Source organism: Pinus tabuliformis, chromosome 7 (assembly GCF_031772625.1).
Source record: "Pinus tabuliformis cultivar Carrire ecotype Pingquan chromosome 7, CPIR1, whole genome shotgun sequence".
Taxonomy (NCBI): Eukaryota; Viridiplantae; Streptophyta; class Pinopsida; order Pinales; family Pinaceae; genus Pinus; species Pinus tabuliformis.
The window spans coordinates 56,209,311-56,353,489 of record NC_142293.1 but is presented as its reverse complement, the minus strand read 5'-3'; the positions used below and the strand labels follow the sequence as shown (position 1 = coordinate 56,353,489).

The window sequence follows — 144,179 nt, the reverse complement described above, 5'->3', positions numbered from 1 at the left end:
GCTGCTCAACAACAAGGCTCAAAGCCATTATAATGATATACTTATGAAGATCTCAACATATCACTTGTGGGAATTAAACTTGGGTGGGGAGGATTACAATCATTCCTCCCAACCACTTGGGCTAAACTCAATTGACAAAACGGTAATTGTATATGTGTATTGAAGGGTAGATGGTTCATTTGCATGTGTCAAGTTGACCAATATAGATATGTCGAGTAAGTTTTATCGCTAGCACAATAGAACTATAGTGAGATAAACGGACTTGAGCCCCTTACTAGACAATAATCTTGGCACCATAAGTAAACAGCCACAACAACTAAGTGTCGAGACTAATTTTGAATAGAGGACACGAAGCATGATTTTGACTGTAAATTATTACAGAGCTATTATAATTTAATATTACATTAAGGATTCATGTTGGTGAATTGGATGAGCCATAAGCCTACCACCTATAGGTCATATACCTTAAACTTTAAAATAACCCTTCCAGTAACATAATGATGCATTTACTCTGTGACAAACATCATTTCTTACTCGAATTTCCTTTACCTCCTTGTGTAGCCTCTCTATTAATTCCATATGCATGAACAATAAAATAACATTCACCCTTAATAAACCTTCAAAACTCTTATACTACTATAAAATCCCTTATTTATATCTTACCAAGCCATTCACCATCAACCAACCTTAAGCACTAGACATTTTTCATAAAAAATAATAATAATAATACACACCTTGAATTAACCTTTTAAAAATAAAAATGAAAATGTCATCAAGTACTCTAATTGTACTTGTCAACCCATTTTTATTTTTAATCAATATAATAGAAGAAAACCCCTCATAAAGTTGTATGTGTGGCTCAAAACTATGAAAAGTAAAGTAATCTAAATTCATGAAATTTCCATGATGTTGTTGGTACCATGTCAACCTATAGTTATTGTTGGGCAGCGGATCCCCCACACAGCATGTTTTACGGGCTTAAAGCCTGAATTCTGGTCAATGTAATGTAAAGACCCCGCGAAGTATGGACGTAGAGCGCGAAAGTCTAGGATGAGTCATAGGGTTGTCCGCCCTAAAAATTGTAAAATAATGTAAAGATGTGTCAGCCTACCCATGGTCTACGAACCATGGGATTGTATAAATAGAGCGAGACTCTAAGTGTAAAAGTAGTTTTTAGGGAGAAAAGCAAGTAATAGATAGATGTGAAGGCATGGTTAGAGGATAGAAGTGGATCTGAAGTGTATTGGGTCGTAGTAGTAGGAAGAGGCTTTGCAGCTGAGTGCGCAGAGGCCTAGTAGAGTCCACAGCTGAGTGCGCAGGGCAGAGTCGGGTCAGTATTGAGCTGAACTTGAAAAGGATTATTAATAAAGATAAGTTTGATTTGGAATATTGTGCATCTATTTCGTGGATCTATATTTTGATGTTATGCGTTAATTGTATCTATTTATTTATATGTGCGCACTTGATAAACATTGGTATGAATTCTTATGTATGAAAACCTTCTAAGTAATTAGCGAACAGAACCTAATTAAGGAAGACTTGGGTAATTAACATGGGTCGCGCTGCAGGTAGAGCTATGCGAAGGATGCAAGGGGCTCACTGGTGCATGTAGCCCAGTAAGCGTGAAGGTCGAATTGCGTCCCTATCACCCCATATCAGACATCCCCAAGGTGAGGAAACTTGGTTCCAGCACCCTCGCATACTACTTCGGGTGAGACCTCAGTTCGCGCTCCACGGGCTGTTGCTGAAAGGACCGGTAGTACCGGGATTTGCTTGGCTAAATCACTTCTGAACCTGGGTCACGCCCCACGTAGCCAAAAAATGTTTCCATTGCTGGGACCGGGATCTGCCTAAGGGATGTTTGATGTTGTGCCACTGGAACCCAACAAAGAAGGAAATTAAAGAGTGGTGGGACAAGAAGATTCATGAGTTCGCGACACAGGAAAACAGAACTTCGCAAGTATCTGAGAAAAAGTGGCTGGATCACTAGGTGTATACGGAAATCCACGATATTTTATTTGCATCATTTCTTTTGAACTATATGAGTGGATCGCGAGGTTAGCCGATAACCAGGGAAGGTGTAGGCTCGACCAACCGATAGTGTGGACTCTCGAATTAGTACGCAGACTAGAGGCATTAGAAGATAAGATCGCGCAAGCTGTGGACCATTGGCTCGACCGGATAATAGGGGGATTTATCACTGAGTTTGCGGGAGACACAACTGTGAGTTACAACGAAGCAGAACGATGCTTCCTCAAAGGACTGCGAGGTAAGTATATTAAGTCTTTAAATACTTGGATTAAGATGTTATTGTGTGAAAAGAGGGTCATGCGAATACATTAATGTTTGGGACAACACGGAGCGGAAAGATCTACAAAAGCAACAAAGAATTAGGAAACAGTCCCTTAATTTCACCTTCGCGAGAGAGCAAGGAAGAGCTCGCTGAGGTCTCTCTGAGAAGCACGGTCAGTTTGATAAGGCAATGCATTCTGCAGTTAACACCTCCACCCACTTCACCTCCCTCGCCCCCCTCTCCACCCACTCCACTTCCACCATTTCCACAGTTCAGTATGGCAAGCACGATCAAACTACTAGTATTCAGAGGGGTAGGGAATGAAGATCCGGACCAATTCTGGTTCGTGGTAAGAGCATTATGGGAGGCGCAAGGTGTCATGGACGACAATATTAAGAAGGCTACATTGGTGAGTGCGCTGCAGGATTGCGCATTGACATGGTATATCAAACACTCTAACGACCACCCAAATACAGGGATAGCAAAGATCCAAAATGTGTTAAACAGAGAATTTAGTCAGCCAAAATCAGAGACATAGTCAATCATCGGGTTTAAATAGATCGTGATGCTTCCAGGCGAGACCCCCTAGGATCTAGACCAAATGCTGAAGACTACGATTTGCGAGGCCAATATGATGCTAACGGATGCAAAGGATCTATGCCTAGAAATGCAAAGTTTGAAATAGTATAGGGCACCGCGGCCAGAGGCGCGCGAGGAAGTATGGTGCATAAAATGCAAAGGCTAGGGCCATGACAAGGATCATTGTCCAGTGCTTGCGAACTACTTGGCAGGAAGGGGGCCAATGCTGTTGAGACTAGAGGCACAGGTAGGGCTGAGTGTGACACCCGTGTTATGGTGTGCGATCTATTAGATAGGAGGAAAACACACGATGGATAATTGTCATTTATTGCAGAAGTATAAACAGACTCCACAACAGTTGTTTTGTAATTTCTGCAGCTCAGTAGGCCACGACGAGCGCACTTGTCGCAGCTACAAGTTAATGATGGATTGGACCCTAGCCTATAGGATGCAGACATAAACGTGAGCCCTTGACCCAGCTGCGGGGATGGCGTGCGCTGGATTTCAGGGGCGAGGTTGAGGACGAAGAGGAATGGGACCAGGAAGGGGCTACGGATAGTTAATTTGTTACAATTGCGGAGGACCAGGGCATTATGCCCACGATTGTACCAACCCGACAAGGATGTCTTGTTCATACTGTGCTCATTTTGATCATGAAACAATAGATTTTCCTATGTTGATCACACAGATGCACGAAAAATGGGTATTCTAGCCTCCTCCGACTCATAATATACAAATGATGAGGTTTGAACCGCACGAAGAAGACTCGAATGTGAACATGATGCTCAGAAGCGGTGCAACCACGGGGGAGGATAAGGGCAAGCAGCCCGAGGAAGATACATGGGTTCACAAGGCTCCTGCAAAGGAACCTGAGTTTGACTTAGATCACGCAAAGGAGACATTCATGGAAGTTAAGAAGATCTTCGCAGAGGCCTCCACTTTAGGTAGTAAGGATCAACCAGAGCCAGGAATGGATCCTTCAATGCTTACTACCTTTCTAAAGACATGCATGAAACTGTTGCGCAACAACAAGGCAGTTAAGGGACTACAAGAGCTGATCACCACGTGTGCGGGGTCAAGAGAACCGTGCATAGTCCAAAAATTGGGAAAGCATGCATTGCGCGCGGGGAGGGAAATGAGATTGACTGCGCAGATTGGTGAATATGAAATGGATCAGGTAATCCTAGATCTAGGTTCAGACGCGAATGTGTTACGAAGAAAACACGGGAATGCATGGGCAGGCCCGTGTTACAGTGGTCCCCTATTCAATTACGAATGGCGAACCAACAGAAGATTTTGCCCATGGGTAACAGTTGATATTGAAGGTGCGACCATGCAAACGAATTTTGAAGTGATAGAGATTGTCAATGACAGCAATCCTTATCTCGCGCTGTTAGGAATAGGTTGGGCCACTGATATGAACAGAGTCATAAACCTGAAGAAGCGGAAGACGATATTTGAGAAAAAGTCACTACGCGTAGTAGTTCCACTAGACCCAGACGAAGGAGCGCGTTACATTGAACCAGTGCACGACGATGAGCTGGATTGTATTTACAAAATAACTATGCAAGACCAGGATTGGGTGAATTAGACTGCATATGGGAGAATCTCATGGGAGCGTGAAAGCTCATGCACTTTGGATTCAGGTGAAGAAGTAGAAAACTGGCAGAATCAGTTGAACGAAGTGACAATGTTGAATTGCAACATGATGATTATATCGTTGTGTTTCGTAACAATAGAGGCCCTAGAGCTGCCCACATATGGATTGACAGTGGTGGATGAATTCTTGAGCAAGTTTGAAAGCACAGTACCGGAACAACATCGGTTTGATGCGTTGAAGTGGGCGTTGCGCGCAACACCTGGGCACTGGTGGGGAACACACCAAGGAATTTTTGAGGACTAGTGCGGATGTAGTAGGATGATGCACCTACGATTTGGGAAACCGCAGCTACGGTTAGAAGACAAATACGATGGACGAGATGACCCGCGCACTCACCTTGCGAAATGGGCCAAGGCCTATGGGGAAGAACCACAGCTTGAATGGGTACATTTATTCTACCATACCCTGGATGTCATACCCATGAACTATTATACTAAGACAGAACTCCGACATGGTACGGGCGAATGGGATGTCTTGCGCGAGGGATTTTTGTTAACATTCACATTTGAAGACCGGTGGTCGGATACTATTGACGATGTGCTGCAAGCAGTAAAAGCTGCCATCTTCAAAATACCATAGGAGCCACTAGAAATGCTTCAACCAGCATGGGTGACCCAACTAAGCAGCGCCCTAGAATGTTATAACATGCAGGTAGAGGAGGATGATGACAACCCCCGAAATATTAATATTCCAGAAACCGAAGGCTGTCGCGAGGTTCGAGGACCACCAATTGAGGATCCCGACATCACCGCGCCGCTAAAAACAAAGCAAGTAAACATTGTCATAGAAGCGGAGCTGAAGTACACGACGCTCGAGGATTATTGGGACGATGCTACGATAGATAAGGTCGTCGAGTTACTCCGCGAATATCAAGACTTGTTCTCGACCAAAATCACGGACTTAAAGGGGATCATTGGCGACTTAGGGACGATGAAGATCACTCTAAAACTGGACACGAAGCCACATAAGCAACGACCTTAACGCTTGAATCCAAAGTATAAAGAAAAGGTCCATGACAAATTAGACAAAATGCTCGCAGCCGAAATTATTGAACCAGTGGAAGAATCTGACTAGGTGAGTCCTATGGTAGTGCAGGAGAAAAAATAGAAGGGCGAAATAAGAATCTGCGTGGACCTCAAGAAGCTTAACGACACCTGTGCTCACGATCCATTCCCGACACTGTTCACAGATGAAGTATTGGAGAATTTTGGCAGTCAAGAAGCTTACTCATTCATAGATGGCTTCTAAGGGTACCATCAGGTCAAGATTGCACCGAAAGATAGGAGTAAAACAACCTGCTTTAAATACACTGTTATGTCCTTTGGACTGAAGAACGTGCTAGCGATATTTTCACGCATAGTGGTGGCCGCATTCAAGGAATACATCCATAAGTTCTTGGAGGTCTATCTAGATGATTGGATTGTTTTTGGGTTAGTTAAACAGCATGTAGCGAGCTTACGTTTGATGATAGATACTTGTCACTGACACCAGATTGCACTAAACCTTAAAAAGTGCACGTTCCTCATTCCCTTTGGAAACCTACTAGGCCATGTGGTCTGCAAACAGGGCCTAATGGTGGACCTTGCAAAGATTGTTGCTATCCTCAATCTGGAAGCACCGCAAAGTGTCAACAAATACGCGCTACTTTGGGGCACACTAGTTACTATCGAAAGTTTATCAAGAGCTATGCCCAAATAATAGTGCCAATGGAAAAACTATTGAAAAAGGACGCTACATATTTTGGAATGATGATTGTATGAAAAGTTTGGATGTTCTCAAAGAGAAACTGGCATTCGCTCCCAGCCTGGTCTTCCCCAAATGGGACGTGGAATTTCATGTACATGTTGATGCATCGTGTATTACGCTGGGAGCAGTACTCACACAGGAAGGCATGGATCACCCGATGGCGTTAGTCATCGGCTATCCAAAGCCGAAAATAACTACTCTACTACTGAGTGAAGGGTTGGCAATGGTGTATGCGCTCCAGAAATACCGACACTATTTACTTAGCGGACACTTCAAGATGTATCCTGATCATTCCACTTTGAAATACCTGGTGAACAAGCCTGTGTTAGGGGGGTGCATATGAAAATGGCTCTTACTGTTTCAAGAATATGACCTTGAGGTCATCGTCAAGCTGAGACGCCTAAATGCAGGACCAGATCACTTATCACGAATTAAGACAAGTGAGGAGCCAACAAATTTGGAGGAGGGACTACCTGATGCACAACTCTTCGCAGTGCGTGTCGCGGATGGCCATTTCGAAGATATAATCCATTTTTTAACTACAAGGACTATGTCGAAGGAGTACTCAGTCCAATAGAAGAAGGAATTGGTGGTGCGCACGGCGGAAATTTCTGTCATCGCGGGGCACCTTTACAAAATGGGAAACGATGAGATATTGCGAAGATATGTACCTGAATTTGAACAAGGACAGATCCTCACAGAAGCACATGGGGGTGTTGCAGGAGGACACTATGCAGGACGTGTGACGGCACAGAAGATTATTCGCACTAGGCTATGGTGGCCAACCCTGCACCAAGATTCGAAAGCACACTATCGAGCCTGCAACATATGTCAAAGGACTGGAAAACCATCACGAAGGGACGCGATGCCACTCAATCCACAAATTACACTGCAACCATTCCAAAAATGGGCATTCAACTTTATGGGGCTTATCAAACCTCAGGGAAAGATGGGTGTGTGCTACATCATCACCGCGACGGAGTAACTGACTCGATGGGTAGAACCACAGCCTGTTAACGACTACACGGCCACTACGGCTATGAAATTTTTGTTCGACAACATGTTGACACGATTTGGTTTCCCAAAAATCTTAATGAGTGACAGCAGAATGCACTTCCTGAATGAAACCATCAGCGCGCTCACCGAGGAGTTCCAAGTGTATCATTATCAAAGTACATCGTACCACCCGCAAGCTAATCAGACAATAGAAGCATTCAACAAAATATTGGAGACTTCGCTCACCAAAGTATGTAACGCGCATCGAAATGACTGGGACCTACGCATACCTACCGTATTATGGGCATACAGAACCACATGCAAAAAATTGACGGGTCAGACACCTTTCCGGTTAGTGTATGTTGCGGAAGTTGTCATGCCGATGGAATACATCGTACCTAGTTTGTGAATAGCAACACTTACAGGCATGTCGGGTCACGAAGCCTTGGAAGAGAGGCTTGCACAATAAGAAGAACTCAAGGAAGAATGATTTCTGGCAGGATTCCATCAGCAGGTACAGAAACAGCGTGAGAAAGCCTGGCATGACTGCCATATCAAGTTGCGCACCTTCAAGGTAAATGATTTAGTGCTGCTATATGACAGCAAGTTCGAAAAATTTCCTAGAAAATTCAGAATGCACTGGTTGGGACCATATGTGGTAGAAGAGGTCACAGACGGAGGCGCGGTCCAACTAGTCAAACTTAATGGATAACCCTTCTTAGGAAAAGTAAATGGCAGTCACCTGAAGCCCTACACGGGTGGGTCGGCTATCTGACTAACCGACCAAAGCACAGTCTTCGCAACCCGAGAAGCTGGACAGGGGTGCGGGACTATAAACACAAGTACTAGAATTCGACACCAAAAAAGAGAGTCAAGTTAGATGCAGATGATTCAGAAGCTGAAATAGAGCAGATCTAGCAGACGACAGAACAATGCGCTGCGGAGCTTCGCACAGCATAAGCACAGTTGGATGGACTTCGTGTCAGGATTTCCGCACAGTGACTCAGGACGAGTCACTATGATTGTGTTGGGGACCTGTTGGGCAGCGGATCCCCCCCCCCCACAGCATGTTTTTGGGACTTAAAGCCTGAATTTTGGTCAATGTAATGTAAAGACCCCACGAAGTACGGACACGGAGCGCAAAAGTCTAGGATGAGTCATAGGGTTGTCCACCCTAAGAATTGTAAAATAATGTAAAGGTGTGTCGGCCTACCCATGGTCCGCGGACCATGGGATTGTATAAATAGAGTGAGGCTCTAAGTGTAAAAGTAGTTTTTAGGGAGAAAAGAAAATAATACATAGATGTGAAGGCATGATTAGAGGATAGAAGTGGATCTGAAGTGTATTGGGTCATAGTAGTAGGAAGAGGCTTTGCAGATGAGTGCACAAAGGCCTAGTAGAGTCCGCAGCTAAGTGTGCGGACCCCTGCAACTGAGTGCGCAGGGCGGAGTCGGGTCTGTATTGAACTAAACTTGAAAAGGATCATTAGTAAAGATAAGTTTGATTCGGCATATTGTGCATCTATTTCGTGGATCTGTATTTTGATGTTATGCGTTAATTGTATCTATTTATTTATATGCGAGCACTTGATAAACATTGGTATGAATTCTTATGTATGAAAACCTTCTAAGTAATTAGCGAACAGAACCTAATTAAGGAAGACTTGCGTAATTAACACGGATCGCGCTGCACGAAGGATGCAAGGGGCTCGCTAGTGCGCGTAACCCAGTAAGCGCGAAGGTTGAATCGCGTTCCTATCACCCTATATGAGACATCCCCAGGGTGCGGAAACCTGGTTCCAACAACCTCTCATACTGCTTCGGGTGAGACCTCAGTCCGTGCTCCACTGGCTGTTGCCGAAAGGGCTAGTAGTACCGGGATTTGCTTGGCTAAATCACCTCTGAACCTGGATCAGGCCCCACGCAGGCAACAATTATACTCATTTAAGAGTTATTTTTCTCAAGCATAAAAGCATTACAGCGATAATCGTCATGGCATTAAAGTTCACCAAGTCACTAGGGGGATTTGAAATTGGGTGGGGAGGATACTAATTGTTTTGCCCAACCGCTTGAGACTATATACGCTCTAAAACCAAATATGAGAGAGATTTTGTTAAAAATAATAAAATAATACTTACATTAACAAATTAAAAACTAGTAATAACAAAAAAAGTCAATGTCGTTTATAAATAAAATACTTCAATTTTTAAATCAATTTTATATAAAGAGGTAAAGTAATTAAAAGTGAACAAAATTTAATTTACCTTTTGGTATGAGGGAGATATGCCATTCCTCGATTACTTAATATGGAGTTGACAATGAGCATGTAAAAACAATATTATTGATATTAAATGATGTGTACTTTATTCTATAATCAGTTACATGTAATATTTAAAACAAACCTCGAGGGCTAGCTTAGTTGGTCGAGTCCTTGTCATTAAAGCACCAATTCTATTGAGAGGGCACAGGTTCAATTCTCTCTACACTCTTAGGGTTAGGCTCTGTGGTTGAGCCGACAAGAAGTGATCCTTTCACGTAGATTTGCCATGTACAATTATTTTGTGGATGTAGCGGTTTACCGATCTTTGGGGATTGTGAACCACATAGAAAAATAAGTTATATATCTATCTATATATATATATATATATATATATATATATATATATATATATATATATATATATATATATATATATATATATATATAGTGTCAACCATAAATAAAATATTAGTTCAAACCTCATGGGAAGGGGCTAAGGATGGAAGTCACTTTGGGGGAATTAAAAAAATCCCAAGGGGTACAATCCTGGTGACAAGCATCCATTGTGGGTCGATAGTTCTTCTTCCACCTAGTAAGTAGAATGGCCCTAGCCTAGACTCAATTTAGATCAAATATTTACATCTCAACTATCTATATATTATATCAAATAAGTGAAAATAAATAAATAAAATAAAATAAAATAAATAAAAATAAAATCTTATAGTTAAAACATTTTATTAGTGTGTTGCTTCATCTCGATTTGCAAACATTTCCTCAAATATGATTGCATCTTGAGAGATTTTGATCCCTCTCGACATTTGGTAGATTCACAATTAAGATGGACTTATGCTAGTATATTTATCATATGAAAATACATATATAGTAAATGGAAGTATTTTTTCCCCTCCACTTGTAACACCCCCTCCTCCCAGGTCCACCCAAGAAGCCAACCAGCCGGGCAAACATGTTATGAGAGAGGTCACTATAAGGGATTTAATCTCCTTGGTGACCTTAAGGAAATGGAATCGACAGAACTCATCAAACAAACCCATCCACATTAGCCATTACACCCCTAGGAGACATGTCAGTCATTAATACATCTTCTCCCTGTGTGTTGTTGGGAAAAGTATCCATTCGGAATGCCCCTATCCCACTCTAAGGTGTGATAGTGCCTTAGCAACAAACAAGGAAAACTAATTGAGTATTTCTTCTTTATGAAATGTAAATGAGGAGAAAGGATGTAACTAACCTGTGTCTTCCGCTAGTTTGTTGATCCAATCACTCCTCTCTTCAGTGGCTCTCAGCTCCTTGCTCCTTCACTGGCCCAGCTTCACCGAATTCCTGCAAGATCACAAGAGAGAGAAACTACACGAAGATATAGATATACATTCATAAAAAGCTCAAGATCAGATTAAGCTAAACATGTAAGCATAACGAAACATCATTGGTACACATCATGTAGGAGAAACTCAAATAGTTTATTGATAGAATAAGAAAGTCCAAGAGGGGATACAACCAAGTGAGTTCCGATCCAGCATCTACCTCCCAGCAAAGGAATCCCTTCCTCTCCTCCAACAAAGCATAAATCACCCAATGTACTAATCTCAATCTCAAACCAACAGCAATTCTCTGCAAAGTACAAAATTCCAGCCCCCTGAACCTCTGGGTGAGAGATCCATATATAGATGTAAGCAGAGAGGATGAGTTAGCTTATGTTTTGACTTGTGGCTTCTCTCTGTCAGTTCTTGCTTCCACTTGGAGGTTGAGAGCCTCTTACTCATCACTAGTCGAATTCATTGAGGCAAGTGTCATTGGAGAAGATTCTGGAAGCTTCCATGGTCTTTCCACCTCGTTGAATGAGCTTGCCATTTGTCATTTCCCGCTCAGCGCACCCTGGTAGTGCTTCCACCTGCGTTGCAATGCACCTAGCTAGTGTAGCCTCTGCATTTCAACGCAGGCAGCTAGTGGAGCCTCTGAATTGATCCTGAATTGACTGTTTCTGAGTGGTTTTTGGTGGAGAACTTCTGGGAGAAGCTGTCATTGGTTGACCTTGTTCCTTTAGGGGTAGGAACAACTCTTTTAGGGACTTTGGATCCCTTGGATTATGGACATTTCATGCTCAATGTTGTAAGGCACAAAAATGTCTATAACAGTTGCCCCCTAAAGTATGAGGTCGTTTATCGGGTGAAATGCTTTATTAGGAGGATCCGAAGTTCTTCCAATGCTGGGAGGAGACCTGTAATAAGATACAATACAATACATTATTTTTCATACTGTTTTCATGATCTGGCTTAGGCGGGCATTCCCATGCTCAGCTTTATAAATTCATTTTTCTGTACATAGAACAGACAATCGTCTGATGGTAGACTGATGATTTTGATGAAATCATCATCCTTTTGGTAGGATGATTATCTGTGCTGCAATGTTGTACATGTCAATGTCTTTATTTTTCCTGAATATATATCGTAGCCCGGATGGATGAAACTAGATCCGGGGTCTTCAATCTCGTCCGATCTTCACTCTAAGTACAAGTCGATCCATGTGAGAAATGTTCTGAAGTCGAACATGGAAAGACATCGCTTGATTACCAGTCAATGATGTAAACTGTTAACAAGCGCAAGAGGAATCACCGATAATGATAATGACCCTCAAGGTACTGTAGTAGAATTCACGTGGTGTGAATAAAGGACTTGGCGTCGAACACCACGCAAAATCTTTCAGTCGAAGGTCATTGATGTATACCTGTCGCCGGAAGTGAGAAACTTGCCATTGAGGCATGCAAGCTTCAAAGTACTGAAGGGGGTGTTCCTAGATCAACTTCTTGGATAATGAGCTGATGTCGACAAGAAGCGATCCGTCAAAGGAGGGCCTTAATGTATCCCACATCAGTGACACGGAACGGAGCAAATGATTTTGATGGAGGTGAAAACGATCTGATGATATATGGTTCAGGGTGGCGGTCATGAAAGAATGAAGGATAATGTATGGTAGTGGATGGGACACGGTTGACTTCTCTGGATGACTTCTCTTGAACATATCGGCGACACTTATGTGATGGATTGGTAGCATTTACCCCAAAGATGGATGGTATGGTGAGACCATGGTGATGTGACCGGTGAATGAAACAACCCAACCCGACTCAGGCACGGAGCGGAAGTGTCATGTTCAAGAGCGACTTGCTACCAATAAAAGTTCTTTGAGTTTCTTCCCAATTTTCCCCAGTCATTCCTGACCAGTACCTCTTTATTTTTGTCAAGCTTGAGGAGGATAACATATGCTTGTTCTATAATTTGCCCTTCGGGCAAACCCATCGCTATGTTTTAACGAGCCTAGCGATAGTGAAACTCGTTCTCGTCTAAAGACAAGTTTGTCGCTATTAATGTTTTTTAACGAGTTTAACAACAAAGATAACTCGGTCCCTTTTCATTTTTAGAGAGTCTAAAAAGGTACGTAAAGATAACTCCAAAGTTCCTTTTTCGTCATCTAATCCCTTAAGTCCGAAAAAGTATAAAACAATACAGAAGGGATGAGTTTTCGATAGTTTTAACGAGCCGAATAAAACAAGCGCTCGATCTTTTTGTGTAATAATCCCTCAGGTCCAAAAAGATTAAAATCTAGAGGAGGGATAGCACTTCCTGTCCCTTTAACGAGTTGGAAAGGCCAAGGACTCGGCAATCTTTTCATATTTTACGAGTCAATTGAAAAGAGCTTAAAGGAGACTCGTCTTTTGAGGAACAAGTGATAACATGGGTAGCAGCTGATTCCAGGTAAGGTTTGGAATTTTCCAATCACGGCAGTGTCACAATGATGGCTAGTGAGATCACTCTTCGCAGCTGTTCCTCAAAATGGGTAAACAATCAAACGGAGGTGAATGATCGGCCAATGAAAAAATGGAGGTGACGGTGCAAACACGACCAAGGCTTTAATGGCTGAAGTACTACATTCACGATGGTTATTTACCGGGGAATATTTCATTTTTTAACGAGCTTAAACGCGGGTGGAAACATTTTCTCATGTCTTATGTTTATTTTTTAACGAGCTTGAACTATGTGCTAAAACTGCTCGATTATCCAGTCATATGATAAGAATGTCTCATGTAAGATGCCATTTTTTATGGAGCTTGCGCCTTACAAAGCTATGCCCGCATCCTTTCGTTATGCAAGTTCGGAAACGACTATTCCTACGAGTTTAAAGGGTTAGACCTACAGGTTTAAAGGGAGGACCTAAAAATTTAAAAAATAAATAGCCGCCCCTTGCTTGCACTCAAAAAGGTTTGCATGCCCCCAGGCATAAAGTACGATTTCAAGGTTACCCCTCAATTTGCAGATAAAACATTTGTTCTACCAGGAAAGGCCTACCTCTTTCAGGTTACCAAAGATTGTCTCATTTGCGCAGCAAACAAAACATTTCCTCGGCGATCTCTACCGAGATAGACAAAGGTGAATGACAACGAGCGCCAAACACATAACTTTGACAAAAGAATCTTATTCTAGAATAACCCCTCTTCCAAGACGGACGGGGTACAGACTAGTCATATTCTTCCGCGGAAACCTACCTTATACCCAAAGTTTTCCTGCCGAAGCAGACCAGGACGCATGCCCCCTGGGTTCTAGTCATATCCCTCCGAATTACTCGCGCTCATCGGGAGGACGGACCGTGGGTTGAGACATTTCTTGCGTGAAGAGACCATTTAGGGATGGTATATGACTATTTGTGATGCGTGATCTGGGAAATGAAAGTTGGTCCACGAGCTTGACCACTCTTCCTTCGTGCGGAAAACACATTACTCTAAAGAGTGAGGAGACGATGGCTCCCATGCAATAAATATAGTCTCGTCCAAGGAGTAGGTTATAATCCAAGGGTCCTTGAACGACCATCACGTTCATTTGAACGGTCTTCCCTTTCAATGTTATGGGCACATTGGGGAGGATCCCTAAAGGTCGACTGGTTCCTTTATCAAAGCCTGTCAGATTTCTCATTTCAGGCAAAAGCGCTGGCGAACCAAGCGCTTTCCAAGCAATAGAGGAAAGGATACTCACAGATGCCCCCTCATCAATGATGGTGCCAGCCATGACCATTCTGTATATTTGGACGATAATTCTGAATGGTATGCTTGCTGGCAAACGGGGTCTGCCTAGTTGGTTCCAGTCGAAGGAGACAACTAGGTTGCTTGGTGGTGGGACCGAGTAGACGGCCGGGTATTGCTCTGACGAACTTCCTTCCTGCGATAAAGGAATGGGGGGATTTCCCCCGTGTTCGTCGGAGTCTGTGTTGATGAAGAGAATTTGGATGGTGTCATCTTTATCCTCTTCAGTGACTGTATCATTCGAAGATAAATCCTCTGAAGGCAAGACCGGGTCAACTGCCGCCTCGACCTTTTGACTTTCGTCGGGTATGGATTCAACTGGTACATCTTCAATGACCGGCGCTTCAGCTGACCACTTGAGCGGGCCAGCTGGATTTTCAACTAACGAAGGACTCGGCAAGAGTTTTTTATATCCAGGAGGAAGTCGCAACGGTGAAACCAGACGATCATCCAAAACTCTTTTCGCTTCGTCTAAGAAGGGACAACGGTGGATGGCGTGGTTGCCTTCGCACAGTCTACAGGGAGATCTAGCTCTCCCTTTTTGTCCAAGGACTTCACTTTCGCTAGTTGACGGTGTGCATTCAACATGGCTATCAGAGGTTGATGCCACTGGATTGTGCAAACGGGGAGACCAGTCCCTTAGTATCTGAGGGATGCAGGGACAATCTCTGTGGAAATGGTCTCCCTTGCATATGACACATGGCGATTTAGGCCTAGTCAGTGCTGTGTGTGGATTTTTGTCAGACGACACTTGTTTGCCCCCAGTGGCTTTTGGCTCCTTCTTCTTCTTCTCTTTCTTCTTCTTTTCCTTCTTCTCCTTAGGAACTTGGTTTTTTGTTTTACCAATTCCGTCAAGCGAAGAGGAAGGAGGAGAGGAAGAATTAGAGGAAGTAGAAGGCTGGTGGGTAACTCTGGACTGGTCTAACTGTTGATTCGACTGTTCAGGAATAGTGGTGTTCTGAACGACATTGGTCGAGAAGAGCCAGACCGGCAAGCCAATTGTCAGTGCTGGAAGCGACAATGTGGCCATATGGGGCGCACCAACATCTCCCCAAGAGGAGAAGGGACTAGGATTTCCACCAAGGGGAATTCCTTGGTTGGTGGGCTCCATTTTCTCAACCTAAAGATCAACGGAGGAAAAGGGTATGAATATTCCGTTTAAAATAAATTTTAACGACGCTTGGACACAACTTGCTTTTTCAGTTTTAAAGAGTCGAGAAAAAGCAAAAGATGACTCTAGTCGCCTTCGATGTTTTAACGAGCCCGAAGTGACAAATGCTCGGATGGACTTTTTCCGTTATAGAGTCTGAAAAAGGCCAAAAGGAACTGCTCTGGAGTTCTAGGTAGAGGGTGTGCCAAACTTTTCGCAAAACCGCAGAATACTTTTTAAGGTACGGGCGGTCAATCTTCCTGAATGCTGTGTTCAGTGCATTGCGATCAGTAGGGCGGCCGACATGGCTTCCTAAGGATAAAGGTTTTATGCCTATAGGGGTCTCCCAATATATACTCGACGGTACGTGGGAGCACAATCCGTACTGGCGCTTATCGTCTCTCAGGAGGAATCACCCAACCATCAGCGAGATCGACAGTCACCAGGTTTTACGACGTCGGAAAACGTCTCTAGCCTAGACCTCTATGTTGTGCGTTAAGTTACAAAGCGTTGTTAAGTTCATTCAATTTATTTTAGGTTGATCTTTCTTAGAAGTTTGCCTTTTTGGATCACCACGAGATGTATGATACAACTCCTAAATGCAGTCTAAAGATGATAAGCAAGCTTTTATATCTTTTCAACAATGAAAATCCTAGCTACAAGGGGAAAAGAAAGACACAATCTTTTCTCAAAGAGCATAGAGCACACTGTAAATGAACTTTTCCTAAATCAACATACAAACTGTCAAAATGCAAATGCACATATGCATGTATTTGTTTTCACTTTCTTAATATTGATGCCTAAAAAGAAAGCTGTTGTACAAATTTGAATTCGATTTCAAGTGAAAACATAAACAAGTTTCTTTTTTGAAAACAAAAAGACAATTACGACACTTTATGATTTTGAAGTAAACACTTGTTTTGACACTAGAAATGCATAAATTCAAACCAAAAGACAAAAGTAAAAGCGTAATCAACTGTGAACAACAAACAAACTCACTCCTAAGATCAAAACGACACTTACGACAGATCTAGATCTAAGGGCGACAGTATGACTAGTTTACTTTTGTAATGGGAAACTGCAAATGATGTAACAAATACACAAAGAACAAATACAGTTTCTTTATACAACTGAGGCGGAATTGAGGCAAAGAAAAGGGGTTTCAGATAGGTACACTGACTGATAACAGGCTGCAAAAAACAGAGATAAAACTGAGCAAAAGGAAGCAGGGAACCACAGCTGCACAAGGCAAGGGCTGATCAGCGCACCCTCAGCACAGAGAAACTGAACTTCAGCGCAGGTATCCTTCACAGGACCTGCGTTGAAATGCAGAACCTCTTCACAGAGTCTGCGCTGAAGCAGAAACGAGAATTGTTTCTGGGTTCTGGGTCACGGTTTGCAGTTTAATCTACGGTTTTTGGCCGGATAAAAGCTATCAATTAGGTACAATTAGAGGGATGATTTAAAGGAGGACTAAGATCTATCACAAAGGGCTGTTAGAGCACTTGTGGATCAGATGTTCAGATCATAAAAACAGGCCCAGTGAGTGGACTAGAGTGGCAGATCTCTACTTTGCATTTGAAAATGGCAAATGCATTTCGATTCAGCACTCCTGAGTTTATGAGAAGAACAACAATAGAAACACAAATAGACTAACAAGATACGATCCCCAGCGGAGTCGCCAATTTGTTGTTGGGAAAAGTATCCATTCGGAATTCCCCTATCCCACTCTAAGGTGTGATAGTGCCTTAGCAACAAACAAGGAAAACTAATTGAGTATTTCTTCTTTATGAAATGTAAATGAGGAGAAAGGATGTAACTAACCTGTGTCTTCCGCTAGTTTGTTGATCCAATCACTCCTCTCTTCAGTGGCTCTCAGCTCCTTGCTCCTTCACTGGCCCAGCTTCACCGAATTCCTGCAAGATCACAAGAGAGAGAAACTACACGAAGATATAGATATACATTCATAAAAAGCTCAAGAAACATCATTGGTACACAGCATGTAGGAGAAACTCAAATAGTTTATTGATATAATAAGAAAGTCCAAGAGGGGATACAACCAAGTGAGTTCCGATCCAGCATCTACCTCCCAACAAAGGAATCCCTTCCTCTCCTCCAACAAAGCATAAGTCACCCAATGTACTAATCTCAATCTCAAACCAACAACAATTCTCTGCAAAGTACAAAATTCCAGCCCCCTGAACCTCTGGGTGAGAGATCCATATATAGATGTAAGTAGAGAGGATGAGTCAGCTTATGTTTTGACTTGTGGCTTCTCTCTGTCAGTTCTTGCTTCCACTTGGAGGTTGAGAGCCTCTTACTCATCACTAGTCGAATTCATTGAGGCAAGTGTCATTGGAGAAGATTCTGGAAGCTTCCATGGTCTTTCCACCTCGTTGAATGAGCTTGCCATTTGTCATTTCCCACTCAGCGCACCCTAGTAGTGCTTCCACCTGCGTTGCAATGCACCTAGCCAGTGTAGCCTCTGCATTTCAACGCAGGCAGCTAGTGGAGCCTCTGAATTGATCCTGAATTGACTGTTTCTGAGTGGTTTTTGGTGGAGAACTTCTGGGAGAAGCTGTCATTGGTTGACCTTGTTCCTTTAGGGGTAGGAACAACTCTTTTAGGGACTTTGGATCCCTTGGATTATGGACATTTCATGCTCAATGCTGTAAGGCACAAAAATGTCTATAACACTGTGTCCCACTGATGTTTTAAGCCTATTAACCCAAAGTCGCTCTCATGTTATAGGCAAGACATCGACATACAACTAAAATGCACTCTCATAGGCCTCTGTGCCAATGACTATGGACCTTTCACAGCAGACCTGTGCCAGCGACCCCGAGATTTGAGCCACTTTTCTAGCCCCGAATCCCACCCTCTACCCAAAACTTGTTATAACCTTCGGAATCCATCAAAAAAAAATCAACCTCAAGACTAAGCTTGAGCATCCTTAAATGAGATTGACATTCTGTAAAACATGTGGCATCAATGCAGCCTACAGGTCTAGGATACAAGAAAAATCATAAATAACTAAAAGAACTTATTAAACATAACCAAAAGGATCACCTCCTTCTCCATTGGACTATTATATCATCAATTAGGTCTTGCATCCATCCATTTAACAAGTACAAGTAAATACATGAAATAACCATGACATGAACAAGTCGTTTAACCATGCTTATAACCAACATAAAACCATATAAATATCAGAGATATGAAAGCCATTAAATCCACATATAAATAAGTGTAAAATTAAGAGAACTTAGTGCTTCATTAATCCTAGGAAAATCTGACCAGGTTCGAGACTTCCACGCACCACCGGACCATAGACATGGATGAACAAAATCTCTCTTTTAGCCAGTCACACATGTCCCATATTCCAAGCATGAATGTGGGATATCATAGAAAAACGAATCCAAGAACAACTAAGGGAATCCATAGGTTAAACCATCTTCACTCTCACCAAACCGCGATCACACCAAAACCGTGCTCTGATCACAACCAAACCAAACTTGGAATGCCATATGGAATCCATCACTATCCTTAAGGAATTTTCCGTCTCCTTGTCTCTGAGGCTTTACCGCAATCCAATCTCGGATCACTAGGCCTTAAACTAAGACCAGTCTCTCACGCTTTATTGCAATCCAAACCTAGATCACTAGGCCCTAAACCAAGACTTATCCCTCAAGATTTACCGTGTATCCCCCCAAAACTAGTCAAGGGACTCCTAGGCCTTTGGGAATGAAACTTGAGGCCACCTCCACCTCAGATTCCAAAATCCATCCTACAAACCAAAGCTCAAAAACCAAAATAAACATCCCAACACCATGGCATCTGGAAAAAGGCAAGGCAAGGCTGAAAACCACTATCATAACCCAGCAAAACCATGCCACCGACAGTAAGAGAACCATACACCAACATGAAAATCCATGCATGTCCAAACTAGCTAGGAAATCACACACGCAAAAGGTTACCTGCAAGTATTCCTGCTAAATCTGCTTGATCCTGCTCTTCTTCCTTGATCCTTGTTTTCATTCCTTTCTATTGTAGCGGCTACAACCACCCTCCAAAATTTTTCCTTAGCTTCGTTTTGGAGCCTACCTACCAACCATCCTTAGTAACATGTCTTGCACTGCCCAGGTACGTATGCTTTCAATTGAGTTTCTTTGGCATAACAACTTTTGTTCGCTAACTTAATTGTCTTTCATCTGCAAGTTGAGCTCCCGTGACTTGGTCTCAAACCGGTTCTTATGCTAATTTGGAAAATTGTGCAACATTGGAGGGCAAACAACCTTGCTCTCCAGAATTGTGCAGTGCATCCTGACACTACTCTCCAGAATTGCGCAAAGAAGGCAAGTTGCCTTCCCCAAGAAAATTGCGCAGAGCATCACATCACTAGGCTTGCTCTCAGAATTTGTGTAGTTTCGAATGGCAGCGTTGGCTTCAGTCCAAAAATTGCGCAGAGCTTGAGGGGCAGCCAGAGCCACTCACCCCAGAAACTGCGCAGAAGTCATCCTAAGGCTTGTTGACCATTGCATGTGCTCACAAGTTGATTGGTACCCTCCAGGACTGTGCAATCTTGCCTTGCATGCATGGGCAGTTTTTCCCGAACAAATAAAAAGCATCCCTAGATTTTAGGGACATATTTTTAGCAACTGGGAGTTACATGCAAATTCATTTTAGAAACCTCCCGCCAAGTGTCGTTTTTCCTAGATTTGTGGCATGTGCATCATAAGCCTTGATCTTGTCAAAATTATTTATTTGACGCCTCAAGGCTCATTCTTCACTTTCGATCTTGGAGCTCTGGCATTCCCAATGCATCTAGGAACCTTCGACACACTCATCACAACTTTTTCCAAGTAAGTCTGCTTTTCATGTCTTTTGCTGCTTTTATGTCGCTTTTCGTATTTTGGTTTGTGTAAATGTTGTTTTCCTAGTTTTATTGAACACTTGTTGTCATTTCATTGCATGTTAGCTTGTATAAGCATTGTTTCAAGTTTTACATTGCATTTCCTTATTGTCGTATGCATGACATTGTTTTTGCACTAACGGTCATCATTGCAGTGACTTGCTTCACACACTTCATTGTTTTCCCTTCATACTAAATTGTGGACCTACTGAATGCATGCATGTTTATTCACTCATGTCTGCACCCAGCTTTGCACATACTTCTAGTCCTTACTGATTTTCAGTCACCTGTCGGCAAGTCTAATCTAAATTGGCCCGAACATTGCCTTGGTCAACTTGCACTATGAATTTTTGAGATGGAATGCCTTGCCTTGCACCCACGAATTACATAGAACCTGCATCACACTGGCCTCTTAGGTTGTGTTCTGTGCAGAGTTGAGAGGTAGTGCCTCAGTTGGCCCCCCGAGATTGCGTAGTGCAATTTCTCGCGTAGCAGTCATGTTGACTGAAACTGCGCATTGCGCAATTCCAATCCTCAGCAGACCAAGCTGGACTGTGCTCTGCACAGTTTCAGTAGTTAGTCTACTCACTGGCATCCTGGACTTTTCCTAGTTAGTTAATCAGGTGTGTTGCATGTCAGTCCTCAAGTTGAGTTTGATTTTCAACTAACAATTTGCTTTCCATGAGTGTTTCTCTGTCTCCAGGCATCACAGGTGTTCATCAATCTCTCAGTATTACAGGTACAATGGCTTCCAAGAAAGCAAGGTCAGAGGAATCCATAGAGAGCACAACTACAGATGTGGTCGAGCAAGTGTCTGTGAGCTTGCCCATCTAAAGTCTATGTCAACATACACAAGTCTGGCTTGTACCGAGTTGCATGCAAGTATCCTGCATTTCCATGCATAGACATGATCCATTGGATTGTCTTGCATACTGATCCAAAACAATGGTATTGAGCAGTTTCAGTGGAAAAAAACTTGCTACCTTCAGGGAAAAGAACTTTTAGGAGATGTATCACTTACCGTAGCTGGCGAACAAAATGGATGCACTCTTCACCAATCCCAACAGCAACGCAAACTCAAGAGACATCTTGAAGAGCTGGGTGAGAGAGTCATATAAGTTCAGGATGACACCCAACCAGGTATACAAGGCAAAGACACTGTGGAAGGCTTATTAGTTCTTTGTCATCTTCTCATGTTACTTATAGGTCTAGGAGAGAACACGAACCTTCCCGCAGAGTTAGGTGATTGTGTTGTATCAACTGGCGAATGAAGGAAGACCTTTCATTGGTCCAACATGTTGGCTCTCCTGCTGAAGGGGCAAGTAACAAATGCCTGACATCCTTCCAAGGGTCAGCAAGCAAAGCTATTCATGTCTATCTACATTCTTGATGTAATTTGTTCCCGTCAACAATTACCCATCTTGGGTTGGGAATGGACACCTTCAGAAACCTCTGTGCACATCTATTGTAGGTTGTTCTCTGAGTGCAGCGTTCGTGGAGTTATACTACAACTATCAAACCACTTCATTACCCCAGTGTACATGATGATCTTTGAGTAGGATCCACCTTGCATGTCACAAGCAGCAATGGAGGCATTGGTTAATATAGAAGATTGGTATGCCTCACCCCTTGGCACCTTGATCCGGATGTACATCGCAGACAAGGCTCCGCATGTGTTACAGAAGTTTTCCATGGACAAGTTGGTCATGCATGTGGTTGCATACCACATCTCGGAAGGGTTGTCAACAAGACTGCACAAGAAGAAGAAGGCACCTTGGCCCGCTATTCATTTGTAGATCAGGTTGTATGAGATCCAGAGTCTCAAGCATGCTAAGGCCGAGACGAAGGAATTCAAGAGATTCACCTTTGAAACTAGAAGTTTCAATCCATATGACCCACATTGCTTAGTGAAGGACCACTATGTGATAGTGTATCATCCTTGGATCCACAGGGCATGTCATTGGCCTGAGGAAGTGATCAGGAGCTCAGGACCAAGTGTCGTAAAATGGTCAAAATGAAAGTGCTCAGAACTGGTTTGAACCTGAATGAATGGATAGAGCTCGTCTTCCTAATTCTGGCGCCGCAAATGGTTCGAAAAATGGTCGCCGTATGAGAAAGTTATGCCAAAAACAAAATCGCCCAATAACCCTTATATTTTGAATTTTTCAAAAAAAAAATTAAAGAAGAATATTCCTTGGAATATTCCTTTTGGGCAGCGAATCAGAATCTGCCACGTGGCAGGCCCGAAGGGTGCCACGTGGACCAAGGATGACGTCAGCAAAGGTTTGTTTGTTGTTTGGAGGCGGTGAGGTTTGATCCCAAGACCTTTCATCTAACACCCAAGCACTTTACCATTGGGTCACAAGAACCATTCTTGTTATATGAGTGCACTGAAGTATAGTTAAGGTTTAAAACTCATTTTGGGCGGGAAATGAAGGGGGCCAGCCCCTAAGCGCCAGCCCCCGCATACCATGTGACCGGCGACCCATGACCAGGTGCCAATCCCTTAACCGCCGGCGCGAAATCCCATGCAAACAGCCAACCCGGAATTTTTGGTGACATGCGCATTAATCACAAGCAGTTAGACTGGCGAAAATTTTGGCAGAGTACCAAATTTGGGTGGTCCCGCCATATTTGGCGGGCCTATCTGGACTCTAACTAAAGTTAGCTGGAGTCTTTCTAGGACCAGCTGGTAGTTGGGAGTAAATGGCCATAACTTTGGCTAGGAAATTCCTTTTTGGACGAATTTATTTATTTATTTTGGGTATCTTCGACCTTTTGAAGCCATTGGCATAGGTTTCACAGCCATTTGAGGTCATTTACAGGTGTTTTAGCTTCGTGGAAGTTCCAGGAGCCATTAGGGCCAAATCAGTTTGGGAGCTGCATTGGGAATTGTGCAGCCAGTGAATTTGGAATGAAGGTCATTCCTGAAGGTTTTTAGCATTTTGAATCCATTTCTACAGCTCGTTTTTCCTGTTGAGGCATTCTTCTCACTATTTAGCTTCAGGGAAGCTTTCAGGGCCACCAGGGCCATTTCAGTGCTTGAGATGTTTGGGGGCTATGTTCATCCGTTTTTGGTGATTCAAAAGCCTATGTATGCTATTTTCGACCTTCTGAGTCTAATGGCAGAGGTTTCAGAACCAATTGATGTCATCTTCACCTCGAAATTCTCCATTCAAGTTTAAAGGGCCACCATGGCCAATTGGGGAAATTACTGTATAAGGTACAATTTCACTGTTTAGTGTTTGGGAAAGAGCATGTTTAGCTAATTCCTATCTTCTGATTCTATATTTATAGTCAGATCTGTCCTTCGAGACACCCATATTCTTGTATTAGCCTTTGTAGCATTTTTAATACAAGAGGACAAGCCTAGTTGGAGAGGCTTGGTCCAACAGATGTAGCCCAGAAGGGGTGAACTGCTTTATCATTTTGATGTCTTTATTTGCTGAAGATGATATGCTAAACAAAACTGATATAAAGTATTAAACAACAAATATACATAACTTGCATACACACATAATCACCTATTCAGCGGCAGAAAGTTATTTGTCTTATTCCGCAAGACATCAAATTTCAAGTATGTGTATGTCAAAGACTTCTAAGTGTTTACTTTGTAATTTCTTTAGGCAGAGCCTGTAGAGGGCCAGGTAGCCTCTGAAACTCATCCTCTCTTTAGAGGTGAGATGTTCGGTGAATGCCCCTACAGTCTATCTCTGTATAAGAAATAATAAGTTTTCACATTTTTAGAGGTCACTTGGAGTGTATAGCTCACATTTGCAATTATGGGAAATGGATACCTTGCACCCTTTAACAAGTACATTCCATTTTCAGATCAGGAAGACCCATGGAGATACTACTATAACTCCTCAAGGCTCAATTAACCAGTCAAAGTGGTTGTAGAATGGTTAACAACGCACAAGGAAAAAACACTTGAAAGAGCAGCAACAACAACAGCAACAGAGAGCATCAGACCTGCACCAAATAAAGGCAAAAAGGAAGATTGTCGACATTGCAGAGGCAGAGCAAAGCTACAAGTTCAAGGAAGATCCACTTGTAGTAAGAGCAGCTTTGGAGATTGAAGCAAAGGAGCGACAACACAACAGAAGGATTGCGCAAAGACAAGGGGAGAAGCAAAAACTTGAGGAGGCAAAGAAGAAGTTGCAGGAGGTGAAGCAACAACTAAGGGAAGAACAAGAGTTGCACTGAAAGGAGTAGGAAGCGCAGCAGGAACAAGAACAACATGAAGCACAATGTGTACACATTTATGAAACTGCACAAATACAGGTTATTGAATCATAACATATGACAGATAGAAAATAGGGTGAGCAGTCATAGGAACAAGAATTTTCTCTTGAGATTGAACATGTGTAGGAGCAAATGGACACAGAATTGGTTCAGTTGGAGCAGGATCAGGATATAGATCTCATGCCCAAAGACCTAGAGGTCACTCCACCAGCTTCACCAAATCTAGGAGCAGAGCAAGTCCCAAGTGATCAAGAAGACACTGAAATCCTTTAGGACAATCCAGAAGTAGATGTGCACAACATATCCTTTGACAAGTCACAACACAGAGTTGTGCAGTCACATAGAGTGCCCACTCCAGATTTCCATGCATCTCCTGTGCATTTTCAAGAATGAGTGATCATGTCCGATGTGTGCAAACATCCAGTTGCATTGGCCAATGCTACAAAGGAATATGTCGAAGCCACCAGCTCAAGTGTGAGATTCTTGATAGCTGAGAACAAGTGCATGGCTAAGGATCTGCAAGCAAGCAAGCAAAGGGAAGAGAAAGCTACAGCATCCGCTAGAGCAGAGGGGAGGAAAGTGATACTTAATGAAGTATCATCTCTCAAGACAGTCATATGGAAGCTGTACTTCAGGTTCGTCACCATGCATAAATCATTTGTCCATCTTAATGGTTGGCAGCAACATTGTGCTAGGAGAGCATGCATCTTGACAAAAATACACACTATTTTTTATCACATGCAGATATGGACAATGAGGTACAAGGGAGCCCCATTGTACTTACCAAAGATGATGAAGCTAAAGGCAATTGAGTTGAAGGCACGCATCCAGACTCAGATCTGGAACTATGGGGAACTCCCACATCTCATCACCAACTTACAGGGTTCACATGCACGTGTTCAGGAGCATGAATGTCATTTTGCGCACACATGCAATCCCATCCATTGGCACACTCATCGAGGCAAAAGAAAAGAACCAAGTCTGATTGGAGCTAGACATGTACCCCGAGCAATTGATGCACATAGCCACCAGCACATATTTGCAGATGAGTGCAGACACTATGCACAAGTATGTCGTTGGTCGGCTGCACTCAAGACCATGATGCGCATGCTACATGATGAGTTGGACAGAAGTTCCAGATCAGTGTACTCAGATGCTACATAGGTAAAAGTTCGCTTTCAGAAGGAAGTCGCCATAGAGTGCGCAGACACCATAGCAGACTACCAAGCTTGGCATCAGTTCGCCACCAATGATCACCAAGAGGATGTCGACGAGTTAGTCTTCCCATAGCTGTCTGAGTCTCAGTGATGTCTTGTATGGCTTACTCAAGCCCATTTTTGTCTCACATGGGTACATGTGTAGAATGTATTGTAAACATGTTGTAAAGTGAAAGACCAAGTGTCAATAGTAGAATGTAAACAGTCATGTGTAAGTTGAAGAGTCATGAGGGTAGTTGAAGAGTCACAAAGGGGAATGTCAAGGGTCACCCCACCCTTTTCTATATATAGAACCTCATAACTCATTGTAGAGGATTTTGGGAGCCAAGCTTCTGATAGGTATAACTTAGAGAAAGATTGGAGTGTATTGTAACAAGCCTTGGCTTCTCCATAGTGTAGAGCGAGTACATCTCTTTGGAGGAGCAGGTGGTAGTGACTGTAACGTTCCACTACTGGGGCTAGTGGCTGTCATGGTTGTATGTATGATTGGATCTTTCACTCTTTTAATATAACAGAGCCAACACGTTTCATGCATGTATTGTTATTGTAGTTTGACTATTCTGGTTACTCTAACAATGTATGTAGTTGTAACTTACACATGTATGTATGGACTATTCCGTATATGTTTGTATGAATCTTATCGAAGCATGTTGTTGGTTTAACTCATCACTTTGGATTGTCGACTATTCTGCTTTCCATCTTGTGATGTCTTTCAGCTCGTGTGTTCCCTTTCAAGCTGCATACTATTACAGGCTTCTAAGGGGCGCACTCCTCTCCCCTTTTGTGTGTTAGAGCCTTTCCATGCATCTTCCCTAACTTGCTACAAGGTCACACCCTTGCTTACAAAAAAGACATCTTGCTTACCTTTGCGCGCGATCGTAGTGAAGGTGATACTGTACTACCCACTGTTGGGACTCCTACTCCAAACAGTCTGAGGTATAGTCGGGAATTCTTTCTGGGAGATCCCCTGACATGTTGGTAGGTACAGTACCATCAACATTTATGGCACTAGAAGGAGGGCGAGATGACAAGGTGAGTCCTCACAATTTGTTTTGAATCTTTGCACATCTATCACAGAGTTCGTTACAGTTCACCCTCTGAAATGTTTGTCCAACGGACGTATCTTTGAAGTCGAGAGGGAGTTCTGGGATAACTTGTCACAAATCATGTATTATGGTGAAGGTGAAGTAGCATGGTTTGACCACTTAGATGAATTCCATGCACTCATGGAGAGCTTGGAAGGTCCCACTGAAACCCGGGCATTTATATTGCTCGCACACACACTTCGTGATTACGCATTGTTTTGGTGTAGCATGCTACCTCATAACTCTGTGCACTCATTCAAATAGTTTAGTGATAAAATAGAATTTGTTTTTCACCACTTTGATCGAGAAGCACTTGATAAGAAAATGTTACAACAACGGAAGGCCTTGCATGAATCTGTAATAGAATTTTGGGATCACTTCTGTCTTCTTTCTTTCGAAGCTCCGAAAAGTAAGATGAAGTTGAAGTTCCAATATCTTTTTTTAAAGATTTCGTATTATGTATCAAATCAATCTATCCAATATATATATATATATATATATATATAAAATTAAATTAAATTAAATTAATTAAATTAAATTAAATAAATAAATAAATCAAACCCCTCTCAGCATACTTTAGTAATGGAGCTGCGTAATCTCAAGTAGACACATTTGTTGTCACAAGTAATTTTCCACCTTCCTCTCATCAAACAGCTCCACCCCCGCAGAGTGATGTGGGAGAATGTGCACAAAATTCCATTCAACTGTCACATCCTCCCACACCCACTACTCTCAATTTCTACGCAGATTTGGTTGGGAAGCCCATAGGTTGTCATATGCACTTTTTACCTCAACCTCCATCCTCGAGTTCTGTTGATCCTCCAGATTGCACTGTCTTGTGTTCTTCCGTTCCAAAATCCACACTTGTTGTGAACGAGGATCAAGCTATCGATAGAGTTGATGTTGCACAACCAACCTATGCTATCATTTATGATGAGTATCACTGGGAATCTGAACATGAACCTGTGGTGAAGGATGACCTCCTTCTGTCCATTCCTCCTCCACTTTTTCTTGACATCTTTAGTGATTCTATCATCATTAATTTTCCTTGTGTAAATTCACCCCCGGATGCATCTACTTCCAATCATTCACAAAACACACCCGATGTCAGTCCACCATTTGATAACGGAGAGGACAAATCTTTCATTGAGAATCCACTTGATTTTTCATCTACTATTTCTAAAAACGCAGAGAGTGAACATTCTTACTTTTCATCTACCCCTTTGTATGATTCATCAGGCCATGAGGGTGTCGATGAACTCATTAATTTTTTTGATCGTAGCTGTCGTGATCTCTTTACTCCTATATTCGATCACGATGTTGATTCAATCGTTGTTGATCTTTCAAAGGCACCTGTTTATGATGATCTATCTGTCGAAGAAGTCAAAACCCCGTAGCTATCGAGGCACTTCAACCCAAGCTGATGTTTATGTCAGGCCCTCGCTATCCTGAGGTTAGTTTCACTTCCAATCATGAAATTGTTGAACCACCCACGGCTCCTCATCACTCATTTGTATGCACTGAAGATCAATCCAATACACAGATTTCACTTCCTCCACCTAAATCACATGATCCTATTGCTTATGTATTGGAGGAATCATACACAGAAATCACACTTGCAAGGCGTAAGTTGTCTCTCTTTCTCATGTTTTCTTGTCTGTCACAGTCGAAAGAGTATGCATGCTTATCATCTGCACGTAGTGCGTCACAACACCATGTTAAGTCCACAGAGTGCTTGTCTTACGCTTTCACTCTTTTCTTTTCTATGGACGTGTTTAAACTCGAAGTGTGTTTGTCTTCATTGTTATATCTCTAACATTTGTTGGTTCGCATAACCATCCTTTTCGTGAACAATGCTGATGGTTACATTGGAAATATCACTTCACGTGATCAGGCCCATGTACCGTTAGCTTAGGAGTAGGAGTAGTGTTTGCTTTTGTTTGTTTGCATGCATGCATGTTTTCCTTCTTAATTTGTTTGTTAGTCTACTTGCCTGCTTGCTTTTCTTTTGCATTTTCTTCTGCTCTTTGCTTTATTGTTTTGTCTGCTTTTTTACGTCTGTAAGTTAGTTCGCATGAAACCGCGTGCAACTCTTAAGAAAAGAGGGGTAAAGTACAAGAGTACTTGTAAAACTATTAACACTTGGTTATCTGTTGTCCTCTCTCTTTATGCAGAACTTGTTGTCTCCAGTCAATGATACACCAATGGAAAATACGTTTTGTTCGAAGTGAATCTTGGTGAAAACATAACATTTTCCCTCCAACTAGTACCACTTACTCTAGTTGGTTGTTTTGGGTTAACCCTTGTCAGCTCATTCAAGTAGAGTAAGGTGGGGGGGGAATTAACAAGTATGTAAGAGGTATATATAACATACTTCTATGAAGGAACAACCTCTTCTTCTCTTAATAAGTGAGATCCCTCTTCCGCCTCTGAAATAAATAAGTGCCTATGCACAGTTCTTTGAAAAAAATGAAAAATGAAAATGAATAAGGCGAAAGAAGAGAAAGCCTTCCTGCGCAGAGAGGTGATGCAAGTAACTCAACTGGGATACTGACCAAGCTCGCTGGCAGCGGAGTGATGCTTGTGTTCCTACGTGACTCCGAGGGAAACTAGCCTTGCACTCCAGAATTGCGCAGTGCATCCTGGCAGCCAGCACTGCTCTCCAGAATTGTGCAAAGCAGGTGGGCTGCCTTCCCCAAGAAAGTTGCGTAGAGTATCCCATCACTGGGCTTGCTCTCAGAATTTGCGCAGTTCCGACTAGCAGCCTTGGCTTCAGTCCATAAATTGTGCATATCTTAAGGGGCATCCAGAGCCACTCAACCCATAAACTGCATAGAAGTCATCCCAAGGCTTGCTGACCGTTGCATGTGCTCACACTTTGATGGTTCCCTCCAAGACTGTGCAATATTTCCTTGCATGCATGGGAAGTTTTTCCCAAAAAAGAAAAAAGTGAAAAAGAAAAATTCATCCCTAGATTTTAGGGATCTACTTTTAGCAACTGGGAGTTACATGCAAAAGTTGTTTTAGAAACCTCCCGCCAAGTGTCGTTTTTCCTAGATTTGTGGCATGCGCATCATAAGCCTCGATCTTGTCAAAATTATTTATTCAATCCCTTAGATCTCATTCTTCTCTTTCAATCTTGGAGCTCTAGCATTCCCAATGCATCTAGGAACCTTGGGCACACTCATCACAACTTTTTTTCCGGGTAAGTCCACTTTTCATGTATTTTGCTGCTTTTCTGTTTCTTTTCATCTTTCGGTTTCTTTGAATGTTGTTTGCTTGGTTTTACTGAATGCTTGTTATCGTTTCATTTCATGTTAGCTTGTAGAAGCATTGTTTCAAGTTTTGCATTGCATTTCCTTACTATCGCATGCATGACATTGTTTCTGCACTAACGATCATTGTTGCGGCGACTTGCTTCACACACTTCATTGTTTTCCCTTCTTACTGAATTCTGAACTTACTAATCGCATGCATGTTTATTCACTCATGTTTGCACCCAATTTTGCACATACTTTAGATCCTTTCAGATTTTCAGTCGCCCATCGGCAGGTCTGAGTTGCCTTGGCCCGAACCTTGCCTTGTCCGACTTGCACTGCGCATTTCTAGGATGGAATGGCTTGCCTTGCTCCAAGGAATTACACAGAACCTGCCTCACACTGGCCTCCCAGACTATGCTTTGTGCATATTTGAGAGGCAGTGTTTCAGTTGGCCCCCGAGATTACGTAGTGCAATTTACCGGGTAGCAGTCATGCTGACTGAAACTACTCATTGCTCAGTCCCAGTCCCTAGCAGGCCAAGCTGGACTGTGCTATACACAGTTTCAGCAGTCAGTCCACTCATTGGTAGCTTGGATTATGCTCTGTGCAATACCAACAGTCAGTCTCCCCTGCACAATTTTCCCAATCAGTCAATCAAGTGTGTTGCATGTCAGTCCTCAAGTTGCTTTTGGTTTTCAAATGATAGTTTTCTTTCCATGAGTGTTGCTCTATCTCCAGGCATGTCAGGTGTTCATCAGTCTCTCAGTGGTACAAGTACAATGGCTTCCAAGACAGCGGGGTCAAAGGACACTATTGAGACCACAACTGGAGATGTGGTCGAGCAAGTGTTTGTGAGCTTGCCCATCTATGAGCATAGTAAGTTGTTCGTAGACAAGGAGATCAAGATCACATAGCAGGATATCAATGACATTTATTCAGGCACGTTTGAGTAGAATCTGAAGGACTGCAGAGTCTATGTCAACATACACAAGTTTTGCTTATACCGGGTTGCATGTAGGTATCCCTCATTTCCATGCGCGGACAGGATCCACTGGATTGTCTCACATACTGATCAAGAAACAATGGTATTGAGCAGTGTTAGTGGAACAAAACTTGCTACCTTAAGGTTAGAGAACTTTAAGGATATGTATCACTTACTGCAGTCTGTGGAGAGAGAGAGAGGCCTAGAAATCCGTACCCAATCAATGAGGAGAGAGAGAGAGACGTGTGAATATGAGTGTGTCCAAATGAGGCTAAGTCACCTTCTATTTATATGCAATTTTGAGGATGAATATACGTGATGGTTGGTTTTCTGAGCCTACATAAGTTTCCGAGCTGACCTTGACAATTTGTCCATAATCAAAATAAATTAATAGCTTCATTTGTACATGTCGGAATCAGATGGTCTTTAAATCAATCGTACACCTCTCCAAGAGAGGAATCCAAGAAAAATATCAGCTATCATAAATAAGATGACCCATGTGGAGTTTGGCCCTAGTTTCCAATTTTAACAAATATCCACACAACACTACATGCACATAACATCACGTATGCAACATGTGCACAACAATAGTACCACACATCCAAAAACACACTGTCTTTACCAAGCAACCTTGCTTCAAGTGTCTTACCCATGCTTGTCCCAGCATGTCATAGACCACACTGCTTTCATTTCATTGTTGTATCCCTTAGGTATAACCTGTCCAAACATAGACATAATATAATCACATACTATCAACTCATAACCATATGATACAAACCTTGTATATTTTTCATGACTACTCTTCTCAATTGATTCCTCGTAAGGCCAGGAGCCTCTTCATGTCATTCGCTTGCCTAAGCAATCATTCCTCCACAAGAACGATTCTTGATGACAATGTCAGATAGTGACATAGATACATGTACACATACATACATATATATAAACATTAATATAAAACAATCATGGTCATGTCAGAAAACAACATACATACATACATACATACATATATAGATATATATATCTATATATAGATATCCACACATATAAATGTTAGCATTAATAATCATCATCCATGATGACCCTGTCAAACATGAATAGATACACACCTATATACATATAGATACACACACACACACATATAAACATCAGCATAATCATGATCATAAAATAATTACCAGATAACATAAGGTCTAGGTTAAGAGAACTTTCTTTATCTGTGTACAACATGTGCAACATTGAGAACCACGGTTCCCAACTTAGTCAAACCATCTGACACCTTAGGTCCATTTACTTTACCTTTTACGATTACCCTTCTCATGTTCGTACCGCCACCGTCCATTTACCACAATGGACCCAACCAATCCAACCAATTGTCATAGTATTACCTTCTGCTACGCTTACTCATGCACAGAGCTTCATCTGAGTCTTACATTACCTGTTGGACACAACTCTCCCCGAGCTCCATTAACTTTCCTCTTTCCCGAAAAATTCCCAAGACTCAAAACATAAAAGGCAAGCCAAGAAACAAACAAGAAGAAAACCATGAAAACCAATAATGATACGACACTGCAATAAAGTGGCATAACTATGCACCAGACACACACAAAATCGCAAATCAAGTGAAAAAATCACAAAAGACCAAAAGCACAAGGCTAACAATAGACACCATGACTCAATCCTGATGGTTCCCAAGGAAAACTCAACCTGAACCTTCTTCAAGATTCTTGGCAATCTCTCTTGCCATGCAACTCCCTACATTACACTGCCATAAACACATAATGTCAGTGCATAAATAAACATAAAAATACATCAGTTACCTTATCTTGTTGTGCCAAGCATGCTGCCTTGTATCTGAACACATCCACGCCATCTCTCAAGGGACTCCAATTACCTTGACAAATCCACCTGTAACTAGAGACTAGCTAATACACCTGTCAAGTACATGTTCATGAATCTAGCACATATCCACATAATGTAAGACAAAATCAAGGTTAAGAATACTTCTTGTATGCAAAACACTCATTCAATTGGAATTAGGGTTTCCAACATAGCCAAAGGAATTTTTGTCCAATTCCTTCCTTTTACCTTTTTACTTGGTTGCAATCGAGGCTTACTAGTACTGTCACATCACCCAACTGTTAGTTACATAAGCACATCAATTGTTACCTTGTCATGCTAATAAAAAGCATGTTTCCCTGGAACTTGCTCACACATGTCAGTTTCATGTTCCAAAGATCAAAACAATCATATCTAACAATTTGAAATCAACCTTTACAAGGACCATAGTCAACTCATAGTCATTAGACACAATGCTACAACTATCACCTACTATACTCAAGTACACATCAATTGTCTCAATATATATGTGTTAGTACATGTTGTGGCCACAACCACCACCCTATTAAAACCTTCTCTGGGGGCAAATTTGAATGGGTCCCCTAAGAAGTTTGATCTTTCGTTTATCCGAATGATAACTGGAGCTGTCAGATGGAATTATGTCTTCAAAGTTGAATAGTTCAATGGTTTAATAATTATGGTTGCGATGTGTTTTGAGATCAAAATGGAAACTGTGACTGTGCATGCCTGAAGAGTGTCACAAAATGCTTGATACTATAATTCATGGAATCAACCTAAAGGTTCCTGAAGGTTGAATCGTGTTCGGCGTTGAAACCTCGCATAAGATAGTGGGAGTCCGAGATCGTCGTGTGATCTCTTCCCCTGATGCCTCCCCTGATGCCTGAAATTTAGATTTCAGGGAAATTCCTTGAGAGCTCTCAGTTCACAGTACTGAATGTGAATAAGTGAAGACAAAATTCGAAAGAGATGCATCCCCATCGCGCCGAAAGACTTTAACCATTTCATCGCATAGCTATCCGTTTTGCTTTAATCATCAGTTCCCCATTGCCTAGCAAGTTTAGAGCCATCATTGTGCCATGACCAAATAAATATCACCGTGCCCTCTTGAGACTTAGAGCCCGAAGGACTCACAGAGCTCCTAGTTACAAAGTCCATCTCTTTATGAAAGTTTTAATGAAGGCAAGGTTTGTTTTTGGGCATTTCTATCATATCTCTCATAATCATCTCTAATGCTAATTATTTCTGCAGGTGAGGACCAAGAGAAGAAAAGCAAGGTCGACGAGCTGATGCATAAGCATCAAGAATGGCTGCGGGGAAAAGATGCAAGCGAGACCTAGCCAAAACAGAGGAATTTATGACAAGCAACGGGGAAGACATACACAGTGGGGAGCTACGCAACAGACTACGGTGATTTCTTGTTGCTTATCCTCCCTCCAGCCCTTCCACTCTTGTAACAAAAATTTCAATTGAAACTGCTGACTTGCAAAAGGATCTTACATCCTGAAATACCTATCCAAGAAAAGGAGGTACGGGCTCAGAGATTTGTTTCGTATGTACAGTGTTATGTGTATCCTAGAAAAATTCCTTTGTCTGCCGGATCTGTGCAAGTTTGATAAGGTTTGATGGACGGAAACAACCGCACAACACTCTACCTCACAATCTGTCGAAGAAACGTATGAACACATCGAAGAAACTCTGAATGAGTACGAAGTCGTTGTTGATCGCTGGCTTGAATGCTCGGTTGATTTGAAAAAAAAAATCACAGTCATAGAGAGGTAAATACACATGGACAAAATATAGCTAAACTCTAAAGAATTCTTCGAGATGCAAAGGGATCGGAAGGTGGTAATGAAATTCGAGAAAGCAACACAACCTTTAAATGGTAATAGCATGAACAGTACGCCTAGTCCACATGATACCTCTACCAGCTGGATTTTGTTGCCATATGTTGTGGTTTTGGGACAGAATGGGGTAGGACGTCCTAAAATTCTGAGAAGACAGGAAGTAGAACAAATGTTGGTATAAGGGTTCTTGTGTTTCTTTGGGGACTCTAGATGACACCTTTGCATCATCGATGTCGGTGTTGCAAAGACATACTCCGCAAGAAAGGGATATGGAACCACCACATTGTATAATGGAGGCACGCTCTATACTAAGTAAAGGTACTCCTGATAGCGCAGATCCATCAAGTTATTATTACCTTCGGATACACCTTAAATCAAGCCAAATGTTGAAAAATGAGCGCACTGTCTGCATTTGCCTTCAGGGAATAAAAAGGAATAACATTCAGTCAATACGTGTGCAAAGGGATGGCATGCAGTCATTCCTCTTTCTACCGACATCCGTTCATTTTTCTTCAGGAAATAGAACGCTCCAGTAGCAATGGCTTCAACGTGTTCGCTATTTCATTAACAGTTACATTTTGTATATTTTAATTTGAATATGGAAAGGAAGAGGGAAGGCCGAAGGTCGGGAGAAACCGACAATCAATTCTCTTTCTCCATAAGTATCACCTCTGGATAGAGGAAAAGGACTTTTTTTGGCAGAATAGGGGTCGATTTTATTACTATTTCGGTCAAGAAGAGGTCTTTCGCAGTTTCAGTTTTTATGTTAAGAATGAGAGTATTGTCGAGGGCATGAGGAGATATATGTTTTGTTTTATGCACAGTAATGACATATAGTTTATGACTAGTCTTGGTTATACGAATATAATTCGTTATCATGGTTAACTCGTGAGTAGTCTCTTATTCGAAACCATATTAAACATTAGTTTAAAGTTTGATTTGTAGCAAAAGGAATGTGTATTCCCTTTACCAGTAATTAGATTGCAATTAATCTTAAATACAACCTTGTTCATCGGTGAACCCCGTAATTGATTCATTTGGACCTGGAATCCATATATGATGTTTAATCTCTTTTGATTATGCTCCTACAGGATAGGTTAGAATAGTTAAGATTAACACAAGTAGGTAGAATCAGTATAGGTAGAGCTTAGTGCATATAGGTTAGCTGTTTCTTTTGTTGATTTAATTGAAGTCTTCCTCCAAGAAGCAATCTTTCAACACCTATAACAGTTTATGGGATCCTTTAAAACCCGTTGGAACTAGCCACTCCAAACGAAAGCGGATCTAATTGGGGTCTGCGATCGGGTTGGTTCCCTTTGTTGGCACAATGAACATTCGACATGACAACAAATTGGCGCTAGAATGAGGGCCAACCTTCGTTCACAGCTTTTCAGGTTTTCATCCATAAATGTTGCGCATGGATTCGAAAAGATTAATGTATGGATCATAAAGGTCGAAAAGACCCTTCCACCCATTTGGAATAGCCTCATTTTGAAGAAACAGATGTCCCTCTAAGCCCTGGGTTTGGGTTACCCAGGGAAGAGAGACTGTGGGAGTATCTTGTCACTCAGGAACAACCAGTTAGAGCACATACTCGTGCCTATGCTCGTTCCCTCTCTCAGCACCCCATTTTTCATTCCTTACCTCTGACAGCTAAAAGAAAACCAAGGATATTTCCAATAAACGAAGAGACATCTGTGACCCTTTCCCTTGAAGATATTGTGCTAGAGTCCCTGCAAAGTATCGACACTCCTTGGAAGGAAATTCCTGAGGATCCCCCCTCGAGAGGTGATTTGTGCTCGGAAAATCAAGGAAATAGGAATCCTTGTTTTGATTTGGAAAATCCTAATAAGAACACCCAGAGGAGACCTTCAACCAGAACTTCCCAAATCATAATATGGCTAACGTTCCTCCTCCAGGTGGGAATCAGCCTCCACCGCCTCCTCCAGGTGGGAATCAACCCCCACCCCCTCTGGGAGGACTCCCTCCCTGGCTTGCACAGGATGCTGTAGCAGTACCTGGGCAGCAGCATGCCTTACCAAAGAACGCAGAAAGAGTATTACCCAAATTCGACCCTGAGCGGGGAGACACAACTGATAACCATATTCACTCTTTCTTCCTAGCCATGTGCATGTTAGGGGTAGCCGATGAGGATGTGGTATGTTGCTTATTCCCTTTTACTCTGATTGGTGCAACATCCACATGGTACTTTAGCTTGAGAATAGGATCGATCACTTCGTGGGATGCTTTTCAGCGGGCCTTCATAGACAAGTTTGGCGATGATAAGACACCTGCGACCTTGGTTTTAGAATTATCACGTTTAAAAATGGAAACCAAAGAAAAGGTCAAGGATTTTAACATCCGGTTCAACAATTCGTTCAACAAAATCCCGGCTAACGCTAGAACTACTGATGAGGTGCTCATGGAATTCTACATCATTGCTCTCCCTGTCCCTACTGTGATGTGGGTCAAAAGGAGTAATGCACAAACCTTACAGGGTGCCATTGATGAAGTAATAAAAGTTGAGAATGAAATGATCAGTCTCACAGCATGTCATCATACGATCGAAGAAAAGAAAGCCTCTTAATCATCAAAGAATAATAATGGGAGTGATAATAAAGTGACTGAGATCAAAGAAAAGGACACCACAGATGTGGAGGGTTTGCATCGAATCATTAAGAAATTGACGAACACAGTCATCGATATGAAGAGAAATTCTGGAGAGAGTACAAATGGGAATGGAGGAAATAATAACAACAGAAAGTCCTTCAAACCTTTCTATCGTAAGAAGACAGAAGGTGGTCATGGTCAACCTGTGTTGCCTGCTCCACCTAATGAAGGGATTTTAAATATGGAAGACCTGGCTCTTATCAGATCACTTCTTACCAAAGAGGAACCTATAGCCGATTTGGAGCAAGAACAGGAAGATGAGGAAGATTACAAGGTAAAAGAGCCCAGGGACGAGGTATCTCAAGTCAATGTACTGTGGGATTTCTATGCAAATGGGAACAATGATGACAAAGAAGATAGTATAGAAGAAATTCACACTAATGAAATCCACACACGAAGTAAAGGGCCACTTGCGATTGCGGTGAAGCCTGTAGACCAGACAAAGAGATATGTTCGCCCTTCGAAGACATCCGCTCCCAAGGTTCCTATTAAGAAGAAGAAACCTAGTGGTAATTCTAAGAGTACTTTTGTTGTGAGCTATCCAGAGAAGGATAATACATCACCAAATGCAACGAAGGCAACTCAAAATGGTAAATTCCCACCTAAGAGCGGCAAGACCGGTATGTTTACTTTGCCCTACCCTGTTTATAACATTGATTACAACATTGTGGATGATCTTAAGAAATCTCGGGCTAATATCACGTACTTCGATTTGTTAAAGTTAACGCAGCAAAGAGATTTGCTTTTGAAAGCTATGAATGAACGGAATTGCAAATCTCCCACCAATCTGAATAGTCAAACCAAAACTTCTGTGTCCAAACCCATTAGTACCTCCAGTACATCCCAAATGCCATCAGCCATGGAAGCCACTCTGTCGAAAATGAATCGAACACCCCAAGATGTTAGTGCAACTATGATAGGAAGGAAATCAAAATCCATGACTCCACCTTTCCTTATCACATTTGAAATATTCAACGTGAATTTACACAATTTCCTAGTAGATTCCGGTGCCTCATCCACTGTTATGCCTTACGTTGTTGCTAAAAGACTTCATGCAATGCCCGAGAAAACTGGAACTCGAATTATGCAATTGGACAGAACGAATGTAAAAGTGATTGGAGAATTGAAAGATGTACTGATTCGGATGACTACCAAACCATAGTACACGCAAGTCATTGACATAGTGGTAGTCGACATACCCGAGGCATATGGAATGCTTCTTAGTAGGGACTGGTCAGCAAATCTAAATGGATATTTCTCAACTGATTGGTCCCATCTCTTGTTGCCTCAGAAAGGAAAAGGTGATATGCTGAGAGTTGATCGAGAAAGATACATGAAGTATGTAGTGACAGAACTAAACGACCCCAATGAACCTGTAATGTTTACCAACTCTATCCTTGGGAATTATAGTTTCGACATTTGTGCCATGGAAACCTATTTTGGAGAATTTCGTGCAGAGACAGTTGAAGAAACTGCAACGAATACACAGTTGGAATCTCTCCCCCGTAGTCCAACTAATGAGCTATCCTGTATTATAGTAGATGATAGGACTAATTTCGTAGAAAGTAGTTCAATTGATGTAACATTAGATTCTATATTTTGGACACTCTACTTTGATGGCTCTAACTGCATAGAGGGCGTAGATGCTGGGAGCATTCTCATTGACCCACAGGGGAACCAACATTTGATGGCCAGTAGGTTGGAGTTTGTGTGCACCAACAACATGGCAGAGTACGAAGGCTTGCTGCAAGGCCTGAGGAAAGCCATTGATATGGAGGTGAAAAATCTTAAAGTTTTTGGTGACTCACAGATAATTGTCGACCAGGTAAGGAAAAGGATACATTGCAATTCACCACACCTGGTAAGATACCAACATGAGGTATGGAGCTTAATTGACAGTTTTGATTCTTTTAATATCACATACATACCTCGAGGGCAAAACCAAGATGCTGATCTGATGGCTGGTATGGATTCAAAACTTTTTCTTGATCTTAGATTAAACAAGAATAAATATTATGTTGAATTTATTTTTAGACCATCCGTACCTGATATCATCTCAAATTGGCAGGTATTCGAAGGTGATGAGAAAATCCTTGAGTTCCTGCATTGCGAAAAGACATTAAAAAATGCATTCATTGATGAAAAAGAGCATGATAGGCTTATGAACGAGAGTGAAGATGAGGAAAAGGATCAGCCAAATATAATTCCCAAGTCAGTTGTCAAGATGAGCACCTTTATGACCAACATGATAAATTTAAGAAGCCGACTAACTGCAAAACGCATAGCTCATCCATGAAGTATGAGTCGGTCAACCTTGGAACTGAAAAAGACCCAAAAAATGTTAATTTGGGCTTAGGATGTTCTACACAAGAAAAGGCTGCGTTTGTTAAGCTGTTTAAAGAGTACAAGGACGTCTTTGCATGGACATATGGCGACTTAAAGACCTTCGGTACCGACATCATGCAACATGTAGTTCCTTTGGAAAAATATGTTAAGCCCTACCAACAAAAGCTTCGTAAGATGCATCCAAGCCTGGAACCGTCGATGAAGAAAGAATTGAACAAAATGCTGGATGCTAAAATCATTTTTCCGGTCAGGCACACCCGCTGGGTAGCCAAACTCGTGCCAATAAGAAAAAAAATGCAGACATCATATTATGTATCGATTTCAGGAACTTGAACAGAGCATCGCAGAAGGATAATTATACTGTCCCTTCTATGGAACACATTCTTCAATGTGTTTATGGGTTTGAAATGTTGTCCCTATTGGATGGGTTCTTGGGATATAATCAAGTGTTGGTGTTGAATGGAGATCAACTTAAGGCAACCTTTAACACTAAATGGGGCACGTACGCATATCATAAAATTTCGTTTGGACTTATTAATGTAGGCGCCCCATTTCATAGAGTTATGGACATAGCTTTCTGAGGATTGATTAATAGATCAGTAGTGGTTTACATGGATGACATTACTGTGTATTCGTATCGCAAAAGGGATCATATTTATCACCTGAAGAAGATTTTCGAAAGATGTTGAAGGTACAGAATATCGTTGAATCCCAAGAAGAGCGTTTTCGCAGTTACAAAAGGGAAGCGACTGGGTCATTTCCTCTCTAAGGAAGGGATTGCTATCGATCCTAAAAGAATAGAGACCATCATGAGAATACAACCTCCTGTAAATAAAAGGGCAATGCAATCTGTTTTTTGGGAAGATTAATTTCATTAGAAAATTTGTTTCAAGCTTCGTGGAAATAGTGTGTCCCATTCAGCTAATGATGAAGAAAGACGTCATGTATAGGTGGAGCGATGAAGCTAAGAGATCGTTTCAACGAATTAAGGAGGCCATCGCAGAAGCTCCTGCATTGGTTAGCCCCAATTTTGACAAGGAATTCCTCCTATACACTTTCGCTTTTGATGTTTCATATGCCACAATCCTCACCCAAAAAAATGATAACGGCAACGAAGTCCCCATTTCTTATATGAGCTCTAATCTTCAGGGAGTAGAACTGAATTACCCTGACGTGGAGAAACAAGGTTTTGCAGTTTTTAAAGTCGTGAAACATTTCCATCCTTATTTACTGAAGGTCAGGACCAAGGTAATCATTCCCCACCCTGTTGTAAGGACCCTCTTCGTGCAGAGGGAAATGGGAGAATGATGAGGGAATTGGATAACGGATCTTCAGGAATACGACCTTGAGATTAAACTAGCAAACATAGTTTGGGGGCGGGGGTTATGTAAGCTTGGCAGGTAAAGAAGGGACGTCAGAGGAACCAGAAGCTCAGTGCGTGTGGAATGCATAAGTAACATTCAAGGAAGAGCCTGGATGGGACAGCGAAATTTTAATTTATGAGCGCGAAATATTGGAAGTCCCGTTGGACTCTAATTCGTGGTATTATGACATACGCTTTTATCTAACACGGGGGTCATGTCCTGAGCACATGGACGCATCACGAAGGAGAGAACTCAGATTAAAATCTACTCAATATCACTTGGCCAATGACACATTATAAAGGGAAAATCATGATGGAGTTTCGCTGAGGTGTTTGGAAAAGGACGACGCAGATCATGTCTTGAAAGAAATGCACGATGGCCCAACAGGCAGTCACTACGGGGAAGAGACCACTGCTCACAAAATATTAAGAGCCAGGTATTATTGGCCCACAGTGTTCAGAGACTCGCATACCTATGCCTGGAAGTGCAGGCTATGTCAAACTACCGCAGGGCGAGAAATAAAGCCAGTCGTTCCCCTCAGGCCCGTTATGATTTATCGCCCGTTCCAGCAATGGGGCCTAGATGTCATAGGGGAGATCACTCCGAACTCTTCGCAGTAGCATAAGTATATACTCATGGCAACCGACTACTTCACCAGGTGGACCGAAGCCATCCCGCTTCGGAAAATTAACGAAGATGAGGCAATATCTTTTAGTAAGAAATTTATTATCAACAGGTTTGGTATTCCTGACGCTCTCATATTTGATAATGCTTCTTACTTTTCATCGCAAAAATTGACTGAATTTTCTATTGATAAATAAATTCGCATAAAGTATATAGCAAACTATTACCCCCAGGGAAATGGAATTTCAGAGTGCTCAAATAAAAACCTCATTTGCATAATTCGTAAATCTGTCGTCGACAACCAGAGTAATTGGCACAACGCTCTAACAAACGCCCTTTGGGCCGATAGGGTCACCCCAAAAGTAGCATTAGGAAACTCCCCATACTCCCTCGCCTATGGACAGGAAGCGATCTTACCTCCCAACGTTACCCTTCCCTCTTTACAGCTCTCCCAAGCCTCGAGAGGGACCCCTTCAGTCTTACTTCAAGAGGAATTGAGAGATAATGCCAGAAATAAGTTCAAGAATCACCAAATGATTGTGAAGAGATGGTTTGATCGCCATCAGGCCAGAAATAAAGATTACCAAGTCGGAGAGCTAGTCTTGAAATGGGACAAGTTGAGTGAGCCGAAAGGTAAGCACACGAAATTCCAACATTTATGGCTTGGCTTGTTCTAAGTTGAGGAAAAAATTGGTCAGAGAACCTACAAATTAAAAACTTTACAGGGAGAAACCGAATAACTCCCTAGTAATGGCTAGCATCTTAAGAAGTATTTCCAGTAGCCACCACATGGTGGTTACCTCTTGAGTAGGTTAGGATTTATTTTATTTGCTGTTAGCTTAGTTATATTTTTCTTTCCTTTTTTCCTTTTTTGTTTTTATGCAAAGTTTTATCTTCCTTTTGTTTTGAACTTCAGTCTCTTTCAGCCATTTGATTTTGGTCTTTCAATTTCGTTTTCACCTTTTGTAACTTTCTTTTGATTGCCCTCATTCATCATCTTCAACATTTTGCTTCCCTCACTAGCCTGTTGATGAGTCTGCAGATCCTAAATTCATTATTACTTTGCAAGTCAAATGAACCTTTGATGAGCCTTTGAGAACTGGAAAAATCAGGGGTAAAATTCGAATCGAAGCCACTCATTAGCATCTATTGGGAACTAGGTAGGCTCTGTTGATAACTTGGATACCCTGAGCATGTAGGGATATCTTTATAAAATGAAAAATGTGTAACCACAGCTGGACGGGCATGGCGGAACACTGCATTTTGAAAGTCCTACCTAGACCTAGCCTATACTTGCCTATAAGGTTTGCAGTTATTTTCCATTGGTTCCGCCCACCACACTAAAATTACCAATACCTGTCATCTGCAAGTAAACTTCCTTTCATGGGCTAAGCTCACTGTCATATATCCTGTGGCAAATTTAATTGTGCTCTAGTCCTTGTGCCCGAAACTGGAAGGACTTATTTAAAAGAAAATAAGATGTCGAGTCCTTGTGCCAATTTGGAAGGACATGTTGTTTAGGAAGCTGGTTGGAGTAGGGACTGTTGCTGGACTCAGAGTACCGGTTGACACAGCAAGCCCCAACCTTGCTTAAGTGGTTTAAAAATATGGTATGACCCATGATTACGCCCCATTTGATCATACGAGAGTATAGCACTAAAATTTCTTACATGAAGTGCAGATGACCATATCTACATATATTCATCAAGCTTGATGCGCGATAAAGAGCTAAGGTACACACCTAAGCAGGTGTTGACAAACAGGTGATGGCCCCGAAAGGATTTTGAAAGTAGAAAATAGGTAAAGGATGGTCAATGAATCCCATAATGCGACCACTGGAGAATGCCTGTCAAAACCCTATTAGTAAGTAGAGCTATTTGTCTTTATCCTGCCTAAAGCGAATAATGTTGAAGTGGAACCCATGCCTATCCGTCTATACAGTTTACATTTCAAGTTTATCTTAACACCCTGATGTTCTACTGGTCCAAGGTTTATTTGGTAACAGAGGTAACTGGTTCGCCCAGCGGTTCGCCATTTGTTGTGGCCACAACCACCACCCTATTAAAACCTGCTCTAGGGGCAAATTTGAATGGGTCCCCTAAGAAGTTTGATCTTTCATTTCTCCGAATGATAACTGGAGTTGTCAGATGGAATTATGTCTTCAAAGCTGAATGGTTCAATGGTTTAATAATTATGGTTGCAATGCGTTTTGAGATTAAAATGGAAACTGTGACTGTGCATGCCTGAAGAGTGTCACGAAATGCTTGATACTATAATTCGTGGAATCAACCTAAAGGTTCCTGAAGGTTGAATCGTGTCCGGCGTTGAAACCTCACCTAAGATAGTAGGAGTCTGAGATCGTCATGTGATCGCTTCCCTTGATGCCTCCCCTGATGCCTGAACTCTAGATTTCGGGGAAATTCCTTGAGGGCTCTCAGTTCACAGTACCAAATGTGAATAAGTGAAAACAAAATTCGAAAGAGATGCATCCCCACCACATCGAAAGACTTTAACCATTTCATCACATGGCTATCCGTTTTGCTTTAATCATCAGTTCCCCATCGCCTAGAAAGTTTAGAGCCATCATTGTGTCGTGACCAAATAAAGATCACCGCACCCTCTTGAGACTTAGAGCCCGAAGGACTCACAGAGCTCCCAGTTACAAAGTCTGTCTCTTTATGAAAGTTTTATGAAGGCAAGGTTTTTTTTGGGCATTTCTATCATATCTCTCATAATCATAGCTAATATTAATTATTTCTACAGGCGAGGACCAAGAGAAGAAAAGTGAGGTCGACGGGTTGATGCATAAGCATCAGGAATGGTTGTTGGGAAAAGATGCAAGGGAGACCTAGCCGAAACAAAGGAATTTATGACAAGCAACGGGGAAGGCATACACAGTGGGGAGCTACGCAACAGACTACGGTGATTTCTTGTTGCTTATCCTCCCTCCAGCCCTTCCACTCTTGTAACAAAAATTTCAATTGAAACTGCTGACTTGCAAAAGGATCTTACATCCTGAAATACCTGTCCAAGAAAAGGAGGTACGGGCTCAGAGATTTGTTTCGTATGTACAGTGTTATGTGTATCCTAGAAAAATGCCTTTGTCTGTTGGATCTGTGCAAGTTTGATAAGGTTTTATGGACGGAAACAACCGCACAACACTCTACCTCGCAATCTGTCGAAGAAACGTATGAACACATCGAAGAAACTCTGAATGAGTACGAAGTCATTGTTGATCGCTGGCCTGAATGCTTGGTTGATTTGAAAAATGCAATCACAGTCATAGAGAGGTAAATACACATGGACAACATATAACTAAACTCTAAAGAATTCTTCGAGATGCAAAGGGATCAGAAGGTGGTAATGAAATTCAAGAAAGCAACACAACCTTTAAATGATCATAGCATGAACAGTACGCCTAGTCCACATGATACCTCTACCAGCTGGATTTTGTTGCCATGTGTCGTGGTTTTGGGACATAATGGGTTAGGACGTCCTAAAATTCTGAGAAGACAGGAAGTAGAACAGATGTTGGTATAAGGGTTCTTGTGTTGCTTTGGGGACTCTAGATGACACCTTTGCATCATCGATGCCGGTGTTGCAAATACATACTCCGCAAGAAAGGGATATGGAACCACCACATTGTATAATGGAGGCACGCTCTATACTAAGTAAAGGTACTCATGACAGTGCAGATTCATCAAGTTATTATTACCTCCGGATACACCTTAAATCAAGCCAGATGTTGAAAAATGAGCGCACTGTCTGCATTTGCCTTCAGGGAATAAAAAGGAATAACATTCGGTCAATACGTGTGCAAAGGGAAGGCAAGCAGTCTTTCCTCTTTCTACTGACATCCGTTCATTTTTCTTCAGGAAATAGAACGCTCCAATAGCAATGGCTTCAACGTGTTCGCTGTTTTATTAACCGTTACATTTTGTATATTTTAATTTGAATATGGAAAGGAAGAGGGAAGACCGGAGGTCGAGAGAAACCGATGGTCAGTTCTCTTTCTCCATAAGTATCACCTCTGGATATAGGAAAAGGACTTCCTTTTGGCAGAACAGAGGTCGATTTTATTGTGCAAATAAAGAAGACTATTTCGGTCAAGAGGTCTTTCGTAGTTTCAATTTTTTAGTTAAGAATGAGAGTATTGTTGAGGGCATGAGGAGATATATGTTTTGTTTTTATGCACAGTAATGACATACAGTTTATGACTAGTCTTGGTTATCCGAATATAATTCGTTATCATGGTTAACTCATGAGCAGTCTCTTATTCGAAACCATATTAAACATCAGTTGCAAGTTTGATTTGTAGGAAAAGGAATGTGTATTCCCTTTACGAGTAATTAGATTGCAATTAAGCTTAAATACAACCTTGTTCATCGGTGAACCCATTAATTGATTCATTTGGACCTGAAATCCATATATGATGTTTAATCTCTTTTGATTATGCTCTTGCAGGATAGGTTAGAATAGTTAAGACTAACACAAGTAGGTAGAATCAGTATAGGTAGAGCTTAGTGCATATAAGTTAGCTGTTACTTTTGTTGATTTAATTGAAGTCTTCGTCCAAGAAGCAATCTTTCAACACCTATAACAGTTTACGAGATCCTTTAAAACTCGTTGGAACTAGCCACTCCAAACGAAAGCGGATCTAATTGGGGTCTGCGATCGGGTTGGTTCCCTTTGTTGGCACAACGAACCTTCGACGTGACAACAAATTGGTGCTAGAAGGAGGGCCAACCTCTGTTCACAACTTTTCAGGTTTTCATCTATAAATGTTGTGCGTGGATTCGAAAAGATTAATGTATGGATTGTAACGGTTGAAAAGACCCTTCCACCCATTTGGAAGAGCCTCATTTTGAAGAAACAAATGTCCCTATAAGTCTCGGGTTTGAGTAACCCAAGGAAGAGAGACTGTGGGAGTATCCTGTCACTCAGGAACAACCAACTAGAGCACTTACTCGTGCCTACGCTCGTTCCCTCTCTCAGCTCCCCATATTTCATTCCTTACCTCTGACAGCAAAGAAAGCCAAGGATATTTCCCATAAATGAAGAGACATATGTGACCCTTTCTCTTGAAGATATTATACTAGAGTCCTTGCAAAGTATCGACACTCCTTGGGAGGAAATTCCTGAGGATCCCCCCTCGAGAGGTTATTCGTGCTCGGAAAATCAAGGAAATAGGCATCCCTGTTTTGACTTGGAGAATCCTAATAAAGAACGCCCAGAGGAGACCTTCAACCAAAACTTCCCAAATCATAATATGGCTAACGTTCCTCCTTCAGGTGGGAATCAGCCTCCACTGCCTCCCCCAGGTGGGAATCAACCCCCACCCCCTCCAGGAGGACTCCCTCCCTGGCTTGCACAAGATGTTGTAGCAGTACCTGGGCAGCAACATGCCTTACCAAAGAACGCAAAAAGAGTATTACCAAATTTGACCCTCAGCGGGGAAACATAACTGATAACCATATTCACTCTTTCTTCCTAGCCGTGCGCATGTTAGGGGTAATCGATGAGGATGTGGTATGTCGCTTATTCCCTTTTACTCTGATTGGTGCAACATCCACATGGTACTTTAGCTTGAGAATATGATCGATCACTTCATGGGATGCTTTTCAGCGGGCCTTCATAGACAAGTTTGGTGATGATAAGACACCTACGACCTTGGTTTTAGAATCATCACGTTTAAAAATGGAAACCAAAGAAAAGGTCAAGGATTTTAACATTCGGTTCAACACTTTGTTCAACAGAATCCCGGCTAATGCTAGACCTACTGATGAGGTGCTCATGGAATTCTACATCACTGCTCTCCCTGTCCCTACTGTGATGTGGGTCAAAAGGAGTAATGCACAAACCTTATAGGGTGCCATTGATGAAGTAGTAAAAGTTGAGAATGAAATGATCAATCTCATAGCATGTCATCATACGACCGAAGAAAAGAAAGCCTCTTAATCATTAAAGAAGAATAATGGGAGTGATAATAAAGTGACTGAGATCAAAGAAAAGGACACCACAGATGTGGAGGGTTTGCATCGGATCATTAAGAAATTGAAGAACACAATCATTCATATGAAGATGAATTCTGGAGAGAGTACAAATGGGAATGGAGGAAATAATAACAACAGAAAGTCCTTCAAACCTTTCTGTCATAAGAAGACAGAAGGTGGTCATGATCAACCTGCGTTTCCTGCTCCACCTAATGAAGTGATTTTAAATATGGAAGACCTGGATCTTATTGGATCACTTCTTACCAAAGAGGAACCTATAGTAGATTTGGAGCAAGAACAGGAAGATGAGGAAGATTTTGAGGTAGAAGAGCCCAGGGATGAGGTATCTCAAGTCAATGTATTGTGGGATTTCTATGCAAATGGGAATGATGACGCTAAAGAAGATAATATAGAAGAAATTCACACTAATGAAATCCACACATGAAGTAAAGGGCCACTTGCGGATGTGGTGAAGCCTGTAGACCAGACAAAGAGAGATGTTCGCCATTCAAAGACATCCGCTCCCAAGGTTCCTGTTGAGAAGAATAAACCTAGTATTAATTCCAAGAGTACTCTAGTTGTGAGCTATCCAGAGAAGGATAATACATCACCAATTGCAATGAAGGCAACTCAAAATGGTAAATTCCCACCTAAGAGCGGCAAGACCGGTATGTTTACTCTACCCTAACCTATTTATAACATTGATTACAACATTGTGGATGATCTTAAGAAATCTCGGGCTAATATCATGTACTTCGATTTGTTAAAGTTAACACAACAAAGAGATTTGCTTTTGAAAGCTATGAATGAACGGAATTGCAAATCTCCCTCCAATCTGAATAGCCAAACCAAAACTTCTGTGTCCAGACCTGTTAGTACCTCCAGTACATCCCAAACGCCATCAGCCAAGGAAGCCACTCTGTCGAAAATGAATCAAACACCCCAAGATGTTAGTGCAACCATGATAGGAAGGAAATCAAAATCCATGACTCCACCTTTCCTTATCACATTTGAAATCTTCAACATGAATTTACACAATTGCCTGGTAGATTCTGGTGCCTCGTCCACTGTTATGCCTTACACTATTGCTAAAAGATTTCATGCAATGCTCGAGAAAACTAGAACTCGAATTATGCAATTGGACAGAACAAATGTAAAATTGATTAGAGAATTGAAAGATGTATTGATTCGGATGACTACCAAACCACAATACAATCATCTTAAAACAAAACCATTTAAACACATACTCATATTATGCAATTCATCAAACATTCCACCAACTTGCAACCATACCATGTTAAATAAATCAACTAGATGACGTAATAAACACTAAACACTAAACACTAAACACTCAAACACCCAATAGACGACATAATCAAATGGTCAAGTACCAAGTATATGACGTAAGCAAACACACACCTTAACGTATCTCAAGGGAGGCAATCTTGTCTACATAATCAATCCATATTAGCACAGTATATCTTCACAATATATTAGCCCAAACATAAATAAGATCATGATATCGAAATAGTCACTAGCTAGCATGTTTACATCATAACTCATACACAATTATCATTCACACATATGCAAAGTCAATCTAGATTAGTACAACACCATATCACAAATATGTCGGCTCATACTTGAATATCGTAACCATAACCAACTGCATCGGCCAATCCAACTTAGTATGATACATATAACATCAAGATTTTAATGTAATAACCCTAATCATCAAGTTACTAGCATATAACAATAATAAGCTATATATCATGCTTATCAACAACATATAATCTAATCATCAAGCTAACTATCCTTTAACATACTCATCAAAAATATATAACATAATCATCGAGTTATCTAACATAAAACAATAATAGCAATGCATACAACCACAAGTTACAATCATTCTTGACTATCTAATTCATGTGCATATGACTACGCTAATCAACTATCATCTATCATGTACGTAACCATAACATCAAAAGACATGTACATAAACCTAATGTATATCACCCTAATGCATATAACAATCCTTGACTTACATACCTGCATGCCTAACATACAAATCTATATGACGACATGCTCTTGCCTCGAGGTCCAATGCTGCAACTTCACTTTGATGATCTGCATCTCTTGCTTTACCTCATTCAACCTATTAGCATCATAACATTCCAATAGCACCATGATGACCTAAATTGCATACCATGACTTCACAAAGCATGTTTGACCTACTATTCATGCATAACCATAACCCATACGATACCTGCATGACAATTGCATATAGACATATAACACGTGAGTACTAAACCATATTCACATCATTCTAGCTAGGGTCCAACCGTTAATGCAAGGCCATATCAACAATACATGCTATGACCTCATGCATGACAACAACCATTACTCCATTGTACACATTAACACATGCAACCATCAACATGCATAAGCAATGCCTAATCAACTAGACATACACATGAACACATGTAGTCGAGCATAAGCGATCAATTCTTGTAACCAACCTACAAGATTGATACATGTAATCAAACAACCAAGAATGCAACCTTACATACAAGGATGTAATAAAGCGACATATAATCAACATGTAACGACATGTAACAATATGTAACCAGTCATATATTCATGATGATGCATTCCACAAAATCGACATCAAGCTCCTCATGATAGCTTTACTACAATCATGATCAACCTTATGCAATGCAAAAAGCACATGGAATGCAAGTGTAAGAGACACACATGCAACTGACATGCATGCATGACCAAGCAACTTCACCCAAGGAGAGCGCAACCATGCTTTGATACCACTCTGTAACACATCCTCCTCCCGAGTCCACCCAAGTAGCAAACTAGCCAGGCAAACATGTGATGAGAGAGGTCACTATAAGGGATTCAATCTCCTTGATGACCTTAAGGAAATAGAATCGACATAACTCATCAAACAAACCCATCCACATTAACAATTACACCCCTAGGAGACATGTCAGCCACTGAGATATCCTGTCCCTGGGTCCCACTTACGTTTTAAGTCTCTTAACCCTAAGTTGCTCTCATGCTATAGGCGAGACAACAACTAGAAACTCAAATTCACTCTCATAGGCCCATGTGCCGACAACTGTGGACTTTTCTTAGCAGACCTGTACCAGAGACCCTGAGATTTGAGCCACTTTTCTAGCCTAGAATCTCGGCCTCTGCCCATAACTTGTTATAACCTTTAGAATCCATCAAAGACACGATGACAAGATAAACAAATGAAAAATCAACCTCAGGACTAAGCCTGAGCATCCCCAACCAGGACTGAAATTCTGTCAAACACCTGACATCAATGTAACCTACAGGTCTAGGATACAAGACATAGCATAAATGACTGAAAGAACTTATGAAGCATAACCAAAAGGATCACATCCTTCTCCACTGGACTATTATATCATCAATTAGGTCTTGCATCCATCTATTTAACAAGTACAAGTAAATACATGAAATAACCATGACATGAACCAATCATTTAACCATGCTTATAACCAACATAAAACCATATAAATATCAGAGATATGACAACCATTAAATCCACATATAAATAAGTGTAAAAGTAAGAGAATTTAGCTTTTCATTAATCATAGGCAAATCCAACCAGGTTCAGGACTTCCATGTACCACCCGACCATAGAAATGGCTGAACCAAATCTCTCTTTTAGCTAGTCACCCCCGTGCCATATTCCAAGCATGAATGTGAGATATCATAGAACAACCAATCCAAGAACAACTAAGGAAATCCAGAGGTTAAACCACCTCCACCCTCGCCAAACTGTGATCACACCAAAACCGGTGCTCTGATCACAATCGAACCAAACTTGGAATGCCATTTGGAATCCATCACTATTCTTGAGGAATTTTCTGTCTCCTTGTCTCTCAGGGTTTACCGCAATCTAATTCTGGATCATTGGGCCTTAAATTGAGACCAGTCTCTTAGGCTTTACCGTAATCCAAACCCGTATCACTAGGCCCTAAACCGAGACTTCTCCCCTAGGCTTTACCGTGTATCCCGCCAAAATCGATCAAGGGATTCCTAGGCCTTTGGGAATGAAACTTGAGACCACCTTCGCCTCGGATTCCGAAATCCATCCAACAAACCAATGCTCAAAAACTGAAATAAACACCCCAACACCATGGCATTTGGAAAAAGGCAAGGCTAGGCTGAAAACCACTGTCATAACCCAACAAAACCATGCCACCGACAACAAGAGAACCATACACCAACGTGCAAAGCCATGCATATCCAAACCAGCTAGGAAATCACAAATGCAAAAGGTTACCTGCAAGTATTCCTGCTGAAGCTACTTGACCCTACTCTTCTTCCCTGATCCTTGCTTTCCTTCCTTTCCCTTTGCTTGCTTTTCCTTCCTTGATCCAAAACTAGAGTGCTTCAAGACAACCCTAAGTGCCCAAGAGTGAGAGGGAGGGGGAGAATACTGAGAGAGCTTCAAAACTGAACTGACCAAGGACTTACATTGATTAAGAGCTTCACTAACCAATCCTATCAACATATCCTCATAAGCCTTTTTATTAATGAGGCCTCTAATTTCTTCATTTTCCATTATTTTCCTTCAATTTCCTCCTCACATGCAACCTGTGACCTTTTACCTTCCTTTTCTCATAATTTCCTTTATTTTTATAAATAAATGTGCCAAAAATGCCTTTTTGCTTTTTAATGTCTTTGCTAATTTTCCTTAGCTAAAACACACATCCAGTAATGCCCAATAGGATATCTTGGCCAACATTCAGCTTGGAATATTTGTCCCTTACCTATGGTCTTATTTTGCCATTATTAACTTTTATTACATGAACTTTTCACGAGGGCTGTTACACCACCTTTATTTATCAAAATCATGACGATATTTAACTTGACATTCTTTGCAATATTGATAGATAATTACTATATTTCAATCATATATATATTTCAATTAAGTTGAGTTTAGTTCAAGATCAATCTCAATATTAGATAAAAAAATTATATATATATATATATATATATATATATATATATATATATATATATATTTATTTCAATTAAGTTGAGTTTAAGTCAAAGTCAATGTCAATATTGAAAGAAAAAATGATATATTCACTTGTAAAATGCTATTACCAAAATTGTGCAAAGCTAGAACTTGAATGTTTTGTAAGACAATTTTTATTTCCCATATAACCATGACCCTTAACCCCTCCCAATAAAATTTAAATAATAACTTAATTGAACTAAACACTAGGCCTCACACAAATTAACTAATTTACATTTCATCAACAATATACTTCGACACATACACTCCAAACCATGTCCAAAACCCATGGGTACAATACTTAAAAAAAAAAACTTTATCTAACTATTCTATATTTTAAGTTCTTTAGTCACAATCTAATAAAATTCAATTTTTTTAAAAATTGCCATTATAATTTTTTATTAATTAAATCACATTTTTAAATACATAAATAGGAAAACATCTAAAACAATAAGAAGATTGTGTTAATAGATTTTCCAACTCAGAACATTAAAAAAAAAAAAAAATCTTTACCGCGTTTTGAACAAAATTGGTCTAAAAAACCAAAAAATCTTTTAAAAAGAGTTGAACTACGCGCTTTAAAACATGCGCCCCAACCCAGCGCAATTACGCCTTGCTGCACGGCCACAATTCCCAACAGAGGGAAGAAGGTTTCGGCCGTAGAAGCAAGCGTTCAACAATCAGCCACCGTCCACAAACAACGAATTTTTTATTCCATGGTTGTTTTCATGCCGTCTTCATTCACCCATCTCCCCGGCAGATGCTTCCAGGGCTTCGAAACCATTTGGTCGCGGCCATATTCATGGGCAGGAATCTCTCCCGATATAGTTAGCGTCCTGCTATAATATGCAGGATCGAGAGATAGGGCCAGTATGTAGTAATGATGAACAGGAACATAGTAACCCTGATACTTCCACAGTGCGTGTTCTACATTTTGATAGTCCCCGCGATGCAACCAGTTTCAACAGTTCTTCTCTGAACGATGACGAGTCTAATAATTCCCACATTGCTCAGGTTCCATATCCTCATACTATGCTAGTGCGGCCGTCCTATTGGTCTTCCGCCCCTTGGCGCTGTGCTGACGATTGGCCTACCTGTAAGTACTTCACTTTTTTTTTTTTCAAATTATGAAGCTTATGGTGTTTATATGATGTTCAATTCCATGTCTGGTGTTGCCCGATTCATGTTAATGGGAAAATCAAGCTATGCTCGATAATTGCGTGATATTTATGACAATTTCAGAAGATGAACTCATGGTATGGAATTAATTAATGAAATTACGGCATTTAGATTGTAATTTTGTTTCCATGAATTAATTTTGTAATAAACACCAAACCCCATTAATTTTTTGATAAACACCAAACCAGTTTTTGGTGTAATTATGCAAGGATCACATTACGCAAAGAGAGCTCTGAATTTGGCGATTCGGGCGGTTTTGGGAACAAAACCCCCAGGTTGTTATTTTTGGGTAATTATGCTGGGATCGCATTAGGTAGGCAAAAAGGGCTCTTGAATTTGCCAATCCGGCTGGCTTTTGGCAACAAATTCCACAGGTTCATGCAAATTAGCATCCTCCCTCATGCTGGCACTGACATAGCTTAGATTGCTTGTTCTGTGCGGGTTTCCCTGGTTGCGTTTGTAATGCTTTCTTAAATTATTTGCCGCAAGTTTGTTGTTAAGGATTTAGTTCTAACTTAGTAAAACTGTTGCATCACTGCTGCTCAGAAACTTTGCGTCTAGGTTAAAATAGAAAGCATGTAACTTTCCACTTAACAGACATAGAAGCTTAGCTCCCTCTTAAGCAGCATAGTACTAATCCAGCCTTAATTTTTCCTACAAATTTGACATAAAGTCTCCAATTTTACTGAGTGGAAGGACCTTTCTCATTGCTGTCATGGCACTCGATTGTGAATGTTACAATTCGTGTTACAAGGAAAGTCGTGCACCATTGGAGGATTGCAGTGGATGCTCGGGGGCCCTGCTTTCGTCTGAATCAAATTAGGCACCCGAGACATTCTGAGCCTCTGCAACAAAGAAGATGAATGAGATTTTCAGCCTTTAATGAGACGTTCAGTGGCGATAAATAATGAGAATGCATCACTGCAGAATTTGACAGATGATTTAAATTGGGATCCAGAGCTCTGACACTATAAATCTAAGAATGTTGAGGGGATCGGAGAAACACTATGATTGCAGTTGTGCCTGAATAGTGAATAGCAGTTGCTATCTATCATGAAAATTCCTTTATTCTTTTCCCGCTTTTGGATAATTAAATTTCCTCAGCCATGAAACTATATAACGTTTGTAAAAGTCTGACACGCATATTTGGGCATTGGCCTTTTTTGTTATTTCTGATTTTATTAAAAAAATGGAAGTGGAGGGCTGAGATTTATGGATGAACACCTAAATTGCCTGGGTATGTGGGGACAGGGATGGAGATGGGTACAAGCATGGGGATGCCATCTTTTGAAATGAGGGTATAGGTGGAGAACAGGGTGCTGATAGCAGTGAATTTAGTAATTTACCCTAGTTAGAGTCAGTATTAAGTTCCAGCGTGTTTATGAGTACATTGTGTGATCAGGAGGAACTTCACCATAGTTCATCTTGATTGATTTGGCATGGGTGGTTTTTGGATACATTCTGCATTGACAGTTTGTGAGTGCTTTTACCAAACTTAGCACATGACTGTATATCTTTATTTCCAGAGTTGTCTTTTAATGTGTCAGATCAGTTTTCTTCAGAGATCAGTCATACCAGGGGACCATATTCGGTGTTCTAGTTCAGAGATCAACAGATTTCTTATACAGGCAGATGACATGCATGACTTGGTACATGCATGCGCAGGTGGTGACTCCAAAAGGGTAAAATCAGATTTTCAAGATTTGCTTTGTTAGAAATTAAAGTAAATAGAAATTTCATCTTTCTTGAAGTTTGATCATATATTTGGATACCCTTTATGGAGATGAGATTACGGTTCACTTTTGATGGCAAGTAGAGAAAGCCAAAATTTGTTAGACTTACGTCAAAATCATGGTTTCTGCACTTCCCAAAATAATTTCATTTTTAGAGACTGTTTATTAAAAGTTGGGTTTTTGCTTTTTGGCCTTTGGTAATATTTTTGGTTGCCCTTTAGTGTCAAAATAAAGTGAATAGCAGTTGCTACCTCATGAAAATTCATTTATTCTTGAATAATTAAAATTGCCTCAGCCATGAAACTATATAACATTTCTAAAAGTCTGACACGGATATTTGGGCATTTGCCTTTTTTGTTATTTCTGATTTTATTAAAAAAATGGAAGTAGAGGGCTGAGCTTTGTGGATGGATGCCTAAATTGCCTTGGTACGTGGGGACATGGATGGAGGTGGGTACTGGGATGGGGATGCCATCTTTTGAAATGAGGGTGTAGGTGGAGAACAGGGTGCAGATAGCAGTAAATTCACCCTAGTTAGAGTCAGTGTAAAGTTCCAGCGTGTTTATGAGTACATTGTGTGATCAGGGGGAACTTCACCGTAATTCATCTTGATTGATTTGGCATCGATGGTTTGTGGATACATTAGTGTTGCATTTGGCATTGACAGTTTGTGAGTGCTTTGATCAAACTTAGCACATGACTGTATATCTTTATTTCCTGAGTTGCCTTGTAATGCGTCAGATCAGTTTTCTTCAGAGATCAATCATACCAGTGGACCATATTTAGTGTTCTAGTTCAGACATCTTCAGAGTTCAACAGATTTCTTATACAGGCAGGTGACATGGATGACTTGGCACATGCATGGGCAGGTGGTGACTCCAAAAGGGTAAAATTGGATTTTCAAGATTTGCTTTCTTGGAAATTTTAGAAAATAGAACTTTCATCTTTCTTGAAATTTGATCATATATTTTGATACGCTTAGTGGAGATGAGATTATGGTTCAATTTTGATGGCAATTAGAGAAAGCCAAAATTTGTTAGACCTATGTTAAAATTATGGTTTCTGCACTTCCAAAAATAATTTACATTTTTAGAGACTATTTATTAAAAGTTGGGTTTTTGCATTTTGGCATTTGGTAATATTTTTGGTTGCCCTTTAGTGTCAGAATATAGAGAATAGCAGTTGCTATCTATCATGAAAATTCCTTTATCCTTTTCCTGCTTTTGAATAATTAAAATTTCCTCAGCCATGAAACTATATAACATTTCTTAAAGTCTGGATATTTGGTGATTGGCCTTTTTGTTATTTCTGATCTTGTTAAAAAAAATGGAAGTAGAGGGCTGAGCTCTATGGAGGAATGCTTAAATTTCCTGGGTAAGTGGGGACAGGGATGGGGATGCCATCTTTTGAAATGAGTGCGTAGATGGAGAACAGGGTGCTTATAGAGTGAATTTACCCTAGTTGGAGTCAGTGTTAAGTTCCAGCATGTTTATGAGAGCATTGTGTGATTAGGAGGAACTTCACCACAGTTCATTTTGATTGATTTGGCATTGATGGTTTGTGGATACATTAGTGGTGCATTCGGCATTGACAGTTTCTGAGTGCTTTGACCAAACTTGGCACATGACTGTATATCTTTATTTCCAGAGTTGTCTTTTAATGAGTCAGATCAGTTTTCTTCGCAGATCAGTCATACCAGGGGACCATATTCAGTGTTCTAATTCAGACATCTTCAAAGTTCAACAGATTTCTTATACAAGCAGATGACATGCATGACTTGGCACATGCATACACAGGTGGTGACTCCAAAAGGGTAAACCGTAAAATTGGATTTTCAAGATTTGCTTTCTTGGAAATTTCAAAAGATAGAAATTTCATCTTTCTTGAAATTTGATCATATATTTGGATATCCTTTATGCAGATGAGATTATGGTTCACTTTTGATGGCAATTAGTGAAAGCCAAGATTTGTTAGAATTATTTAAAAAATTATGGTTTCTGCACTTCCAAAAATAATTGCATTTTTAGAGGCTGTTTATTAAATTTTGGGTTTTTGTATTTTGGCATTTGGTAATATTTTTGGTTGCCCTGTATTGTGAACTACACCGGGGTCACATCTCAAGTCATTTTGAGAGATCCAAATATTAGGTAAAATTAGGGTTTCTGTTGGTTCTAAAATCAACAGTTACCAGGGATTGCCTATGTGTGATATTCTCATGTTGATACTTTGCCTAGTGATTTGTACCTACCTTGATGTTTAGTTTTAGACTGTTTTGGCTACATGAGCAATGTGCCCTAGTTGAGAGATTGCTGGAGAACAAGTTACTTGCTACCTAAGTAACTAACATATGACACCTATTTGGACAAAACATTTTTAGGTTGTCTTTCCTTGCACTATAAGTTCTTTTAGTTGGAGTTTCGTTGCACTCCAAACAAACTTTGCCAAGGTGACTTGTTGACCTAGCATGCTATTCTTGAGGAGGGGACATTCTAATTTCTTTGAGGATGTTTCATTGTCTTTTAATTTTTGGTTCCACTTGACCTAATTTTGATTTTATGGAGAAGTGCCCTCTACTTGGACAATGTTCAGTTTGATTTTCACTTTAGGCCGATCTAATTCGGTGGTCAAATGCATGTAAAGGTTGTGGTGGAGTTGGATGAAGGCATTATCTTAGAGCTCAGTGCATTGCAAAAGCTCAAGCATAGTTAAAACGAAACCAGTCGTTGAATTGGCCAGCTATCAAATTGTGTTTCGAATCGGAATTGGATTCAATGAATCATTAAAAAAACACAAAATAATTAAATTTTAATGAAAAATATATTGTTAAGGTTCCAAACCATTAAAAAGAAAATATGCAAATTTTGCTCATCCATATACCATGTAAGGGAAAATATATCAAAATGGCACAAAGTGAAGTACATATCAGCAACAAAATACACAATCAATGAGGTTCTAAATGGCCTCTAGCATCCAAAAACCATGCTACAAGCTACTAGGCCATTGGACTACTACAAATCACTAGTCAACATGATCACTCATGAAACACATCACCACTACCCAACATGGGATCATCAAGAGGAGCTACATAAACATCATTTGGCTCAAAGTCTTTAGACTTGTTGGATTCCTTAACATCATTTGGCTCACATTTTTGTTAGGGCCATGGCAGAGGAGTTCAACAATCAGTACCACCAACATCAAGGCACTTGAAGGGCTTCATGCTCTTGATTAAATGCCAATCCCATACCCTCATATATCATAGAATTCAATGAAAACTGATATGAAAATCATACTTTCTCAGTATGAAGTTTGATAAGGCTGGAACTACTCTCAAACATCCTGAAACAATTAATGGTAATTTAAAAAACTTAATTAAAAGTTTCAACTTTTAGTTTAAGAATTTAACATTACCATTGATTGCTAGCATTGCTAAGGTTGAGTTAGGTTTTTGTTTAGGTTTAGGGTTTAAGAGTTAGGGTTTTACTGCATGACTATTCAGGATGGGACCAACTGGTTTGGATTGGTTTGGTACTGTTGTCGCTCAAAATCTATAGGCTCTGCAACAACGACTCAGGTCGGGGGCTGTTACCCTAATCCCCAACCTCTTCGTTTAAGCTGTCTCCCAACAACAGACTATGGGGGGTAGACCCTATGGAAATGAGATGAAGAAGGACTAGTTGAGAACCAACTAATCTTGGAGACACAGTTGAGGGGCCAAGTACTTGTTTAGACTTAGCAAGATAGTAAGGATTCGATTAGATTTATAAGATTTGAAATCAGTACCTTATGGAGTCAATATTCTTGTTTTACAAATTTTAAGACCAAGTACAGGATGGACAACTGCTGCTTCGATGAGTAACTATCTTATATGAAATGCAGTTCTTAAGACTTATGTGAAATGCAAGAATCTTGGTTGATTTTACTTAAATCCCTATTCTAAATAACTGTTTAGATTTAGCAAGATATTAAGGATTCGATTGGATTTATAAGATTTGAAATTAGTGCCTTATGGAGTCAATACTCTTGCTTTACAAATTTTAAGACCAAGTACAAGATGGACAACTGCTGCTTCGATGAGTAACTATTGACACCTAGTCATGGGGATTGGGTGAACAACTGTAATTAGTGTAAATAAACAATAGAGAAAAGAGAGAGTCATCGGGATATGAACTGAACAATCACTCCCTCTTGTATATAATAATGAACAACCTGAATGAATAATACGATTACATTTGAGGAGTTACCCCCTGGTTTGACATGGTATCAGAGCCAACGCCATTTTTGGCTTCCCTCTCTGCTTTGTAACTCCCTTCTGCCTATGTTCTGCATATTTTGTAGAACTGACCTCATGCAGGTTTTCCCCTCTCTCGCAACTACTGCCCCTCTGGCAACTGCTGAAAAACCTGAATGAATAATAGATTACATTTGAGGAGTTACCTCCTGGTCTGACATGGGATCAGAGCCAACGCCATTTTTGGCTTCCCTCTCTGCTTTGTAACTCCCTTCTGCCTATGTTCTGCCTATTTTGTAGAACTGACCTCTTGCAGGTTTTCCCCTCTCTCGCAACTGCTGCCCCTCTCTGGCAACTGCTGCAGATGTTCGGCTAGTTATGTGAGGCAACTGCTCCACAAGCGCAGTTGAGGTATCACTTCCAGACTTGCATGCATGCTGCCTACCGATATACCTCTCATCGTTTCATCACTCTCTTGGTTTCATAGTGTTAAACACGGGTGCGATGAATGAAATTCTCTTATGAATGTGTATTTGCGTTCTGGACCCTAATCGGGTATTTTTCTCTGTTCATACATTTTGTTTATAAATCACATCCAATTAGTGTTAAGCGTTAATACTGAGTTCAAGCGCTAAACCTTTCCTCAAGCGCCTTTATTAAAAGTATGAATTAAGCACGTGGGTGGTATTGATAAGTGGGAAGCGGTATCTCGCGCGCCCTAAAGGCTGTAAACAGTATTCCTAAAATTCACGCGATTAACCTTAGCAGGCGACACGTAGCACGGGAAAACCACTTTTCTCGCGCGCTCTCGACCTGATATCGGTCGTGCAAGATTTCACGCGAGATTGCGCGATAGCCGTTCGATTGGACGGGTCACATTGACGGTGGAGATCGTCTGGGTTAGTTGGTGAGCGGACGATGCGATATCCGTTGGATCTGGAGAAGTGAGATCAACGACGTGGATTGAAGCGCTTGATAAAAGGAGAAGTCAACGAGGGACCGACAGTGATTGGTCAGATAAGCGGGACCCTCAGGGGGAAAATCCACGTACAGAACTGGATTTAAGCGCAGCTGATTGGTTACAAAGTTAACTAGTAGTCGAATTACAGACTACCACCTCATTTTCGTCAACCTCTTGTGTCATTTTTTTTACCAGCAGAAGAGCGATTTTTTTACACAGTACATATTTTTAAAATGCACTCATTGATATCTGTTGTGGGAGTGGTTCTCAATGGGAAGGAGAACTATCCTGAGTGGTCTTGGAAAATCAAACACACTCTCATTTATAATGAGTTGTGGAAAGGAGTGTGTGTTGGAAATGGAGACAAAGGGCCAGAACAACCTACTTCAGACAAGGAGTTCGCCATTTGGGAAAATAAGAATAGCAAGGCTTATGCATTGATTGCAGCATCAATAAATGAAGAGGTGAGTCGCCATATTTCGCCATTTTCAAATTCTTTCGAAGCCTTACAAAAACTGAAGGAACTCTATGACTCACACTCTGCGCTTCAAGTTGTTCAACTCATGATTAAATTGTTCACCCTTGGATTACAAAATAATGATCTTCTTGCTCTTGCATCAGAAGTAAAATCTATTATGCATGATATCAAAGTCACTAATGTTGAATTGGACATTCCTCTGATAGCTTTTTTCAAGGCACTTTATCCCACTTACTCAAATTATCTTGAGTCATTGCAAGCAAATGGAAACCTCAAAGATATATTTTTTTTACAGAAACGGTTATGGAGTGTTTATATTAATCTTGGCCTGAATGACATAAATCTGATTACATTGTGGATTTCTTTGCCCTGATGCATCTCACTGCTAAGGGTGAGGATGCAGCTGAGACTTGAAGATTTCTTCCTTGAAAAGGAACCCATAGAATCGATTTCAGAGATTTTCCCCCACTTGAAGATACAAACAAATTTGTTTAATAGCAAACAGTAAAACATGGCAGCAATCAGTTTATGGAATGGGTTCCCATGATTCTTCTTCATCTTTCATCTTGACCCCGACAGAGAGTAGGGCAGCTTTATTGGCTTCGATGTCCGCCTTTTTATTATGAGTTCTCAACACATGGTAGTACTTCAAGTTCTGAAAATTGTTTTCCAAACCTTTGATTCTAGTAATCAGCCTTGCTAGATTAAGGTCCAAAACTGGGGAATTGGAAACCATTGCGTTTATAATGACCTTGGAATCGCCTATAACAATTGCTTCGTTTATGCTTAGTTCTTTGAGGATCTTGAGTCCTTGGAAGAGGGCGAAGGCCTCAGCTTGAATGCTGGTAGAATATCCAAGTCCCCAAGCATAGGAGAGAATTTTTTCCCCAAATGGATTTAGAACAACACCTCCTGCACCAGCTTTGCCCGGATTTCCCTTTGCTGCTCCATCAAAAAAGAGGAAGTTCTTTGCTTACGATTTGAATCAGTCTTGAAAGTCGTTATCAGGTTTCCTTATTTGTCAATCTTTAATAGTAGGGGCTTTTTTGGCTGTTGGATGAAATTGTAGTTCTAGAGTTGATCCCCATGTAATGTCTTGTTGGCTGAGATTGTGTAGAAATTTCTGTTTTCCCACCCCGGTTTTCAGTTTCACCTTATTTCTCCCATGTAGTTAAATGCCCTTTCCCATAACCATACATTTAACAAGCTGAAAAAATAAATATTGTTGAAAACACAAATTCCGGAAATTTTACAGAATGCTGGAAATTGCAGAAATAAAAATCAGCAGTAATAAACAACCATTAAAACACATTTAAACACTGAGATTTTTGGTCAACTTGACCCTGGAAAAACCCCCTACAACTCTTGGGGAAAACCAGTTCGAGAGCTTTTCTTTATTTCTGAAAATTGCCTTTTTACAGTGAAAATTATTCAGCAAAAAATCAGCAAGCAAATTTACAACTTATCTCTTTTTCCGTGCCTCACAGCAATTTGGAAATTACAGCAAACATGACAGCAATAAATGTTGTACGGCCTCCTCGATTTTCGTGCCCACTTTCAGCATTAAATGCACTTGTACTGACATCATTAAATGCGCTGTATGGCCTACAATAAATGCGCTGTACGGCCCTCGTTTTGCGTGCAGAAAAACCAGCAAATTGGACCTCGATTTTTGTGCAAACCACTCCTCGAAAGTCGTGCCAAAATCTGCCTTTCACTGTGTGCTGAATCAGCTGTACAAATCTGCTCAACTGCTGCCTTAGAATGTGTGCAAACCTGCTATCTCTTTCTCCTCCCTGCTCAGAAATCTCTCTTACTCTCTTGCTCTCCTTCTCCCAATCTGCTCATGAAAGAATGAATGACCTTTTCCTCCTTTTCCTCCTTTAATCTAATCCCAAGTGACTTTTGGGTGATCCCTAAATTCAGTGGCTGAAATAGATTTAGATCAATGGCTGAGATTAAATGCTCATTTAAATCTCACTTTTTATTTTTTAATTCAGCCCACTTTAATAAAGACCCACTTAGTCATTTATTTCCAAAGTCACTTTTCTTTTCTAATTTTTCATTGATTTTATAAAAGTCACTTTAAAATTAGACTTAGTAATTTTATCACTTAAAGTCACTTTTAAATTAGATTTAACTTTATAAAATTATAAAGTCACTTTAGGAGAAAAATTAAATTCTTTTGGACACTTTTCCCTAGGCCAAAGATCAAAGCCTAAGGGAACCACCTGTCCTCCGGTACCAAATTTCAACACTCCCTCTTACCGAGGAAGGTGTTCCTCACCACACCCATCTTGTCTCTGAAGTAGACATGCTTGCCCCGTGGTAAGGCTTTGGTAAGAATATCTGCAACCTGCTCATCAGTGGAAATATATTCAAGCTTCACAACTCCCTTCTGAACATAGTCTCTGATGAAATGATATCTGATTCCGATATGCTTTGACCTGTCATGAAATAGTGGATTCTCCGTGAGTTTAATGCAACTCTGGTTATTACAGTAAATCATTGAAGGTCTCAACGGCTGACCAAATAAGCCAAACAACATTTTGTGAAGCCAGATAGCCTCACAACTAGCTAGACTGGCTGCCATATACTCTGCTTCCGCTGAACTCAGTGCTACTGACTGCTGCTTCTGGCTGAACCATGACACTACTGCTGAACTCAACCCAAAACAGCACCCTTAATTGCTCTTCCTATCAGAAGCACAACCTGCCCAATCAGAATCAGTGTATCCTGCCAATCTCACTCCATCTCCCTGCCTGTAGTCCAGACCATAATCCACTGTCCCCTGCAAGTACCGCAAAATATGTTTTGCAGCCACCCAATGAACCTTCCTAGGCTCACACATAAACTGACTCATCGTATTGATTGCAAAACAGATATCTGGTCTAGTGTTGACCAAATACATCAAGGAACCAATCAACTGCCTGTACAATGTGGGATCCACCAACTCGGAATCCGAAGCATGAAGCTTCTTCCAGTTGGTGATCATCGGTGTCGACATGGGTCTACAATCCTCCATGTGGAATCTGCTAAGGATGACCACAATATACTTCCCCTGCCCCAGGAAGAAATGCCCCTCCTCCTGCCACACCTCCAAGCCCAAAAAGTAATGCATCAAGCCGATGTCCTTCATCTCAAACTCCGTCGCAAGATCTCTCTTGCAGTGCTCTATGAGTCTCTCTGCACCTGTAATGACCAAGTCATCCACATACAGCACCAGAATGAGAGGCTCCTCACCAATCACAATAAAGTAAAGGTTCGGATCTGCCTCACTTTTTGTGAAACCCATCCCCTGCAAATATGTATCTATCTTGGAGTACCAAGCTCTGGGAGCTTGCTTCAGGCCATAAAGGGCCTTCTTCAGTCTGCACACATGGGACTCTTTCCCATGCACCTCAAAGCCCTGTGGTTGCCCAATGTACACCTCCTCCTGTATGAAGCCATTGAGAAATGCAGTCTTCACATCCATCTGGTGGATCTTCCAACCCATCTCTGTTGCTATCGATATAATGGAGCGGATCGAAGTATATCGAGCCACGGGAGCGAAGGTCTCCTCATAATCAACTCCCTCTACCTGGGAGAACCCTCTAGCCACAAACCTTGCTTTGAATTTCTCAATGCTGCCATATGCAGCATGCTTTACCTTGTAAAGCCATCTGGAAGTAACCACGGATTTGCTCTCAGGCCTCGGCACCACCTCCCAAACATCATTCTTCATGATAGAAGAATACTCCTCCTGCATGGCCTCTCTCCAGACCTGCTGGCTAGCTGCCTCCTCATAACTAGAAGGCTCAGAGTCAAGGATGCTGGTAACCATCGCCATATAGCTACAAAACCTCTCAGGTGGTCCACTCTCTCTGACCGGCCTCTTTGGCTCAGCAACAGATGTGGCATCTCTCAAGGTGTCCTGAAGCCACTTGGACTTTCTCTTCCCTGAGCATGCTTCTCCCATAGGAGAATGAAACAACTCCTCCTCATCACCATCAGTAGCCTGAACTCCTGACTGTCTGTCTGCTGTCCTCCTGCCTGCACCTGAACCTGTAGAAGCTGAGGTACCGTGTGAGCTGTCCATCAGTGGATTCCCTAGTGAACTGCTCTGCATGCTGCTCGGAGCACCACCCCTCTGGCTCGGTGAGCCACTGCTCACTGACGGACCTGACATCCTCATAGATGTACCTCCGGATCCTCCTGATCCCTGCCCACTGGATCCCTGCGACTGACTCAACTGCTGTTGAGGGTTTGGCTGATCCAGATACTCTAACTCCCGTGACCTCCTAAAGGCCATGTCCTCCTCGAACTTCACATCCCGTCTGACAACAACTCTCCTCTGTGCAGGAATGTAAATCCGAAAGGCCTTTGAGGTCTCACTGTAGCCTACAAAGATACCCTTCTCTGCGGTGGGCTCTAGTTTGGTCCTCTTCTCCTTAGGGATATAGGAGTATGTAATGCATCCAAAGATATGAAGATGACCAATATCAGGCTTCTTCCTAGAGAAAGCCTCCTCCGGAGTCATGTGCCCCAAGGCACGATGCGGACTCCTGTTCTGCAAGTAAACAGCTGTGTTGCAGGCCTCTGCCCACAAGAACAATGGCAACCCCTGATCATGTAACATGGCTTTGGCAGCCCCTATGATGGATCTGTTCTTCCTCTTTGCAACCCCGTTCTGCTGGGGGTTGTAAGGAACAGTGAACTCCCTCCTAATGCCTGCCTCCACACAATAATCAACAAACTCTCTAAGGGTGTACTCTCCTCCATTGTTCGACCTCAGGGACTTGATCTTCCGACCTGTCTGTGTCTCCACAAGAGCTCTGAACTCCTGAAACCGCTTGAAGGCTTCACTCTTGGTCTTCAAGAAATAAATCCAGGTCCTCCTGGAGTGATCATCAATGAATAAAACATAGTACTCATATCCACTCAAGGAAACATGAGACATCCGACCGCTCACATCAGAATGAATCAAATCAAGTATCCCAGTCGCTCTGCTGTCACTGCTGGGAAAAGGGGATTTGGCAAACTTGCCAATCGCACAACCTCTGCAAGTATCAAAGTGATCAGTACTGAAATCTGGCACACCTGTAGTGATCTCCCGCAATGTCCTCAAGGCTCCATGATACATATGTCCCATCCTGCGGTGCCAAATCTCACACAGCTCAGAACTGCTAGCTCCGCTGTCGGTACTACTGCTCAATGCCAAAAGGGGCTGGAATGCAAACTTGTACACCTTTGCATGGCGTACACCTATCACTCTAGCTGAATCACCTGGAGTGCCCTTGGGATACATCAACACCTGTCCTCCCCTGAACAGTACCTCATATCCTCTGTCCTCAAAAGTTGAGACGGATATGAGGTTCTTCCTCATCCCTGGCACATAAAGAACATCTGACACTTTCAAGGGAGGTTTGGACTCCCTCTGAAATGTCAGTGTCCCACCCTGACTGCTCTAACAACTTTGTCATCACCGAGTACTACCTCTATATCAGTGCTACTCTCTGAAAGCTCTGAGAAGTACTCACGGACTCTTGTCATGTGACGTGAAGCCCCACTGTCCACATACCAGATACCTGAAGATGCTCCGCTAATCGAGGGAAAAGCATGCTCCCTCTGAACCTGTGTGGCAGGTGATCCTGCATTAGAGGACTCACACGTAGTGAACGCAAACTCCCGGTCAAAACGACCTGCAAAGTCTTCAATCTTTGCTGAAGCTGCCACGTCCTGGTTCTTCCCCTTCTTCTTCTTCTTTTCCGGACACACAACTGCATAGTGTCCCATCTTTTGACAATTCCAACACTTCACCTTGGAATAGTCCTTCTGTGTGTTCCCCTGTTTACCTTTACCTTTGCCTTTCTTGCTTCCTGCCACCAGTGCCACATCCTTATCCTGCTCAACTGGCTTGGCTGCCCCAAGCTGACCTTTCCTGATCTCTATCTGAATGCAATCATCCCAAAACCTCTCTCATGTGAGAAGGGTCTCACGTGCACAAACCCCATCAGCAAAGTTCAACAATGAATGGGGGAGGCCATTCACTGCAATCCGCACCAACTCAGTGGGTGGAATGGCCTCTCCAATCGCTGCCAACTCATCTCTCACATTAGTAATCTTTGTGAGATATCCAGTTGCACTATCATTACCCATCTTAATGTTTTTTAGCTTCTCCTTCAGGACCATCTTCCGGTTGTTGAAATTTGGTACCGGAGGACAAGTGGTTCCCTTAGGCTTTGATCTTTGGCCTAGGGAAAAGTGTCCAAAAGAATTTAATTTTTCTCCTAAAATGACTTTATAATTTTATAAAGTTAAATCTAATTTAAAAGTGATTTTAAGTGATAAAGTTACTAAGTCTAATTTTAAAGTGACTTTTATAAAGTCAATGAAAAATTAGAAAGGAAAAGTGACTTTGGAAATAAATGACTAAGTTGGTCCTTATTAAAGTGGGGTGAATTAAAAAATAAAAAGTGAGATTTAAATGAGCATTTAATCTCAGCCATTGATCTAAATCTATTTCAGTCATTGGATTTAGAGATCACTCAAAAGTCACTTGGATCACCCAAAAGTCACTTGGAGTTATATTAAGGGAGGAAAAGGAGGAAAAGATCACATTCGATTCAATTCTTTCATGAGCAGATTGGGAGAAGGAGAGCAAGAGAGCAAGAGAGATTTCTGAGCAGGGAGGAGAAGGAGACAGCAGCTTGGCACACATTCCAAGGCAGCAGTTGAGCAGATTTGTACAGTTGATTCAGCACACAGTGAAAGGCAGATTTTGGCACGATTTTCGAGGAGAGGTTTGCACAAAAATCGAGGAGCAGTTTGCTGGTTTTTCTGCACGCAAAACGAGGGCCATACAGCAGCATTTAATGTTGAAAGTGGGCACGAAAATCGAGGAGACCGTACAACATTTATTGCTGTCCTGTTTGCTGTAATTTCCAGTTTGCTGTGAAGTATGGAAAAAGAGATAAGTTGTAAATTTGCTTGCTGATTTTTTGCTGAAAATTTCTCATTGTAAAAGGCAATTTTCAGAAATACAGAAGAGCTCTCAAACTGGTTTTCCCCAAGAGTTGTAGGGGGTTTTTCTAGTGTCACATTGACCAAAAATCTCAGTGTTTAAATGTGTTTTAATAGCTGTTTATTACTGCTGATTTTTATTTCTGCAATTTCCAGCATTCTGTAAAATTTCCAAAATTTGTGTTTTCAGCAAATTTATTTTTTTCAGCTTGTTAAATGTATGGTTATGGGAAAGGGCATTTAACTATATGGGAGAAATAAGGAGAAACTGAAAACTGGGGTGGGAAAACAGAAATTTCTACATGGTATCAGAGCTTGAGTGCTGAAGGGCAGTTTGGGACAGCAAAAAGGAAAAATTACAGTTGCTGATTTTTCACTCAGAAAATTATAGCAAGCTGATTTTTTCATAAACAACAGTTTTATCTTTACTACAGCAGTGCTATTTTTCAGTTTTAGGACAACAGGATGTCATTGGGATTGAGGGTGGAGGATAGGCTGGATGGGCATATAAATTACAGCGTTTGGAATGAGAGAATGCAGAGTATCTTTGAGGAGGCAGAAGTCTGGATATCATGGTGCATTCCACACAGAACCCTGTTGTTGTGCCTACTGATGCTACTCAGTTGACAGCTTATAATAAAAAGAACAACAAGGATAAGAGTCTGATTCTAGACGGAATCAAAGACCATTGCATTCCTCATGTGAGAGGAAAGAGCAATGCCCATGAGATGTGGACAGCATTGTCCAATCTCTACAGAGTACCAATGAGAACTGGAAGATGGTCCTGAAGGAGAAGCTAAAGAACATTAAGATGGGTAATGATAGTGCAACTGGATATCTCACAAAGATTACTAATGTGAGAGATGAGTTGGCAGCGATTGGAGAGGCCATTCCACCCACTGAGTTGGTGCGGATTGCAGTGAATGGCCTCCCCCGTTCATGGTTGAACTTTGCTGATGGGGTTTGTGCACGTGAGACCCTTTCCACATGGGAGAGGTTTTGGGATGATTGCATTCAGATAGAGATCAGGAAAGGTCAGCTTGGGGCAGCCAAGCCAGTTGAGCAGGATGAGGATGTAGCACTGGTGGCCGGAGGCAAGAAAGGCAAAGGGAAGAAGCAGGCTTCCACAAGCAGTGGTGGGGGCAAAGGTAAAGGTAAAGGTAAACAGGGGAATACACAGAAGGACTATTCCAAGGTGAAGTGTTGGAATTGTCAAAAGATGGGACACTATGCAGTTGTGTGTCCGGAGAAGAAGAAGAAGGGGAAGAACCAGGACGTGGCAGCTTCAGCAGAGATTGAGGACTTTGCTGGTCGTTTTGACCGAGAGTTTGCGTTCACTGCGTGTGAGTCTTCTAGTGCATGATCACCTGCCACACAGGTTCAGAGGGAGCATGCTTTTCCCTCGATTAGCGGAGCATCTTCATGTATCTGGTATGTGGACAGTGGGGCTTCACGTCATATGACAGGAGTCTGTGAGTACTTCTCAGAGCTTTCAGAGAGTGGCACTGATATTGAGGTAGTACTCGGTGATGACAGAGTTGTTAGAGCAATCGGGGTGGGGATAGTGACATTTCAGAGGGAGTCCAAACCTCCCTTGAAGGTGTCAGAGGTTCTTTATGTGCCAGGGATGAGGAAGAACCTCATATCCGTCTCAGCTTTGGAGGACAGAGGATATGAGGTACTGTTCAGGGGAGGACAGGTGTTGATGTATCCCAGGGGCACTCCAGCTGATTCAGCTAGAGTGATAGGTGTACGCCATGCAAAGGTGTACAAGTTTGCATTCCAGCCCCTTTTGGCATTGAGCAGTAGTACCGACAGCAGAGCTAGCAGTTCTGAGCTGTGTGAGATTTGGCACCGCAGGATGGGACATATGTATCATGGAGCCTTGAGGACATTGCGGGAGATCACTACAGGTGTGCCAGATTTCAGTACTGATCACTTTGATACTTGCAGAGGTTGTGCGATGGGCAAATTTGCCAAATCCCCTTTTCCCAGCAGTGACAGTAGAGCGACGGGGATACTTGATTTGATTCATTCTGATGTGAGCGGTCGGATGTCTCATGTTTCCTTGAGTGGATAAGAGTACTGTGTTTTATTCATTGATGATCACTGTAGGAGGACCTGGATTTATTTTTTGAAGACCAAGAGTGAGGTCTTCAAGCGGTTTCAGGAGTTCAGAGCTCTTGTGGAGACTCAGACAGGTCGAAAGATCAAGTCCTTGAGGTCGGACAGTGGAGGAGAGTACACCCTTGGAGAGTTTGTTGACTATTGTGCGGAGGCAGGCATTAGGAGGGAGTTCACTGTTCCTTACAACCCCCAACAGAACGGGGTTGCGGAGAGGAAGAACAGATCCATCATAGGGGCTGCCAAAGCCATGTTACATGATCAGGGGTTGCCATTATTCTTGTGGGCAAAGGCCTGCAACACAACTATTTACTTGCAGAACAGGAGTCCGCATCGTGCCTTGGGGCACATGACTCCGGAGGAGGCTTTCTCTAGGAAGAAGCCTGATATTGGTCATCTTCATATCTTTGGATGCATTACATACTCCTATATACCCAAGGAGAAGAGGACCAAACTAGAGCCCACCGTAGAGAAGGGTATCTTTGTGGGCTACAGTGAGACCTCAAAGGCCTTTCGGATTTACATTCCTGCACAGAGGAGAGTTGTTGTCAGACGGGATGTAAAGTTCGAGGAGGACAGGGCCTTTAGGAGGTCATGGGAGTTAGAGTATCTGGATCAGCCAGACCCTCAGCAGCAGTTGAGTCAGTCGCAGGGATCCAGTGGGCAGGGATCAGGAGGATCCGGAGGTACATCTATGAGGATGTCAGGTCCGTCAGTGAGCAGTGGCTCGTCGAGCCAGAGGGGTGGTGCTCCAGGCAGCATGCAGAACAGTTCACAGAGCAGTTCACTAGGGAGTCCATTGATGGACAGTTCACACGGTACCTCAGCTTCTACAGGTTCAGGTGCAGGCAGGAGGACAGCAGACAGACAGTCAGGATTTCAGGCTCCTAATGATGATGAGGAGGAGTTTCATTCTCCGGTGGGAGAAGTGCGCTCAGGGAAGAGGAAGTCCAAGTGGCTTCAGGACACCTTGAAAGATGCCACATCTGTTGCTGAGCCGAAGAGGCCGGTCAGAGAGAGTAGACCACCTGAGAGGTTTTGTAGCTATATGGCAATGGTTACCAGCATCCTTGACTCTGAGCCTTCTAGCTATGAGGAGGCAGCTAGCCAGCAGGTTTGGAGAGAGGCCATGCAGGAGGAGTATTCTTCTATCATGAAGAATGATGTTTGGGAGGTGGTGCCGAGGCCTGAGGGCAAATCCGTGGTTACTTCCAGATGGCTTTACAAGGTAAAGCATGCCGCAGATGGCAGCATTGAGAAATTCAAAGCGAGGTTTGTGGCTAGAGGGTTCTCACAGGGAGAGGGAGTTGATTATGAGGAGACCTTCGCTCCCATGGCTCGATATACTTCGATCCGCTCCATTATATCGATAGCAGCAGAGATGGGTTGGAAGATCCACCAGATGGATGTGAAGACCGCATTTCTCAATGGCTTCATACAGGAGGAGGTGTACATTGAGTAGCCACAGGGCTTTGAGGTGCATGGGAAGGAGTCCCATGTGTGCAGACTGAAGAAGGCCCTTTATGGCCTGAAGCAAGCTCCCAGAGCTTGGTACTCCAGGATAGATACATATTTGCAGGGGATGGGTTTCACAAAGAGTGAGGCAGATCCGAACCTTTACTTTATTGTGATTGGTGAGGAGCCTCTCATTTTGGTGCTGTATGTGGATGACTTGATCATTACAGGTGCAGAGAGACTCATAGAGCACTGCAAGAGAGATCTTGCGACGGAGTTTGAGATGAAGGACATCGGCTTGATGCATTACTTTTTGGGTTTGGAGGTGTGGCAGGAGGAGGGGCATTTCTTCCTGGGGCAGGGGAAGTATGTTGTGGACATCCTTAGTAGATTCCACATGGAGGATTGTAGACCCATGTCGACACCAATGATCACCAACTAGAAGAAGCTTCATGCTTCGGATTCCGAGTTGGTGGATCCCACATTGTACAGGCAGCTGATTGGTTCCTTGATGTATTTGGTCAACACTAGACCAGATATCTGTTTTGCAGTCAACACGATGAGTCAGTTTATGTGTGAGCCTAGGAAGGTTCACTGGGTGGCTGCAAAACACATTTTGCGATACTTGCAGGGGACAGTGGATTATGGTCTGGACTACAGGCAGGGAGATGGAGTGAGATTGGCAGGATACACTGATTCTGATTGGGCAGGTTGTGCTTTTGATAAGAAGAGCACTTCAGGGTGCTGTTTTGGGTTGGGTTCAGCAGTAGTGTCATGGTTCAGCCGGAAGCAGCAGTCAGTAGCACTGAGTTCAGTGGAAGCAGAGTATATGGCAACCAGTCTAGCTAGTTGTAAGGCTATTTGGCTTCGCAAGATGTTGTTTGGCTTATTTGGTCTGCCGTTGAGACCTTCAGTGATTTACTGTGATAATCAGAGTTGCATTAAACTCACGGAGAATCCAGTATTTCATGACAGGTCAAAGCATATCGGGATCAGATATCATTTCATCAGAGACTATGTTCAGAAGGGAGTTGTGAAGCTTGAGTATATTTCCACTGATGAGCAAGTTGCAGATATCCTTACCAAAGCCTTACCACGGGGCAAGCATGTCTACTTCAGAGACAAGATGGGTGTGGTGAGGAACACCTTCCTCGGTAAGAGGGAGTGTTGAAATTTGGTACCAGAGGACAGGTGGTTCCCTTAGGCTTTGATCTTTGGCCTAGGGAAAAGTGTCCAAAAGAATTTAATTTTTCTCCTAAAGTGACTTTATAATTTTATAAAGTTAAATCTAATTTAAAAGTGACTTTAAGTGATAAAGTTACTAAGTCTAATTTTAAAGTGACTTTTATAAAGTCAATGAAAAATTAGAAAGGAAAAGTGACTTTGGAAATAAATGACTAAGTGGGTCCTTATTAAAGTGGGGTGAATTAAAAGATAAAAAGTGAGATTTAAATGAGCATTTAATTTCAGCCATTGATCTAAATCTATTTCAGCCATTGGATTTAGAGATCACCCAAAAGTCACTTGGATCACCCAAAAGTCACTTGGAGTTATATTAAGGGAGGAAAAGGAGGAAAAGATCACATTCGATTCAATTCTTTCATGAGCAGATTGGGAGAAGGAGAGCAAGAGAGCATGAGAGATTTTTGAGCAGGGAGGAGAAGGAGACAGCAGCTTGGCACACATTCCAAGGCAGCAGTTGAGCAGATTTGTACAGCTGATTCAGCACACAGTGAAAGACAGATTTTGGCACGATTTTCGAGGAGAGGTTTGCACAAAAAACGAGGAGTAGTTTGTTGGTTTTTCTGCACGCAAAATGAGGGTCATACAACAGCATTTAATGCTGAAAGTGGGCACGAAAATCGAGGAGACCGTACAACATTTATTGCTGTCCTGTTTGCTGTAATTTCCAGTTTGCTGTGAAGCATGGGAAAAGAGATAAATTGTAAATTTGCTTGCTGATTTTTTGCTGAAAATTTCTCACTGTAAAAGGCAATTATCAGAAATAAAGAAGAGCTCTCAAACTGGTTTTCCCCAAGAGTTGTAGGGGGTTTTTCCAGGGTCACATTGACCAAAAATCTCAGTGTTTAAATGTGTTTTAATGGCTGTTTATTACTGCTGATTTTTATTTCTGCAATTTCCAGCATTTTGTAAAATTTCCAGAATTTGTGTTTTCAGCAAATTTATTTTTTTTCAGCTTGTTAAATGTATGGTTATGAGAAAGGGCATTTAACTATATGGGAGAAATAAGGAGAAATTGAAAACCGGGGTGGGAAAACAGAAATTTCTACACTGGTTCTCATTGGTACTCTGGTAGATATTGGACAATGCTGTCCACATCTCATGGGCATTGCTCTTTCCTCTCACATGAGAAATGCATTGGTCTTTGATTCCGTCCAGAATCAACCTCTTACCCTTGTTGTTCTTTTTATTATAAGCTGTCAACTGAGTAGCATCAGTAGGCACAACAACAGGGTTCTGTGTGGTATGCACCATGATATCCGAGACTTCTGCCTCCTCAAAGATACTCTGCATTCTCTCCTTCCAAACGCTGTAATTTGTATGCCCATCCAGCCTATCCTCCACCCTCAATCCCAATGACATCCTGCTGTCCTAAAACTGAAAAATAGCACTGCTGTAGTAAAGATAAAACTGATGTTTATGAAAAAATCAGCTTGCTGGAATTTTTTGAGTGAAAAGTTAGCAGCTGTAATTTTTCCTTTCGCTGTCCCAAATTGTCCTTTAGCACTCAAGCTCTGATACCATGTAGAAATTTCTGTTTTCCCACCCCGGTTTTTAATTTCACTTTATTTCTCCCATGTAGTTAAATGCCCTTTCCCATAACCATACATTTAGCAAGCTGAAAAAATAAATATTGCTGAAAACACAAATTCTGGAAATTTTACAGAATGCTGGAAATTGCAGAAATAAAAATCAGCAGTAATAAATAGCCATTAAAACACATTTAAACACTGAGATTTTTGGTCAACTTGACCCTGGAAAAACCCCCTGCAACTCTCGGGGAAAACGAGTTCGAGAGCTCTTCTTTATTTATGAAAATTGCCTTTTTACAGTGAGAAATATTCAACAAAAAATCAGCAAGCAAATTTACAACTTATCTCTTTTCCCGTGCCTCACAACAATTTGGAAATTACAGCAAATAGGACAGCAATAAATGCTGTACGGCCTCCTTGATTTTCGTGCCCACTTTCAGCATTAAATGCAGCTGTACAGACATCATTAAATGCGCTGTACGACCCTCGTTTTGCATGCAAAAAAACCAGCAAACTGCTCCTCGATTTTTGTGCAAACCACTCTTTGAAAATCGTGCCAAAATTTGCCTTTCACTGTGTGCTGAATCAGCTGTACAAATCTGCTCAACTGCTTCCTTGGAATGTGTGCCAAGCTGCTGTCTCCTTCTCCTCCCTGCTCAGAAATCTCTCTTGCTCTCTTGCTCTCCTTCTCCCAATCTGTTCATGAAAAAATGAATGGCCTTTTCCTCTTTTTCCTCCTTTAATCTAACCTCAAGTGACTTTTGGGTGATCTAAGTGACTTTTGGGTGATACCTAAATCCAATGGCTGAAATAGATTTAGATCAATGGCTGAGATTAAATGCTCATTTAAATCTCACTTTTTATTTTTTAATTCACCCCACTTTAATAAAGACCCACTTAGCCATTTATTTCCAAAGTCACTTTTCTTTTCTAATTTTTCATTGACTTTATAAAAGTCCCTTTAAAATTAGACTTAGTAACTTTATCACTTAAAGTCACTTTTAAATTAGATTTAACTTTATAAAATTACAAAGTCACTTTAGGAGAAAAATTAAATTCTTTTGGACACTTTTCCCTAGGCCAAAGATCAAAGCCTAAGGGAACCACCTGTCCTCCGGTACCAAATTTCAACAGATTGGAGTCGTATTTTATATCAGTCAAGCACTCCTTTATGTGGCATTTAATCTTGGCTTCTAAGGCCTTGTGGTTCTGCTTTGTATTTCTAAAGATTCTTCTGTTACGTTCTAGCCATATCTGCCAACAGATAATCTTTGGAAGGACAGCCCATGCTGATTTAATTATCAGGTTTTTAGGAGGTGGACCAGGATATCTGTTTGCCCATTTAGAAAAAAGTTCAGAAGTGGAGCAAGGAGGAAACCTCAAAGATATTACCTTTGACTCCCTTGTGAAAAAATTTGCTGAAAGATAGAAAGCTTTTCGGAAGAAGACAACTCCTTAGTCTTCTGAAGAGGCTGTGTGCCTCGCACATAGAGAGAAGAATCTTGCTCAAGATTCTTTGAGAGGAAGAGGTGGTCAAAGAGGAAGAGGAAGAAATTTCAGAGGCAGGGGGCAAGCACTCTCAAGGAGAAAAGTCAGATTTGCACTGCATACGCTGCAAAAGAGATGGATCACATGATGCATCCACATGCAAGTTGCCTTGGGACAGAATTGAGCATGAAAGAAACCAACCCAAAGGTAAAACTAATGACAAAGAGAAAGGTATAGCACCTGAATCCGCTCACTATGTTGTGGCACACTGTAATATTGGAGTAAATGAAGACTTATTTAATGCTTCACTTGCTTCTTGGAAAAATGATTGGTTGCTTGATTCAGGAGCAACTTGCCACATGACTTTTAGAAGAGATTTTTTTGAAGAATTTACTGACAATGTTGATGGAGCAGTATACTTTGCAGATAAATCAAAACTCAAGCCATCAGGGCTTGGTACAATCAGGCTTAAATTCCCTGGTCTTCCAGACTTTCTTTTGCATCATGTTTTATATCTCCCACAATTGAAGAGAAACTTGCTGTCCTTGGTTCACATCTGCCAGCAAGGACACTCCATTCATATGTTTGATGGTAAGCTTGGGGTGAGAAAAGCATCAGACCACTCACTTGTCATGACGGGGATAGAAGAAGAAAGGCTTCTCACGCTGCATGTTACCTTTGCTCGTGCACAAAATTTCTCATACAATTCTCATTATGAAAAAGGTACATTTCCATCAAGTTTATTATGGCATGCTAGATTTGGACACTTGAACTATGACACCCTCCGCTTGTTGAAGGAAAATGGTGTTATTGGTTTGCCTACAATTCTTAGGAAACTTAAGTAATTTGATGCTTTCATTCTGGGGGAGCAGGCACTCTCAAGGAGAAAAGTCAGATTTGCACTGCATACGCTGTAAAAGAGATGGATCACATGATGCATCCACATGCAAGTTGCCTTGGGACGGAATTGAGCATGAAAGAAACCAACCCAAAGGTAAAACTAATGACAAAGAGAAAGGTATAGCACCTGAATCCGCTCACTATGTTGTGGCACAATGTAATATTGGAGTAAATGAAGACTTATTTAATGCTTCACTTGCTTCTTGGGAAAATGATTGGTTGCTTGATTCAGGAGCAACTTGCTACATGACTTTTAGAAGAGATTTTTTTGAAGTATTTACTAACAATGTTGATGGAGCAGTATACATTGCAGATAAATCAAAACTCAAGCCATCAGGGCTTGGTACAATCAGGCTTAAATTCCCTGGTCTTCCAGACTTTCTTCTGCATCATGTTTTATATCTCCCACAGCTGAAGAGAAACTCGCTGTCCTTGGTTCACATCTGCCAACAAGGACACTCCATTCATATGTTTGATGGCAAGCTTGAGGTGAGAAAAGCATCAGACCACTCACTTGTCATGCCGGGGATAGAAGAAGAAAGGCTTCTCAAGCTGCATGGTACTTTTGCTCGTGCACAAAATTTTTCATACAATTCTCATTATGAAGAAGGTACATTTCCATCAAGTTTATTATGGCATGCTAGATTTGGACACTTCAACTATGACAACCTCCGCTTGTTGAAGAAAAATGGTGTTATTGGTTTGCCTACAATTTTTAGGAAACCTAAGTAATTTGATGCTTTCATTCTAGGCTAGGTTGCACGAAACGGGGAAACGGTTACGAGTTTTCCGAAACGGGAAGCGATATGAAATGTGACCTCCCCAAATTTTGGAAAGGGGGAAACGCGAATATATATATATTTGCAATCATAAAGCATAAATGATACATTATAATTTATTACACTTAAACGTTAAGATTTAATTTACATCACATTTACTCATGAATGATCACATAATGAAAATAAAAATATCGGAATATCCAAAAGCAACCTTTATTATATATCCAAATCTCAAAATCAACCTTTATTTATATTAATATATGAGGCTGCAAGTACAATAAAGACTATAAGGCTGCAAGAGAGAGATCCAAATCAGGATTTTCTGCATCCACATCCCATTCTTTAGAAGGACCACTGTTGTATTGGGAGTCTCTTCCTACATAGTCGAACGACCTTAGTGCTCTTGATTAACTACAAGTTTCATATCCTAGTATCCTACATGATCTTGATTATTGGGAGTTTCCCTTGCATAGAGGGCTTGGTTCTCTTGATTAAATACAAGTTCCATACCCTAGTACATGATAAAATCCAATGGAAACATTGCAATCCCCCCAATCCTGAAACCCTGAAAAACAGATAAGTCTGCTGGATTTTGAGTGAGATCTAAAATTCTACTTTCTCCATATGAAATCCAATGAGGGCGAAACCACTCTCAAACATCCTAAGTCATTTCATGGTAATGTTAAAAATTTAAGTAAAAGGATGAAAATAAAAAATAAAGGAGAATATCACTTTTACTTTAAGAATTTAACATTACCATGAACTGCATATGCCTCAAACTTCTTGATGAACTGCATATCAACACTAGGGCAAAAATTCACTTTTATAACTTTAGACACGCATCTAGAAGCAACTAGAAGTCACTAACATACCCTAAAAATAAATTAAAAAACAAATTAAAAAAAAACACAAGTTAATGAGGAAACGTGGGTCGTACAGCCGTGAAACACGTTTCTGGCTGTACTGGCCACGTTTCCATTTCGGGAAACGTAGCAGTACAGCTAGAAACGCGTTTCCGTGTTTCGTACCAGTTTCCGTACGGAAACAAATCTCTGTACCACGTTTCCTGCAACATAAATTGTAGGAAAGCATAGCAAACAGTGTTTTCATGATTCACATTCCAGAGCACATAGAAAACTTGAACTCATTCATTCAGATTTATGTGGTTCAATGCTTGTTCCTTCTGCAAATGGAAATAAATATATGATGACATTTATTGATGACTACACCAGAATGTGTTGGGTTTATTTATTGAAGAACAAACCTGATGCTTTTAAAACATTCAAGAACTTTCGCACATGGATTGAAAATGATGCACAATCTCATATTGGCTCTATTCGCACTGATAATGGAAAAGAATACACTTCAAATGAATTTGAAAACTATCTTTGCCAACATGGGATCAAACATCAAACCACTGTGCCTTATAATCCCCAACAAAATGGAGTAGCTGAAAGAATGAATAGGAAAATCTTAAATATGGTGCGCTCCATGATGTTTTTCAAAAATGTAAAAATGATGTTTTGGGCTGATGCAGTTCTATGTGCTGTACATGTAAAGAATAGATGTCCATATAATGCTATTAGAAACAAGACTCCTTATGAAATGTGGTATGGGCACATTCTTTCGGTAAAGCATCTCAGGGTCTTTGGTTCCACATGTTATGCCTTGATACCAAAGGTACATAGAAACAAACTTGGTGCAAGAAGTCGTAAGTGTATCTTCCTGGGGCATTCAAACACCTCCAAAGCATACCGTCTCTATGATGAAGTTAATAAAAAGTTTGTTGTATATAGAGATGTAATCTTTCTTGAATCATCCAAAACTGACAATGTTGTTGAGCGGAAACTTGATCGCTTGGATAGATTCGCAAATGCAAAATCATTTCAAGAATTTGATAATCAGATTCCACATCTTGAAGGGGGATTCCTATACTAGATCAACCTGTGGAATCTTCTTTTGAAGCACTCTCTCCCCCGCATGAAACTCCAACAATCGATGATACTTTGAGTGATGTGATTGACAGAATTGGGAGACTCAATCTTGATTCAGTCCCAACTCAATCAACGAAGCAGCCTGGACCATCTCAGAAAGGTCCCCCAAAGTGGTTGACAAAGACACTTGAAAGTGTTCACCCTGATGAGGTTAGAAAGACATGAACTAGAAATTCAACCCGGCAAAATGGAGGTGATGTAGATAACTCTGATTCACCTGTTGATATGGATGTTTCTTATGATTGTGAATTGAATTCGTCTATAGACTTTGAACCAACTTCCCTCAAAGAAGCTGCTTCTCATGATGAATGGAAAGAAGCAATGCAAAAGGAGTGTGATGCCTTGATAAAGAATGGCACTTGGAAGCTGGTTGATCCTCCATTGGGAACCAAACTAATTAGCTGCAAGTGGGTCTATAAGAACAAGTATAAAGCTGATGGCTCACTTGACAAGCACAAAGCCAAGCTTGTGGCAAAAGGTTTTGCACAGAAGGAAGGGGTCGATTATGAGGAGACTTTTGCGCTCACAACAAAATGGGCTACAATCCGGACACTCTTTGCCCTAGCAGTTCAGAACGGTTGGAAAGTCCATCAAATGGATTTAAAAACTGCTTTCTTGAATGGAGATCTAAAAGAGATTGTCTTTTTGTCCCAGCTTGAAGGATTTGCTGCAAAAGGACATGAACATAAAGTATGCAAACTTGTGAAATCCTTGTATGGCCTCAAACAAGCACCGCGAGCCTAGTATGAAAAACTAACTGAGCATCTTTTGAAACTCAATTTCAAACATTATGATCTTGATGATGCAACTTTGTTTGTCAAGAAGGTTGGCAAAACAGTTGTATATCTTGTGGTATATGTAGATGATCTTTTGATGACAGGGAACAATGAAAGCTACATTGCATCCATAAAGAAGGAATTGAGGAAAGGTTTTGAAATCACTGATTTGGGCTATGTTCATTACTATCTTGGTATTGAAGTAACTCAACATCCGAAGTCCATTTTCCTTTCTCAAAAGAAGTACATTGGAGATCTGTTGAACAGGTTTGGCATGACTGAATGCAATTCTCTGACTACTCCAATGGAACAAAACTTAAAGCTCACATCCATTGAAGGAAAAGAATTTGAGGATGCAACAAAGTATAGACAGCTTGTAGGAAGTCTCAACTACCTAACTATTACCAGACCAGAGATTTCGTTTGCTGTTGGAATCCTCTTCAGGTTTTTGCAAAAGCCTTGTGAGGGGCATTGATCTGCTGCAAAAAGAATTCTAAAGTACTTGAAGGGAACTCAAGACTTTGGAATCAAGTATACATAGGTGGGCAACTTCAGCTTGATTGGATACTCTGATTTAGACTACGATGGAGACAAAGAAACTAGGGTATCTACTTCGGGTTATGCTATGAGTCTTGGATCAGGAGCTGTCTCTTGGAGATCATGCAAACAATCAGTTCCAGCAGATTCCACCACAGAGGCAAAATATGTGGCAGCAGCTTAAGCAACAAAAGAAATTGTGTGGCTCAGGAAAATTCTAGAAGATTTGCAGGTAAAACAAGTGCAATTGACTCTACTCATGATTGATAGTACCTCGGCAATAAAGCTGGCCAAGAACCCAAAGTTCCATGATCGAACGAAGCACATCAATACAAAATATCATCTCATTCGACATCATGTTGAGGCCAAAACAATCCATCTTCGCCATTGTTACACTAATGAGTAGATTGCAGACATCTTCACCAAAGCGCTTGGAAGAGAAAAGCTTGAAAGATTCAGAACGATGCTTGGATTCACCAACATCCCTTCAAATTAAGGGGGGAATGTTGACACCTAATCATAGGGATTGGGTGAACAATTGTAATTAGTGTAAATAAATAATAGAGAAAATGGAGAGTCATCGGGAGATGAACTAAACAGTCATTCCCTCTTGTATATAATAATGAATAACCTGAATGAATAATACGATTACATTTGAGGAGTTACCTCCTGGTCTGACAGTAAATATCCTATATGAAATGCAGTTCTTAAGACTTATGTGAAATGCAAGAATCTTGGTTGCTTTTACTTAAATCCCTATTTTAAATATGTTCTTTGATCTTTGTCTGTATTGAGCCTAAACTTTATAGCAAATGACAGAGAGAAGTTGAGGTGAAGCACACGAGGGTGTAATTAACGATCACTCTCCTTGAAATCTAACATACCTCGGTGCCTTCGGTGTTGCAGAGACTGTGGCTCTGACGATTGCAAGGTCACCATTTTAGACACTAAAAAGGATAGATTTCTCAAGAGAAGAAACAAACGTGTTCTTATCTTTCTATCAACCAAGCTTATGCTTGGAGGTAAATTTTAATATGCAGGACTAACTTAGGATGCAAATGCAAGGTGAAGTTAGCGGATGTTTAATGAAGTGAAATTGTTCGAATTTCGAAGTACTTAGATTACGAATTAATTTGAGTTATACACTAAGTACTTTATCCAAGAAATTGATAGATAAGCCCAATTATGGAGAATGATCACAATGAAAATACTCAATATGAAAACTAAAAGATACACAATTTACCACAAATTCATAATAGACTGCTTATCCAATATCAATGCCAGTGATAATTATCCAAGAAATGCACAATTAGATCTCAAATCATTCAATTATCTGAAACCACAAATTACTCAATCATATGCAATTGATTTCAATGCCACTTAGTTCAAAAAGAATTAACCTTCAACACAATTATCATTCACTAATCAAGGAAACAAGAATACTTAAGAATGGGAAATTCCATCAATTTCTCAGAGTTACTTGTTAAACCAAATATATGAGATTTAATGTTCTTTAAACTAGCGAGCTTATGTGTATGTTCTCAAGCAGATGTTCAAATTTGAACACCACTAAACCTTGCTGAAATGAATAATGTGGACAGTTACCTCTAGAATGAGCCCAAAACAGAAATTTATACTTATGACTGTTGTGAGATTAAGATGCCAAGCTAGTGTCAAATATGTCAAGCAATTCTGAATCAGTGAGCTAACAGCAGATATATTATTTGGGACAGCAAAAAACCTTCTTGTTACAACAGTGAAGTTAACAGCGAAATACCTCTGTACCAAATGCCTTTAGCAAGCCTAAAGATATTCAATTTCTCCAGAAGCAACTTGGAATGCAAATGAAAAGATAATTATATCACTGATATGTTCAGACTTCAGAGATTATGTTTATGACAGTTGCTTGAATTATAGTTTTATACCAGAGATTATCTTACCAATGTGTTTAATTAATGTCACAGTGTTGAAATAATTAGTTTAAAGCATAGACAGTGAGAAAATCAGAGGTTTAGAGACGAAACCTGAGGCCCAAGGCCTAGAAGTCCTTGCCAAAACATTAATCTTTGTCCACTCTTCTCTTCAAAATATATCAACTCAATTTTTAACTTCTCCATTCACTTCAGATTTGAATGGCAAAAACTTTATCCAAACTTAGAAAAATTCTTGAAATTTTTAACACAGTGAGGCCAATTTTTTTGTGACAGTGGATCAAGGTGATTGTTCCTTCTAAGTCTGCGCTTTTGATTGAGATGATGCCCTTTAGGGCCTGTTGTCACAGTGATGATGGCTCAGAAAAGAGCTGCGTTAAGGCTAAAGGAGCAACGAAGAGGAGATGAGGGAGCTAAGGCAGCAAAGGAGGGAGCTGCGATGGGAGGGAAACGTTTCCCCGTCCCGGGAGTGTGGGGGAGCGAGGAAGTGCATCCCCCCACCTTGGGGGGCACATTCACGTGGAACACTGCAAAATAGGGTGAACTCTTGATGTGCATGGAGAAACTTCATGTCAGAGTTGAAGCAAATCACGCTTTGGACAAAATTGAAAAACTAGATGCCAAAATCCATCAATTGGGCGAGATTTTACGCATGCAAGCAAAAATCAACCTCATTTCTATCTCACATGTGGCAAGGTTTAAGTGGGCATAGAGATAACGTCCTAGGTCCATATGGGGAAAATGATAGCCCATTGAAATCCTCGTGATATGTTCTACCTTCCTCAAGCAAAATGTTGGACAAAGCGATAGGGAGTTTTCTCCACAAGGCAATTTTTAGAATTGGTCAAAACACATGCAAACTGGTACTTGGGGGGGAAATGGCAAATCACGGTCCATGCTTGACATGTAGGGGCAAACTTAATGTCAAAAGTTATGTAAAAAATCAGCCAGACAAAACCCATGTGGCAAAATCCTCTAATTCTTAGGGGCATTGGAAATCTAGCACCCATGCAAGGTGATGTCCTCCTTTAGTGCCCACCTATGGTCAACCTAACCATTGCAAAAGTCAAGACTAGCCATTTGAAGTGAAAATGTGCAATGTTGGACCATTTGTAGACAAAAGGTAGTAGTTGCAAAGTCAAGTCAACCTCCTTTTAACCAAAGCAAACTTCTTTGAACCAAGTAGAGTTTCCATGGACCAAATCAAGCCAACCAAAGCAAGTTGAGCCTTTTCATCTAGCTGTTGGGTCATCTTGAGTTGAACGTTGAACATTCTTGGGCAACTATTCCTCATTTCTTGCCTTTTCAGGGTCAAATCAAAATGAATGTTGCACTTCCAAGGGTTAAACCAAGACAAGTTGAACTTTTCACGTGGACAACCATTGTAATAAAAAATTTTGGCCTTGAATTTATCTTTGCGTTGTGGATGACAAGTAAAAAAATGTCATTTTGGGAGAGTGTCAAACTAGCCATTACAAAGAAAGTTATAAAAGGGCTACATCCTCATTCCATTTTTGTTGTTGAACTGTGAGATCATGCCATAATAGAATTGTCATTTTGCAAACATCTTGTGTACAATTTGTGGGTTGTTTTTTTCTATTATACTTTTTCTTGGCTCTTGTTGTAACAGGCTTAAGAGGTGCAATCAAGGTGCTAGTCTTCATTGCAAAGTTTTTGGAGGTTGGGGTTATTGGATCCAGTGGTTGAACTTACTCTTATTGGTGGTGTCTTCAACTAGGTGAAGATCTTTTCCAATTCCATAATTGACTTGAAATTCGGAGACACTTCGCTAGAAGTCACGCCTAGTTAGATTCACAAATTTGTGGAGTGACTTAGACAAAGGTATGGGCGATATAGTGTCCTTGATGCCTAACTCACCTCATTGTTCAAAGTGCAAGGCTAACTTAAGAGTGGTTATGATTCACAACCCAGTAAAATTTTGGTCAAGGTAACCAAAATCTTTTAATTTTCAATTTTGTAGAACAAAATAAGAATATTTACTAGCTTGATTTTTTTTTTTCTTCAGATTTTTATCTATGCTTAGCTAGTGACCCTTTGGGGTTTTGAGCCACAAAATTAGATTTTATCCAAGGGAAAAATATACCTCATTTTGGGCTTTCAAACATGTATTTTACGAGGTATTTTGAGTATTTTTTGCAGATCTGTGTCATCTTACAGTCATACATACCTAAGATTTTGCAAAATTCAAGTCACAAGGGCTTCTTCTCCAAGTATTAATTATCCATACCCTTGTAAAAAATGTCTAGATTTATTATTCCAAGTTTTCTCATTAATCTGGTAATGTTTAGAGTCTATTCCAGGCGGGGTTACCATCATCACGATAAAATCCTGATAAAATCGGTAAATCATGATTTTTTCAGCATTCCGATTTTATTGACCGATTTTTTCAAACTTGAAAAACTCTTGATAAAATCGAAAAATCACGATTTATCTCGAGTCGACCAAAAAAATCTTGAGGGTTTTTGCAAGCCACATATAATAGGGAAAAATTCGAATTTTCTCCCTCATTTCGCACTCAGAGCTCAGCGATTTGACCATGTGAAGAGAGGATTTTTTAACTGCCAAGGAGTAGATTTGATGATTTTGTGGTGTGGAGATCGATATTTGTCCACTGCTCAATGAGTTCACTCCAGCAATCGTTGATTTGCAAGTAGGTTCCAATTTTTTCCCTGATTCATGCACAGGGCAGTAAACTCTTTATTGTTAATTTGTTATTGTCTTGTTGACCCTCAGATTTGCATCACAGATTTGTGCCCCACTGCTTGTTACTCAGATTTGTGATTTTATCACATAAAACATTCTGTAGGAATTCCAAATTTCCACAGTTCCACTTTCCACTGGAAACTTGGCCATTTTATAAGTTTTCCAAGTCAACTGTTGAGTGGGGGGACTGTTTATTCATACAGAGAAAACCTCCAAACCTGTAGCCTCCTTTTGTAATTCATGAAGGGATATGGAAAGAATATACCTTGTTTTGATTAATAAAAGTTTACATATGTTTCATGCCTGACTCCATTGACAATTCCAACCTTATAAGAGTGAGAAGAGGCATTTAATTTCACACTTTGATTTCTTTTAATCTTTTAATATATATCTCATGTGATGGATAGCTTTTTATTTTATTTTTTTCAATTTTTTTGTTCCCTAGGTTCAACTTCAAGTCCCAACAACAAGCCGAGGCAGTTTGACCTTTTGTGGGAATATGGTGAACCCAATGTTGTACCCGAGTGGTGGGGGGGGGGGGGGTAAATAGACAATGTTTGACTTGCAAGTTGTGTGGCAAGCATATGTTAGTGGGCTTCAACCGATTAAAACTCCATCTAGGGTATTTTCCGAGACAAAATGTAGAACATTGCCTAGATGCAACTTCATAAATCATTTGGAAGGCCATTAAATCACTGCATGATAAAGATGACGCCAAAGAAAACATGGCAGCGGTTTGAAGTCAAATTGCAGGGGGAGGAGTGGGGTGGAGTGAGAGTGCTTTTTCAGCATCACCTTCCACATCCACATTGCCCAACGGTCAACCCCTCACCTATCTCATCTTTTTTTGTTCCTAGATCCACACCTGGTGCACAACCTAGGATCAAATCGGCACTCGAAAAAAGGGAAAAGGAAGAAGCTGACAAGCTGGTGGGTAAGTGTCTGTTATGGAGTGACGTTACTTCAACATTGCCAAGACCAATCCATTCTATCAAGCTATGTTTGATGCTGTTGCTATTGTTGGCCCAGGGTACAAAGCCCATTCCTATGAAGAGTTGAGAGGGCTTCTTCAAAATAAAAAGGTTGATTGCACTACTAAATTGGAGGAGTTTAGGGCATCATGGGAACACATTGGATGCACTATGATGTTGATGGTTGGACTGATCAGAAAGGTAGGACCCTTCTTAACTTCTTTGTTAGTTGTCCCAAGGGGACTATGTTTATGAAATCTATTGGTGCATTTGCACATATTAAAGATGCACATTTATTATGTGAGTCAATGGACACCTTCATTTAGGAGGTAGGTCCACAGAATGTTGTCCAAGGTATAATGGACAACGCTGCAAATTATGTTGTTGATGGCTGGTTACTTATGGAGAAGTATCCTAACTTGTTTTGGACACATTGTGTTGCACATTACATTGACTTGGTGATAGAGGATATAGGGGAAGATTCCTTTTGTGAGGGATATTGTTGAATCATCCATAAGCATAACAAAATTTATATATAATCATGCATCTGTGCTTAAGTTTGATGAGAAGATTCACCAACAACAAAAAGTTGGTGAATCCTGCCATCACACGGTTTGCCACTAGTTTCATATCTCTTTAGTTTTTGTTGAATTCTATGTGGGATGTGAAGACCATGTTTCTTTTACAAGAGTGGCGTGCTTTATATGTTGGTTGCAAACCAAAGGGAGGACATATGTAAACTAGTTTCATATCAGGAGAGCTTTTGGGTAGGAGTGGAGGAGGTGTGTGCCATTTCCAAACCATTGGTAGGGGTTGTTCAGTTGATTGATGGAGACAAGCCTGTAATGGGCTACTTGTATGAGGCCATGGATAGGGCCAAAGAAGCCATTCATGCCTATTATGAGAATAAGGGGATGCGGGGTTTGAGAAACATTAGTTGGTATGGAGAGTGGTTGATGAGCGATGGAACCAATACCCTCCATCTTCCCATTCATGCTGCAGGGATCTACCTCGACCCCACATTTTCTTATTCCTATGGTTTGATGTTGCGGTGATGGATGGATTCCTCACTTGTGTTGAGAGGATGGTGCCATCTGAGCGAGAACATGAAGATATTTCTAAGGAAATGGAAATATATAGGATGGCAGGTGGCACATTTGGTTTTAGCATGGTTGTTAAGGATAGGAATACCAAAATGCCAGGTAAGCTTCAGTTTATTTCAAATTTCATAATTCATTGTCTCTTCATAATTTGTTTCAAGTTTCACATTTCAATGTTTTTTCTTATGTTTCTCTTATTTTTTTTTAACTTGTAGATGCTTGGTAGACAAGCTATGGTGGCAGAGTACCCCTTTCCAAAAGATTGCCATTTGAGTGCTCAGCCAAACATGCAGTTACTTTGGATGCGAATGCAACTAGAGTGTATTTGACAAAATACACACCAAAAAGTGCAACAAGTTAAATTTTTTTGAATTAATTATAAATTATAAATTATTATTTTTGATACTTAAATTTTCTAATTATTGATTTACAATTTATGACCTTTATACAAGTTGGAGACCCAACACCTCACTGACATGGTCTGCGTCTACTACAATCTCCGATTGTGGGTGAGGCAACTTCATAAAACCTTTGATGTGGAAGCCATCTCATTGGATCATATTGATACCACTGTTGCATGGAGGGTTGAGACTAAGAGGCTAATCATAGAATCGATCCATGATTGGTTAGATGTGGAGCCAAATGCACTGGAGGAGATAGTAGCAGCAGGGGAGAGAGAGCTAGAGGAGGAGGAGCAGGAATAGGAGGTGGGGCAGGAGTAGGAGGAGGTGACACCATCTAGCATGGGCAACAACAGAGGATAGAGGCGACCCCTTGTTTTTGCTTTAGAGGACATCAAAGTACATTTCTAGCCCCAGGGGTAGGGCTTTCTCCCTCTAAAGGAAAACCCATTCCCTATTCTTGTAAAAGGGGCAAAGGAACTTAGTGACTCATTAGTTTATGACATGTAGATGACTCATGATGATGAATACATTTATTATATTTTTTTGTTGATATTTTGACTCCTGACACTGAGTCAGGACTTAGGATTCACTAATTCAGTACTTGATTCACTGTTGATATGTGATGTAGCACTAGACTTCTTACACATCTTATATATTAGCTTTCTTTTCATATTTATGTGGCAATGCATTAATCTGATGTTGTGGATACCTAAGATGCTATTTTTTTAATGAATATGTTTGAACTTTTTTTAATTTTGCCGAGTTTTTGCCATATTTTTCAATTTTCTCTCGACTTTTGCGACTTTTTCAATTTTCTGACCCTTGCTGAATTATTCCCAAGGTTAACTTTTGCAACATTAAATCCAACAATTAGAAAGTACAATAAATTGTTGAAATATATTTCTGGGTTTTTACCTAGTGGTGATTTGACCCCTAGATCTCTACAACAAGTTTCTAGGAAACAAAGATTTGTTGCAAGTTTGAAGCAGATTGACCAATTTAACATAAATTCGCTGTCCTAGCTTCCCCCACCCCTAGAATTCCAATCTGGAGTGTATATACACTTTTTGGTGCCCTTGCAAAGGGATTTTATTGGCTGTTTTTTGTGTTACTTTTTTTCAATTTTTAGATCTGCAGTCATAAGACAACAAACATATGTAGAAATTTCTGTTTTCCCACCCCGGTTTTCAGTTTCACCTTATTTCTCCCATGTAGTTAAATGCCCTTTCCCATAAGCATACATTTAACAAGCTGAAAAAAATAAATATTGCTGAAAACACAAATTCTGGAAATTTTACAGAATGCTGGAAATTGCAGAAATAAAAATCAGCAATAATAAACAACCATTAAAACACATTTAAACACAGATTTTTGGTCAACTTGACCTTGGAAAAACCCCCTACAACTCTTGGGGAAAACCAGTTTGAGAGCTCTTCTTTATTTCTGAAAATTGCCTTTTACAGTGAGAAATATTCAGCAAAAAATCAGCAAGCAAATTTACAACTTATCTCTTTTCCCATGCTTCACAGCAAACTAGAAATTACAGCAAACAGGACAGCAATAAATGCTGTACGGCCTCCTCGATTTTCATGCCTACTTTCAGCATTAAATGCTGCTGTACGACCATCATTAAATACGCTGTACGGACTGCAATAAATGCGCTGTACGGCCCTTGTTTTGTGTGCAGAAAGATCAGCAAAATGCTCCTCGATTTTTGTGCAAACCACTCCTCGAAAATCGTGCCAAAATCTGTCTTTCACTGTGCGCTGAACCAACTGTACAAATCTGCTCAACTGCTGCCTTGGAATGTGTGCCAAGCTGTTGTCTCCTTCTCCTCCCTGCTCAGAAATCTCTCTTGCTCTCCTTCTCCCAATCTACTCATGAAAGAATGAATGACCTTTTCCTCTTTTTCCTCCTTTAATCTAACCCCAATTGACTTTTGGGTGATCCAAGTGACTTTTGGGTGATCCCTAAATCCAATGGCTGAAATAGATTGAGATCTAAGGCTGAGATTAAATGCTCATTTAAATCTCACTTTTTATTTTTTAATTCACCCCACTTTAATAAAGACCCACTTAGTCATTTATTTCCAAAGTCACTTTTCCTTTCTAATTTTTTCATTGACTTTATAAAAGTCACTTTAAAATTAGACTTAGTAACTTTATCACTTAAAGTCACTTTTAAATTAGATTTAAATTTATAAAAAATTATAAAGTTACTTTAGGAGAAAAATTAAATTCTTTTGGACACTTTTCCCTAGGGCAAAGATCAAAGCCTAAGGGAACCACCTGTCATCTGGTACCAAATTTCAACACTCCCTCTTACCGAGGAAGGTGTTTCTCACCACACCGATCTTGTCTCTAAAGTAGACATGCTTGCCCCGTGGTAAGGCTTTGGTAAGAATATCTGCAACCTGCTCATCAATGGAAATATACTCAAGCTTCACAGCTCCCTTCTGAACATAGTCTCTGATGAAATGATATCTGATCCCGATATGCTTTGACCTGTCATGAAATACTGGATTCTCCGTGAGTTTAATGCAACTCTGATTATCACAGTAAACCACTGAAGGTCTCAACGGCTGACCAAATAAGCCAAACAACATCTTGCGAAGCCAGATGGCCTCACAATTAGCTAGACTGGCTGCCATATACTCTGCTTCCGCTGAACTCAGTGTTACTGATTGCTGCTTCCGGCTGAACCATGACACTACTGCTGAACCCAACCCAAAACAACACCCTGAAGTGCTCTTCCTATCAGAAGCACAACCTGCCCAATCAGAATCAGTGTATCCTGCCAATCTCACTCCATCTCCCTGCCTGTAGTCCAGACCATAATCCACTGTCCCCTGCAAGTACCGCAAAATGTGTTTTGCAGCCACCCAGTGAACCTTCCTAGGCTCACACATAAACTGACTCATCGTGTTGATTGCAAAACAGATATCTGGTCTAGTGTTGACCAAATACATCAAGGAACCAATCAGCTGCCTGTACAATGTGGGATCCACCAACTCGGAATCCGAAGCATGAAGCTTCTTCCAGTTGGTAATCAGCGGTGTCGACATGGGTCTACAATCCTCCATGTGGAATCTACTAAGGATGTCCACAATATACTTCCCCTGCCCCAGGAAGAAATGCCCCTCCTCCTGCCACACCTCCAAGCCCAAAAAGTAATGCATCAAGCCGATGTCCTTCATCTCAAACTCCGTCGCAAGATCTCTCTTGCAGTGCTCTATGAGTCTCTCTGCACCTGTAATGACCAAGTCATCCACATACAGCACCAGAATGAGAGGCTCCTCATTAATCACAATAAAGTAAAGGTTCGGATCTGCCTCACTCTTTGTGAAACCCACCCCTGCAAGTATGTATCTATCCTGGAGTACCAAGCTCTGGGAGCTTGCTTCAGGCCATAAAGGGCCTTCTTCAGTCTGCACACATGGGACTCCTTCCCATGCACCTCAAAGCCCTGTGGCTGCTTAATGTACACCTCCTCCTGTATGAAGCCATTGAGAAATGCGGTCTCCACATCCATCTAGTGGATCTTCCAACCCATCTCTGCTGCTATCGATATAATGGAGCGGATCGAAGTATATCGAGCCACGGGAGCGAAGGTCTCCTCATAATCAACTCCCTCTACCTGGGAGAACCCTCTAGCCACAAACCTTGCGTTGAATTTCTCAATGCTGCCATCTGCAACATGCTTTGCCTTGTAAAGCCATCTGGAAGTAACCACGGATTTGCCCTCAGGCCTCGGCACCACCTCCCAAACATCATTCTTCATGATAGAAGAATACTCCTCCTGCATGGCCTCTCTCCAGACCTGCTGGCTAGCTGCCTCCTCATAGCTAGAAGGCTCAGAGTCAAGGATGCTGGTAACCATCGCCATATAGCTACAAAACCTCTCAGGTGGTCTACTCTCTCTGATGTGGCATCTCTCAAGGTGTCCGGAAGCCACTTGGGCTTTCTCTTCCTTGAGCATGCTTCTCCCATAGGAGAATGAAACTCCTCCTCATCACCATCAGTAGCCTGAACTCCTGACTGTTTTTCTGCTGTCCTCCTGCCTGCACCTGAACCTGTAGAAGCTGAGGTACCGTGTGAGCTGTCCATCAGTGGACTCCCTAGTGAACTGCTCTGCATGCTGCCTGGAGCACCACCCCTCTAGCTCGGCGAGCCACTGCTCACTGACGGACATGACATCCTCATAGATGTACCTCCGGATCCTCCTGATCCCTGCCCACTGGATCCCTGCAACTGACTCAACTGCTGCTGAGGGTCTGGCTGATCCAGATACTTTAACTCCCGTGACCTCCTAAAGGCCCTGTCCTTCTCGAACTTCACATCCCGTCTGACAACAACTCTCCTCTGTGCAGGAATGTAAATCCGAAAGGCCTTTGAGGTCTCACTGTAGCCCACAAAGATACCCTTCTCTGCGGTGGGCTCTAGTTTGGTCCTCTTCTCCTTGGGTATATAGGAGTATGTAATGCATCCAAAGATATGAAGATGACTAATATCAGGCTTCTTCCCAGAGAAAGCCTCCTCCGGAGTCATGTGCCCCAAGGCACGATGCGAACTCCTGTTTTGCAAGTAAACAGCTGTGTTGCAGGCCTCTGCCCACAAGAACAATGGCAACCCCTGATCATGTAACATGGCTTTGGCAGCCCCTATGATGGATCTGTTCTTCCTCTCCGCAACCCCATTCTGCTGGGGGTTGTAAGGAACAGTGAACTCCCTCCTAATGCCTGCCTCCGCACAGTAATCAACAAACTCTCCAAGGGTGTACTCTCCTCCATTGTCCGACCTCAGGGATTTGATCTTCCGACCTGTCTGTGTCTCCACAAGAGCTCTAAATTCCTGAAACCGCTTGAAGACCTCACTCTTGGTCTTCAAGAAATAAATCCAGGTCCTCCTGGAGTGATTATCAATGAATAAAACATAGTACTCATATCCACTCAAGGAAACATGAGACATCCGACCGCTCACATCAGAATGAATCAAATCAAGTATCCCAGGCGCTTTGTTGTCACTGCTGGGAAAAGGGGATTTGGCAATCTTTCCCATCGCACAACCTTTGCAAGTATCAAAGTGATCGGTACTGAAATTTGGCACCCCTGTAGTGATCTCCCGCAATGTCCTCAAGGCTCCATGATACATATGTCCCATCCTGCGGTGCCAAATCTCACACAGCTCAGAACTTCTAGCTCTGCTGTCGGTACTACTGCTCAATGCCAAAAGGGGCTGAAATGCAAACTTGTACACCTTTGCATGGCGTACACCTATCACTCTAGCTGAATCAGCTGGAGTGCCCCTGGGATACATCAACACCTGTCCTCCCCTGAACAATACCTCATATCCTCTGTCCTCCAAAGCTGAGACGGATATGAGGTTCTTCCTCATCCCTGGCACATAAAGAACATCTGACACTTTCAAGGGAGGTTTGGACTCCCTCTGAAATGTCAGTGTCCCCACCCCGACTGCTCTAACAACTCTGTCATCACCGAGTACTACCTCTATATTAGTGCCACTCTTTGAAAGCTCTGAGAAGTACTCACGGACTCCTGTCATGTGACGTGAAGCCCCACTGTCCACATACCAGATACCTGAAGATGCTCCGCTAATCGAGGGAAAAGCATGCTCCCTCTGAACCTGTGTGGCAGGTGATCCTGCACTAGAGGACTCACACGTAGTGAACGCAAACTCCCGGTCAAAACGACCTGCAAAGTCCTCAATCTCTGCTGAAGCTGCCACGTCCTGGTTCTTCCCCTTCTTCTTCTTCTTCTCCGGACACACAACTGCATAGTGTCCCATCTTTTGACAATTCCAACACTTCACCTTGGAATAGTCCTTCTGTGTGTTCCCCTGTTTACCTTTACCTTTGCCTTTGCCCCCACCATTGCTTGTGGAAGCCTGCTTCTTCCCTTTGCCTTTCTTGCCTCCTGCCACCAGTGCTACATCCTCATCTTGCTCAATTGGCTTGGCTGCCCCAAGCTGACCTTTCCTGATCTCTGTCTGAATGCAATCATCCCAAAACCTCTCCCTTGTGGGAAGGGTCTCACGTGCACAAACCCCATCAGCAAAGTTCAACCATGAACGGGGGAAGCCATTCACTGCAATCCGCACCAACTCAGTGGGTGGAATGGCCTCTCCAATCGCTGCCAACTCATCTCTCCCATTAGTAATCTTTGTGAGATATCTAGTCGCACTATCATTACCCATCTTAATGTTCTTCAGCTTCTCCTTCAGGACCATCTTCCGGTTCTCATTGGTACTCTAGTAGAGATTGGACAATGTTGTCCACATCTCATGGACATTGCTCTTTCCTCTCACATGAGGAATGCAATGGTCTTTGATTTCGTCTAGAATCAGCCTCTTACCCTTGTTGTTCTTTTTATTATAAGCTGTCAACTAAGTAGCATCAGTAGGCACAACAACAGGGTTCTGTGTGGTATGCACCATGATATCAGAGACTTCTGCCTCCTCAAAGATACTCTGCATTCTCTCCTTCCAAACGCTGTAATTTGTATGCCCATCCAGCCTATCGTCCACCCTCAATCCCAATGATATCCTGCTGTCCTAAAACTGAAAAATAGCACTGTTGTAGTAAAGATAACACTGCTGTTTATGAAAAAATCAGCTTGCTGAAATTTTCTGAGTGAAAAATCAGCAGCTATAATTTTTCCTTTTGCTGTCCCAAACTACCCTTCAGCACTCAAGCTCTGATACCATGTAGAAATTTCTGTTTTCCCACCCCGGTTTTCAGTTTCACCTTATTTCTCCCATGTAGTTAAATGCCCTTTCCCATAACCATACATTTAACAAGCTGAAAACATAAATATTGCTGAAAACACAAATTCTGGAAATTTTACAGAATGTTGGAAATTGCAGAAATAAAAATCAGCAGTAATAAACAGCCATTAAAACACATTTAAACACTGAGATTTTTGGTCAACTTGACCCTGGAAAAACCCCTTACAACTCTTGGGGAAAACCAGTTTGAGAGCTCTTCTTTATTTCTGAAAATTGCCTTTTACAGTGAGAAATATTCAGCAAAAAATCAGCAAGCAAATTTACAACTTATCTCTTTTCCCATGCCTCACAGCAAACTAGAAATTACAGCAAACATGACAGCAATAACTGCTGTACGACCTCCTCGATTTTCGTGCCCACTTTCAGCATTAAATGCTGCTGTACGACCATCATTAAATGCGCTGTACGGACTGCAATAAATGCGCTGTACAACGCTTCTTTTGCGTGCAGAAAAATCAGTAAACTGCTCGATTTTTGTGCAAACCACTCCTCGAAAATCGTGCCAAAATCTACCTTTCACTGTATGCTGAACCAGCTGTACAAATCTGCTCAACTGCTGCCTTGGAATGTGTGCCAAGCTGCTGTCTCCTCCTCCTTGCTCAGAAATCTCTCTTGCTCTCTTTCTCTCCTTCTCCCAATCTGTTCATGAAAGAATGAATGACCTTTTCCTCCTTTAATCTAACCCCAAGTGACTTTTGGGTGATCCAAGTGACTTTTGGGTGATCCCTAAATCCAATGGCTGAAATAGATTGAGATCTAAGGCTGAGATTAAATGCTCATTTAAATCTCACTTTTTATTTTTTAATTCAGCCCACTTTAATAAAGACCCACTTAGTCATTTATTTCCAAAGTCACTTTTCTTTTCTAATTTTTTCATTGACTTTATAAAAGTCACTTTAAAATTAGACTTAGTAACTTTATCACTTAAAGTCACTTTTAAATTAGATTTAACTTTATAAAAAATTATAAAGTTACTTTAGGAGAAAAATTAAATTCTTTTGGACACTTTTCCCTAAGCCAAATCAAACCCTAAGGGAACCACCTGTCCTCTGGTACCAAATTTCAACAACATAAATACACAAGACTACCGCTTACCAATGGTACATATCAAGGGAAATTTACATATTTGGTAAGCATAATATGTAAAACTCATTTGAGCCATTTACATGCTATCTACAGTTTTGATTAAATTTCTTTGCCAATCTACATTAGTTTTCTGCATAAACAATATTTTTAGATCAGTAAAACATTGAGGAATTATCTCCTCTCTTCATCCAAGACCCCATCTAAGGCATAAGTCATTTAATTGTTGAGTGAAGTGTCTCACATAGGGAATCCTCCCATAGCCATTCAAGTAAGAGTTGGGCTTAAAGAGTGTGGACTCGTGCCGAGGTAACAGTGGGAACTTGTCTAGTATGTGCCATCTTAGTAACTTGCAGGGACTTTTGGCAAGCCTACTAATTTGGATGGTAACAGGTTGATTGTGGAAGATAGGCATTAAATTAGTGTTCCACGGGGATGCGCTCCCCAGGTTGGGGGACGCGCTTCCTCACTCCCCCACACTCCTGGGATGATGAAACACCTGGGGGGAGTTTCCCCACGTCCCCTTTTTTTGGGGAAACTCAGTGGAACTTTGGGGGGACGTTTTTCTGGCGACAAAAAGCATTCCCCTGCGTCCCCCAAATTGTTTTGCTAATAACAATTAAAAACATAAAAAATTACAAATTTTAATATAAAAAAAACAAAAATAAAAACTAAAGGATATATTATAACTTTAAAACATAATCATTCACATGTTTCATTAACCCTACAATTCTACCTTGCTGCCTGACATTTTCCTTCTACTGCTGCTTGACATTTTACCTTGCCTCCAGAGATTTTCCTTTGTTGCCTCTCGATATTTTTTCCATTTGCAATTTTCTATTACTTGGATTTACCATCGATAGGGGGCTTGAGACATTTGGAGCTGCGATTTTCATTTTGTGACTTGGAGCCACTGGATTGGAGTTTTGATTTATTATTTAGTACTTTTTGAAAAATTTACTAGTATTTCACTACTTTCTATGTTTACTTTTAGTTTAGTACTCTATGGCTATTTTAGACTTCAACGTAATGTCATTGGCATATGATGAATTTACTTTCGATTTGCATTGTGTAATTTCAGTTGTCAAATGATTAATTTACATTAGATGTGTTGGAAAATCTGGAGAATTGTAGATTATAACTTATTCTCCTTATCATGATGATTACTTGTGATATTAGTTGGTTCATTATTAATTCTTTAAATATGTTCATCAAACAATTACCAAGACAATGAAGATCACAAAGAGACAAAGTGCACAAGATGTAGGCTCCAAGCCAGGGCAAAACCCCTCCAAGGGGAAAACCCATAAGATGCTTCTCGTCTTCTTTAGAATCTGCTTACAAAAGAGACTTCCAGATCCAAAGACTAAAGCCAACAAGCCCTCCAAGCCCCAAGTCATCCCCTAGCAAGATCTTCCGTGTGAGTCGTGACAACTTCAGAACTTTGATACTGCTTCCTTGATGCAGCAACTTCAGCCCCTGCAACAGAATTTCAGTCCTACAATCTCGACCTACTGCAATTTCTTCATTTCGGCCCTGCGATTTGTCCTCCTATAACTGCTTCAGATTTTTAGCCCCCTACAACTGGCAGCTTCACAAACCCTACCGAAACAAGAGATAGATAGTCTTCGACTTCCTTTTCTTCGTCCTCCTAGCTATTCTTCTTCACCTTCGCTATTGCAGATCGAACTTGCTTGAGATGATTGTCCGAATGAGGCGAACTTCACTCCTTTATATAGCCTTTCTTGAGGGTCGAATTCCCTCTTTTTAGGTCTACTTGATATGCTCCGTGGGCCGACTTGGTCTTGGGCTTACCTATGCCTTTTTCTTGACAAATAAATATTTTCCTTAATTACAACGAGTCCAAATGGTACTATGACACATGACCAATATTATTCTTTATCCTAGAAAGACCTAGAAGACCTAAAAGCACGAAGAACATGCTTTTGGCTCAAACTTGAGTACGAAACCCATACTCCAAAAATGAAATATAATTTCTTTTTGTTATTTATAAAGAATATACAATGTCACGATTACAATTACATCATAATGAAAACTGAACCTAGTTACAATCTTCAACACTTCCTCTTAACTAGGGAGGTATTCATGGTACAAGGAATCTCAATCTTTAAGCATTCTCATAAGAAGAGTTGGATTGATAAGCCATCTTTTGTCAAGCATCTTTATCATAACCAACACTGTCCTTGAAGGCCTTAACTGGACAAGCTCATCTTTAATTATGAGCATTATGCTGGGAGGCTTTACGTGAGCTACCACACTACCTCTCAAGGCACATACCCCATCCAGATGTCTACAAGGTATGTCCTTTTAGGACTATTCTTATCTTGGATTCCCAAACCTGAATCCTCAAAGAATATCAGTCCTCTTCAACTACTCCTATCTTGGATGCTCTACCTCCTCCTCGAAGAGCATCGGTCAACAAATTCTTTCTTTGGATTCCACAATATATAAGAAGTTCCAATCTAGATGCTTATCCAATCCTCCAGACACCATTCTTTCTTTATGGCCTTAACTAACACTTATGACTGTTAGTCCTAGTCTAGTGCTTGACCCATAAAGACAAGAACTATCCGATATCACTCCCTCTCAATCAAGGAAGAGATGTCCACCAAACCAAGCTTACCTCTCAGGTATCCAAGCTTCTTGTTTAGTAACGCTTTAGTCAGTATGTCTGCTGCCTGTTCATCTGTAGGTAGTGCAACTCCACGACCCCATCTTGTACCAAGCTTCTGATGTAGTGGTACTTGTTGTTTATATGCTTCGTCTTCACATGAAACATTGGGTCTTCTGTCAATCTTATGCAACTCTGATTATCACAATGTATCCATGTAGGGCTGAGCGGTCCTTCAAACAAGTCTGATAACAACTTCTTGAGCCAAACTTCATCCTGACAAACCTCGCTTGCAGTGACATATTCATCTTCAACACTACTCAAAGCCATTGTATCTTGCTTTCTACTCATCCATGAGACCATGGAAAATCTAGGCTGAAGCATCCACCTATTGTGATTCTTCCGTCTGTCTCACTGCCACCCCAATCTAAATATGTATATCCCACGAGTTGGACTTCATTACTAGTGTACTTGAGGCAATGATATATAGTCCCATGCAAATATCTTAGGATATGCTTGGTTGCAATCCAATGATCATGTTTTGGTTCCATTTGAAATTGACTTAGGACATTTTCTGCAAAACAAATGTCTGGTCTAGTGTTTACTAGATACATCAAGGACCCAATCAGTTGTCAGTAGCAAGTAGGATCTACCGTACTAGATTCTGAACTCCTTAACTTCTTCAAATTGGTAATCATAGGAGTCATCATAGGTTTGCAATCCATCATGCCATACTTTTGAAGCATCTTGATCACATACTTGCCTTGACCAAGATATATCTATCATGGCTTCTGCCATACTTCTAGTCCCAAGTAATAATACATGATCCCAAGATCCTTCATATCGAACTCGGTTGCGAACTGCTTCTTGCATTCCTGAATTGGATGCTCTACACCTGTGGCTAGTAGATCATCCACATACAATCATATGATAACTGGTTGACCCTGGACCACTCTGATATATAGGTTAGGATCTACAGTACTCTTGGTAAAACCAAACCTCAATAGGTATGCATCCATCTTTGCATACCGAGCTTTAGGTGCTTGCTTTAAGCCATATAGAACCTTCTTCAATTTGCAGACATGAGTCTCCCTTTGAGTTATTTCAAATCCTTGAGGCTGCTCAATATAAACCTCCTCATTGATGGTCCCATTCAAGAAAGTTGTCTTGACATCCATTTGATGGATGTTCCATCCCGTAGTAGCAGCCAATGAAACAAACGATGTTATTGTTGTATACCTAGCTGTGGGAGCAGAGGTTTCCTTGTAATCGATCCCTTCTTTATGTGGGAAGCCCCTTGCTACAAGCCTTACTTTGTATTTATTAATGCTCCCATCTGCAACATGCTTTATCTTATAGATCCATTTTGAAGTGACTACATGTTTGTCACTTGGCTTGGGGACAATCTCCCATACATTGTTCTTCATTATGGACTGGTATTCTTCCTGCATTGCACTCCTCCACTCTTGATGCCTAGCTGCATCCTCATAGGAGGAAGGTTTTGCTTCAATCAACTTTGTCATGTATGCAACATATCCAAAATACCTCTTCAATCTCTTACTTTCCCTAGATGTCCTCGATGTTGTATGTCTTTCTGCCTCTTGAAGAGTAGTTTTTAATCAAAAAAGCCTCTTTCTATTTTCTGGGACAATAACTTGTTGTATAGGCTCACAAGGACCTTCAACATCTTCTTGTGTAGGTCTGGGTTCTTAACCATCATTGTCCCTAGAGATATCCTCAAATATGAGTATCTCTTCTTCATCAGAGTCAATTGGAACATCCTTTGATTTCTTGTAAGCTATACTCTCATCAAAGATGACATCTATGCTTACCTCAATTTAATGATCCTCCTTAATATAGATTTTGTATGCTTTAGATTAATCACTATACCCAACAAAGATGCCCCTTAGATTGGTAGGATCTAACTTCTTCCTTTTATCCTTGGGTATGTTATCATATTAACTATATATATATATATATATTTTTAATTCCTTGTTCAGAAAATGTGACACAGTTTCAGTGTCAACATTTTAGTTGTAATAAACAGGGAAATCATCGATAACGGGGCTATTAGCGCTTTAATGTTCCGATAATGTTTTCTGAAGAAATTCGCTGACAACGTGTTTATCAACGTTTTTCTATAAAAATGATCAGTGAAAAACTTTGTTTTTCTTGTACAACACAGTAATTTCGGGCACGCTTTCCAGTCAAATGAAAACGAATTTTACGAAACCGAAAGAGGTTTTTGTCCACAATGGACCCATTTAGAAAAACCTCCGTTGGTTTTCTAACAGGTATTATGGTTTGAAATATTTGAAGGGATATTTGAAAGGTTGTTTTTCAGGATTTTGCAATCTTAGATATCATTTTTGGGATTCAACTGCGTTAAGTAAGTCATTCAAAGTATGACCATTTCCATGAGAGGTAGTCGTAAAGTGACTAATATCTCATGATTTTTGAATAGTTCACTTAGCACTCATTGCATCGGGTGATGCTCACAGGGGTGAAGAAGTGGGATTGAAACTAGTGAAATGTGGAGAACGAATCACATAGCATCAATCATCACTTCCGGGGCTTGCACCCGGTAACCAGGACTTCCCAGGAGGTCACCCATCCCAGAACTCCTCTGGCTCAAGCGCGCTTAACTGTGGAGTTTTTCCCCACAATCAAGCCCACTTAGCTTGCTACCCCATTTGCAAAACCTTAGCAATTATTGTGCCTCATGAACCATTCAGGTAGAGATCCCTTGACTCTTTTTGAATTTAAGTATGGGGGATTTACGCAGTGCATTATATTAGATATCATTTTTGGGATTCAACTGCGTTAAGTAAGTCATTCAAAGTATGACCATTTCCATGAGAGGTAGTCGTAAAGTGACTAATATCTCATGATTTTTGAATAGTTCACTTAGCACTCATTGCATCGGGTGATGCTCACAGGGGTGAAGAAGTGGGATTGAAACTAGTGAAATGTGGAGAACGAATCACATAGCATCAATCATCACTTCCGGGGCTTGCACCCGGTAACCAGGACTTCCCAGGAGGTCACCCATCCCAGAACTCCTCTGGCTCAAGCGCGCTTAACTGTGGAGTTTTTCCCCACAATCAAGCCCACTTAGCTTGCTACCCCATTTGCAAAACCTTAGCAATTATTGTGCCTCATGAACCATTCAGGTAGAGATCCCTTGACTCTTTTTGAATTTAAGTATGGGGGATTTACGCAGTGCATTATATTAGATATCATTTTTGGGATTCAACTGCGTTAAGTAAGTCATTCAAAGTATGACCATTTCCATGAGAGGTAGTCGTAAAGTGACTAATATCTCATGATTTTTGAATAGTTCACTTAGCACTCATTGCATCGGGTGATGCTCACAGGGGTGAAGAAGTGGGATTGAAACTAGTGAAATGTGGAGAACGAATCACATAGCATCAATCATCACTTCCGGGGCTTGCACCCGGTAACCAGGACTTCCCAGGAGGTCACCCATCCCAGAACTCCTCTGGCTCAAGCGCGCTTAACTGTGGAGTTTTTCCCCACAATCAAGCCCACTTAGCTTGCTACCCCATTTGCAAAACCTTAGCAATTATTGTGCCTCATGAACCATTCAGGTAGAGATCCCTTGACTCTTTTTGAATTTAAGTATGGGGGATTTACGCAGTGCATTATATTAGATATCATTTTTGGGATTCAACTGCGTTAAGTAAGTCATTCAAAGTATGACCATTTCCATGAGAGGTAGTCGTAAAGTGACTAATATCTCATGATTTTTGAATAGTTCACTTAGCACTCATTGCATCGGGTGATGCTCACAGGGGTGAAGAAGTGGGATTCAAAATCATATCCCTAACAAATGAGAATGAAATTCTCAAAACTGAAAGAGGTTTTTGTCTACAAGAGACCCATTTAGAAAAACCTCTCTCGGTTTTCTAACAACTATCACAATATTGGATTTTAGAAGGGATCACTGGACCCTATTTTTCATGATTTCGTGGGGAAAAAGGTCATGGATAGTTGTTGACTTGGATGCCACCTCACCAGATTCGACTTGCTGATCCTTATCTCCAGCCTTGACTCTAGCAACAACATGATACTTAGATGCAGATAGGATTAGGAAGTTTTCTATATGCATGTATTTGATAAAGTATGTAATTATTTTTAGATTTTGTAATTAAGCTCTGCTCGAAACTGGTTTTTAGTTAGTTTGTCTTTTCTATAAAGACAAGGATTGTGTAATGAAGAGGGGTTGGCTTTTATTGTAAAAACATTAGCATTCTGGTGTATTTGAGCAGATCTTAAATATATTACAGTTTGATGAGCATTTGCAAAAAATTCATGTGTTGTAGTTCCCTGTCTGTTATTTCTCTGTTTATGAAAAATCTTCTTCATGTCTGGAAAATGTTAGTATCTGAGATTGGGATTCATTCATGCTCCTTTCTCATATTTCTCAGTCATTAGTACTTGTTGCTTCTATCAACTATAATTCTGTTTTCTTCAATTCTCTTCTTCCAAATTTCTCAAATTGTCAAAGGAGTTATTGCTACCCTGCTTTTTGTGTCTTGCTCATTAGATCTGTAGCATCATTTGATAAAACTAGACTCCATGCCCAATGGTGTGTTTTATATACAACCCAACCAAATTTTCATCCTACAAACTAAATCTGGCCACATAACTCAATTGCAAAACCTACTACTACAGTGACCTAGAGTAGTTGAGTTTTAGGGAGAGATCCCTCTCCAGGTTGAAGGGTCAGCTTTCAACCTAAAAGAGGTTCGAGGTTATGTTAGAGGCTTTCCCGCAGCCGGGTTTCCTCTTAAGAGATAACAAGGTATATGAATATACACAAGACACCCAAATATATGAAGATGTTCCACACTTGGCTTCTTTCCTGTAAATGCTTCCTCGGGAGTCATGTTGTTGAGTATCTTGTGCGGACTTAGGTTCTGCAAGTAAACAACTCTCATACATGCCTCTCCCCATAGAAATTGAGGGAGATCCTGATCATGTAGCATAGCTCTGACACATTCTTCAATAGCACAATTCTTTTTTTCTGCAACACGATTATGCTTAGGATTATAGGGAATAATGAGCTCCCTCTTGATTCATGCTTCCTTGCAGAAAGCTATTAACTCTTTGGAGGTGTATTCTCCACCAGTGTTTGACCTTAGATTTTTTTTTCTCTCGATTAGGTTTTCCACTTCATTCTTGAACTCCTGAAACTTTTCGAAAACCTCATCCTTGTTCTTGAGGAGATATAACCAAGGCTTCCTTGATTAATCATCATTGAAGGATACATAGTACTTATGCCTAGTGCCCACCAAGAGACTTGACTACCATAGGTCCACATACATCTGAGTGTATGCAATCTAAAATCTCCTTAGATCTAGTATTAATACTTGCAAATGGTTTCTTTATATTCTTGCCTAGAGCACATCCCTTACAGGTCCCTTCATGGTCTTCCTTTATTTCAAGGATGCCATTGACCATTTGACTTAGAGATGGCAAAACCTTATAATGAACGTGTCCATACCTTTTGTGCCATAGTTCGAAAGGACTCACTTCCCAGTGAACTAGGGCTTGAGTTAGAGGTGTATAGAGTCTATATAATGTCCCCTCACGAATCCCAATTACCCTTACCCCAAACCAAAACCTTGCCATCAACAAAAGCGACTCTATCACCGTTATCCTCCAGACAAGAAATAGAAAGCTTTTCTTCAAACCTGGAACATAGAAGATGTTGAGGTGAATGCTTCCACCTGACTCGAGCTCCAAGAAATACTAGAGCCCTTACCCTAAACCAAAACCTTGCCATTAACAAAAGTGACTCTATCACCCTTATCCTCTAGACAAGAAAGGACTCACTTCCCACTGAACTAGGGCTTGAGCTAGAGGTGTATAGAGTCTATACAATGTCCCCTCACGAATCCCAATTACCTTCGTGAGGTTGAGCTCGCTGTGCCATAGTTCGGAAGGACTCACTTCCCAGTGAACGAGGGCTTGAGCTAGAGGTGTATAGAGTCTATACAATGTCCCCTCACGAATCCCAATTACCCTTACCCCAAACCAAAACCTTGCCATCAACAAAAGCCACTCTATCACCCTTATCTCCCAGACAAGAAATAGAAAGTAAGTTTTTCTTCAAACCTGGAACATATAAGATGTTGAGGTGAATGCTTCCACCTGAATCAAGCTCCAAGTAATACTAGAGCCCTTACCCCAAACCAAAACCTTGTCATCAACAAAAGCGACTCTATCACCCTTATCATCTAGATAAGAAATAGAAAGTAAGTTTTTCTTCAAACCTGGAACATATAAGATGTTGAGGTGAATGCTTCCCCCTGACTCGAGCTCCAATGATGTAGACCCAATGCCTTTCATTGGATAGCTCATGTTGTCTCCAAGTTTAATAGAGTGAGATGAGTTTCTCTTAGATAGGGTTTGGAGTTGACTGCATTCTCCTATCATATGTCTGGAGGCACCACTATCAATAACCCATACATTCTTGTCCTTGAATGTGTCGGATAAAGCAGAGAACAACCTTTCATCTACTACTTTCTTTGTGAACTTGGAGATGATCTTTAATAGACAATTCTTGATAGATGAAGCAAGATTTCCAAGAACCTTGAAACCCTTCCTTATGCCCCTTGCCATAGTGCCATCAAAGATGTGATCTTCAGTATCCTTGCACCTTAACTCTGATACCATGTTGGAAAATTTGGAGACTTGTAGATTATAACTTATTTTCCTTATCATGATAATTACTTGTGATGTTAGTTGATTCTTTATTACTTCTTTAGATCTATTCATCAAGCAATTACAAAAACAATGAAGATCACAAAAACAACATAGTACATAAGATATAGGCTCCAAGCTAGGGAAAAACCCCTCCAAGGGGAAAACCCAGAAAATGCTTCTCTTCTTCCTTATAATCTGCTTACAAAAGAGACTTCCAAGACCCAAAGACCAAAGCCAACAAGCCCTCCAAGCCCCAAGTCAGCCCCCAACAAGATCTTCCTTGAGACAACTTTAGAACTTCGATACTGCTTCCTTGATGCTACAACTTCAGTCCCTGCAACAAAATTCTGGTCTTGTAATCTGGGCCTACTACAATTGCTTAAAAATTTCGGCCTTGCAATTCATCCTCCTGCAATTGCTTTAGAATTTCGGTCCCCCTGCAACTAGCAACTTCACAAGCCTTAGCGAAACAAGAGAAAGATAGACTTTGGCTTCCTTTTCTTCATCCTCCCTGCTATTTTTCTTCACCTTCGCTATTGCAGATCAAACTTTCTTGAGATGATTGTCCAAATGAGTCAAACATCACTCCTTTATATAGACTTTTTTGAAGGTCGAATTCCCTCTTTTAGGCCGACTTGATCTGTTCCTTGGGCAGACTTCGTCTTGGGATTATTTATGGTTTTTTCTTGACAAAATAAATATTTTCCTTCATTACAATGAGTCCAAATGGGACTGTGACACATGACCAATATTATTCTTTATCCTAGAAAGACCTAGAAGACCTAAAAGCACGAAGAACATGATTTTGACCCAAACTTGAGTATGAAACCCATACTCCAAAAATAAAATATTTTTTTTTCTTTCTTTATAAAGAATATACAATGCCATGATTACAATTACATCATAATGAACACTGAACCTAGTTACAATTTTCAACATGATGTACTTTGCCTAATATTAATACCCATTGCCAAATGATTAATTTAGATGGAACATCGCATAATGTCAAATGATGGATTCAATTTAGTAATTTACATTTAGATTTACAATTTTATATTGATGATTGCATAAATGTCAAATGATAATTCTGATTCATAATTAGTCTAATAAGAAAAGATGATCATATTTAGATGTACATTTCATAATTATTAAGATTTACTATTTACTAATTTAGTTATTGACATATTGTTGGGATTTTATTTTTATTTTTATATATTAAATTTTTAATAATTTTATAATTTTTATGACTAACGTTCCCCTGTTTCCCCGAAATTACCCTAAATTTTGGGGTTGCTTATATATGCCCCCCTTGTGCGTATTCCCACTCCTGTGTTCCCCATCCCAGAAACTCGGTAGAACTTTGCATTAAATTATTCCAGATGCATTTCTTAATCTAGGTAATCTAGGACATAGTATGAGCTTCTATTATTAAAACTTGAAATGCCCTCATGTGGCACTAATGTCACGGAATCTGCAATTCTTACTTGATTAGAAATAACTAGTTACGTCAATTTAGTGATATTAACAACTTTGCGAATGAATAGTTAAACCAATGGTTAGTTATTGATAGTCATATTCCCAAGATAACTCAGTAGCAAGGTCAACTGTTAAATTAGATTATTCTATAGGTGCCACGCTCACCATATGGAAATCAGTGCAACACGATATTGAATTAAAATGGTAGGGTAGGCAAACCCTGTTTACCTCTTAAAAGTTTACAACATGTTGTGGAATTGTTTAACTATGCCTAGCCTTGGTATACGTAGCTGGGCCAAACTCGACCTTGGACATATCATATGATGGAGCTCATATTTTATTGGATTCCTCTTTCCGAGAGGTGTAGGATTAATCTAAAGATCATCTCATTTTGACATGTATAAATGGAATTATGAATTTATTTCGTTTATGGACAAATTGTCAAGGTTGGCCAACAATCTAATGTAGGCTCAGAAGCCCAAAAGACACACGTCTATTCATCCTCAACATTGCATATAAATAGGAGCATCTACCTCATTTGGACACTCATCACTCACACATCTCTCTCTCATCTGATTGGGTCGTACACATTTCTGGGCAGCCTCTCTCTCCACACGTGCGAAGGACAAGACTACAATTTTCTGTTTTGGGTGTTGACCGAATTGCAAGAGGGTTTGACCAGTGTTGACGGAGCTGCAGTTAACTGAGTTTGATTGTTTTTTTCTTGGGGAATATTTTGTTTGGGTCGACCGCATTTTTGGGCACATAAATCGAGGCACTCAGAGCTATTTGACCAGTGTTGTTCGTAGGTTTGACTATGTGGACCAAGTTTGACTAATATTTTCGAGACTGTTTTGGGTTGATTTGGACATCTGTTGGAGGCCGAGTTGACTGGGTTTGACCAGCTGATTTGGAGGAGAAATTTTGCCATGTTGACTGGCGTTGACTTTCTGGTTAGGGTTTCCTGTTAACTGCGATTTGACTGGATAGATTTTGACTGTGATTGGGCAAATGAATTTTGTATATTTTACTCTCTGCTGAACTTTTGAAGAATAATACGAAGAATTGATCAAAGGGTTTCTCCACATTGGGGTTTGTCCCTGGCATGCACCACATTTTGTGTCCTCTTGTGTTGGCTTGTATTCTACTGTGTTTATTTATGTTCTATTTGCATTTACTATCATGTTAATGTGATTGCTAGTCTGGAAATTGATATTGGACTAATAAGAAAAATTGAAGTAAATTGCTCTTAAGCATAAAACATACCATTGTTACTTAAAATTAACATGGTATTGGAGCTGAGGTGAAGACATAGCCCAAGCAAGAGTGAGGAGAGCAATCACTGAGATCTATTGATCAAGGACAAGATTCAATGGCCTTCACATCCTACTTCAAATCTGATGACAAGCTTCATGATAACTCTGATTATCATGCATGGAAGATGTCTCTTGATTTGACTTTAGAAGAGCAAGATGTTATGGACTATGTGTAGGGAAAGATTACTGAACCTCCTTCAAATGCACCGACTGTTGCTAAGACAAAGTACAAGAAAGGTGAAGTCAAAGCCAAGAAGATCATCAAGGATTCTATTCATAAGCATTTAGTTGCTTACGTCTCCGATTTGAACACATCAAAGGAGATATATGACAGGTTGGTTGGCATGTTCAAAGCTAGCAATGCAAACCAAGTCCTCTTTCTCAAGAACAAATTGAAGGACATAAAGAAGGGAAGAGGTGAAGATATTCAATCCTACTTCATGAGGATTACCGAGATAAAAAATGATCTACTTTCAATTGGAGAAGTTATTGCTGACAAGGAGCTCACTCTCATTGCCCTTGGAGGTCTCCCTCGTGAATGGCATGTGTTCAACACTACTATCCTCAACTGACAGGATTCCAGGTTTTGAAGAATTGCTGTCTAGATGTTCTCAAGAAGAGACCAAGATGATCGAAATGGACATGCCTTCAAATAGGAATGATCCTACTTCATTCCCCGCTCATGCTAAAAAGAAGAACAATGCAGGGTCAAAGAAGCAATGTCAAGGAAGACTGGGATTCAAAAATGGAAGGGGAGATGCTTCATTTGTAACAAGTTTGGCCACTATGCTAGGGAGTGTCCTAATATAAGGATACACCTCATGATGATGACAACCACAACCACAACAATCAAAGGAATGGCAGATTCAACAACAAAATAAAAAGGAATGCTCCCGCTACTCAACTTGGAAATGGCCGACCTCCCAAAAGATCAAGAAACTCTAGGTATGATGAATCTAATGTTGTTGATAACAAGCAAAAATAATTTTATCTTCTATCTACCCTCTACCACCTCTCCTTTGGACACTTTGGGAAATTGGTTGATTGATAGTGGTGCCTCAAGACACTTCACTAGGTATAAGGAAGTTCTTTGAAATCTGATAGCAAATGACACAAATTTGTAAATCATTCTTGGGGGCAATTGCACCTATCTCGTGAAGGGAGTTGGGAATGTTACTCTTCAATTGAATCAAGGTAACACCATTCATCTACAAAAAGTACTATATGTACTTGATCTAAAGAAGAACCTGGTATCTATCTCAATGGAGGACAAAGGATTCAAGGTGGCATTCATTGATGGAAAGGTACGTGTTTGGAATAGAAATTTCAAAGAAGCATTTACTCTTGGATTCAGGGTTGATAACCTATATCAAGTTGGAGGAAGCCCATTAGGAGCTATGTTTTGCGACACATCTCTTCAATCCGAATTATGTCTCCGGAGGAAGATGGTGACAGGTATGCCCGAATTTAAAATAGAACATGAAGGTGTTTGTCAAGGATGCGCCGAAGGAAAACATACAAGGGGACCATTCCCCTCAAGTGATAGCAAGACTATTGACATTTTGCAATTGGTTCATTCTGATCTATCTAGTATGATGCCCTTGACATCTTTGGTAGGATATTTATATTATACTATCTTTGTGGATGATTTCTCTCGCAAAACATGGATATATTTCTTGAAGAAGAAGGACTAGGTATTCTCATGGTCCGTTCTTTTAAAGCTTTGGTCGAAAATCAAACAGGGAAGAAGATCAAAATATTGAGGACCGATAATGGAACCGAATATGAATGAAATGAGTTCAATGACTATTGTAGAGAAGCTAGCATTAAGAGGGAGAGTACTACCGCATATACTCTTAAGCAAAATGGTGTTGTTGAAAGGAAGAACCGTTCTATTATAGAAACCACTCGTGCCATGCTTCATGATCAAAGCCTTTCGAAGTTCTTATGGGCTGAAGCTACCAACACTGCTATGTATGTTCAAAATAGATGCCCTCATCAAGCATTGGACTCCAAAAATCTCGAAGAAGTTTTCACTTGTAAGAAACCTGATGTTTCTCATTTTAGAACTTTTGGTAGCCCCGTATATTTTCATGTGTCGAAAGAAAAGAGAAGCAAATTGGATGCATTTGGGAAGAAAGGGACATTTGTGGGCTACAATGAAACTTATAAGGCATATAGAATCTATGTGCTTGGTCAAAGAGAAGTGGAGATAAGTCACGATGTCACCTTTGATGAAGACGTTTCCCTTGGGAAGATTAGTAACCTTCCTATTCCAAGGAAGGACAAAGAAGCAGATACAGGAAAACAGAGAGAACTACAGGATGAGCCATTGCTAGATGTTGAAGGACTAATGGATCCCATTGATCCTCTTGAGACCTCCTAAAAAAGGAGACCCTCATGGCTTAGGGAAATTCTCGAAGATGTCGAGAGACATATTGCACCAAGGGGGACATTTCGTGAAAGTAAGAAGTTGAATAGGTACCAAGGGTACTTAACTGCCATGACCACCATTGTTCAATATGAGCCTTTCACATTCGAAGAAGCTGTGAAGCACCAAGTTTGGAAGGATGCTATGAGCGAAGAGTATGAGTCGATTATGAAGAATGATGTCTGGGATGTGGTCCCTAGACCCAAGGACAAGTCTGTTGTCACCTCAAAATGGCTCTACAAGATCAAGCATGGAGTTGATAGAAGTGCTGAAAAGTTCAAGGTTAGGTTTGTTGCTCGAGGCTTCTCTCAAAAGGAAGGTGTGGACTACGATGAGATATATGCACCAGTTGCCTGTTATACCACCATCCGTTCGATTATAGCCCTTGTTGCCTCGTAAGGATGGAACCTACGCCAGATGGATGTCAACATCGCCTTCTTGCATGGTTCAATTAAGGAAGAAGTCTATGTAGAACAACCCGAGGGGTTTGAAGATCAAGATCGTGAGACACATGTATGCAGGTTGAAGAAAGGCCTCTATGGGTTGAAGCAAGGTCCCCGAGCTTGGTATGAGAGGATCGACAACTATCTGATGAAGCTGGGCTTTACAAGGAGTGAAGCTGATTCAAACCTTTAAGGTTGAGAATGATAAACCTCTCATCTTGGTACTTTATGTGGATGATCTCTTTCTGACAGGTGCAGACCCTCTTATTCATCAATTTAAGAGGGAGTTGGCTTCCGAGTTTGAAATGAAGGACCTATGACTGATGCATTATTTCCTAGGGTTGGAGGTCTGGCAAAAGCTAGGTGAGATTTTCCTCTCTCAAGGAAAATACATTGTAAAGGTACTTGAAAGATTTGGGATGGTGGACTGCAAGCCTGTGACTACTCCGATGGAACTTAACTTCAAGAAGTTATGCAAAAGTGCTGCTGGGCTCGATTTGGGAAATCCTTCTGAGTATCATCAACTCATAGGGGCCCTGATGTTCTTAGTGAACTCCCGTTCGGACATATGTTTTGCAGTGAATACATTGAGTTAGTTTATGGTCGAGCCTCATCACATACGTTGGATTGCTGCCAAGAATCTCTTGAGATATCTTCGGGGCACAATCACCTATGGATTGAGATACACTGTCAGGAATGTACGATCAGGATGTTGCTTCTCTCTAGGTTCTGCTTCGATATCTTGGATGAGTAGGAAGCAGAAGTCGGTTGCTTTGAGCACTGCTGAGGCTGAATATATTGCTGCTAGTATGGCCTCCTGTGAAGTTGTTTGGTTGAGGAAGCTCTTTAGTGAGCTGTTTGGACATGTGTTGGATACCACCGTGATCTTCTGCGACAACCAAAGTGGGATTTGTCTTTTTGAGAATCCCGTGTTTCATGACCGCTCCAAGCATATTGATATCAGGTACCACTTTATCCGGGATATGGTACAACGGGGAGCAATAAGGTTTCGTCATATTAGGACTAATGATTAGGTCGCAAATATTCTTACGAAGCCCCTAGGGAAGGTCAAATTATTAACCTTCCGTGAATGACTTGGAGTCATGGAGAGACCCTCTTATGAGGGTCCCGTTTGATTTGGATATTGAGCTCTGGGAGCTTCGGGGGGTTTGGGGTACTTTTTGGAGCGATGAGCAACCATAGGGTGAGTGGATCACCTTCCCCTAGTGGTGCGCGATATACAGGGTGAGTGGTTCACCTTCCCCTAGTGGTGTGCGATGTACATGGTGAGTGGTTCACCTTCCCCGACGATACCCCATGATGGTTGATATATGCATAGGATGAGTGGTTCACCTTCTCTTATGGCATATGAGCAAGATGAGTGGTTCACATTCTCCTCTTGATACATCCTACCCATGCAGTATGGGACTCATGGGAAGTACCCCTCATCTGGCCAATGAGTAGGGAAATGAGGATAGGGACCATAGTACTACCGATGGACGCATCGTACTTTCTCGATCATTTCTTCTTCAATATATCTTCATGGTTCAGCAGAGCAGATTAGGGATGACTGGGATGGTACAGATTGTCAGATGGTTTGGTGGGTGGAGTTCTTCCTAGTTGAGAGGGAGTGTTAAATTTGGAAACTAGGGCCAAACTCCACCTTGGACAGCTCATATGATGGAGTTGATATTTTTATTGGATTCCTCTTTCCGAGAGGTGTAGGATTCATCTAAAGATCATCTCATTTTGACATGTATAAATGGAATTATGAATTTATTTCATTTATGGACGAATTGTCAAGGTCGGCCAGCAATCTAATGTAGGCTCAAAAGCCCAAAAGACACGTCTATTCATCCTCAACGTTGCATATAAATAGGAGCATCCATCTCATTTGGACACTCATCACTCGCTTCTCTCTCATCTGATTGGGCCGTACACATTTCTGGGCAGCTTCTCTTTCCACACGTGCGAAGGACAAGACTGCAAGTTTCTGTTTTGGTCGTTGACTAAATTGCAGGAGGGTTTGACCAGCATTGACCGAGCTGCAATTGACCGAGTTTAACTGCGTTTTTCTTGGGAAATATTATGTTTGGGCAGGCCGCGTTTCTGGGCACAAAAATCAAGGTATTCAGAGCTGTTTGACCAGCGTTGACAGCAGGTTTGACTCTGCGTTGACCAAATTTGACTGATATTTTTGGGACTGTTTTGGGCTGATTTGGACCGCTGTTGGAGGCCGAGTTGACAGGGTTTGACTGAGCTGATTTGGAGGAGAAATTCTGCCACGTTGACCAAGGGTTTCCTGTTAACTGCTATTTGATTGGATAGATTTTGACTGTGATTGGGCAAGTGAATTTTGTATATTTTACTCTCTCTCTGCTGAAATTTTGAATAATAATAAGAAGAATTGAATCTTGATCAAAGGGTTTCCCCACATTGGGGTTTGTCCTGGCATGCACCACATCTTGTGTCCTTTTGTGTTGCTTGTCTTCTACTGTTTTTATTCATGTTCTATCTACATTTACTGTCATGTTAATGTGATTGCTAATCTGGAAATTGATATTGGGCTAATAAGAAAAATTGAAGTAAATTTCTCTTAAGCATAGAATATACCATTGTTACCTAAAATTAGCATTATGAAATAGAAGTCAATAGCAAGTTTTTCAAATGGGTTGGTGCCATCCTTTCTAGAATGACATCTGCCAGTGATTGGCAATTTTAGGCTAAGCTTCTTGCCATAGCATTGAGAAGATTGTGTGTTCTTCATAACCGTTTTTTTTGTTACTTTCTCGACAGCTTCCTTAGGTTAGGGTTAGGGTTCCCTGTTCCTGCTTTTGATTTTGAAATGGCAATTTATAAAATTTAATGTTGTTCATACTTGCTTATAGTTTTCTGGTCTCTCATAAAGCTGTAAAGATGCAATCCCAGTCCTTCCTATCCTACCATTTATTTCCTTCGCTTTAAATTTTTAACTGGGTAGGAAATAAACATAATTCTCCATAAAAACAGTACGTGCTTTTCAGGACTTACTGGAACTCCCATATGTTTTAAACAACAAATTACTCTCTGAATATTATCTAGCTTGTTTTAGGATTTCACAATTTATCTCAATATTGAAAAATTCTTCAACTCTACTTGCAACACCAATTGCTATGAAACAAACATTCATTGTTTAAGAAGTATTCTGCTGTTTCAGGTTGCATCACATGTTTATGTCCATGTATTACCTTTGGGCAGATTGCGAAAATTGCAGATGGACGGTCAAGTAAGTTAGAGTTGATCTTTCTTTGTTATTTATATTTACTATTAAGCAGCTTTGGGAAATTACTTCAACTCTAATATTTTATATGTGATAAATGTGAAGGTTGTTGTGTATACAGCACTATTTATTTGTTATTGAGCCTCGTCTGTGTACAATGCTTATATTCGTTTGTAAACCGAACGAAATTTCGAGCAAAGTACAGTTTGCCAGAACAACCATTCAGTGATTGTTGCATACATTGTTGCTGTGAAATATGTGCCCTGTCCCAGGAACGGAGAGAAATCAAGTACCGTGCAGGTAAGAATGTGTGATTTCAATAACTATTTCAATTGTGGATTTACTGAGTGCATGTTAGCTGTGGGAAATTGACCAGAGCAGTACTGCATGTTGGTTATACAGGTTGGGTGGAGTCAGAAACTACTCCTCCTCTGACTCAAGGAATGCACAGGTAAAATAATTTGTCGAGGATACTGAAATGGCAGTCATACATTTTAAAATGAAAGAAAGAATGCACAAAGAGAATCATTCATTTAAATATGATGATTGACATAATTGTTCATAATTGGGTCGATATGCATTTCCAAATTTAATTTGGTGCCAAGAAATTCATTCTCACGCAACCCAAAGACTTTGTGGTGGAGTTTTACCTGCGCCAACTTGTAAGGGGAGAAGGTCCTATATGTGCTGAAAACTAAGAAGCCATTCATATATCTGTTCTTGTTATATGGAAAGGGATTTTTTTCAATATGGAATAGAACTTGCTCTATGGATGGACACCTATCTTCTTATTCCTCAAGAAGAAAATACCATACCATGGATGTGATTGATTATATTTCTTTCTTGCTAATGGTGGGTCTAATTGGTGTCCTACTCTTGAAAAGCAAACTGATAATGTGGGGATATAAAGGTATTTTTGGAATCTATCGAGACTCGAGAAGGCGTTTGAATGCCCATCTTCTCCTTGCAAGTTTAAAAATAGGACCAACATCCTGTGAAAACCAATAGTGTTCTCGAGAGGAGCAATCAATACCTTTGTGAAGAAGCATCTCCTGGTTCATGTGAAATGTTGTTGAGTTCATTAATTGCATACTTTAGGAACAAGGCCACATTTCGTTTTCATCATTTTTGGCTGTGACTGGGAATATACTCTGCCAAATTTTCCTAGGATTGCAGGCGGCTCCTTGAGGAGGCAAATTGGCCCGAGGGGCAAGCATGTCACAAGTGGGAATTGAAGCTGAGGTCAACAGATGTAAACACTCTTTGTTAACCGCCCAGGCTATAAACCACATTGACATTTTCTTTCAAATTTGAAAATAAACATTTCCAGGATTTGAATATTTTGTTCCCAGAAGTCGTTCCAAGTTAATAAAACACAACAATGATATCGTCATCAGAACTATTGGCTTATAATTCAAATGAAACATGAAATTAAACTAATGACAATCATTTTAGGGAAAATGAATACATAAGCAGCGCGCCTTGCTTGCCAAAAAGACTAATTCTTGTTGGTATCAAGTCATTTCTGTCTCTTCACCACTCTAGTGTAGATGACAAAACCTTTCAAGGAATAAAAATATATGATGGTAATCGAGATACCAATGGGGGTTTGCTTCCTTTTTCATAGCGACAACCTACCATCGTTTTTCTTTAATCATCCAGGCTAACAAAAACCCATACATCATCAAATATGTAATTATTGGAAGCCAGGAAATGGAACAATGTTATTTCAACTTGAAAGGCAGAAAATTCAATGCAGGTAGGATACTTGTCTTCTCTACTGTGCATAATAATTTATAAGAATGATCAGGCATAACCAAACTACTTTTGCAGACAGATTAGTCCGTTCAATTCATTATTTGGTTGGTTATGCAATAAGAAGTACCAATAGCTATAGATAGTTATAATCAATGTCCAGTGCATATTATAGAAAATTATTGAGGGCATATACAACTTCAAAGGCCTCATTACTAAAAACGTTATCATGAAAACATTGGATATACATTTTAGACGTTATAGCAATTGTCTTATAGAAGGTGCTGGGAGAAAACATCTCCCCAGTAGCATTATATATATAAAGTTATAAAGCTGAGTTATTTTTTAGGTATTTGTAGACACTTTACTTTTTGTGGAGAGCTATGAAACTCATACCATTTTAACACAATACATCTTACAGTTTTCTTGGCATCATTGCCTAAAGATGCTCTTAATGGGGTTTGAACATGTCTCCTTCAAAATAAATGTGACTTTCACCAATTCACCTTAACCATGCCGATAAAAAGATGAATTAGAGTATAATGTTAAGTTATACTATCATTTTGAATTTGACAATCTTTTTTGATGTATACATTTTAATAAGGAAAAGGAACTTATTATTATTGTTATTATTACCTTGGTTATCTTGGGGATAGTATATGGGGTTGAAATTGCTATTTTGGTTCTTCACTAAGACCTACAACTACTTCCAATCTGCTAAGTGTTCCTCTTCCTTGGACATAAGGAAGCAAATTAATGGCCCAAGACTCGGAGGCATTTGGTAGGAGTGAGGCTACCCCCTTTTAGATCACAAATAATTAATTTTAGGTGGCATCATTTTCCTTTAATAGTGGTGATGAGGCTGTTGACAATTAGTGACGACTGTCCTTGTTGTCGGTTGACCATTGAGTTATATTTGGATTGGCCACTTTAAAAAAAAAGAAAAATGTTATATAAAAAATTTAATTAATTAGTAGTTATTAGGCAAAAGGCATGATCAAAGATTATGCCCATTCACCAAGAGGTACCCAAGGTACTATAAAGCCAGGGGCCTCCCACAAATTGTAATCATCTTTTATCTTTTAATAATAATAAATATGAATTCGTTGAATACGCAAAGTTAATTGTGCCATCTGGTATTGGAGCCCGCCACACTTCTAGTTCATAGAAGACAATTCATTCGTCCCTGCACTGTTGCGTTACATCATCATCACCGTCTGTCATTAATCTGCATTCCAGGTTCTCTGCTCTCTGCCACCTTCCGCTGACCATTTGACTATCCAAGCCACCACACCTCTTGCCACTGTTATTCACCGTTGCTATTCCCCCATTGCCTGTTCTCTTGTTCGTTGATTTTCGGCCTTCGTTCTTGACCACCCAGCCGGCCTTGTTCTTGACCACCCGTTGACGCATGCTAGCCGTCGTCCTCCGCCGTCCATTTTGCTTCTGTAATTTCCTACATCCCTGCAGTTTAACTTGCCAGCCACTGTCTGTTCAAGTGCCCTGTTTGCCAAATCACTTGTCCAAAAAATAATAGAGCCGCTATTTGTTCAAGTGACCTGTAGGTTATATAGTTATATAACTATAATTAAAGTATATAGTTATATATGTATAACTATTATTATATAGTTTTATTATTAAAAAAATAAAAATAAAAAAATAAAAAGAGAAAAATAAATTTAGTTCAAGTTAAGAAATGAATTTTAAGGTGGCAGACAAATATACACCCCCGCAAACCCGTTCATTGTCGTCGATGATGACGATCGATTTAAGCAAAAAATTGATTGATCTTGAGAATAAGATTACTAGCCACTGATGATTTCAACCAAAAATTAGTCGATCTCGAGAGTAAGGTTATCAAAGATTTCGACGATATTAAGAAGTTTTAGGATACGACAAATCGGATAGAACTACAACTCGGGCAGAACCATATCAAGTCCGAAATGAATCATAATCAGACAATGTCATTGTTGAGCATTTTGTGTGACAGGATGAAGGTTACCCCTGAACAACTACTCCAAGATGATGGAAGTAATCAACAACACAATTGATGAGCTTCAACAAATTCAACACATTCTCATGAAAAAACGGAGTCTCCAAAAAAATCATCCATGCACCATCAAGGAAATAGTAACACGACTTTTTCAAACAAGCAGCTCTGGAATACATTCACCAATCAATACCGCCTTTTTGCTCCACCATTAGCGACGTATCAACGAAGAGCAAAAATCGAGTTACCTAAATTCGATGGTAACGAAAAATGCAACTGTGTGGTTGAATAAAGCAGAAGAATATTTCGAGATTTATGATATTGACAACGATGACGAAAATATTAGGCACGCTTCCATGAAAATGGAAGGCAAAGCATATAATTGGTATCTGTGGTGAAAGAAGACGACACTCGCTATCAGTTGGAGAAAATTTAAAGATGCATTCTTTAAAAGATTCCAAGGTGTAAAGGAAGAAGAGTTTTTTTCAACATTTATCAGATTGCAACAAAAAGGAAATGTGGATGAATACACTCGAGAATGGGAGACCTTAACGACATGAGTACCTAGGTTATAAGAATCTCATCTAATTCAATCATACGTCTTTGGATTTAAAACTTATCTAGGAGTAGAACTTGAGCTTCATGACATTACGTCAATAGAAGTAGCAAGACAAAAAGCAAAAGTTGCTAAAAAGAAATTTGAACAGAGATTGTGGTCAAAACCGAAAAAAGTACATTTGAGACGAAGAATGCCCTAGTCTGCGAATCCAGATAATACAAGATATGTTCCACCACATCTTTGTGACGATGAAAAATCTAACGTGGAAATGCAAGGGATAAAAGAAGGCAAATGCAAACGTTTTGGCAAGAAGTGGGACCCTAAACATAGGTGTGCTAAAGGAAAAGAATCAAAGAACCTATATAACTTTGAAGCAACTAATGATTCAAACAATGATGAATCAGAGATAGAAAGGAATAGAGGATGCCCCAAAATTCTCTCCAGAATTAGATGACGAAAGTATTCGTGTCACTATCAGCTATGACAGGTATATCACAACCCCAAACTCTAAAATTGAAATGACATATAAAGAACAACGTAGTGGTTCTCATCGACTCCGGTAGCACCCACAATTTTTGAGATGCAACCATGGCAAAGAGACTCAACATTTTTTCATTCCCCTTGCCCAACATGAAGGTGATGGTAGCCGACAGTAAGAAGATTGAAAAGGTAGGGAAATGTCATAAGGTCAAATTGCAAATTCAAGACTTCAATTTAGAATCCATGTTCTTCACTGTACCATTAGGAGGAGTAGATGTGGTCCTATGTATTCAATGGTTACGAACCTTAGGCACATACTCTGCCAACCATCAAGAGCAATTCATAAGCTTTAACTGGGAAGGGCATAGGTACAAGTTATATAGAGTCCAAGCACCAAAAAACCAAATCGTGTCATCATCCCAGATGATGAAGACGATTTGAAAAGGAGCACCAACTTATGTAGTACAATGTCACCAATTAGAAATGTTATCCGCAAACATGATCAGTGAAGAGAAACCAAAAGTACAAGAGCAAATTTAGAAGCATGAAAATGTATTCCAAGACATGCCCATGAAAATGCCCTCCTAACAGGGAAATCGAGCATACAATAGAAGTCAAAGCAGGATCAGACGCCATCAACATCAAGCCATATTGATATCCACATCACCAAAAGACCGAAATTGAGAGATTAATCCAAAACCTTTTAAAATGTGGGATCATCTCGAAAAGTAAGAGTCTGTATGCTGCTCCAGTGGTATTGGTAAGGAAGAAGGATGGATCATTCAGGCTATGCATTGATTATAGAGGATTAAACAAAATAATGATTAAAAACAAATTCCCAATTCCCTTTATCGACGAAATGTTGGATGAACTACATGGCGCAAAGTACTTCTCAAAATTGGACTTAAGATCAGGCTATTACCAAATCAGAATCAGGTTGGAAGATATACCAAAAACTGTGTTCCGAATAGGTGAAGGTCACTACAAATTTAAAGTAATGCCCTTTGGGTTAACCAATGCACCAACAACATTTCAAGGCACTATGAACGAGTTATTCCGTCCATATCTTAGGAACTTTGTATTAGTATTCTTTGATGATATTTTAATTTACAGTAAAACTTGGAAGGAGCATCTACAACATCTGGATAAAGTTCTTACACTACTGAAAGAGCATCAGTTCTATGCCATAAAATCCAAATAAACCTTTGGGAAGGAAGAAGTAGAATATCTCAGACACAACATTCTATGAAGGAGTGAAAGTGGACCCTAATAAAGTCAAAGCTATAAAGGAATGGACCAAACCAATTAATATATCCAAGCTAAGAGGATTCTTAGGATTGATTGGATATTACTGAAGATTTATTAAAAACCATGCACATATAATTGCACCTCTAATAAACCTTTTAAAAAAGAATTCATTTCAATGGAATGAGGAAGTAGGAAGGTGTTTTGAAGAATTGAAGGAAGTTATGTCTAATGCCCCGGTATTGGCAACTCTAGATTTCTCTAAACCATTTATCATGGAGTGTGATGCTTCCGGATTCGGTATAGGTGCAGTGTTAATGCAAGAAGGGCATCCAATATTTTTTGAAAGCAGGAAGCTCAATAAAATAGAACGTCTTAAGTCCACATACAACAAGGAGATGCTCGCTATTATGCATGCACTGGCTAAGTGGAGACAATATCTTTTGGGAAGTAAGTTCTCCATTCGAACATACCATAATAGTCTCCAGCACCTCCTTCAACAAAAAACACTTTCCAAAGAACAAAAAAAATGGATTGAAAAAATTGTTGCCTTTGACATGGAGATACTACATAAAAGGGGAAAAGACAATTTACTAGCAGATGCCTTGTCTAGGAAGGACGAAGAACCAACATTACTTGCAGTTTCGATTGTTGTTCTTGAATGACTTAATGAGATTCGAAGTGAGTGGTCAGATGCTTTTCTTACCTCAAGCTTGCCATCAAACATATGGATGGAGTGACCTTGTTGGCGGATGTGGACCAAGGACAACAAGTTTCTCTTCAGCTGTGGGAGATATAGAACATGATGCAGAAGAAAGTCTAGAAGACCAGACAATTTAACCCTGACTGTGCCAAGCCCTGATGGCTTTATTTTTGATTGGTATGCAAAGTATATTGCTCCATCAACATCGTCAGTAAATTCTTCAAAAAAATCTTTTCTATGAGTCATGTGGAAAGTTGCTCCTGAATCAAGCAACCAATCATTTTTCCAGGAAGCAAGTGAAGCATTAAATAAGTCTTCATTTACTCCGATATTACTTTGTGCCACAACATAATGAGCGGATTCAGGTGCTTTACCTTTTTCTGTGTCATTAGTTTTACCTTCCTGTTGGTTTTTTTGCTGCTCAACTTTGTCCCATGGGAACTTGCATGTAGAGGCATCATGTGATCCATTTCTTTTGTAGCGTATGCAGTGCAAATCTGTCTTTTCTCCTTGAGAGTGTCTGCCCCTCTTGCCTTTGAAATATCTTCCTCTTCCTCTCGACCACCTCTTCCTCTAGAAGAATCTTGAGTAGGATTCTTTTCTTTATGAGCAAGACACACAACCTCTTCAGAAGATTCAGGGGCTGTCTTCTTTCAAAAAGCTCTCTCTTTCAACAAATTTTTTCACAAGAGAGTCAAAGGTAATATATTTAAGATTTCCATTTGCTTGCAATGACTCAAGGTAATTGGAGTAAGTAGGATAAAGTGCTTTGAGAAAAGCGATAAGAGGAATATCCAATTCAACCTTAGTGGCTTTGATATCATGCATTATAGATTTTACTTCGGATGCAAGAGCAAGAGGATCATTATTTTGCAATTCAAGAGTGAAGAGTTTAATCATGAGTTGAACAACTTCAAGTGCAGAATGTGAGTTATAGAGTTTTTTCAGCTTTTGTAAGGCTTCGAAAGCAGTTGAAAATGGCGAAATATGGCGACTCACCTTTTCATTTACAGATGCTACAATTAGTGCATAGGCTTTGCTGTTCTTATTTTCCCAAATGGCGAACTTTGTCTGAGGTACGCTGTTTTGGCTCTTTGTCTGAGTCTCCAACACACACTCCTTTCCACAACTCATTGAAAATGAGGGTGTGTTTTATCACCCTTGACCATTCAAGATAGTTCTCCTTGCCAGTGAGAACTATTCCCACAATGGATATGATTGAATGCATTGTAAAATCTAAGTGCTGTAAAAATACTTCTGCTACTAAAAAATTGATTCTGATATATGATATATGGAGACAGAGGTATGCAGAATAATTTATCTTCAAAGCTATCTCAATCCAAATTCACAAAAAATATCAAAGATATATGTGAAAAAATTATTTTCATTTTCATGGCATCTTCGCAACTGTTGTCTATGTTGTCAATGGAATCTACAAAAAACTACTGAGACTTGTATAAGCAATTCCACAAATGCATCAACTGTTATAGTAATGCACCAAATTAGTCAGTCTACAAAAGTCAATTGGAAGTCTTTAGCATAACCTTAACTTCTCCGAAATTGTCCCTGTGCAAGATAGCGCTCAAGATACCACAACGTGATATATCAAGAGCATCAGCGTTCAAGATACCACAACATTAACCAACCAATAGCGTTAACCAACAAACAACGTGATATATCAAGCCGAGGTATGGAGGAGGGTCATATCAGAGCAGCGCCACCACGTTTCTGCTGCCACCACGTTCACCGTGGAGTAGATACGATGGGAGTGCAGTATAAGGAGGGATCTAATGGCCTTCTTCAAGCACGGGGTTGTCCTTGACGCAGGAGTTATACACACTATGTAGCAGTGGGAAGTATGACTATCGAAGTTATACACACTGTGTAGCGGTGGCAGGTATGACTGTGGAGTCGAGAAGTGTATGGAGGCCGAGGCCGAGGTGTGGCAGAATTCGACGTATTTAAAAGCCTTCGATGAATTTAAAAACGTACTAGCATAGAACTCAACACATATTCTGCATACCAGTTAATGAAGTTTCAGTCTTCAACCATGGCTCAGATACCTCAGTCTCAAAACAGTTGCACACCGCCATTAACAGTCCTTCAACGGTTATATGCACCCTTCACTGCACACTAGCACAGTTCCAACAATACCACCCGTTCACTGCACCCATTCAATGCTCCATAATCTTTCACGCAGATATGGAGGCCAGCAGTGTGGAGAGAGCTATGGACTATGTCAGAGGAGCGTGGGAGGTTACAAAAATTGGAAGAAAAAATGCAGGACAAACTGACAAATTTATGAAGAAATAACAGAAGGGAGTTACAATGGCAGATTGCAATGCCAAAAATGGAGCTGGCTCTGATCCCATGTCAGACCAGGCAGTAACTCCTCAAAACAATCATTGGTTTCATTTAGGTTCGTGTTTATTATATACATGAGGGAGAGACTGTTCATTTCGTCTCCCAGTGACTATTCATATTCTCTATTATTTATTTACATCATTTTCAGTTATTCACCCAATCCTGATGATTAGGTGTCAACAAGAAGAAACCCAAAAAATCATCCAAACCCTAAAAGAAAATTTAAATAACGCCAGAAACCGTATGAAGCAACAAGTTGACCGAAACAAAATTGAAAGAGAATTTGAAGTTGGAGAATGGGTATTTTTCAAGCTCCGACCATACAAATAGTTGTCCTTGAAACTAAAAGGAAAAAATAAATTAGCACCAAAGTTCTATGGACCATACCAGATCAACAAAAAGATCAGCGAAGTTGCATATAGTTTAAGCCTTCCAGATAAAAGTCGAGTTTACAACATCTTCCATGTACCCTGCCTTAAAAGGGCACTGGGCGACCATCAATCAACACAAACAACGCCTATGTCCTTAGATGATGAAGGAAGGGTCATTTTAGAACCAAAAGGTATCAAATCCATCAGGGAAAGAAGCTTCGATCTCGTGTAATCAAGGAATACTTGATCAAGTGGAAGGATTTACCAAAACAAGAAGCTTCTTGGGAGACCTAAGCGTTTCGTCAACAACATTTGTCGTTACGTACGCTTTGAGGACAAAGCATTTTTTGAGAGGAAGGCAATGTTACATAAAAAAATTAATTAATTAGTAGTTATTAGGCAAAAGAGGCACCCAAGGCAGTATAAAGCCAGGGGCCACCCACAAATTGTAATCATCTTCTATCTTTTAATAATAATAAATGTGAATTCGCTGAATAAGCTGAGTTAATTGTGCCAAAAAAGCACAATAAACCTATTCATCAAACAATTGGAATGATGGTGGTATTAGGTTGTTAATTCACTAAACCAAGCTAGAGATTTGGGTATATTGTTCCAAAGTAATGCATTGAAAACTTGTTTCTCATATGCCATTATTTAGATTGTAGTTGTGTTGGCAAGCAAACATTGACATCATATCTTTTATCACTATATAATATCATTATGAATTGATTTGAAAGTTTATTATTACAAATTGATTTTATACTAAAAGTAAATGCCTAGTATGAAGATGTTTTCCTCTCAACCTAACATTGATATCCACCTTCAACATTACTGTCCTCAACAATTGTGAAGCACTTAATAGGCTCATGCTATCCTTTTCTGGTATCAAGGATGACCACTCCAATGCTAGGAGCGACAACTTCTCTCTAATGTTCAAAGGTCTTGCTATGACCACCCTAAGGAACTCCCATGGGGTCACTGTCTCTTTGACCTCCGCTTAGGATGTCTCATTGCCCCATCCTTACATAGTTACACCTGTTGTAGTTTTACATAATATCTGTTGTTTAGGGTCACCCTCCACTATATTCTCTCTATCCATTGCTTTGATTAAAATTGAAGCTTATTTCAAGCTTTCAACATGCAATGATAACCCATCAAGGGTGGCCAATATCATCTCCTAATCTTTTTTGTGCATTGGTTTAATCTTTTCGCTGCAATGTCTCCTTTGTTATTTCCATTAGGGGTGGCCAACATCATCTCCTAATCCTTTTTGTAGCTACAACGCCTCTTTTATTATTTCCATAAGGGTGGCCAACATCATCTCCTAATTTTTTGTGTGCATTGGTTTAAGCTTTTAGTGTCAATGTCTCTCTTATTATTTTAGCATACGGATGTGGCTCCTCAATGAACTATTGGCACCATCCCCTATCCTACAACATGCCATCCTTGAAATCACATCCATGTCCAAAATGGATTGCCATCCATTTTTCAAGATTTGCATTGAGTTCTCATGTGGTTGGGAAGGGTAGTTAGTAAAGGCTTGATTTGTAGAGTTAAAGTTTTTAGGCTAGTGATTAATGGGTCTTTAAGTTAACTTGTAACAATATCTTATACTTTGTTAATTCTAAGATGTGTACTAGAGGTTCCATTTAGATCACTCTTGACGCGTAGGAAGCTAGGATAGAAGTTCATCATGGAGGACCTTGGTTCCATGGAAACGTAATTCTTTGCATAAAATATAATGTGATTGTATGAGAAAAATGGTACACCACTACACTATTACAACCATCGATTTGAATTGAAAAGAAAGGCAAAGTTATGATAATAGTGAAGCTCAAAATAATAGAAATAAGAGCTAAAACTTCACAAAGTAGGCACATCGTTAAAAACCCTATATCGTTAAAAATAATTAAATCATTATCATATGAAAACAATATTTTACAATTAGTTAAAGTCATAATTGGTCCCTTAGGAAGTTAGAGATGGACTAAGTCCACGAGTGAAGGAGTAACACTAATGCTAAAGAAGGGTACATGTGAGAATTTTATAATTATATGGGTACATATTTAATCATATCATGTGGAATAATGCATATGGTGATGTAAATTGTAGTGAACAATTTTGGCACATGTTAGAGTGTTAATTTGGTTATGTATTATACATTAATATTCTAGTGAAGTGGTTTTGATGCTACAATCTAGAAGTGTTGTCTCAAAATATTTGATCACATTAATACATAATAACTACTTTGGTGTGTCAACCTTTTTCACAAACACCATATACAATTTAAAAGTACGTTAACCTTTATTACAAACACAATATACAATTTATTATAGGCACACTAATGAAGATGGACAGCGCAACAAATTGTTGCACATGGAAGATCAATATTCTTTTTTTCATATTCTCTTTTTTTCATGAGTTAAGCACATGATGTGATTTAGATAATATAAACACCATGGAACAATCCTTCACTATAAAAAAAGATTGAAACCCTATATTGTTAAAATAATTAGATCATTATCATATGAAAACAATATTTTACAATTAGTTAAATTCATAATTGATCCCTTAGGAAGTTAGAGATGGACTAAGTCCGCCAGTGATGGAGTCACGCTAATGCTAAAGAAGGGTACATGTGAGAATTTTCTAATTATGGGTGCACATATTTAATCATCATATCAGGTGGAATAATGCATATGGTGATGCAAATTGTACAAATAATTTTGGCACATTTTAGAGTGTTAATTTGGTGATGTATTATACATTAATATTCTAGTGAAGTGGTTTTGATGTTACAACCTAGAAGTGTTGTTTCAAAACATTTGATCACATTAATACATAATAGCTACTTTGGTGTGTTAATCTTTGTCACAAACACAACATACAATTTATTATAGGCACACTAATGAAGATGGACAACTCAACAAATTGTTGCACATGGAAGACCAATATTCTTTTTTTCCTATTCTCTTTTTTTTTTCACAAGTTAAGCACATTATGTGATTTAGATACTATAAACAACCTGAAACACATTTTTAGTTTAGTATATTATGTAATTTAGATAATATAAACAACATAAAACACACTATCTCATATTTTCTTAGCTAGGTTATTTATACATGTTGATATTATAAATGGGTTGATTGGTTAATAAAATTCAATTGTTGTTTGTAGCAAGCTTCAAGTTATTCATTTCGTATACAGGTTTTTACAATTAATGAAAATTCAGATTTGAGTGGGTTGAATTGACTTTTTTTTTAAATGTAACTACTCACCTCACCCTTTTAGCTTGTATGCAAGAGTGAGGTATTACTTGTGGCTCATGAAGAACTTTAATCACCTTTGTGTGGTAATGAGTGGGAGTAAAGAGAATGTAGAAACAATGAGATGAATAATGAAAAGGGTATATGGGTTTGGTGCGACGAGTGAAAGGGAGCCCATTGCCTTGTATATTTGGGCTTATAGAGTCATTTAAGCAATTTCAATAGGCTTACTGACGACTTCTCGAGAAATACATGGATTTATTTCCTTAGGAAGAAATTTGAAGTCTTTGACATATTCAAAGAGTTCAAGGTTCTTGTGGAAAATTAGACAAAAAAAATAATTAAGGTGCTAAAAATAGTTAATGGTGGAGGATTATGCGGAAATGAATTCAAAGAATTATATAAGAGTGTAGTAGAACAAGGTAGAATACTACTCCATACACACTTCAACAAAATGGAGTTGCAGAAAGGATACACATGACACTAATGGAGAAAACAATTAGCATGGTCAATGGTGGTAGGTTAATACACAATTTTTGGGTAGAGGCAGTAGACAATGCCTCTACCCAAAATTTATCTAGCAAGTAGATCAACTTTATCAATGTTAGATGACAAGGCTCCATATGAGGCAGTGAATGATAAGAAACCCTCTCAAAATGTCTCAAGATATTTGGTTGTGATACTTATGTACACGTTTCAAAGGAGAATAGAAGAAAGTTGGGTTAAAACTTCGAGAAGTATATCTTTATTGGATAGAAAGATGGTTTGAAAGGTTACAAGATTTGCAACCTAGAAACTAAGGTGGTTGTGTATAATAGAGGTGTGGTATTAGAGAAATCAAATATGTTAATCATGAAGTCTTAACAAGGAGAAAAAGCAAAAAAAGATAGAGTTTGAATTGGAAGATGATGAATCAAACTCTATAGAAGAACATGAATTAGAAGAACCACATACTTTAGTATTGAGGAGATTAGTTCGGGAAAGAAGAGTGCCATAAATGTATGGTCCACCTGATTTCAGTTTAGATTTGGCTTTGTTTATTATCGAGAATGATCTTATAATTATTGAGGAGGTAGTGAATTCAAAGGATGACAAACTCTGAAAAAATGCCATGGTTGAATAAATCGCATCCTTGGATGAGAATGAGGCTTGGGACCTATTGGAGTTTCCAGTTGGAAGAAATCCCATTGTTAACAAATGGGTGTATAAGAAGAAATTGAACATAGAAGGAAGAGTGGAGAAATACGAAGCTTGGTTAGCAGTAAAATGTCATTCCTAGGTAAAGGGAATTGACTCCGATGAGATATTTTCTCTTGTTACCAAGTTAACTTCTATTAGATTTCTTTTACCTGTTGTTGCTACTTCTGATTTTGAAGTAGAAGAGGTAGATATAAAGACAACATTCCTACATGGGGACCTAGAAGAAGAAATCTACATGAATCAACTAGAAGGCTTTGAGATGAAGAGAAAGAAAGAGCTAATGTATAGATTAAAAGTCCCTATATGGGTTAAATCAGTCACCAAGGATGTGATATCAAAATTTTGATACTTATATATTGTGATTTGACTTTACAATGATCAAAGAGGATCACTGTGTATATTTCAAATTAGTTGGTGATCATGTTATTTATTTGGTCTTGTATGTGGGTGATATGTTGCTAAATGGAAATGCTAGGGAAATCATTTAGGAGGTGAAAATTTAGTTGTTCTCTAAATTTGACATGAAGGATATAAGTGCTGCAAATTTCATTTTGGGCATGGAAATTAGAAGAGATTGGGCAAACATAAAACTATGGTTAAATCAAAGGAAGTATGTCGATACAATATTGAAAAGTTTTAATATGTAGGAATGTAAACTAGTAAATGTGCATATTCTTATAGGCGTAAAGTTATGTGCGTGTCCTAAAACACAGGAAGAGGATATGTTTCGTGTTTCATATGTTATTGTTGTTAGACGTTTGATGTATGCAATGGTTTGTACTAGATCAAACATTGCACATGTTGTAGGAAGGATCATTGACAACAACAAAGAGGGTTTTCAAATATTTGTGTGGCATTATTGGCTATAGATTGTGCTACAAGGAAAGACTGATTGGATAGAGTGTTGTATACATAGCTTTATGAGTGCATATTGGGCTGAAAATTTGGATCGCAGAAAATCGACAAGTGTGTATGTGTTTAACCTATTTGGAGGAACAATTAGTTGGATGAGCAAGAAAAAATGTGCAGTGGTGTTAGGATATTCCGACACATAGGAAATAGTTAAGTACAACTTGGTCTAGTATAGAGTTAGGTATAGAGTTAGGTAAAGTGTATTTCTTTACCTTGTACATTTTGTAACTTACAATCCGACGGTCACGATATGTAGTGATCCGACGGTTCATTCTCTCCTCGGTATTACCGACACTTGATCCGTGGCTTGACACCCGATTGGTCCATGATTTCTATTTAAAGCGCATGGAGGGTCATTTGTAGGGTAATCCGTGCATGAGAGAAGCTTATGTAAATTTTCATTCTTTTATTAATAAATTGCCTGAAGTGGCCGCGTTGGCTCATGCCGTGGACTGTTTCCCTCTTTGAGGTTTTAACCACGTCAAAAATATTGGTGTATTGATTTGCTATCTGGTTGTGAGTGGTGTCCTTTGGTGTTCTGTCTGAGGAACTTACCCTGTAAATTCCTACATGGTATCAGAGCTATTTGAGGGCCGCGTCCGTTGGTGATCCAAATCTGAAGCCGGTAGAACTGCATCCGACTGCCGTTTCCTAGATCTGCTGTTTCTGACTGCTTTCGGGCCGAGAGGACTGCTCTGTTGTGTTGGGAGCATCTGTTCCAGTGAGGAACCCCTTTCGTTTCATGCGAAAAGGTTTCCGATAGCCCTAGCTGCGTCATTTTTAAGATCTGGAGGTATACAATGTTTATTTGCAGTTTACAGTTATTTTCTCTCTGTTTATTTCGGTTTTGGTTTATTTAGCCTTTTTTATTACCGGATCTATACCTTTCATTTATGCGTATGCTCTTTGCCCTGCGACTCTGTGCGATCTGGGCAAATCAGAAACAAAAAGGAAGGATTTTTCTCATGCGTATGCTCTTTTTCCTGCGCCTTAGGGTGATCTCCGAAAATCAGAAACATTGAGGAAAATATTTAGTTTCCAGCTAAAGCTAACTTTGAGCCGCAAGGTTCATTTTTGAAAATATTTAGTTTTTCGGCTAAAGCTAACTTCGAGCCGTAAGGTTCGTTTTCTTTGCATGTCCGTGTTGGGTTTTGTGTTTTTTGTTTTGTAGGGAAAAATAGATTTCTCAAAGCAAGCACGCAACCCAAAGCACCCCCCCTCTCTCTCTCTAATTTTTTGTATAGCTCAATTGGTTCAAAGATATTTTAAGAGAGTAAAGGTCTTGGGTTCAAGTCTCCATTTTGTGGGGGCGGACTTTTTCATTTCCGCACATTCCCGCACTTCGTCGGCAACTTCAACAACTTTTTTTCAAAAAGCCATAACTTCTTCATCCGGAAGCCATTTTCAGAGCTGTTTTTTTTAAAACCAGCCTAATTTTTCGAGATCTATCCATTGGAACACTTAGTTTCAGCATCTTTAGCTTCAGTTTCCGTTGAAACGGAAAGTCAATACCAAGTTACCCTTGACAGCACCAATTATTTCCGATGGTTGTCCTACATTGAGGATTTACTTAGAAGTAAAGGTCTCTACAGAATAGCCTCAGGCCAAGAAAAGAAACCGAAGGATGAAGATAAGGCTGCTAAATGGGAAAATAGGCAAGATCAAGCACGTGGATTGATAGGGATGTCTATTTCTCCAGATCTTAGATTCCATATTGCAGAACTTGATACTCCTGATGAAGCAATGAAACAAATCAATAAAGTTTTTGGGATTAAAAATGAACTTAGAGCCCATCAACTTGAAAATGAGTTGCTTACATTGGACCCTAATAATTTTTCTTGTATTGAAGATTTCTTGTCCAAGTTCAAGACCCTTAGATATCTCTTGGAAGGTGTTAAGGTTAAGAAAGAAGATAGTAACCTTATCTATTCCATTCTTACTAAGTTGGGACCAGCCTACTCTGTGTTTGTTTCCACCTTCCATTCTACAAGAGAAGCCTTCATTTCTCAAGGAACACACTACAAGTCCCCTTCCTTTGACTCTTTTTGTGATTCTTTAATAAGAGAACAAGAAAAACTCTTACACCTTGGTCTTCTTAATCTTGGAAACTCTTCCAAGAAAACGTTAGCCACCTAGCAGCAACCAAATTCAAAGAATCCTAAGAATTCATATCCTAAAAAGAATGGTCCTAAACCAAACAAGGGTCCTAAGCAATTTCAGCCCCAAAATGAAAAATCATTTCAACAAAATGATAAGACAAATAAAAACAAAGGGAAGAAGACTGATAGGCATTTCAATTTTTGTAATCGAGATGGCCACTTAGAATCAAAATGCTTTAAGAAGATGGAAGCCTTGGAAGCAGCAATGAAGAAGCATAACATCCATTTGGGGCAATCTTCAACTTCAACTTCATCTTCAGGAATGGCACTTTCTGCATGTGGTTGTCAAGCATCTCGGTCTGGCTATGCATTAAATGCATCTTCTTCTCATTCTCATGAGTGGCTCATTGATTCTGGAGCTTCTTATCACATGGCCAAAAACAAAGCCATGTTTTCTTCTTTAAATGATTGTAACACCAAAAATATATATGTTGGTGATGATAGATCTCTTAGTGTTGTAGGGACTGGAACTGTTCATCTAGACAATGGTCAGTTTAATGATGTATTATGTGTTCCAACCTTATCTTGCAACCTTCTATCTGTATATCAGATAACTCATTCAGGTGAAGGTAAAATCGTTGAATTTTCACCTCATGATGTTGTAATCAAGGACTTAAGAGATCCTAAACAGATTTTGGCTACTGGCATTGCTGATGATTCTACAAGGTTGTATAAGTTTCACAACTTTGGGTCATCAAATCTTCCCTTATTATTTGTTGCTCATAATGATGAAGTGAGCAAACTTTGGCATGAGCGATTTGGTCACTTAAACTATCGCTCCCTTCAACATCTATGTAAAGAAAATATGGTGACAGGTCATCCTATGGTATCTTGCAGAGATGGTGTTTGTTCCGGATGTGTACTCGGAAAACATCATCGGGACAGTTTTGAAAAACGTGCCTCTTGGCACGCCTCAGCCCCTTTACAGCTTGTGCATAGTGATTTATGTGGTCCACTTTCTGTTGTTTCATTCTCTGGCTGCAAGTATTTCTTAACTTTCATTGATGATTTCTCCAGACGCACTTGGGTATACTTCTTAAAACTCAAGAGTGAAGTATTTAACACATTTTTGGCCTTCAAAGCCTTTGTTGAAAAACAATCTGGACATCAAATTCTTAAGCTAAGATCTGATAATGGCGGAGAATATGTTAAAAACACATTCATCAACTTTTGCACTGAGAATGGAATTCAAATGCAACATACTGTTCCATATACTCCACAACAAAATGGTGTAGCTGAAAGGAAGAATCGCACCTTAAAGGAAATGGCTAATTGTATGCTACAATCTAAAGGACTTGGTCTTAGCTTTTGGGCAGAAGCAATTAACTGTGCAAATTACATAATAAATCGCACTCCTACTAAGGCTTTAAAGAATATCACTCCAGAAGAAGCATGGAGCTCAATCAAACCAGATGTAAGTCACTTTCGTGTTTTTGGAAGTGAAGCGTGGGCCCATATTCCAGATGAAAAGCATAAAGCTTTAGAACCTAAGAGTGAAAAATGTACTTTTGTTGGATATTCTGAAGATGTCAAAGGCTATAGATTTATTCCATTTAAGTCCAAAAATGTTATCATTAGAAGAGATGTAAAATTTGATGAAAATATATCGGCCTGCGAGCCTAGTCCGGCGGATGTGCCACCTCTCCCTATCTCTTCTACTTTTGAAAACATTTCTTCTTCAGATGATGAAAGTGAGGATGACAATCCTCCCCCACCATCTCAGGATCCTCCTTCAGCTCCTCAGCTTCCAAAATGGGTTCGTGCTACTTGAGATGCAGCAGGTGATCTTGCCGGTGATCCTACAGATTAGCGACGCACACGTTCTCAGTTTGACAGAGCCTCTTCTTTACTGGCTCAAGCTCCAGTAAATTATGATCCTGACACTTTTGCAGAAGCTTCAGGCCATCCAGATTGGGAAGCAGCTATGAATGAAGAATATCATTCATTATTGGCAAATGATACATGGGATCTTGTTCCTCTACCAAAGGGACGAAAACTTGTTAAATGCAAATGGGTTTACAGAACCAAGTATGGACCAGATGGGAAAATTGATAAACATAAAGCTCGTCTTGTTGCTAAAGGTTTTTCACAAGTTGAAGGCATTGACTACACTAAAACCTTCTCCCCTGTTGCCAAAATGAACTCTATCCGCCTTGTTCTTTCCCTTGCTGCCTCGTTCAAATGGGAAGTCCATCAGATGGATGTTAAATCTGCCTTCTTGCATGGGGACTTGCATGAAGAAATCTACATGGAACAACCCATTGGCTTCATAAAAACAGACTCCAGCCTTGTATGTCGGCTTAAGAAATCCCTTTATGGTCTCAAGCAAGCTCCTCGAGCTTGGTATATGCCAAAATGGACAGCTTTCTTTTAGAATCTGGCTTTTCTAGGTGTCATTCTAACAATACTCTCTACACCAAGAAAGTGGGCAAGTCTCTTATCATTCTTGTTATTTATGTTGATGATCTTATCCTTACCGGTAGTGATCTCAACCTTATAAACCATGTGAAGTCCAGCCTTAAAAAGAAATTTGAAATGACAGACTTAGGACACTTACATTATTTTCTCGGTCTTCAAGTCTTGCAATCCAAGGAGGGTATTTCCCTTTCCCAGTCCAAGTATGCTTGTGATATTCTACGCCATTTTCACATGGAAGACTGTAAGCCAGCCCCTTCTCCCTTCCAGTCTGGAGTCAAACTTTCAGTCACTTGTACTTCTCCTGAAGTTGATGCTACCTTATACCGTCAACTTGTAGGAAAACTTTTGTATCTAACCCATACTCGTCTTGACCTTTCCTTTGTTGTTGGCCTTGTTGCTCGGTTTATGCAAAACCCACGTGAAAGTCATTGGAAAGCAGCTAAAAGAATACTTCGTTATGTTCGAGGTACAGTTCAGTTTGGGATTCATTACAGTGCCAAGCATCTACTTTATTGGTTGGTTTCACTGATTCCGATTGGGATGGTGACCCTGATGATCGGAAGTCTACTGCCGGTTATGTGTTCACTCTTGGTTCAAGACCTATTACATGGGCTTGCAAGAAACAAGGTGCCATTTCTCTTTCATCAGCAGAAGCAGAGTATCGTGGTGTCGTAGAAGCTAGTAAGGAAGCCTTGTGGCTTCGTCAGATCCTGTCAGAGTTTGGCTTTCAGCAGCAGCATCCGACTACACTTTGGTGTGATAATCAAAGTGCCATTCAGCTATGCAAAGATCCAGTCCAACATCAGCGCAACAAACACATTGAACTACACATGCACTTCATCAGAAAGCTCATTCATGACCATGTTCTTGAAGTGCAATATTGTTCAACAGATGATCAAGTTGCAGACATCTTCACAAAGGCTCTCACAGAGGCGAAGTTCACTAAACTTCGATTTATGGTTGGAGTTCAGGAAGTTGTCACTAAGGGGGGATAGGCACTAGTGCCTCCTTCCTTCTCCTATTGTGTCATATTTGTAAATCCTTCAATCCTATCCCAAATTGTTCTTAAGGGGGGATGTTAGGATATTCCGACACATAGGAAATAGTTAAGTACAACTTGGTCTAGTATAGAGTTAGGTATAGAGTTAGTAAAGTGTGTTTCTTTACCTTGTACATTTTGTAACTTACAATCCGACGGTTCATTCTCTCCTCGGTATTACCGACACTTGATCCGTGGCTTGACACCCGATTGGTCCATGATTTCTATTTAAAGCGCATGGAGGGTCATTTGTAGGGTAATTCGTGCATGAGAGAAGCTTATGTAAATTTTCATTCTTTTATTAATAAATTGCCTGAAGTGGTCGTGTTGGCTCAGGCCGTGGACTGTTTCCCTCTTTGAGGGTTTTAGCCACGTCAAAAACACTGGTGTATTGATCTGTGATCTGGTTGTGAGCAGTGTCCTTTGGTGTTCTGTCTGAGGAACTTACCCTGTAAATTCCTACAAGTGGCACTCTCAACTACAAAACCTAACAATGTTGCCAACTTAATGAAAACTTTATCGAGTATTTTTTTTTTTGGAGATAGCATGAAATCATGATTTTCACGTTGATTTTGACAAGCGTTGATGCAATTTCACCCTTTTGTTCATTTCAAGGTTAAAATTCCATTTTTCAACCATGAAATTAAAAACCAAATATCATAATTTACGTGAAAAACTACTTTGAACAAAAGTGGTGATGCAACATCAACACTTTTTTAAAGTTAAAAGTTAAACATGTTTCAATCATGACATTAAAGACCAAATATCATGTTTACGAAAGACATGAAAAATATGCCGAAATGTGAAAATGGTGATGCAACATCATCATTTTCTCTTTAAGGCTAAAATTCAAACATTTTTCAACCATGACCTTAAAGATCAAATATCATGAATACTAAAAACCCTAAAATCAACACTTAATGTTTTTTTTGGGCTAAATTTCAAACATTTTTCAACCATGGCCTTAAAGACTAAATACCATGAATACTAAAAACCCTAAAATCAACACTTAATGTTTTTATACTTTTTTTCTCCCTTTTGAAAAACAAGTGTTTTTCAAATTTGACTAAATGCTATTTTATTTTATTATACTTTTGTGGTTAAAATTACTAATTACCAGATTTTACCATTGGTTAAAGTTAGTTATAAATTTTAAAATGACATTACATATTTTTTGTTCAATTAAATTATTTATTTTTTATTAATTTATTTAAAAGACAAAAAGAATTGTATGTATGTACATATTTCTAATGGGGAAAATCAATTTGAAAAAAATAAATTAAAATAAATTACAAAGTTAAAAAAATAATTAAAAAAATCTTTCTTTTAAAAGGTTGAAAAATACTAAAAAAAAAAAAAACTTAAAATACAAAAAAAATTGTTAAATTTTTTTGGGTCAAATTTGGATCGTTATTGTTGAAAATGAGCTTTTGATGCATAGATAGATTTATGACCTTGAAAAACCTTTGAGGCACTCGGATTATGGAGAGGTAACAACTCAAACTTGGGATTCCAACAAATCCCTTTATTATGGGCAAATTAGATCGAAAAAATGTCTAGAAAACCTTCCAAAATGTATAATAGATAAGCCACGACTTAAAAAAATAAAGCTAAAATTTAAAGTAAAAAAATAAAATAAAAATAAAGATGAAATTTAATTAAAACAAAAACAAAGGAGTGAAATGTGGGGGAGGGCACACAACTGGTTTGCAGATTTCACACAACTTGTGATTGCGCTGTGTGACAATTATAGACACAACCTGTGCTTGGGCTATGTGACAACTATAGGTTGGCCCTTTGTTTTGAAGGGCAATGCTAATTAGTGTGCCATTAGGAGTTTTTTGGTTTTATTTTATTTTTATTTTTAATTATCTATTTATTTTATTTTATTTATGTTTATTTTTATAATTTTATAATTATTGTTTATCTTTAATTTTTTTAATTAAATGTGTTATTATTTTGATTTAATCTATTTTTTCATATATTTATTTTTCTCTCATTTTCTTCTTCATTTTTTTATTATTAAATTATTTTTTTGTTTTGTTTTGTTTTTGAAATTGTCTGTGTCTTTTAAATATGACTGCAGGTTTAACTTTTGGCTTGAAAAACCATGACCTAGGAGCGTTTAAGCTCTCAAAATCATTCGGAGATCACATCCCCTAGGCTACACCAACCCTTAACATGATTGGATTTTTTCCCACGGAGTTTAGAACTGGTGACCTTCACATTACATAGTGACTTAACACTACACCCCATCCCCATGAGAATTTTTTATATAGACTTTATAATTATTATTATTTTTAAATAATATTTAAAAAATTATTGTATTTTTTTTTAAATTTATTTTTCAAAAATTTGTTTTAAAATTTTCATTTTTAATTATTGTGTTTTTTTTTGTTTTTGGGTTTGGAAAAGACATTTTTTTAATTATTCATTTTTTTAAGCTTTCAAATAATTAATTGATTAATTTTCTTTTGCATTATGTCATTTTTTAAAGTTCGCTTTCGATGATTTTTTGTACACTAATTATGATTGTATAAGTCATAATTAAGAAAATATTGCAATTTTAATACTCCATTGAGAATAGATTAAGTTGTCATAGGTTAAGATTTCAAAACAATTATTTTTTTAGCATTTAAAAAAATTGCTCTTGGTAGAGTGACTCTTTAATTTGTTTGTTTGTTTTTGTTTTTTTTTTTTAATTTTTATTTTATTTTTCGGTCGTTAGGATATTTGGTATTTAATGTCATGGTTGAAAAATGTTGATATGGTTTTTTGTACTTGTGATGTTTGGTTTTAATTATGTTGTTAAAAACTCTTGGAATTTTAAGGTTTTTCGAGTCATGATATGTGATGTTTAATGCCATGATTGAAAATTGTTAGAATTTTAAGGTTTTCCATGATCATGATTTTAGTTTATAATGCCACGGGTTAAAAATGTTGGAATTTTAATCCTAAATAAAAGGGTGGTGTAGGATAACCACTTTTCGATTTTGACGTGTTTTTCGTGTATTTTGCGCAAAAATAGGGGTTTTCTGGGTTAGAGCTTTCATTTGAAATTATAGTTCTCGTTAAGTTTGTAACATTGTTAGCTAAATACATGGTCACCGTTCATGCAAACAAAAATTTGGTATACTTCATGGTCATTAGATATAATTTGGTATGAATTCATGGTCACTAGATATAATTTGGTATAATGAGTTACGAGGATAGATTGTGATAGTCAGAGTGAAATATTCCTAGCAAAGAACCCAACATATCATTCTAAGACAAAACATATTGATGTTTAATATCATTTTGTGAGATATATGATTGAAAAAAATAAGGTGGTGTTGGTGAAGGTGGATAGTTTGAAGAATGTTGCATATTCATTGACAAAATCAGTGAGCATTGAGAAGTTTTCTTGGTGTAGTGAAACAATGAACATTATTGCTTTGGATTGTTGATCATGTACTTTTACAATCCCTTATGTGCAAAGAAAATAACAAGTGGGAGAATGTTGGGTATGTGTTATAATATTTGCACTAGTCCCACGTGCCATATGTTGCGCTGGGTGCAATCGGGGGGTTATAGGGGGGAGGGGCGAGAAGCCCTCTATGTTTTTTTTTGGGACAATTTTTTGCATCCATTTTTGGAGGTTTTCAACACATGATTTTCACTTTTAAAATTTTGTGCGTATTTTGGTTTATTCTATGGTTTTGTAGTTTTGGTTAAGGACTTGCCATTGTATTCTAATCTAGGGTAAATGGATTAGAAATTTATAGATGCTGCGTGATACATATATTGAAAAATATTATTGCTTTTCTTGATTTGGATTTCCAAGGTAAAATATTTGTGTTGTGTGTGTGTTTACAATTGCATTTTGTATGTTTTAATAAGAATTTGTATGCAACAATTAATTGTACAGGGTTAAAACCTACAAATTAATGGCTCTAGCTTGATACCAAGGGAGTCCAAACAACTACCTGAAATTACATAGATGGTGGAACCCTAAAGACACCCCAGATGCAAGATTATCATAGAATATTGACTGGCCATATGAAAATTTTGCATAGGTCTCCCATGCCCTAACACATAAAACCCACTATAAAATCACAACCAACAATGTCACTCCTTTATTAGTGTGAACCCATGACCAACATTGCTTACTTGTAATACCATTTAAACTATATTCCTATGAGATACATAACTTCCTACATACCAAAATCGCAGGCTATCCATCTTCCTAATTCCCAAATTTCACATTATAAATCAATAATGGTGCGAGGATGATAGCTAAAATGTCATCCCCATGGGTGAATTTAGCCCCATACCTAATACCGCTTCCTCTCATAATTTTCTGTAACGAACTCACATCATCCCCTTCCAATATTCTTTAGCATGTCCTCTATGTGCCTAAGAATACATCCCTAAGTGAATGAAAATGGAGGATCGCAACATGAGCCACATCCGTATGGTAGAATAAGTATAAAAATACATAATGAACTTCCCTTGTGCTTCCATCAATAGTTTAAAAGATGAAAAAATTAACATCCCATCACCTCCATATCTGCTCGATTTTGACAACATAACAATAAGTGAATCCCAAAGAGGAGATATCTAAGAAATCCATCTCCAATTGAATGTACCTATGTAGGTCACAAAGGTACTTCAGAACGAGGTGCCGCTTAGAGTTTCTCATATCGAGCTTTGAACATAGGGTATGGAAAATATTGGTGTATTCTGACACTGTATAGTCTCTCTCTTGTCATAAAGTTGTTCATCTCGTGTATTGGTCATCATGGCTTCCTACATGGTAGAATTACTTCTTAAGGGCATCAACAAAAGTGGCCCAAGTGGGTCCTTCCTTGAATATTGTAGACTCATCTTCACTGTGTTTCTCCTAGTAACCTTTCCACTGACCTTTAACACGGGGAAATGATTTTAGGTGAGTAGAGGTAATCTATTCATTGTTGGATTTTTTTTGGATAGAGTAATGGCCTTCTAACAAATTTAACCATTTCTCCAAAATATCTACATCTATTTGGTCTTCAAAAAAGGGGATATCAGACTTAACTTGTATTTCGAAGGGTGTTGCACCTTCGAAATTGCTGCGTGTTGAAGGTGAATTTGTCACTATTGGCAGTTATTGAAGGATTCAAGTGAAATTTTCCATCATCTCATTCCTCTATAATGTGGGTGCTTCCTCGAACAAAAAGTTCATAGAATTTATTGCTACATCATATCTCTTTTCTTCTACCATGCGAGGCTGCTTGGTTTGGCGAGATCGATTGTTCCCAAGTGAAACTACATGTCTTTTGCACAAAAATAGGGGTCTTTTGGGTTAGAGCTTTCATTTTGAAATTATAGTTGTCGTTAAGTTGGTAACATTGTTAGCTAAATACATGGTCACCATTCATGCAAGAAAAATTTGGGTATAATTCATGGTCACTAGATATAACTTGGTATGAATTCATGGTCACTAGATATAATTTGGTATAATGAGTTACGAGGATATATTGTGATAGTTAGAGTGCAATCTTCCTAGCAAAGAACCCAACATATCATTCTAAGACAAAACATATTGATGTTTAATATCACTTTGTTAGATATATGATTGAAGAAAATAAGGTGGTGTTGGTGAAGGTAGATAGTTTGAAGAATGTTTCATATTCATTGACAAAATCAATGAGCATTGAGATGTTCTCTTGGTGTAGTGAAACAATGAACATTATTGCTCTGGATTGTTGATCATGTACTTTTACAATCCCTTATGTGCAAAGAAAATAACAAGTGGGAGAATGTTGGGTACGTGTTATAATATTTGCACAACTACCCCCACATGCCATATGTTGTGCTAGGTGCAATCAGGGGGTTATAGGGTGAGGGGGTAGAAGCCCCCGAGATTTTTTTGGGAAAATTTTTTGCATCCATTTTTGGAGGTTTTCAACACATGATTTTCACTTTTAAAATTTTATGCGCATTGTGGTTTATCTTATGGTTTTGTAGTTTTGGGTAAGGACTTGCCATTGTATTCTAATTTAGGGTAAATGAATTAGCAATTTATAGATGTTGCGTGATACATATATTGAAAAATATTATTGCTTTTCTTGATTTGGATTTCCAAGATAAATTATTTGTGTTATGTATGTGTTTACAATTGCATATTGATGTTTTATTAAGAAGTTGTATTCAATAATTAATTGTACAGGGTTAAAAACTACAAATTAAAGGCCTTGGCATGATACCAAGGGAGTCCAAACAACTACTTGAAATTCCATAGATGGTGGAACCCTAAAGACACCCCAGATGTAAGATTATCATAGAATATTGGCTGTGCCTAGGAAAAATTTGCATATGTCTCCCATGCCCTAACACATAAACCCACTATAAAATCACTACCAACAATGTCACTCCTTTATTAGTGTGAACCCATGACCAACATTGCTTACCTGTAATACCATTTAAACTACATTCCTATGAGATACAAAACTTCTTACATACCAAAATTGCAGGCTAGCCATCTTCCCAATTCCCAAATTTCACATTATAAATCAATAATGGTGTGAGGATGATAGCTAAAATGTCATGCCCGTGGGTGAATTTCGCCCCATACCTCATACTGCCTCTCATAATTTTCTGTGACGAACGCACATCATCCCCTTCCAATATTACTTTAGCATGTCCTCTCTGTGCATAAGAATACACCCCTAAGTGAATGAAAATGGAGGATCACAACATGAGCCACATCTGTATGGTACTATAAGTATAAAAATACATAATGAACTTCCCTTGTGCTTCCATCAATAGTTTAAAAGATGACAAAATTAACATCCCATCGCCTCAATTTCTGCTCGATTTTAACAACATAACAATAAGTGAATCCCAACGAGGAGATATCTAAGAAATACATCTCCATTTGTATGTACCTATGTAGGTCACAAAGGTACTTTAGAACAAGGTGCCTCTTAGAGTCTCTCATATCGAGCTTTGAACATAAGGTATGGAAAATATTGGTGTATTTTGACACTTTCTAGTCTCTCTCTTGTCATAAAGTTGTTCATCTTGTGTATTGATCATCATGGTTTCCTACATGGTAGAATTACTTCTTAAGGGCATCAACAAAAGTGGCCCAAGTGGGTCCTTCCTTGAATGTTGTAGACTCGTCTTCACTGTGTTTCTCCTAGTAATCTTTCCACTGACCTTTAACACGGGGAAATGCTTTTAGGTGCGTAGAGGTAATATTTTCATTGTTGGAAGTTTTTTGGACAAAGTAATAGCCTTCTAAAAAATTTAACCATTTCTCCAAAACATCTACATCTATTTGGTCTTCAAGAAAGGGGATATCAAAGTTAGCTTGTACTTCGAAGGGTGTTGCACCTTCGAAATTGTTGCTTGTTGAAGGTGCCTTTGTCACTATTGGCAGTTATTGAAGGATTTAGGTGAAATTGTCCATCATCTCATTCCTCTTTAATGTGGGTGCTTCCTCGAACAAAAATTTCATAGAATTTCTTGCTACATCATCTCTCTTTTCTTCTACCATGGGAGGTTGCTTGGTTTGGCGAGAGCGATTGTTCCCAAGTGAAACTAGCTTGATACCCAACTCTCATGTATTTTGCACAAAATTAGGGGTTTTTGAGTTAGAGCTTTCATTTTGAAATTATAGTTTTTGTTAAGTTGGTAACATTGTTAGATAAATACATGGTCACCATTCATGCAAGAAAAATTTGCTATAATTCATGGTCACTAGATATAATTTGGTATGAATTCATGGTCACTATATATAATTTGGTATAATGAGTTACGAGGATAGATTGTGATAGTCAGAGTGCAGTCTTCTTAGCAAAGGACCCGACATATCATTCTAATACAAAACATATTAATGTTTAGTATCACTTTGTGTGATATATGATTGAAGAAAATAAGGTGGTGTTGGTGAAGGTGGATAGTTTGAAGAATGTTTCATATTCATTGACAAAATCAATGAGCATTGATAATTTCTCTTGGTGTAGTGAAACAACGAAAATTATTGCTCTGGATTGTTGATCATGTACTTTTACAATCCATTATGTGCAAAGAAAATAACAAGTGGGAGAATGTTGGGTACGTGTTATAATATTTTCACAACTACCCCCACGTGCCATATGTTGCGCTGGGTGCAATCGTGGGGTTATAGGGGGGAAGGGGGAGAAGCCCCTAGTTTTTTTTTGGGACAATTTTTTGCATCCATTTTTGGAGGTTTTCAACTCATGATTTTAACTTTTAAAATTTTGTGCACATTGTGGTTTATCCTATGGTTTTTTAGTTTTGGTTAAGGACTTGTGATTGTATTCTAATCTAGGGTAAATGGATTAGCAATTTATAGATGCTGTGTGATACATATATTGAAAAATATTATTGCTTTTATTGACTTGGATTTACAATTAAAGTAAAATATCTGTGTTATATGTGTGTTTACAATTGCATTTTGATGTTTTATTAAGAATTTGTATGCAACAATTAATTGTACAGGGTTAAAACCTGCAAATTAACGGCTCTGGCCTGATACCAAGGGAGTCCAAACAACTACTTGAAATCACATAGATGGTGAAACCCTAAAGACACCCCAGATGCAAGATTATCATAGAATATTGACTGTGCCTAGGAAAAAATTTCATATGTCTCCGATGCCCTAACACATAAAACCCACTACAAAATCACAACCAACAATGTCACTCCTTTATTAGTGTGAACCCATGACTAATATTTCTTACCTGTAATACCATTTAAACTACATTCATGTGAGAT

At 39.8% G+C, this 144,179-nt stretch overlaps 1 protein-coding gene across 4 annotated transcripts; it reads left to right on the top strand.

Annotated features, from left to right (window-relative positions):
• The first annotated feature begins 53,799 nt into the window (after positions 1-53,799).
• LOC149245176 (protein PLANT CADMIUM RESISTANCE 7-like) lies at positions 53,800-115,906 on the top strand. 4 transcript variants are annotated; one of them, XR_016266504.1, is made up of 5 exons: positions 53,801-54,329; positions 57,831-57,958; positions 114,890-114,958; positions 115,074-115,252; positions 115,355-115,906. XR_016266504.1 is itself a non-coding variant. In XM_089457689.1 (5 exons), exons 1-5 carry the CDS (start codon positions 54,080-54,082, stop codon positions 115,405-115,407), a joined length of 678 nt encoding a protein of 225 aa, XP_089313815.1. In that variant the 5' UTR covers positions 53,806-54,079; the 3' UTR covers positions 115,408-115,906. The 4 variants fall into 4 exon arrangements, 3 of the variants coding, with proteins under 3 accessions (XP_089313817.1, XP_089313815.1, XP_089313816.1); XM_089457689.1 differs by having other exon boundaries at positions 53,806-54,329; positions 57,831-57,941; positions 115,058-115,252; XM_089457691.1 differs by lacking the exon at positions 115,355-115,906 and having other exon boundaries at positions 53,800-54,329; positions 115,058-115,207.
• Positions 115,907-144,179: the final 28,273 nt, after the last annotated feature.

Bases quoted from the DNA above. Each gene is read 5' to 3' on its own strand.
- LOC149245176 (XM_089457689.1), top strand. From the start codon at position 54,080: ATGCAGGATCGAGAGATAGGGCCAGTATGTAGTAATGATGAACAGGAA. The intron at 54,330-57,830 runs GTAAGTACTTCA...TTTTCTTCGCAG, and splicing joins TGCTGACGATTGGCCTACCT to ATCAGTCATACCAGGGGACC. The intron at 57,942-114,889 runs GTGGTGACTCCA...CTGCTGTTTCAG, and splicing joins CTTGGCACATGCATACACAG to GTTGCATCACATGTTTATGT.